Source organism: Abrus precatorius, unplaced genomic scaffold (assembly GCF_003935025.1).
Source record: "Abrus precatorius isolate BTA unplaced genomic scaffold, Abrus_2018 Scaffold4, whole genome shotgun sequence".
NCBI classification, from domain to species: domain Eukaryota; kingdom Viridiplantae; phylum Streptophyta; class Magnoliopsida; order Fabales; family Fabaceae; genus Abrus; species Abrus precatorius.
The window spans coordinates 11,725,291-11,869,469 of NW_020874384.1; the positions used below are offsets into that span (position 1 = coordinate 11,725,291).

Sequence of the window (144,179 nt, forward strand, 5' to 3'; positions counted from 1 at the left end):
CAACTTCCCTACTACTCGTCCATACCTTAGGATCTAGAAGAGGCTCTCCCTAATTTGGTAAGAGCTTGACATTGGGATCCATGGGGTATCAACTATCTTGGAATTTAGCATTCTTGTTCCTTTTAGAATATCCATTACATACTTCCTTTGGGATATAATGATCCTATTTTTGAATTGTGCTATTTCTATTCCCAAGACCAGAAGACTCTCCCTGAGCATCAAAGCAAGGAGATTGCTCCATGTAGACCTCATCGAGCATATCACCATGTAAAAAGACATTCTTGATATCCAACTAATAGAGAGACCAATGATGAATAACAGCAATGGATAGGAATAGTCGTACATAAGGCATTTTGGAAATGAGAAAAAGTTTCTCTGTAATTCAACCCAAAGATTTGAGTATAACTTTTAGCGACGAGACCAATCTTAAGCTGGTCAACCTTGCCATTTGGACCAACCTTTATCGTATACACCCATCAACGACCAACAGTTGACTTCCCTGGTAGTAAAGGAACGAGGTCGCAAGTTCTACTGTTCTATAATGTACACATCTCGGAGGATGAGGCGAAAGAGTTGATTCTAAAGGTGAGTTCATGGTGTTGTTAGCGCTAGGTGGCAGCAATATAGGACGTGTATGGCACTGATAGAATTGCATAGGTGGAGGAGATGGGTTTGGAGGGAATGGAGACTCCTATGGAGGACAAAAAAGGACTGAAATAGGTGCAGTCGTAGAAGGAGAAGACTCGAATGAAGATGCTCCAGGCTCAAAGAATGAAATGGAATCAAAGAAAGTAACATCAGCAGAGATTAAATACCTGCGAAGAGAAAGAGAATAACACTTGTACCCTTTTTGAGATCATGGGTACCCAAGGAAAACACTCTTATGAGACCGAGGAGAGTTTGTCAATGCTAGGATCAAAAGCATGAACAAAACATGTACAACCAAAGACTTGAGGTGGTAAAAGATAAAGAGAGTGGTAAGGATATAGAATTTGATGAGGGATTTTACCTTTTAGAATGTAGGAGGTATGTGGTCGATGAGATAACCACCCAGTAAATACCGTATCACCCCAAAACTGATGAGGAACATGAGAGTAGAGAAGAAGAGTTTGGATAGTCTCAAGAAGATGCCTAATTTTGCATTTTGCAACCCCGTTCTATTGGGAGGTATAAGGACAAGATGTTTGATGCAATACACCATAAAATGCCATAAAGGTCTGAAACGGAGTAGACTGATACTCACGTGTATTATCACTTTGTAAAGTGCCAATAGGAATACCAAATTGATTTTTGATTTCATGAAAAAAGGATTGAAAAATTGAAAGTAATTCTAAACATTTTTTCATTAAATATAACCAAGTAAGCAAGAAAAATGATCTATAGAAGTAACAAAATATATGAACCCTAATGTAGAGAAAATACGACTTGGACCTCAAATATCTTAAAACAAAAGGGGATGAAGCCCGCGTCATAGTGCAACTAGAAAAAGAATTACGAATATGCTTTCCTAATTGACATAACTCACAAGACAAAAATTTTAACTTAAATAGACTAGGGTATAATTGTTTCAACTTATCAAGACTTGGATGTCCTAACCAAGCATGAATCAATCGTCCTTCCCGTACTCTAGTCCTGCAAGGAAACAAAATTTTTGGTAAAAGAGATGACACAATCAAGAGACTGGGTAAGTTGACCGATGGACAATAAATTTAAGGAAGTCCCAGAAACATAAAGGACATTATGAATAGAAAGAGAAGAAAGAGGATAAACAATACCAACACCTTGGAATTGAGTTTGAGAACCATTTGTCATGGTAACAGAAGGTTAATAACCATAAATAGAAAGAAAAGAAAAAAAGGATTTATTGTCAGTGATATGATTAGTGGCTCCAGAGTAAAGGACCCAAGGGCCTGAAGAGTGAGAGTTGCCAACAAAAGAATTACCAGTGTGTACAATAGCAATAGTGGAACATGAGGCCTGACGTTCTTCATACCATTTCAGGAAGTCTTCATAGGAAGGTGATGGGTTTGGATCCAGATCCAATGACGGAGTGAAAGTTGAAGGAGGCACAAAACGCTAAGTGACTTGGGCAATGTGCGGAGATTGATCATGTAGAGTCCAACACTTATCAATTGTGTGGCCGGTTTGTGGCAATGATCGCACTAGAGACGTCCTTTGCCGCCCTTTATAGTGGAGATCTGTTGTTGTTGCTAGAAACCAAAGCAGAAGAGTCAATAGGAATAGAAGGCAAAGACTTAAAGGAGGCTTTGGTAGGAACACGAAAGAGATTCTCCAAGTACTGTCCATGGTAGTTTCTATGGGCAGACCGTATAGAGCCAAGGACATTAGAAACTTTTTGCGATTATCAAGTTCCATGGTAAGAATGACAACGAGAGGAAGCAATTCATTAAAGTCATAGAAAAGGCTAAAGACCGAGCCCAGATAAGTCGACATAGAATCCTTAATTTGATGGGTACTAAGGATGGTCATGAGATCTTCACAAACTTAGTAGGGTTGTTGAGAAGTGTTTGTAAAGAGTTGTTGGTCCTGTGTCCAAACAGCTTTGTAGGTTTTGTGAGTGCAAAAGACATCGCAAAGAGATGGGTGAATGGTGGTTTGGATGATACAATACAACTGAGCGTCCTCTGTTTGGGTGAGATGCGTCTCATAACCCTATCCAACAACCCAAAATTCAATGTGAGAAGCCAAAGAGTAGTCTTACTATCCAACTGCTCGGAAGAAAGCAGTGCAGTGACATGGTTGGTAAAAATCTGAGTGTCAGACTTCAGAGTGCCGAAGGTAATCATTGTCAGCGACAAGAGAGAAAAATGCCCAAACAACAACAAAAAAGGGGCAAAACAGGGGAGAATAGGTGTCCAAACACCGTACCAAGACCAGATACTGGTAGAGGGGAAAGGGGCGAGCAAACCTTGGTCGACGGTGTCAGGAAAGAACGCTTGACATGCTCTCACGTGCAAAGAAACAGGGTGATGCGTGAGAAATTATGACAGAGACGAACGAGGTACATGGGGCGTGTGCGGACTCCAATGAGGGTGCGGCCACTGAGGTTTGGTCGATCTGCAGGAGGCGACTACAACAGTGACATCGACATAGTGGTCAAAGGTTAGACAGTGGTGGTGGGGTTGGACTAGTGGCAGACGGTGGTGACAATGTTGGAAAAGGACACAACTAGATGAAATGCTGAAAAATGGAGATGAAACATGGTTTTTGGAAAAAGATTTAGCACTAGTGGACAATGGATCCACCGGGAAAAACACATATTAGAGTTGCCTCTTGTCAAACTTTAAGAGAGTATAAGGTTGAAAAGGTATTCTATACCCTCTTTAGATTAATGGTTGTAATTCCTCTAATACCTTAAAGACGAGAGGGTATTAGTGTCTTTTTAAACTAAACCACTAACTCCATTATCTTTTAATATAAAACTAATGGTTAGGATTGTTCTACATATAAGAGAAGGTACCAAACCCTTTCAATTATCAATTACTTGGGGTACTGTAGATTTTACCGGTATACTTTTTTATATGTTGCTAAATGTCCTTATACTTTATTTTTCATGTCAGTTAACCCTCTTGCAGTGCTACCTTTTTGTATCACTTTACCCCCCATATGGGATTTATTGACAGTAAAAAAGTATGAGGGCCTTAATTTAAACAGCATGAAACTACTGGGTGAAGTGTAGTTTACTTTAAAAAAAAAAATGAATGTTTGGCCCACTCGTTTTCTGGCTGTTATTTCACCTTCATTTTTCTTTCCTTTTGAATATTCTAGGGAACTCGTGTTCTCAAGGATTTTGATATACAAAAGGAAGCTGGGGGTTTCTCTTACAGAGCTGTGCAAAAGCAATTTAGGTTTGAAGTGTCAGAAAACTATCTTGAGATCCATCTCTTTTGGGCTGGAAAAGGGACTTGCTGTATACCAGCTCAGGGTACTTATGGGCCCTTGATTCAAGCCATCAGTGCTGTCGCAGGTAAAACCTTGAAAATATTTGGCAGTTCAGATTGTTAATTACTAACCTTTCCCAATGTATAATCTATTGTCAGATAAATTTTCAAATTTGTATTTAATAGTTTTTTTGTGTTGTATAGACTTCATACCTTCAGTTAGTAACAATCCTCCAAGCAGTAAAAAGAATAGAACCGGTCTAATCATTGGAGTTGTTGTTGGAGTTGGAGTAGTAAGCTTTCTATCAGTTTTTGCAATTTTCTGTATTATTCAGAAAAGAAAACGCGAGGCAGATGATGAAGGTAAACAATTGTTTGAATATTTGCATAGTATGGTTCTCCAACTTTTTAAATCATCTTTCTGCAAATCATTAATGATATTCTAGATTATAAGTAATACATATATTGCACGGGTTGATATTTGAAGATCTAGTGGGACATACATTATATATGATTTTAAGCAACAGTACTTTTTCACCTCAGCACAACATATTCTATATGTTTAGGTTTTGTATCACAACATTACCAAAAGATACAGCAAAGAAATTATTGTATTTTGCTTAAAAGTTCAACATTGTAGACAATGCATATGCATTTGTTCTATAATTTTTTCTTATCTTAATTCAAAACATTTGGAAAAGGCTCGAGAAAGGAAGTTTCTCAACTTGAATAACTAGAAAATCAGACATCATCCCTAGCTTCAACGAAGCAAGTTTCTGCTTACACAACCTTACCTTTACCATGTATGATTTTGCAGAACTTTTAGGAATTGATACAAAGCCATACACTTTCAGCTATTCTGAGCTAAAGAATGCTACAAATGACTTTAATCTTGAAAATAAGCTTGGAGAGGGAGGTTTTGGACCTGTTTATAAGGTAACATTTTACCACTTCATTAGAGATAATGGTTATATGCCGCTTTACAAAAGTTTATCATTGTCAACACTGGTTCAAATGATGCTAATGGCAACTTGAAGTCAGTGGTGGAGCCATGATCAATTGAGGGGAGTGCAGACCTAATTTTTTTTTTTTTCATTACATTAAAAGTGTTTAAGAAAACTAATAGGTTTATCTGCATCCTAAACTAATAAACTAATAGCCTCCTATTTATCCCACCTCCTTATTGTCCCATAAAAGAATTTGTATGCCTTTAGAGCTTCAAGTTCTTGATATTACAATTTTAATTTGTTTAATGTAATAATTTTTATTACTAATTAATTTTAAATTGCAGAAGACAACTGTAGAGTAGAACGCTTTTTTTTCAACTGATGATCACTAATAATTATTTACCTTTAATTTTATATGTCATTATGTTCTTAATTAATAAATTTATGTAGTAATTTGTCATTACTAGCTTGTACTTCCCTTCCCCTAACCTCCAGGACCTGACTCTGCCATTGCTTGTAGTTATATTTTACTGAAGAAAGTGGTAAAGTTTTATTCTAATATTCAATTTTTGGGGGGCTAATAATTAATTTCTTTCTTTAAGATTACTGTTTTCCCTTCCTGTTCTTGTAGGGGACACTGAATGATGGAAGAGTAATTGCTGTGAAACAACTATCAGTGGGATCCCATCAAGGAAAGAGCCAGTTTATAACTGAGATTGCTACTATATCAGCTGTGCAACATCGTAATCTTGTCAAATTATATGGATGTTGCATTGAGGGGAGTAAAAGACTTCTAGTCTATGAGTATCTAGAAAATAAGAGTGTAGATCAAGCATTATTTGGTACGAGAAAATGATAATTTTCATTTTAATGTATGCATATTTATGAATGTTTATTTGCTTTCTCATTTTTGATTAAATGAAAACTAAGGACAAACGTGGTTTGTTTGGCCAGGAAATTGCTTAACCCTCAATTGGTCCATGCGCTATGATATATGCTTGGGTGTTGCTAGAGGATTAACTTATTTACATGAAGAGTCACGGCTCCGTATTGTACACCGTGATGTAAAGGCTAGTAATATACTGCTTGATTCTGTGCTTATCCCAAAAATATCTGATTTTGGGTTGGCCAAATTATATGATGAAAACAAGACCCATATAAGCACCCGTGTGGCTGGGACAATGTGAGTCATCAGCACTTGATTATCTTATATCAGTTTCATGAATTTTTTTCCTTAGTTTATTTGTTTATGGTTCATTGTGATATTTTTGTTTTAATTAACTATAAACTGTCAAAATACTCAAACCCGTGATGAAGTGGATATCTTGCACCGGAGTATGCAATGCGTGGACACCTTACAGAGAAAGCAGATGTTTTTTCCTTTGGTGTTGTCGCTCTAGAGTTAGTTAGTGGGAGGCCAAATTCTGATTCAAGTTTAGAAGGAGAAAAGGTGTATCTTCTGGAATGGGTACGTCTGCTGCCTCTGCTTCTTATGAATGTTAATTTTACTTAACATTTGGTTAATGTTCATACCTCTAGCTTTTATGTTAATTACACATTATGTATGAAACATTATAATCTGAAGTCCAAACCCTTTCATCTGCATTTTGGTATTGCAACCAAGTTTGAATCTGATATCCTTAACTGTTAAACAAAGAAAATGTCATTTCATTTGTAGAGAAACTTCTAAACAATTTGATTGATATTGCATTTGGTAAGATGATAAATGAGTCTCTGTCCTCTTGATAACTTATACTAATTCCTAAAATGCTTTGGTGCGGAAATTTTGGTTGTTTTTTTTTTTTCATTTGACTTCTGATTTTCTTGTTACGTAATATGTTGACTTCTGATTTTCTTGTTACGTAATATGTGGGATGTGATAAACCATATCATATAGATGAGTCTCTCACCTATTGCTGTCTATTTTTCTGAATCCTACAAGAAGAAATGAAGCTTTTCTTTTCATGTTTGCCGATGCCGTGACCTATTGGCATAGGATAATCCTGAAGATGTGACAAAATATAATAATTGTAGCTAAGATTTTTGTACAACATTAGTTTATGTAAGATGCCTTTGATTATAATGATTGACTGGGATATAATCTCACTCGAGTCATCTGGTCTTCATCAAAGATGTAATGACTTTGGTGAGATCATGTTTCTCATGTTTGATCAGCTTTCCCATATTAAATGTTCTTTATGAAGATATTAAATACAAATTGGGAGTATATAAAATCATTTTTCCCATACCAGTATCTTGTTATTTAAAAATGTCTTCAATTTATATGGGATGATTTGTCACGGAATATTCAAAAAGAATTTATGGTTCCCTCATATTTGATACCTTCAATTAGTGCATTGAATGTTCAAAACATTTTGCTTATCTTTTTAATGTTAATTTTGTTTTCAATTTCTCAGGCTTGGCAACTTCATGAAAACAACCGCATAACTGATCTGGTAGATCCTAGACTTTCAGAATTCAACCAGGAAGAATTAAAACGCATAGTAGGAATAGCGCTTTTGTGCACACAAACATCACCAGCTTTAAGGCCATCAATGTCGCGTGTGGTGGCAATGCTTTCAGGAGATATTGAAGTGAGCAATGTAACTACGAAGCCCGGATATCTGACTGATTGGAAATTTGATGACGTGACAAGCTTGATGACTGATATTGCAATCAAAGGATCATCCAATACAAGTTACCCGAATTCATCAGCAAGTACCAGCACAGTGGGTGGTGCATACCATTCACCAATAGATGCTTCTAAACCCATCCTCGATGAGATTCTTAAGGAGGGTAGGTAAGAATTATTTTACTCTCGAGTGTTCAAGTCAATTGTACAAGGATTATGGAAATTTGCACCAAAACTGTTTTCCTTCGTTGTATTATTGTATATGCTACCTTAATTTGTAATGTAAATAATAATTAAAGTGATTGGGAATGTACAACAATGATAAGGTCTTGGTGCCATGAAATGTTATCATTCAAATTGGATTTAGATGACGTGATGTGTGTGATAGACTGGAAAGCACAGTTTCATTTATTCAAGAAAACAAAAATTCAGAAGAAAGGCCCCTTGCTTGATTCCATTCTCTTTCGCCTTCCAATCTGCATCCATCCGGATAGAGCACTCTTAAAGATGGTACAGATAAGGTTAGGAGAACAAGTCTTTAGGGAAGCAGCATGTCAAATCAACTAAAGGATTGTTCTCTTTTAGGTGTAGCAGTCCAAAAAGCAATACTACTTTTAACCTTCTTTGTAGTATCTTCAAGAAGATTTAAATCATCTTTAGCAATTAAATTTAGAACATGTGCATAACACTTCATGTGAAACAACTAACCATCAAGTACAATAGATGTTGGAGTCAAGTGTAAGTTTTATATAGAATTGGATATGGACAAGTTAGAGATCTTTGAGGAGATAGACTTATGCATCTATTGCTTTAAGGTTTTAGGATTGTATTGTAATATCCTACTCATTATAAGGCTCCCTACACAGCAGAAGTTTTCTCCATCACGAGTATCCATGGTCTATAATTAGAGCAACCATTGCTCTCTTCCGTATGGGGTGTCGTCTCCACACCCTTCGCACGTGGATATTACTAGCTTTTTGCTAGGGCTTATCTAGTGTTACCATTTTCTCTACGGTGCACTCTAACACTCACCATTGATGCCACACTTTCAACTCTCTTTGTCGCGGTTCATCTACTCGTCTAAGGTATCGTCACACTCTCGGCTTTCTTTGCCATGGTTTATCTACTCGTCTGAGGTGTTGTCCACTCAATGATACTTTTTGAGCTCCACACCCTTCGCACGTGGGTATCACTAGCTCTCTGCTATGACTTATCTAGTGTCACCATTTCTTCTATTGTACACTCTCACACTCACCATGGATGCCACAACGTCGGCTCTCTCTGTCACAATTCATCTACTTATTTGAGCTGGTCACCTAGATTGATGCAGCTCTAATATCGGGTAGAGTTTTTAGGTAGAGAGCCTTACAATGAGTAGGACATCACAATACAATCCCAAAACCTTAATGTTATGAGTGTATGGGTTCATCTTCTTAAAAACTCCTAACTTGTCCATATCCCATTTCATGTGGAGGCTAATTTACACTTGACTTTAAAAAGAGAAAAACAATCAAGTTTGTTTAGTAACACACCAACAAAAGAGTTATCAATACTACAGTTATCTAAAAGGATGGTAAATAACTTTCTATTAATATTCCAATCTAGAATGCATTCAACTAACACTTTAGATAGAGCTTTTGTTGTATGAAGACATTCCACGTATACAAACCTATTAATGTAGAAATAAATTATATACATATATTAAAAAATATTAAAATAATACAATATTATATGCAAATAATTAGTAAATGAATATATCATGCAATGATCACAAAATTATACCTCAATATAAGACTTTGCATATCCCAATCATCAGTAATGTAGTGAGTTGTGATAGTCATAAACCTTTTCTTTTGACTGCTAGTTGTCCATATGTCAATTGTTAAAGCAATTCTACTTCGAATCTTCTCTAAGAGCCCCATAGTCTTCAACCTTTCATTCTGATAGATTTTGATAATATCACCTTTTATTGTATTCAATATAGGAACCTTGAATAAAGGTTGGAGGCTTTCATAATATGCTTTAAACTCCAAATGGTCTACCATAGAAATCGGATACTCATGAATTATTATCATAGAAACAATATCTCTTCTTAATTTTTCTGGATCAAAGTGATAATTACTCAAATAAATGAATGATATATTTACTTTGTTTTGTTCCCTCAACAAAATTGATTATCTTATATCTTTATATGGCCTCCTCTTACAAATTCAAAAGTGTTTATGCAAATGATTTGTTCCATTTGATCATCTTCTACTCGTGAGTTGCTTATTGCAATAATTGCACATAACTTTTTATTCTTCATTAATAATTTTTTTCTTAATATAACTACATACCACTGACATCTTTTTTTTTTTTTTCCATCATTAGTTTCATCATAATCATCTCCATCCACAAAAATAGAAAGTGTATTAGACTGAGATTGAGATTGACCTCTAATATCGGAACTATCGCATTTTTAGATTGTGTGGGGGTAATGGAAATAATTGGAGAAGAGCTACTTTCATATTCCTTTGAAGAAGCTACTCCACATACATTTTCAATTTGTTATTACATGTATCAAAGCAAGAATTTAAATAAAAAACCTTATTCAACCAAAGTCAATATAATAACAAATAATTTTAATCACTAAATTTCTAAACATAAACAATTTTCAAAAACAAAACTCAACATAAACCATTTTTAGCTCAACCAATGATTTTCAGTTTAACATAAGCCTTTTTCAATTCAACCAATAGATACAATAAATTTTAAGATTACACGAAAATGGTACTCAAGTATCATGATATCCTAAAAGTTGAGTGCAAACATGAAGAGAAAATGTAGGAAAAGAGAGAAATAAACAACAATTCAGCATTTAAGCAAAAACTCATACAAATAAACAAATGTTAGACATACAAGTTATTTGTCAACAATAACTCTATCTCACAATAAGATCCGATCGAACGACGATGACACTTAATGACGAGATGGATCTACGTGGCCTCTTGCGTGGAATCTATACATTGGGTGACCTCTTGTGATGGCTTCGCAATCCACTTTATGATTAATTATTGATATAATTTTATTTAAAAAAATATTTATGTAAAAAATATTTTTTATGTCTGTCATATATAAATTAATTTTTAAAAAAGTTAATCTTATATCAATCATGTAATATTTAAATTGTATTAGCATAGTTAAACGATATAAAATAGTAAAAAAAAATATTATTAAAAATATGAAAAATAATTTTTATGATTTACTTTATTAGTAAATATATTTTTATGTTAACCTTATAAAACAAATATAATTAGATAGACTTTTATATTTTTAAATAACGTAAATATTTATATTAAATTTTTCAACCTCTTATTTTACATAGAAAAAATTTAAAAACAAAAAATTATAAATTAAAAGACAATATTACTCAAAATAGAAAAAAAATTTATTCAAAAATAAAATAAAATAATTATGGCGTATAAAAGAACTTTGAATTAAGTAGAAAACATAAGATTTGAAATTACATAAAATAAATAGTAAAATTTTATCTAGACTAAAATTTCATAAAAGCATCTACAAAAAAATTTTAAATACTAAAAGTGGGTTGAGTTCTTGTTTTCCTAAATTTCTAATTGCTCCATTGTAATTAAAAATTTATTCAAATGAGATTGTGTGAATTTAGAACACAAAGATAATTAGAAATGTCAATAATGATTATAATAGAGTCTTAAGCTTACTTGTTAATGCATAGTGTGTGTGTGCTCTACCCATTATAAGTAAATTTTGCGATACCCATTAGATACTTTACCTATTGTCATCTTTTTTAGTATAGGACGCCTTATACCTTATTCAAATGTTAAGTCTAGGAGTATGGGGCACGTGGAATCAAGTGTGAATTAGCAAGGACCACCTTGCAAGGCAAGGCTAAATACTCCTAGGTGACCGACAGTGAAGTAGTACAGTGAGGAAAGGGTGACTAGAATACGAAAATTCAACTAGTGAAGTAAGATACGGGAATTCCACTATTGAAGTTATCCGTCTTAGGCTTCAAGCAAGCTATCTTTTAAGGAAGTCAATCTAAAAATTGTTGAAGAAAACTTGGCAAGTTGTTTATAGTATAAATGGGGTAAACCCCACTTTAATCCATAAACTATGTAACTTAACAAAAGTTAGTCCTTAAAATTTGAAATTTAAAATTTTAGTCCTTAAAATTAATAATGTTGATCACATTAGTTTTTGTTGTTAAGTGATGTTAAAATTAAGTAACGAATTTGATGACTTGTCATGTTAAATGACACATGGCAAACTGGCAGTTCATTTTGCATATAAAACTACGTTGTTTTTTAATTTTTTAAAAATAGTTTATTTTCGTTCTTGACTGTTAACATTTTTGAATAACAAGGTCTTTTTTCATCTTCTATTTCACTTTCTTCGACTACATCTTCCTTTCTCCAGCCACCTTGTAATGAACTATTAAGTGTAGTAACTATGAAACCAACATGACCCACTACCCATCTTAACAAGAAAGAAATCAACTTAACCATAGTAAATAAATGATTTTTTCATTGCAATCCCAAAAGGAACCTAATTAGTAGTGTAACCAATAATTGTAAAACTTCAAAAAATCACACAGTCAATGCACTCATTGTTCTATAAGTGAGACTCCTTTGTTAAATTGATTATAATTGGTTGTTCATTCGTAGATTTGAGATTTGAATATGGTGATGCAACTAAAAATACTTAAGAAGAAAAACTTCTGCAGCATTAATATTATTATAGCCATAGTCGAAGGAAGGAAGAAGACACTATAGAAAAAGGCTAAGAAGAGGATGAGAAAGGATTTTATTGTCCGAAAATTGTCCATATCGTTTGGGGTAGATTACCACATGTCACTTAACGTGACAAATCACTCTATTACTAATTTTAATGTCTCTTAATGGTAAGGACTAATGCGATTGACGATTATTAATTGTATGGACTAAAATTTCAAAATTTAAAGACTAACTTTTGTCAAGTTACATATTTTAAAGATTAAAGTTAGAGTTTACCCCAACTATACTAAAATTTATTTAAGCAAATTTACTTAAATTATTTTGTTATTTTCTTAAGATTCACTCAAATAAAAATAGATTGGACAAACTAGTTCCTATTACAAAAGAGAATCTAAATATTTATGTCTTTTTTAAATAAACTATTAACCTCCACTATCTATTATACATATTTAATATGAAACTAATAGTGATAATTATTCTACATATAAAAAGACATAGAATGTCCTCTTAATATATAAAATATCATAGAAATTACCTTTATTTTTTACATTGATTTTTTTTTTTATCTTTGTAATTATGAAAGTTGAACAAAACAAAATTTATTTAGTTAAAAAATTAAAAGAATAAATTCACTAAAAAGCAAAAAAAAAAAAAACAAAGCAAATATTATAAAAAATATTCAAATATTATTTCCTAGTTAAAACAAACTTTTTCTATTTTTTTTACAATTTTCTAGATTAAAATGACATTATTCAACTTTTTAAACACTGTAACTGCTATAAATGAGTAATTTTTTATATTTCTAATTTTTAAAATTAAAAATCACTTATTTTTTAAAAAAATATACCGAATAATTTTTCAAAAGAATCATGTAATAATTTTAATTATATTAAAAATTTGTAAAATTATCGCTATATTTATTGTTAACTATTATAACAAAAGCGGAAATGTTACATATTCTCTTCCATTTTTATACGTCTCCAAAACAATTTAAATATAAACTATTAATTTATAATTATTATCAATTAATTTTATTCTTTCGTTCTTGAATGACCAACCAAAGTATCAAGTATTTTTGTAATTTTTTTCTTTAATTTATTTATAAATTCACATTTAATTCTGTCAATTTTTTTTTTTATTACATATTTGCATGTTATATTATTACGCACGCTACATTACATGCTAGAAAATTACAAAAAATAAAATGAGAAAATCCTAATATTATTACATAAAATAAGATTTTTGACAAATATGTCTAATAATATTACAAGCAATCTTTAATAATTTTTCGGCAAAAATTAAATTTTTTTTATAATTATAATTTATTTATTTTATTTCTTAAAGAAATTAAGATAGTTAATTTACTTAGTTATTAGTTATAATAGTTTTTTTTATGGATTCATAAACATCTTTGTCAAACAAATTCAAACTTCAACACTTCTATTGAATAACTTTTCATACAACTTGGTAAAATTTACCAATATAATTAGTAAACTATTTTATATTATTTTTATAATTATATATATCAAATTTTATATAATTTAAATATTTGTCAATACATTATCTAAAATTTAATATTTATTTATAGTTTAAAAGTATATTATATATTAAATAAAGTAATGTAACAAAATATTTATTTATTTTATTTTTATATAAAATTTTATAAAATTAATTTATTTAAAAATAACTTAAAAATTAATGGTATAATTGATTACTTTTGTAATTTATAAAAAAATATTAAGTGATATGGGTATCTAAGTTTACTATTCAATGTCAACAAATATTAACTATTTTATAATTGATATATATATATATATATATATATATATATTATAAACACCTTATCTATATTAAATAGTTTGAAATTAAAATTAAAATTATTTTAAACATAAAATTTTACATATATCTAAACACATAAAATTATTTAATATATTTTTATATCATATAGAAAATATGCAAATTTTTTAATATATTTTTTTCTAACAAATATATATAACTTACTTAAAAAAATTCAATTCTAATCATACCTTACTGTAGTTTATTTAAAAAATTAAGTTTTTATTTATAAAATATATTAGAATTTATTACTTGACACACTTATATCATTTAATTAACATGTACAATAAGTAAATTATATGAGAACTGCCAAAATTATCATTTCATTATTTACATGGTTATTAATACAATCAATATTATGGTAAAGTTAATCAATTTTTCTCTATACACATTATTTTTATAAGATACAAAAATTATCATTAAATAAATATCCTGAATCATAATAAATAATACCGAATAAAATCATTTTATAGAGTCAACTATAGTAAAATATAATAGTTTTTATATAAAAGTTGTTTAAAATCATTTTTTGATTAATCCAGATATGTAAATATTAGTGGTGTACGTCATTTTGTTATCTAAATAAATATCAGTATTATATTATGAAATAATTATTAAATATTAATGTTTATATTGATGAGAAGAAAATAAAAGAATGATATACAATTTAATCGTGATAACGTAGAATAAAACTAATCAAATATTTGTAATGTAAATCAATGATAACAAATAAATTGATATTTTTGTTTTAAAAAAATAAATATAAAATATGTAATTTAATTAGAGTAACTTCGCATAAACTAATCTTTAGAAAAAATAATAGTGATTCCTTTTATAAAATATTACGTTAAAAATTAAAGAAATAAATTGACTTAAAATTCAGAATAAGGAAACTATTATAAATATTACTTTTATGATTCAAATATTATTTTATAGATAAATAACTTTTTTATAATTTTAAAAAAAGTTTCTAAATTAAAAATGTTATTTTTCAGCTTTTAAAGCACTTTTAACTGTTATGAAGGAGTAATTTTTTGATATGATTTATTTTTTAAACTAAAAATTACCATAAAGAATTTAAAAATATACCTAATAAATTATGTACTACTTTTATCGTTAACTACCGTAACGAAAATGAAAATGTTACATGTTGTCTTGTATTTTTATGAGTTTCTAAAATAATTTAATCAGAACCTATTAATTTATAATTCTTATCAATTAATTTTGTTCTTTTATTTTCAGTAATACTTTATAGAATATCCAACTGTAGTAACAAAAGTTTTTTCTTTTGATTTCATTGTAAATCCACATTTAATTCTGTCAAAAAAATTTTCATTACATCGGTTCATTTTAAATTAATATGCACGCTACATTATATGCTAGAAAATTACGACAAATAATATATGCGAGAATCTTAAGAATATTACATAAAATATGGTATTTTTACAAGCATGTCTAATTATGTTACAAGCAATCTTTAATATTTTTTTCTGCAAAAAATCAAAATTTTTTAATTATAATTTATTTTTTTATTTCTTAAACAAATTGAGATAATTAAGACAATTAATTAATTTAATTATAATAATTTTTTAAGAGTCGGAATTTGATGACACCTAATATCAAACTTGAATATTTATGTCATTTAATAATTTTTCATAAAATATAAAATTTACCAATTTAATCCGTTAAATTATTTTACATTATTTTTATAGTTGTGTATATCAAATTTTATATAATTTAAAAATTGATAGGTATGTTATCTAAATTTTAATATTTGATTATATTTTAAAAGTTATTATACATTAAATAAAGTAATAAGACAAAATATTTATTTATTTTATTTTTTATAAAATTTTATAACATTAATTTACTTAAAAATAACCTTTAAACTAATGATCTAATAGATTGATCTTGTAAAAAATTATTAAATGATATATTTATCCAAATTTAAAATATAATGCTGACAAATCTTAACGTATTTTTAAATTGATATATATCATATAAACATGTTATCTAATCACCGCTTTAATTATTATTATAAAAAAAAAACAAATTTTATGATATTAACTCCGTTTGAAATATTAATTATAAATGATTTTGAACATGAAATTTTACCACATAAAATTATATTATTTAGTGTATTTATATATTGTCACGACCCCTTTTATAAGGAACCGAGAACATTGTTTCTACACCACATACTTATTTAAAGTAGGTAAATAATAGACAATATAAGTATAAAATTCACTTCTCATTCAAAGTAAAATAAAGTTCCTTACAACAAATATCCAACAGAACAACATAATATTACATTTAATTAATAATATTCAAAATACTCAAAATTATACTACGTAGCTCCCTCTACATGAGGTCTCAAAATATAAAGAAAAAGAGACTTTAATGCAAGATTACTCAACTTCAGCTTCTAACATTTCTCCACTGGCCCTCAGCCTGTGAAGTAAATGCAACAACTGCTACATCTGCTCACGTACTACCGTATGATCATCGCAGTACACACACACAACGACATAGAAAGAAATCTAAGGGTGAGCTTACCAAACATAAAATAAAATTATATATATATATATATAGAGAGAGAGAGAGCAAAATATTTCTCACAGCAATAACCCCATGCATTTTTAGCCCATCTAATGCACAGCATGAAAACAGTTTCCAACCGGTTTCATAGCCTAAGTAATCAAGAAGGAACCGAGCCGGTCCGGGAGCGACCCATTCCGGTATCTGGATCCAGACAACACAGCACAACAGCTCAGCATGAACTTACCGTTACACGTCTACCCACCTAAACATGTAACTCGGCTCTATAATGATGCAAAACATATATTTCAGCATGATGCACACTGCCAAAATTATTTTAACAGCTTAACTAAGGCAAGTTTACAATAGATCAGCCAAAATCTCAGCATTTTAAATCAATTAACAGCAGTTACAGCTTAGAAAATAGCTTTTATTCAATAGATCTAACAAAATCATATCAAAACATCTTGAGATAGCATATTAAACCGTTCAAAACGTAGTTCATAGGTTAAAGTAAGCTTCCCTTACCTCAGAAAGATTATTCACACTAGATCTACCGAATATTACTTGTTTTAATGTAAGATTCACCGAAGATTCGGTTTTAGAACGAAGTTTCTCCTAAGAACACCATGAACTTCTATGAGAAAGAGAAGGAGAAGAGAAACGAATGGTAAATCTAGCTTCAAACTTAAAGAAACTTTCTTCAAATCCTTTAGAATAGACGTAGAATCGCAGATCTGGCGAGAAATTTAAGTTTAGGAGGGTTTAGTATGAGAGAAAATAGTGGTATTTGGCCTTAGAACCTTTGAGAACCTTGGAGAGCAGTGAAGAAATGAAAATTTCGTGTGAAGCTCCCTTTTTATAGAAAAATTTTGAAATTTACTGTTCACCGCCGGAAACACTATTCACTGTCTTACTGTTCATGCCGAAAACACTGTTCAGGGCACTATTCATGCCAGAAACACTGTTCACGCGTATTGTACATGCACTGTACGCGTATGTGATGTCATGATGATGTCACCGATGACGTCAACAGTCACTGTTCATACGCGGTTTGCACTGTTCATAGGCGGTTTTACTGTTCATCTGACACTGTTCATACGGTACTGTTTACTTTTTTTTTTTTTTTAAATAATTTTAAACTCCGTCTAAATCTATTCAATACCAAATAATCCTTCAATTAACATTGAACAAGTATAAAATATTATAGATTACTCAATAATAAATCACTAGCCTGACAATTCTTCCGCCGAAAATAAATTTTCGTCCTCAAAAATTTCATCCCTTAGAGAAAAGATGAGGGTACAACTCTCTCATTCTTTCCTCTAACTCCCATGTGGCATCCCTAGTTACTGGGTCCCAAACAACCTTTACTAACCGAATAGACTTGCCTCTAAGTTCCTTAACTCTAGTTTCCTCAATACGAGCAGCTGGAACCTCTACAGACAAATCATCTCTTAACTCCACAACATCAGGCTCGATTACATGAGACGAATCTGGAACATACTTCCTTAGCTGCGACACATGGAAAACATTGTGTATTCCAGACAACTGAGGTGGTAGCGCTAATTCCTAGGCTACTGGTCCTCTACGATGTAATATCTGATATGGTCCTATGAATTTAGGTGTTAACTTCTTAGCTCTTAAGGCTCGCCCCACACCTGTAGTGCGTGATACTCTCAGGAATACGTGATCACCAACCTCAAATTCTAGGGATCTTCTGCGTCAGTCAGCATAAGATTTCTATCGACTCTGAGTAGCTCTCAGCTTTTCTTTAATAAGTTTAACTTTCTCCTTAGTTTCTTGCAGCATTTCAGGTCCAACCATCAAATGTACTCCATCTTGGAACCAACAGATAGGGGTTCTACACCTTCTGCCATACAGAGCCTCAAACGGTGCCATATCTATACTCGAATGATAGCTATTATTATAAGTGAATTCTACCAAAGGAAGCATATCCTCCCAATTACTCCTCTGCTCTATAATACAAGTCCACAATAAGTCCTCTAAGGTCTGAATAGTACGCTTAGATTGACCATCTGTCTGCGGATGATATGCAGAACTCAACCTCAACTGTGTGCCCATAGCTTCTTGGAAACTCTGCCAAAACTGGGAAGTGAATCGAGGATCTCTATCAGAGATAATACTAGAAGGTACTCCATGTAACCTTACAATCTCTCTAATGTACAATTCTGCTAATTTTTCCAAGCTAAAAGTCATGTTAATTGGCAAGAAATGCGCACTCTTGGTTAGCCTATAAACTATGACCCACATGGCATCATGATTTTTAACTGTTCTAAGTAGATGGGATACAAAATCCATAGTCACATGGTCCCACTTTCACTCTGGAATTTCCATCGTCTGCAACTCTCCTGGAGGGCTCTGGTGCTCCGCTTTTGCCTTCTGATAAGTCAAACAGGCTTTAACAAACTCAGCTATCTCTCGCTTCATGCCTGGCCACCAAAACATCTGCTTTAAATCTTGATACATCCTGGTAACGCCAGGATGAATGTTGAGACTACCCTTATGTCCTTCTTCTAGAATTGCTCTCTTTAATTCAATATCTCTAGGGACACAAACTCGACCTTGGCATCTGAGAATACCATCAGTACCTTTACTAAAACCCTTTGTCTTATCTGTCCCTAAGAGAAATACAATCCGACATAACATCGGATCCCACAATTGTTTGTCTTTAATTTCCTGTAAGAAATTATTAGTCACCACAATTCGGTTACAACTAATCTTTTCAGGTGATAAGTCCACATGTATGTTCAGGTCTCAGAATTGTTCTACCAAAAGGGTTTCACTAACTCTTAAAGAGAATGCTCGAACCACATTCCTGCTTAATGCATCGGCCACCACGTTAGCTTTTCCTGGATGGTATTGAAGCTGAAAATCATAATCCTTAAGGAATTCCACCCAACGTCTCTGCCTCATATTTAACTCTCGCTGATCAAATAAATATTTCAAACTCTTGTGATCACTATACACATCAAACTGAGCTCCATAAAGATAGTGCCGCCACACCTTCAGAGCAAAGACTACAGCAGCTAACTCAACGTCGTGAATCGGGTAATTTCGCTCATGAGTTCGCAATTGACGAGATGCATAAGTTACTACTCTCTTATCTTGCATTAACACACATCTCAATCCCTGATGGGAAGCATCACAATACACCTCAAACGGTCGACTAGTATTAGGGAGAATCAACACCGGCGAGGAAGTTAGTCTCTACTTTAACTCATTAAAGCTTTGTTCACATTCCTTAGTCCATACAAAAGGTTGATCACGGCGTGTTAACTGTGTTAATGGTGCAGCTATCTTCGCAAATCCCTTTATAAATCTCCGGTAGTTACCTGTTAGGCCCACAAAACTACGAATCTCTGTGGCTGTCTTTGACCTTTCCCACTGTAACACCGCTTCAACTTTGGAAGGATCAACTGCAATTCCTTTAGCTGAAATAACATGACCAAGGAACTTCACTTCCTCTAGCCAAAACTTACACTTAGACAATTTAGCATACAATTGTTTCTCCCTTAAAACACTAAGTACAGTCCTCAAATGCTCTGCATGTTTCTCTGACGAACTAGAATAAATCAAAATATCATCAATAAAGACTACCACAAATTGATCGAGGAAAGGTCTAAAGATCTAATTCATGTAGTCCATAAACACAGCTGGAGCATTTGTGACTCCAATGGGCATCACTATATACTCATAGTGGCCATATCTCATACGGAAAGCAGTCTTAGGAATATCTTCATCCTTCACTCGGATCTGATGGTACCCAGACTTCAAATCAATCTTAGAGAATACCTTAGCACCTCTCAGCTGGTCCATCAAATCATTGATCTGCGGCAACGGGTACTTATTCTTAATTGTCAACTTATTCAACTTGCGATAATCAATACATAATCTAGAACTTTCATCCTTCTTTTTTACCAAAAGAACTGGTGCTCCCCAAGGCGATACACTCGGCCTAATCATCTGTTTCCGCATTAGATCTTCAATCTGCTCCTTAAGCTCCATCAACTCCTTCGGCGCCATTCTATAAGGTGCTACAGACACTGGCTCAGCTCCAGGAATTAAATCTATAGCAAACTCCAAGAATATCCTCAGGGAATTCCCGTACTACGGGTATTGACTGAAGGCTTTGCTCCACTTCTGCATTCATAACTCTCAACAAAACAAAACAAGATACTCCCTCACCTAAGGATGTTTCTACTTGGCGGTTAGAAATTAATTCCGCACAACCTTGCTGCTCAGGAAAGATTAAACACCTTTGGCCACAATCAATTAGCACACGATTGACAGTTAGCCAATCCACACCCAGGATTACATCTAACCCTGACATCGGGATACAAATAAGATTTACTTTGTATCTTCGTCCCTCAATTACTATGGGACACCTAACACAAACCGTCGAAGTCTTAATCGAACTTAAAGTAGGTGTCGATACTACCAATTCACATCCTAGATCGCTCACCGGTAACCCTAAGGTTCTCACACAAATGTCCGTAATAAAAGAGTGCGTGGCTCCAGAATCAAACAATACAGAAAGAGAAGTACTTGCCACAGCCTCCATGGCGTGAGCCATTTGGTTCACATCAGTAGGAGGAGGAGGGTTTGCAGTAGATCTTCTTGGTCTAGCCATCCTAATATATAGACTAGCTTAGATTACTAACGTTTAACACATTCAGCAATACCACCACATAGCTATATGCACAGATTCAACTTACAGTGATATATTCATATTTAGTATATCATAACAATTTAATCAATTTAGCACTGAGCACAACATCATATCAGCATTTTACATAGCATAGCAAATACACTTATTTCAGCAATCATTTACAATTTAGCTTAACAACCTATTATTCATGCAGCATGAATCGCCTACAGCTCACTCCAGTATCATATACCAAAATTTCCTACATCTGTCGTGTCTGAGAACCGAGGTGATCAAGCTCGTTCCCTCACATCCTGATGATTAGAAATTATGATATATGATTTACAGCTAAAAATCACATGTCTAATATGCACAACTGACACCTAACAATCTCATCCCGTAGGTTTACCTAGACCATGCTCTGATACCACTAAAATGTCACGACCTCTTTTATAAAGAACCGAGAACATTGTTTCTACACCACATACTTATTTAAAATAGGTAAATAATAGAGAGTATAAGTATAAAATTCACTTCTCATTCAAAGTAAAATAAAGTTCCTTACAACAAATATCCAACAGAACAACATAATATTACATTTAGTTTATAATATTCAAAATATTTAAAATTATACTACGTAGCTCCCTCTACATGAGGTCTCAAAATATAAAGAAAAAGATACTTTAATGCAAGATTACTCAACTTCAGCTTCTAACATTTCTCCACTGGCCCCTCAGCCTGTGAAGTAAATGCAACACCTGCTACATCTGCTCACGTACCACCGTACGATCATCGCAGTACACACACAACGACGTAGAAAGAAATCCAAGGGTGAGCTTACCAAACATAAAATAAAATTATATATATATATATAGAAAGAGCAAAATATTTCTCACAGCAATAACCCCATGCATTTTCAGCCCATCTAATGCACAACATGAAAACGGTTTCCAACTGGTTTCACATCCTAAGTAATCCAGAAGGAACAGAGCCGGTCCGGTAGCGACCCATTCCGGTATCTGGATCCAGACAACACAGCACAGCAGCTCAGCATGAACTTACCGTTACACGTCTACCCACCTAAACATGTAACTCGGCTTTATAATGAAGCAAAACATATATCTCAGCATGATGCACACCGCCAAAATTATTTTAACAGCTTAACTAAGGCAAGTTTACAATAGATCAGCCAAAATCTCAGCATTTTAAATCAATTAACAACAGTTACAGCTTAGAAAATAGCTTTTATTCAATAGATCTAACAAAATCATATCAAAACATCTTGAGATAGCATATTAAACCGTTCAAAACGTAGTTCATAGGTTAAAGTAAGCTCCCCTTACCTCAGAAAGATTATTCACAATAGATCTACCGAATATTACTTGTTTTAATGCAAGATTCACCGAAGATTCAGCTTTAGAACGAAGTTTCTCCTAAGAACACCATGAACTTCTATGAGAAAGAGAAGGAGAAGAGAAACGAATGGTAAATCTAGCTTCAAACTTAAAGAAACTTACTTCAAATCCTTTAGAATAGACGTAGAATCTCCGATCTGGCGAGAAATTTAAGTTTAGGAGGGTTTAGTATGAGAGAAAATGGTGGTATTTGGCCTTAGAACCTTTGAGAACCTTGGAGAGGAGTAAAGAAATGAAAATTTCGTGTGAAACCCCATTTTTATAGAAAATTTTCAAAATTTGCTGTTCACCGCCGGAAACACTGTTCAGGGCACTATTCACGCTGGAAACACTGTTCACGCGTACTGTACATGCAGTGTACGTGTATGTGACGTCAGCCATGACGTCATGATGATGTCAGCAGTCACTGTTCATACGCGGTTTGCACTGTTTATAGGCAGTTTTACTGTTCATCTGACACTATTCATACGGTACTGTTCACTTTTTTTTTTATAAATAATTTCAAACTCCATCTAAATCTATTCAATATCAAATAATTCTTCAATTAACATTGAACAAGTATAAAATATTATAGATTACTCAATAATAAATCACTAGCCTGACATATATCGTATAAAAAATATATAATTTCTTTAATATCTTCTTATTTTACTTTTTTTAATATATATATATATATATATATATATATGTATATGACTTATTTTAAAAAAAAATCAGTCAATTCTTATCATACCTTACTGTATATTATTTAAAATATTAATTTTATTTATAACATAGATTAGAATTTGTTACTTGATTCACTTATATAATTTAACTATCATTAAGTAAATTATATAAGAACTACAAAAATTATCATTTTTTATTAATACAATCAATATTGTGGTAAAGTTAATCAATTTTTCCATACACCTTATTTTTATAAGATACAAAATTATTATTAAATAAATATCATGAATCATAATAAAAAAATACCTAATGAAACCATTTTATAGAGTCAATTATGGAAAAATATAATAATTTTAATATAAAAATTACGGATGACAAAGGGTAAAGTACCCGATAAGTACCCGCAAAATTTACCCTCAACGGGTAGGGTATTTACCCGCTAAACGGGTATGGGTATGAGGAAATACCCGCAAATTTCAATGAGGATGGAAGCAGGTATGGGTACCTAAGTATCAATCCTGCCCCATACTCGCATATATTATTATTATTATTATTATTATTATTATTATTAATATTATTATTATTATTATTATTATTATGTGAAGGAGGCCTTAACCCAAAAGCCCATAATGGGAGGAAATTAGGGTTAATACTTTATATATTTGGCTAGGTCTCTTTTATAATCATTGACAATTATATAATCATATGAGTTGCTCCACAATTTGCTATCGAGAGTTGTGCTTTAGGAGTGTGACTTACAGAAAGATCTAACCTATCACTTCTCATAGAATTCAAAGATCAAGTACAACAAATTTTATACAAATGCAAGTCTTCAACAAGTAAGTCTAAAACTTTATTATAATTATTATTGATATTTCTAATTATTTTTATTGTTCTAATTTCATATATTCTAGTTTAAATAATTTTTTACTTATAATGGAAGAACTAATAATTTAAGAAAACAAGAATCTAACCTACTTTTATTTTTTAGAAAGTTTTTGTGGATGTTTTTGTAAAATTTTGGTCAAAATAAAGATTTTACTATTTATTTTATATAATTTTATATCTTATATTTTTCACTCAGTTCACAGTTCTTTTATAGGTCATATTTATTTTATTTTATAATACTATATTTTAAAAAAAAATTCTATGCAAAATAAAAGGTTGAGAACTTTAATACAAATATTTATGTTACTCAATAAAAAAAATGCATATTTAAAGATATAAAAATCTATCTAATTAAATTTATTTTATAGGATTAACATAAAAATATATTTATCAATAAAGTAAACCATAAAAATAATTTTTTTCATATTTTTAATAGAAAAATTTATTTACTATTTTATATCGTTTAACTAGACTAATACAATTTAATTATTATATTGTTGATATGAGATTGACTTTTTTTAAAAAAATTGTTTATATATGACACATACAAAATATTTAGAAATTTAGTGACTAAAATTATGTGATATTATATTGACTTGGGTTAAATAAGATTTTTTATATAAGTTTTTGCTTTTATATAGGTAATAACAAATGGAAAATGTATGTGGAGTAACTCCTTTAAAGGAATCTGAAAGTAGCTCTTCTCCAATTATTTCAATTACTCCTACACAACCTGAAAATGTTCCTAAAAGTATACTTAATGATTCTGGACCGAGTGACAGTTCTGATATTATAGGTCAATCTCAATCTCAATATGATACACTTCCTATTTCGGTGGATGGAGATGATTGTGATGCAACTCATGATGAAAAAAAAAGAAAGATGTCGGTTGTATGGAATCACTTTAAGAAAAAAAATTATTAATGGGGAAGAAAAAGCTATATGCAATTATTGCAACAAGCAACTGACAGGTAGAAGATCAGATGGAACAAATCATTTGCATAAACACTTTCAAACTTGTAAGAGGAGGCCATATAAGGATATAAGACAATCAATCTTGTTGAGAGAACAAAAGAAAGTAGACAGATCATCCACTTATTTGAGTAATTATCACTTTGATCCAGAACAATCTAGAAGAGATCTTGCTTCTATGATAATAATTCACAAGTATCCGCTTTCTATAGTAGACCATTTGGGGTTTAAAGCATATTCTGAAGGCCTCCAACCTTTATTTAAGGTTCCTAGTCGGAACACAATAAAAGGTGACATTATCAAAATATATCAGAATGAAAAGTTGAAGACTATGAGACTCTTAGAGAAGATTGGAAGTAGAATTGCTTTAACAACAAACATGTGGATAGCTAGCAATCAAAAGAAAGGGTTTATGGCTATTACAGCTTACTACATTACTGATGATTGGGATATGCAAAGTCGCATATTGAGGTATAATTTTTGTGATCATTATATGATATATTCATTTAGTAATTATTTGCATTATTTCAATATTTTTTTTATATATGTATATAATTTATTTTTACATTAATAGGTTTGTATATGTGGAATGTCCACATACAGCAAAAGCTCTGTCTAAAGTGTTAGTTGAATGCATGCTAGATTGGAACATTGATAGAAAGTTATCTACCATCACTTTGGATAATTGTAGTACAACTCTCTTGTTGTTTTGTTACTAAACAAATTTGATTGTTCTTCTCTTATGCTTGATGGTCAGTTGTTTCACATGAGGTGTTGTGCACATATTCTCAATTTAATTGCTCAAGATGGTTTAAATATTCTTGGAGATGGCATAGAGAAGGTTAGAAGTAGTGTTGCTTTTTGGACAGCTACACCTAAAAGAGAACAAACCTTTAAGGAAGCAGCACGTCAAATCAAAGTTTTCATTACAAAGAAACTTGTACTTGATTGCAAAACAAGATGGAATTCTACTTATCACATGCTTGTTGTTGCATTGGCTTATAAAGATGTTTTTATTCGTTTGAAAACAAGAGAGCATATGTATACATGTATCCCTACAACAAATGACTGGGAAATTGCCAAAGAAATTTGTAGTAGGTTGGAAGTTTTTAATCGTGTGACTGAAATGTTTTCTGGGACACAATATCCTACAAAAAATATTTTCTTCCCATTGGTTTGTGAAATAAAGTTATCTCTGCAACAATGGCAAATTTGTTCAATTGAGGCTATTAGAAATATGGCTACAAAAATGGTAACCAAATTTGAGAAATATTGGTCTGTTATACATGGAATCATGGGAATTGCCATTTTTTTGGATCTAAGATATAAATTAAAGTTGTTAGAGTACTTCTTTCCCAAGCTCTATGGAAGTTCATCTTCTTTTCAAATTAACAATGTGAAAAAATTATGCTACTTGTTGTTTGAAGATTATCAAGCTAAAGTCATGGGAATAGTAGAAAGTTCAGCTGAAAAGTCTAATAAGATGGAAATAAATTTGGATATACTTAATGTTAACAATTTTTTAAGTGATTATGATTCATTTGTTAAAGATACAAATGATATGCAATCAAAGTCTGAGTTGGATATCTACTTGGAAGAGAAAGTATTGCCTAGAAGTGCTAGTTTTGATATCCTTGGGTGGTGGAAATCAAATGGGATCAAATATCCAATATTGCAAAAAATTGCCAAGGATATTTTGGCCATCCCAATTTCAACCGTTGCTTCAAAGTCTGCTTTTAGCACAGGAGGTAGATTGTTGAGTCCTCATCGTTCTCGACTTCATGAGGATACTTTGGAAGCACTCATGTGCGCACAAAGTTGGCTAAAACATGAAAATGAAGGTATTGAATACTCTTTTAATATATTTATTTAATTAAATGTTTTTGTTAATTTTAATTTGATAGCTTAATTATTGATTTTTTTATTATGTACTTGTATGTTTTAGTTTCTATTGGTATTACTGGACCAAAGCAATATGTAAACTTGAAAGATAAATATTTACAGTCATTTGGAGAGTCTGATTCTGATGAAGAGGTAAAATAGCCTAACTATACTATTTTAACTTTACAATAAATAATTAACTAATGTTATTTTTTTAGGTCTTGCAGAGTGACAGTACATTAATCTAAAGTCTATGAGTTAGTTGTTTTACAAGATCTTGAAGAGTATGTGTGCAATTTTAGTTTTGATTTTTAAGTACTTTAGTATAGAAAGTTGATGTATTAAGATACACTTAATACTTATGATCTTTGAATATTTATTTTTTATTTATACTTGAACTTTGTTCGGTAAAATTATATAAGCATATATTTTTTATAACTGCTTTTTTTCTTAGACATGCGTGAGTAATAGGGGTAGGTATGGGCATGTGGGTACCCAGAGGATACGGATACGAGAACTAAAAGTATTACCCACGCGGGTATGGGGCTGAGTACGGGTATTTTTTTAAAATGCGGGTATGGGCTGAGTACCCTACCCATACCCTACCCATTGCCATCCCTAATAGAAATTGTTTAAAATAATTCTTTTTTGTTGATCTAGATATGTAAGTTTTAGTGGTGTCAATTTTTTTTTGTCTAAATACATATCAGTATCATCAAATGAATGTTTCTATTGATGTTTGTATAGATGAGAACAAAATAAATGAATGATTTACAATTTAATTGTGATAACGTAGAATAAAATTAATCAAATATTTGTGAAATAAATAAATATAAAATATGTAATTTAATTATAGTAACTTGGCATAAAAACCAATTGTGATATTTTACAAAATTTAACACCGAAAAGCTCATTGGCTTGTGTTATAAATAGTATAATGCAGAAAATTGAAAAGGCATAAACAGAAAAGAGAATCATAAAAAGAAATACAAGTTGTGATACTTTTAAGGTAATATTAATACTTTCCTACTTTTTATTCTGTATTTGTAATATTTTTCTCTTTCGTGTTCATACTTGTATTCTTGAATTGTTCAAGAATACAATATTTAGATGGATGAACAATTTTAATAAAATTTCAAAATGCAGAATCGAAGGAATCAAGAAGAAAGAATGGCATCAATGTTCTCTTGCTTTGGGGGTGGAAGCAGAAGGGATGACGCAAAGAGAAATAATGACGAAGGCTCTTCGGATCCTCCACGTCGCTCTTCAGAGTCGCCTAAGCGTTCTTCAAAGTCATCTAAGCGTTCTTCAAAGTCATCTAAACGCTCTTCAAAAGCTTCAAAACGATCTTCAGAATCCTCTGAAGAGCACTTAAACCCTCAGACACACACTTCAAACCCTTATGGATATCCTTCGGAGGGCTCTTCAAACCAATATGAACAGCCTTTTAACCATAGTCAGACTCAATTTGGGTCAAGTTCTGATTCGATTCATACTGAGAATTATGCAACACCTGAACAATATTCAAACCCTCATGGGCATCATCAATATTATGTTGGAGGGTACCTTGACCAAGCAACTCATTCCCTTAGTGATGACAACCCAAATGCTTGCTACATTATGTGACTTTCGGAGACTCTGGTTCTTGTTAGAAGTAAAATAATGCAAAATATTGGGGTTGTTTTTCTTTTTTAAGATTAATTATGTTATTTAGGAAAATTTCACATTATTCTCACATTCTTTTTAATTTTTAGGAATTATGTTTTATTTTATTTTTTGAGCACTTAGTTGTAGGAAGTCAGTAAATTATTTTAGCAAAATAAGGAATATTAGGATTTTATTGGAATGTTGATAAATGTTTGATTATTAATATTTTGTTAAGTACTTTATTTTTTTTTGGTAATAATAAAGGTTATATCCTAAGTCTTGTTAAACTTTATCATAGCATTGATTTTGTTATTTTCCTTAGTATGGTTTTGATAATTCCAATTTTATGATATTTAACACATAAATTAGTGTTCATCAGAACCATAATATTTGTATATTTATGAGTTTGAAAATGTATATACTTTAATTTTACAAAACAAAATGTTTGTTTATATAATAGTCATTAGTTAATAGAAAAACATATTATAAATAAATCTTACTTTTTAATTAAGATTTTAATACTTTTGAATAGAAGAGAAAAAAAATATATCTTCAAATTCTTTTAATTGATATAAGATTATAGCTATAAAAAGATTTTAAGATTTGGTATTGTTTTAATTGATTACCAGTACGAATATTACTATTATTATTAATATATGAAAAATAATATACTCAAATATTTTTTAACTTTTTCGGTCCTTCAAATACATAAATTTAATTTCCTAATTTTTAGGCCTTTAAATATCATCAAATATAATTATAATTTGTGAGTTCATAGATTGAGCTTTTTTATGTTATTTGGGCTACTTACTATCATTATTTTTTGTAATACTTGAATTGATATCAAATGAATCTTTTATATATACAATTAATATTTTAGTATTCTGTTTTTAAGTAATCTACAATAACTTATTAAAATGTATCATAAATAAAAATTTATTATCAATGTATTTAAAAATTGTTATATTATATATTTCATAAATCTGTATATCATACAAGTAATTTTAAAATAAAAAAAGTCTTACAAAATTGATAGTCTCCAACTACAAAATATAAGTGCACAAATTTTATGTTAAGAAGGAAAATTTTAAAAAAAAATCAGTAGACAGTTCAAAATATATAATTTTTAAGTTCTTTTTAAAAAAGTGTTTATTATAATATCTATAAATTTAAAAGTGTATTGTATATTTTTTAATTTTAAATTGATAGTTATAATTTTTCTAATATTTTAAATAAATTACTAATTTTATTATCTATTATACATATTTAATATACAAATAAAAATAAAAATTATTTCAAATATAAAAATATCCGTTACATTAAAAATGACCTTTTAAAAATCAATTAAAGACCCTAAACTCTGAACTAAATTTACTACTATGCAATATGCGGTTTTGAGTGTTCTAAATATGTGATATCTTACTATAACCTAACGCAAAATTAATTCGATTCGTTCGAATTTTTTTGAATTATATTAAGTTATTTTAGTCTAATTAAACTTTTATATTTTTAATAATTAAATATTAATGCATATTTTTATTTAATTGATAATATTTTATATCATTTAATAATTATTCATTTGACTATTTTCAATAACTGACCCTAAAATTTATATAAGTGTTTAAGAAGTTACATTTTTTTAAAAATGATAAAATGGCTTCTTAAACCCATTATATATATATAATTATAATAATAAGAATTTTTAACTTTAATCTTTAGAGTTAGATTTAACATGTATAAATAATAATAATTTTGTTAATTAAGCTCATTCCAGACCATTTTATGAGAATAATTTTTTCAATTTAATTACTTTAAAACACTTGTTTAATATTAAGCAATAAAATGTGTGGTATATTTTATTTTTTATAGACTAGATATAATATATACTACTGATAAGCGTACACAACAAACTTTCGAAGATAAATTTATGTGATTCAAAAATAAATATTTAGTGTCACTTATTATTCAAAGATGACTATTATTACTAATACTTTAATTAACTAATAAAAAATAAAAAAATAAAAAATATTTCAGAGTGAAAATAAACTCTGGCAAAAAAAGTGACGTACATTCATTGATTACGAACTCTGAAGCAGTAGCTTTAGGTACAAGAAAGGCAGTTCATTTATTCAACGGCATGATCTTCACGGTTATGTCAGGTACCCCTCAGTATAATTACTGTCACGTCCAATTCATTCTCAGAAAATGTTAACCACTGTTTAAAATTATAAAATTATTTTTATTTTTATAATTTTCAATATATTCTAACATTTTAAATAAACTTATTATATATTAATTCCAGTATCCTGAAACACTGAGACCCATCATTTATAACCCCATTCATTAACTCTTCAAATTCATTGGGTACTAAGTGCCTTCGACCTTGAAAAGGTGACCTAAAATGTATTTTGACCCAGCTTAAATTTTATAGAAAAAGAATCGACTATAAACATAATAAAAACACTAGCTACATATAATGTATGTGCAATGATTAATAGCAGGTTTAATAATAGTTTTAATCTTTTTACTTTGTTCCACTTATAATTTTAATTTCCTAATTGTTTTGAACTAGTTTAATTTATTTTTTATTATATATATTTGGTCTCTCTGTTAAGTTTTTTCAATTTAAAACTCTAAATATTTTTATTTTTTATCCAAAACTTAATAAAATTTGAAAGATTGTATAAGATATGAGATTTGTATTCAGAAAAAAAAAAGAGATTTCTTTTAGACAAAATTTGATATTTTGGTTAGTTAGTTTTGAACAGACGAATTTTTAATCAATTCGATTTTGAAAATTCTTTAGTAAAAAATAAAAATTTTAGAATTTTAGGTTGAAGAAAATTAATGAGGACAAAATTTGTTAAATTTTCGAAGCGGAGGAATTTAATATATTAAAAAATTAAATATACCTAAAATAGATCTTTTCTAATACTTAAAGTTAGACATTTTCTAAACTAGGGAGACATTAATTGTAATTAGGTCTTAAAATTAATATATCAAAAGAATATACCTACAATAGATACGAACTAATACGAACGTATTTTGGTTTTATTCTGCCAATTATTTTCACAAAGAAAAGAAAACAATTTATTTGTCTGCAATATTTTTTGTTAATGTGTTTTCAATTTTAATATATTTTCTGTGTTTTCTAACAATTTATTCAAAAGCAAAATATTTTAAGGTGCTTATTACATTATCAGTAAATTTGAGAGGGTGTCCTCTTTAGATTCACTGATGATATAAAATTAGAAGTGGTGATTATTTCACATAAAAAAATAACAAACTTTGTTGATTAAATGGGGTAGATGAAATTTTTCCATATTTTATTTAGAATGTCGTAATCGACAAGTTAATTTCATGTAGTTGGTCCAATCCAGGCTTTTGTAAGAGAACATTCTCTTACTTCCACTTCTTGAACGAGGGACTTTTTAATTTTTGCCCCACTGTACTCACGGATCCGGATCCGATCCTCTGCAGTTTTGGAGGAATGGGAACCTGCAGTATTTCTTTAAGCAAAATAAAATTTGTTTAAGTAAATTTGTTAAAAAATAATTTTAACTTAAAAAAAATATACTTAAGTAAATTTAACCAAAAAAAATTATTTTTATTTTAAAAAAAATTACTTAAACAAAAATAAAAAATTTTACTTAAACTAAAAAAAAATAACAAAAAAAACTAAAAAAAGAAAAGAGAAAGAGAAGCTGAAAGAGATATGAGGACAAGAGCAAAGATAGATGGAGGGGAGAAATTAAGAGGGAAAAGGAAAAAAAGTTAAATGAACAAAGGAAAGGAAAAAAGAGAGAAAAAGAGACTATGTGGGGGTGCGGAGTGCGAAAAAGAAATAAAGAAATGAGGAAAGTTGAGTAAGGGTGAAGGGGAAGAGATGGAGGTGGAGTGAGAAAGATAGATGAAAAAAGAATGGGAAAAAAGAGAGGAAGTTAGGATAAGGAGGAAAAACAAATAAAAAAGAGAAAACTCTAACCTGCAGTTTTGTCTAAACTGTATGATATTTATTTTTTTATAATCACACACTCATTGACTTTTAATAGTTAATTCTACATTACTATATAATATTGGGATGTTCCTCTTTATTTTTTATTTTTTAATTTCTGTTTTGGAAGCGGGAAAGTATTTAATAAAAACAAAATGATACAAGTTATAGTCCAAAGGGGTTAGTGGAGTCGTGAATTTCTTTGCAAATAATGAATAATTTTTTTAAATTATAATTATTAAATAAAATAAGGATCAGATTAAATAAGAATAGTTTGATAAATTTTAAGTATTAAACAAAATTTTTATAATTTTAAGACTAGTGTTTTTAATTTTTAAGGATAAATTTAATGCTTTTTTTCCATATTTTTGTGTTATTCAGTAAAATGAGATGGATCCATTTTTATTTGATATTATGTCTAATAAGATTTACGACTTTTTTATGTTTAAAATTAAATTTGAGAAATAATTTATAAATTACTTTTAGAAAATAATATTCAAAAGAGAACTTAATATATTTTGAAAAGTAAATTACAAAAAATAATTAGTAAATCACTTAAAAAATTACTTTTTGAAATAATATTTTAAAATTAAATTTCTGAAAACAAAAAAAGGTGTAAAAAGAATCTCTCAATTTTAAAACATACTCTTATTGTAATAAATGGAACATTGGTGACCCAATCTGTTTGGCCCAAAACAAGAGTTATAATGCAAGTATGAACAAGTCTGAAATTTAATATTGACATTCTTATATGCATGTCCTTGTTCATTTATAGCTTCCATTAATAATAACATTTTAGTTTATTTTGGGTGACTCACGAAAACATGTGATGTCTTGAAAAGAAGGCCGTGGATCATGTGAAATACAGTAGATGTACCTCATTGCACATTTAAAAGTACCTTTGCACCTACATGTATATAATTCTACCTGGTCATCAACAAGTTCGTAGCCAAGTTACATCTCTATCTTCTTGCTCACTTGCATGGATTTCTTCAACTAATGAGGATCATTTAGTTTCCGAAACTATGAGTACTTTCTCACTGGAGACCTACAAGTTTTTCCTTCTTGTGTCTTTCTTCATGTTACTTTCTAATGGTTGGAGCCTTGGCGTGATCCCTAATCATGGTAAGTGATATCTATTTTAATGCTTTATAACTTTTTGCAATGTAAATGTTTGAATGAGTGAATAGTAATGTTTGTAAGAGATTACATGCACTAGAATATTTTGAATTCAGTTTTTTATGGTATCCACTGTTCACTGCTATGTGGCAGTGTAAATGAGTTGTAACTAAATTTGGATATATTTACATGATAATTGTAACTTATACTCCTCTCAATTCACTTCGAATGAGGTTTAAAATTGAAAATGTCAGCTTGGAATCCCTTGAAAATATATATTAGTTGATAGTTATAATGTTTCTACCCAAAGGGCTTTTATTTAGTATAAACCATTCATATGTGGTTTCATTTGTAACTTCCAGTTAAGTTGATGAACTTGCAAGAAGCAAGACCTGCAAATGAAGAGGTTTGTTGAACTATTCTCAATTGGTGGTATCTGAACTGAATTTAATGTTGTTGAAAAGAGATTTAATGTTTGAATGAGTGAATAGTAATGCAATGGTTTGTTTGTTTGTTTGCCTACTTTCACTTTGTAGAAAGGAGCAAAGAAAGACATGGGAATGGAACTTTACCCAACTGGCTCTACCTTACCGGATTGTTCTCATGCATGTGGATCATGCTTTCCCTGCAAGAGGGTTATAGTGAGCTACAAGTGCTTGATTGCAGAGTCTTGCCCTGTTGTTTACAGGTGCATGTGTAAAGGGAAATATTACCATGTACCATCCAATGGATAAGACCCTATATTTTTAAGTGGTGGATCATTGTTGAAATTCTGCTAAAGAAGAAAATGAGTGTTGTAATTTTATCTATTTGGAGTCGGTTTAGTTGGTTAGACTCTAATTTTGCCTCAGTTAAAGATATGACGACAGCTTTTGTCACCAAGTATTGAATATTTTGACCTAGAATTGAAGCATGATCCATGTTTTAAGGAAAATTATGCTGGAGACTGCAGTTTTGGTTGGTACGCAAGTACAAATTGGTAGCATTGAAACAAACTTTAATATTTATAAGCTTGCCCAGTACATTTTTACTACTCTAATGAAGTTATTGATGAATGAAGCTTATACGATTAGGATTAATTTTACCAAGTCATTTAAAATTTCTTACAGATTTTACTGTTATCAAGAACCGATAATTTGAATGCTACCACTTTAAATTTTGTTGACGGGAAAAAATTTAAAAATATAGATAAATATCTTGGGATCGGCATAAAGAGTGTGTTCTTAAGGAGAGCAGAAGAAGAAAGAATTTTAGTAAAGTGGACTTTTGAAACGGGTATGGTCAATCTCCCTGTGAATTATTAGTGTATTGGAGATTATTATTGACACATGCCTCTATACTTTGTGCGAGGCAAGTTGCCATGAGCATTAAGTTTACGCTCAAGGAACATTTCTTTAAACAAGTAAAATAAGATTTTATGGGTCATAAGTAAAATGAGGAACAAGATTTCATTTGGAGGAACAAGGAAGTTGGTACTATTTTTGGAGTGATTCACCTGCACACAAAATTTCTCTAAGCTGAACTAAATCTCAAATTATTTCCTAAGGCTTTTTGTACACATTTCAAAATCTAGAAGTAAACTTTATTCGACACTACGAGTCAGTTAACACTTTTAGATACTACCTAAATTAGAAGGTACTTCATATAACTTTAACAATTTTTTAATGTACAATTGAGTTAACTTTAAAGAACATTTAATTTATTAAGTGAGCAATTGACAAATTTGTTTAATGTATCTTGTAAGTATGGTATCATTTCTCAATAAGGCTTTGTCTCACTATAGAATCTAGCAATGACATTTTTTTTTTATTCACTTAGGGTCATTGCTTTGTATTAAAATATAGTGAGACATGTTTAGTTAAACAGGTCATATTTAGATATTTTTTGTGATACTTATATGCATGTTTATTTCTGTTGATAATAGATAACCATGGCGACAAACACTTGCAGTAACTTATCATTATGATTAGTTCTTGAGAATGACAAGTTGTATAGGAAAAATTGCCTAGACTGATACAAAAAATTGAGGATTATCTTCAAACATGAGAAAAAGTTGTATATCTTGAAATAGCCAATTCTAAAACATCCCACTGCAAATGCTCCTAAAGTTGACAAGGATGCTTATAAGAAAATGATGCTTTAGCCGTTGGCTACCTTATGCTGGCTATCATGAATTCTAAGTTTCATAATTGCATGAAAACATAGAAGTATACAATATGATCATACATTTGAAAAGACTCTATCAAGGTTAAGTTAGGTATGAAATTAAGGCGTAAGATATCCTTTATCAATATAAGATGGCAGAAGGGAGTCTAGTTAGTTCTCGTATGCTTAAGATGTTATCATCAGTTCGTCATGAACTACATAACATAAACAAAATTGATAAACCACTGCCAAAGCTGTTAAGCACGTTAAGAACTATTGAGCAAAACATTACTAAGACCATTTTGATGGTTCAATTGGGAAAAGAAAAAAGGAAAGGTCAGGAAACAACATGTGCCTAAGGACAAATTAAAGAGAAGGGCAAAAATAAGCCTAACATCTTTGGTTTTAAACTTGCAGGTGGTGTAGCCAAGAAAAGAACATATTACTATTGTGGTAAATAGGACATTGAAAGAGAGATTGTGCAAAGTACTTGGAGGAGTGCACAAAAAAAAAAAAAAACGGAAGAAAGTCACTTGAAGTGTTTATGTTATAAAAGTCAATTTATTTACCTCTACAACTTAGGTATTAGATATTAGATGTGAGTCTCTTATTTTGTACTAATGTGCATGATTAAAAAAGGAGTAGACTACTGGTGTAGGGCAAAGTAAATCTCCGCATGAGAAATGAAGCACAAGTAATTGTTATTATGTGTCAATTATTAGTAAGAATATTTTGTCTGTTTCTTATTTGGATAAGAAAAGTTTTTCATTAGTAATAAAAGATATAAGTTGTTTTATTTATTTAAATAATATGTTTTTATAGCTGTACACATTGAGTAATGAACTTTTAACAAATTATTTGAACATAACAAATTTTAACTTCATTTAAGTCATATATATGCATTTCTAAACTTCATCAAATGTAGACCCTTTTAATTTTAAATTAATAAAGAGACATTAATCTTATTTATTTGAGAAGATGATTAAGATCCCATTTACCATATAACCTTGCATATATATGATATAAACCTCAAACATATTGAGGTGTGTGAGAACTAAATGTCCAGTTTAAAATTATTTTCATAAAAAAGGTAATTTAATTTAACTCATAATAATTTGAAAATTGCATACATATGAATAATAACTAAAACACAGTAGTACTAAATTTAGGTATAAATCAAATTATCTGAAATAGTAAATTATCATAAAAACTGTACAGCTCAGGGCAAAAAATAGAGTATTTTTTATCAAGCTAAATCATGCAAAAACTAACTGCATTCGTTGCTTGTGCTAGGTACTTCGATTTAAATCGTGTAAATCCAGCTTCTATATAACAGGATAAAAGAATGATTAAAAAAAAAAAAAGCATAACTAGCATAACAACGGCGCCCAAATTGATCAAGCATCATGGATTTCTCCAGATTCAATAAATCTAGTTTCTAAATCTGAAGATGAAATAAAAAAGGAAAAAAAAAACAGATTAAGGTCTAAGCATAGAACATACTGTAATTCAAAAGAAATTATAAATTAAAGAACAATACATTCTGCACTCACCACCAAAATTAACCAAAACCAAAATTGGATTCTAGTTTCCCCAACTATGCAAATCCAGTTTCTAGATCAGGAAAAAAAAACAAGGTCAAATTCTAAGCATAACAAGTAAAATCGCACTAAAATACAAAAGGAACTATGAGTCTGTTTCATAAATTCAACTTCCTATCATCAATGAAAAGAAAAGAAAGAACAGTACATTCTGCCCTTACCACCCTTGATAATTACTGCACCAAAACCCTGAACAATAAATAAGAAATTAGAACTCAGAACACATCAAAATTGAAAGGAATTACACCTTTATTCCATAAATTCAACTTTGTATTCTCAAATTACACAAAAAAACTAAAAGCAGAACAGTACATTCTGCACCTCCCCTCCTTGCAATAATAATAATAATTAACAGAACCCAACTGATAATATGTTAAGAACAGATTTGTATCAAACCTTCACCACCCTCCAAGCCCAATCACTAACTGCACAAGATGACCCTTGTGAGAGCAAGAGACAAACAAGCCATAGAGAAGAAGAACAAGGACACAAAATCCCTCGAAGACCATTTCCTAACCTCTTTTGTTTCAACCCTCAAACTCTTAGCCCTCCTCAAAGCATCAACCTCCTTCAACAAATCAAACTCCAACCCTTTCTTCTTCAGTTCCTCCACGCATTTCCCCAACAACCCTTTATCCTCCTTCTCACGTGACAGCATCTTCTCCACGTGGGCCTCAACATCGGTTTTGTACCTCAATGCCCATATGATTCCAAGTGAGAAAAGCAAAGAGCACAGCGAAGGGACCCAAGATCTGTGGCAAGAGGAGGAAGAGGAGGGAGAGTTGAAGAGGAGCATAAGGGTGGTCGAATGGAAGAGGAAGAAGAAGATGTACAGCATTGTGATCTCTTTGCGTGTGGAATCTATTTGGGTCTCCTTAAGGGCTATGCGGCCATTGATGAGTTCCTCTTCCTTAAGCCACTGCTTCAGAAGAAGCTTGTGTGTGGATGTTTCGGCGATTTGATGAAGTGGGTGCATGTGCTTCCACTCCATGATCGATGTTCTCGTTGTGTTCTGTTGTTGTTCTTCGTTGCTGTTGCCCATTTGATGTGTTGCAGGTTGGAGAGAGAGAGAGAGAGATGATTCAGAATTTGAGAGGAATAGTGTGTGAAAGTTGTAATTAAAAGGGTGTTTCTGATGCGGGGTTTTGAATTTCTCTAACGGTCGAATTTTGTAAAATTACAGAAATAGCCCTAACTTCGTTGAGGAGCGGTGTCGTAACGTGGTCGAAGGCTTAACGGCTAAGTGAAAAGAAAATGAATCTGAATATCACAACAAAAGAGAGAGAATCTAAAATGACGGTGGTTTGTTCTACTTTTAACTCGGTCTAACACCTTGGGTTGCACAGTTTATTTTAAATTGTCAAAAAATAAGTTTAATATATATAATATGTTAAATAAAATTATTATATATTATAACATAAAATATAACAAAATTGATAAATTTAACATCAATAGCTAAAATAAAAGTATGACTTTGTGAAAATTTATTTTTAACAAAACTAACACAAAACAATTATGAAAAAATTTATTTTTTCGGAGTTTGACAATACATTGAATTTTTTAAAAAATAATATAAGTGTATATTTTAATGTAAATAAAAATATTTATAACGATATTTTTAGAGAGCTGTAATTAAAATAAAATATTTTAATTTTAAAAACATCAAGAAAATTTATTTAATATAATTATAAATTATATTTTTAATGTAATTTACACATTATCTAAAAATATTTTAAAAAATCATTTTTTTTCTAATCAAAGTTAAAAGCCCAAAAAATCACAAACAATCATAGAGTCAAACTTGAAGTCCAAATGTATGGGAAATCAAGACAAAGGAAAAAAATATATAATAATATTGAGCATATAATACTTATCAAACTTAATTTTTAATACAAAATTAAAATCAATTTTACATATGCACGAATATTTTTTTATAATATTTATTAAATTATTTTTTAAAAATAAATTAGAAAGAATTATATTTTAAATATAAAAAATATATATACTTTAAAATAAAACTGTCTTTATTTTTCTACATCAAACATTTTTTAAGAGTGTATAGACAAGAAAAAATTAATAAACTCAAAAAAAAATCAAAAGTTAATTAGTATATAAGAACACATAAAAGATAAAATAAATAAGATTTATTAAAATAATAAAATTTTAAAATATATTAATATTAATATATTTTTATTAATTAGTATCATATTAGTACTAATTATTAATGTTTTATATATATTTAAAATATCTCACAATCATTATATTTATACTTTGAAAATAAATATATATTTGAAATATAATAATTAATAAATATTTACATAAATTAATAAATAAAAGTAGAAATTAAAAATTAAATTATCAATTTATATTAATATATATAATTATGTATTTTAATTTATAATGTAGTCAATATATATTTATAGAATAAACTCACAAATTGATTCCTCGCACATTATCAATTTTGTAAATTGGTATCTTACTTATTTGAATTATTCTGTTAGTCTCCTCATATAGTAAGTTATTTAGCAGTTTAGTCCCTCACGTTAACTTATGACTAAAAATTGTTAATTTTTTCTTACTTGCCATGTTAAGTAATACACGGGATGTCAGTCTAGATTGTTTTCAATCTAAGTAGAAGACACAATTTAAAATTTTTCTTAATCAATTTTTTTTTCAAATTTTACCATTGATGTGAATTTTGTTATATTTGTACTTCTACCACAGCAAGCAATAATGATACAAATAAAAATTTGAGTTCAGGTCGTTTGATGTTTGCAATCGAAGCTCAAATGGCAATGTTTATTCATCTTGATACTTGAATATAGGATAAGGGAATGTATAAGAGTTTCGTGGTATCAAGCAAATCCTAAGACATTACTTATTATGACCCAACTACACGGTAAGTATTTTGTTAATGGAGTACGAATAAGATGTTTTGTTTGATTGGTAAAATTGATGGTCTGAAAAGTATATGTACAAGAAAGGGAATGGTTGTTATTTTTTTTTTTCTTGGTTTGATAATGGTGTGGATGGAGAAGAGAATGGAAGTAGGTTGGAGACAACAAATGACACTGCAAATTAATTATTTTTATCTATTTTTAAATAATTTTATTTATTTATAAGTTTATAGTAAAAATATGTTATATAAAATAAATATTTTAATATATTATAATAATTTTTTTAAAGATAATTACTTGTAAGTTAGTCCTAACTCACTTAATTTTATGGACTTTTTACATGATAAGTCTTTTGACTCTATGAACTTTTTAGTCGTAACTCAAATGAGTTAGAACTAAATTAGTTAAGGCTGGCTCATTTAACACTTCTACACGTAAGGAAGCAAAATGAAAGAAAACTATTTAGCGCTCCAAGTATATCACATAAGGAAGAAAAATGAAAGAGAACTATTACATTACAATGACATACATAAAAGTTGGGATAAGTTGAATTTGATCTTAAATTTGCAATGATGTCTTATTTTGCTTCTTGTATTAATTATGTTGTAATTTATTTGACAAATTAGGACAGCATGTTTACAGAATAGAATGGTTATTTAAGTAAGTTGATGACTTTGGTGTTCAAAGTAATTGTGCGACAATCTTATTATAATCTCTTTTACTTATTAACAATAGAACATATTTTAGCAATTTAAAATGAATGATTCTTTCTATTATCATTAAATATGTTCTTATAATAATTTGGGTAAGCTAATGACTCTTATTATTACACATGTAACAGATTACTAATGAAACATAATAATATGATATAAATTTAAAAATAAAATTGTTAAATATAGTTAGAGATTATAATTTTTTGATATATAGTTTTATAAGTATAAGTGAGATGTTAATTTTATAAATAAAATTATATGTGCATATAAATTTGATTTGTATTGGATTAGATTAGTTTTCAAAGATGGGATTCGAAATCAAATCCAATAAAAAAAATTTAGTTTTTAAACTCTTTTTTTGTTTGGTTTTTGATTAATTAAGCTTGGTTAATAAAATAGAGATAGGTCTAGTTTAAATAAATTTCTCAATAAGTATTTATAAAATTTAAACATTAAGTAATAAAATGAATTAGGTCCAATTTAGGTAAACTTCTATAAAAGTCTTTATAAAAGAAAAAAATTAATATAAAAATAAATAAAATTTTTCTCATGAATTAAAATTAACTTATATTTTTAATTTTTTGAAAATTTAAATGAAAAAAATTTTTAAAAAATAAAAAATAAAAGTTATTTTTAACTAATGGAAAAAATGTTATTCATTTTTTATATTAATTTTTTTTATAAAAACTTCTAAATAAATTTATCTAAATTGGACTTTAAACTTCTTTTATAAGTTAAAATTAACTTAGGTCTAATTTGAATAAACTTTTCAATAAGGGCTTATAGGAGTAAAAAAATTAAGTATTAAAACAAATCAAACTTCTTACATAAATTAAAATCAATTTATTACTTCTCTATTAAAGAAAATCTCATTTAATTTCTCTAAATGTTGAGGAAATAATTTGTTTCTAACTTATGTAAAAAATTATTTATTTTTTATATTAAGTTTCTTTTCTTTGAACACTTTTCTAAAAATTTATTGAAACTAAATTTTTTATATTAATTTGCTTCTATTATAACAAAATTTTCTAAAAATTTACTCAAATTTAGTCACACTCGTTAATAATTATAAAAACTCTATCTTATTGTCATTTTAGTTCATATTTAATTTTTATTAAGATATTAATAAAATATATCCTTCACAAGATGTTCAAAATATAAGAAAGCGAAAAAGATTGTGATACTTTTGTAATTATTAAAAAATCTAATTAAAATTAAATTAGAATAGATATATCATTATGAATAAAAATATATTTTTAAAAAAAATCAAACTCCCTCGTGGAATTCTTATGACAATTCATTTGGAGATCTAAGAGGTCTTATTTCATATAGTTAAAGGGTTGTTAAAATGACTAAAGTTTAATATTTGAGTCATAGCATTTCATTGTGCTGACTTCATGCTAATTATGTTAGGGTGCACATTATGATTTATGGGCAGTTTGGATCCGATATGAATCTACTTCGGCCAGCTTTGCATTTGCAAGAGAATAATTCTCCGATTTCAACGTGTTATCTCTCCTTTAGAAAAAACATCAAACGTCCACCTTTTATCAAGTTCAAATTCTAATTTTGAGTGAAAAATAGCACCAAAAGCATCTCAGGAACTATACCTAGGATTTTGTCCTTCTTAATAACAATCTAACCAAGCACAATTTGATCTAGGCAAAGTCTGTATGACATTTCACCACTGACAAGCATTCTAAGGCCAGCCTTAAGCTCTGCTATCCCTTCCTCCAAAACAGCGCACACAGGAAATATGGGAACACCCTGGACCCTTCTCTTTAACTCTTTATACACTTCATCTGCACCTTCCTCATCAATCTTATTTGCAACTATCAAGGATGGTCGATTGGATAAACCATCTTGATGGTACTCGAGCTCTAGAATTAAATCTTTCAGTTGTTCCCATGGTGGAATTCCTTTTCTTCCATCTATAGCAGCAGCCAAGTCTATCACATAGGCCAGAACCTTTGTGCGTTCTATGTGGCGCAGAAATGCATGTCCAAGTCCACGATTTTGGTGTGCACCCTTTATGAGTCCAGGAATATCAGCCACAGTTATTGAGAGATCATCATAGTTCAGATTCCCCAAATTTGGCCTAAGAGTAGTGAAAGCATAGTCACCAACGGTAGGCTTGGCCCTTGATATAGCCCCAAGTAAAGTGCTTTTACCAGCATTAGGCATTCCCACAAAGCTTACATCAGCAATGCTCTTGAGTTCTAATATAAGAACAGTCTCAGAACCAGGTAAACCTACATGCAGGGAGGAGTAAACAGTGTCAGAGTCCTGAAGGTTAGATATGTGCTGTTGAAATGCCCCTTCCTTCACAGTCGTAGGCTTCTTTGAATCCTTGGAAAGAGACACATTGCCCAGACCACCCTCACCTCCACAAGCAATGAGAATTTTTTGACCTTCTTTTGTGAATTCAGCAACATTGTATAGTATATCTCCTCTATTCTCTGTGCCATTTTCGGCAGTCCACTTAGAAGTGGAAGGTTGAGAAGATACAGCTTTTGATGCAACGTGTCCTGATTTTTCAGATTTCTCAACATTTGTTTCAGCAGCTCGTGATGAGGAGCGACTAGTAGGATGTATTGCTTTGACTTCTTCCCCACATTTAACATTGGAGATAGAACCATTGCAAGGGTCAGGAAGATCATCAACAAGTGCACCAGGAATCTCCCAAGGGTCTACATCTGTTGAGGATTGGGTTTTAACTATAGAAGGAATATCACCACTAACAAGGTGAAGAACAGTGCCAACCGGTACGCGGACAACCTATTAAAGCATTATATATGATATTGGAATAAACTTGCAATTTTGTATTGCAAACATGACCAACCGAAAGAAAAGAAAATTATGAAACACTTTTAAAGCTGAAAGAATATTTAAAAATCAATTACCTTATCAGCCCCTCTGGTTCCTATCATCATCTTTGATGATCCATGTCCCCCTTTCTCTGCTATCTACAAAATCACCATTAGTATCAATGATCTTTTAAACATAAAAAAACTCTTCATTTCAAAAAATTTTGGGGAAATAGACAAGTGCATACCAGGTGACGCTGCAAACCACTGAAGTCCCAAACTCTGGGAGAGCATTCCAGAATCACGTCACCGCCTCTCCCACCATTGCCACCTACATTAAACACAGGCACCATGTAGCATTGTCATTAGCTATATTGAACACCATCAAGATTTCCTAACATCAATCCGATAATAGTATTTGAGATAGCACATTTCTGATAGTATTTGAAATAGCACATTTCTGACTACTGAATAATCTAAAATGAAAATTGACAACATGAAAAGATCCGACAGTGAGAAACAGAATTAGAAATTAAAAATAAAATTTTGAATTCACTATAAGCTATAAACTGAGTTTCAAATTACTTTATCACAGTTTTGGAGGTCTCTAGTCTCTACAATCTCACTGTAGCTGCAATTGGAGCTGCATTGCTCCGTAATCATAGCGACAATACAAAACCTTGGCTAGATATAATAATAAAGAGAAGTAAGGAGAACTCACCATCAGGTCTGCCCTTGCGAAAGCTCGAGCAACCATTACCTCCATCACCTGCTTTTGCAAATATCTTACACTGGTCTATCATTCTTCTCTCCTAAAAACAAGTAAATCACAATATGCCCCTTTTTTGTGTGCATTAAGTAAGTGGTAGGAAAGTGTTTAGTACCAACCTGCAAAGGAGAAAGCTTAGATTTCTTGGAAGGAGCATCCGAGTAACGAGCATAGAGTGTAATGGACAATCTAGATATACATCTTTGAGTAAAAGCTTCTAGATGTTTAATGGACCGTGCTTGAAAGACCAACATTAGTGTATGGTTGGTTTTAATATTTGCATAAAATATTGACTTCTAAGGCCGGAACCAGGTAAGTCCTCTATGTGTTGATTCACACCTTCAAAAAGAATTGCACAAAGAAGATGAAAGATTATTATTAGACCAACACCAATCAGTGAAGCAAGTTATTTCCTCTAATATTTTCCAAAAACAATTTTATTCATAGATTATTATTTTATTTCAAGGGATTTCTCTTTGCGGAGTTTTCTCAAGCAAGTTTCGTGCATGATCAAACAAATTCAAAAGCTTAGCTTTTTAGATTTTATATTTTTGTTATCTCTGACAGGGTATTATGAAACGACGAATTATTTATGTGTGTACAAACTTAGAAATACTTACGGAATTTTTTAAGTTATTTTCCAGAACCTGCTCAAAAGCTGATAAAAAAAACTAGAAGTGATGAATGGGGATCACCAAACCTGAATTCAGCAATACGAAGTGAAGCAGAACTTCAATTTAGGTGAAATAGGTTTTGCGTTTGGGCTCTAATACTCCCAAGTTATTGGACCTCTTGCAATAGTACCCCAATTCTGAATTCTATTTTGGATTTCTCTATTGCCAACTTCAGTCAATACTTAGCATAAAAATACAGTTCCCACTTTGTAATAATGTCTTCGGGATACCTTCCCATGCATTCTATTCCCTTTCCTTTTATTTCTAAGTTTAAATATATTTTTATTTTAGTTCTCTCAAATAATATTTTATAGTTTTAGACTTCATATTTTAGTAAATTATTTTTTTAGTCTTTCTCTAATGTTGTTTAACCAAAAATTGGCATTTAACTAACACTCTTTTAATGGATTAAATCAGTAAAAAAAAAGACTAAAAATAAAAAATTGTAAAAATTTAAGGTCTAAAATAAAAAATAATTATTTTCAGAAATTAAAAATAAAAACATATTTTCTAATGTGGTGGATTTCCACCTACCCGATGAGGTTCTATCGGTCATTCCCACGGATCCTTACCAACAGCTCGATCTGCCTCGCAAGATTACTTCCATTGCCATCGCCTCAAGAGTCTCTTCTCTCGAATCCGACGCTTCTCGCCTTCGCCAGAAGCTTCTAGAAAAAGACCGACTCATCCACGACCTTGAAGATCGTCTCTCTTCTCTTTTCGCGCCTGTCACCAAGCCGACTCCACCTTGAACTCCGCCCTCAACGAAAATGTTCTCCTTTTATCACTCTTTCTTTTTTTCTTAATTCGTAATTAAATTAGAGGAAAGGAGTGTAACTATTCTTGAATTGAGTGCGGGTTCCACAAGTGTTTGGTATGGTTCAAGTTGGGAAAAATAATAGCTTTTTTGTTTTTTTTCAAAAATTACTCTTACAAAGAAATAAGTAGTTATTTGTTTATTTGAAAAACATAATTATTTAAAAAGAAAATCTTTTGCCAAACATGCGTTTGATGTTAACTGTCCGTTGTGTGCAGTTTGTTACTTTCATACCCTCACTGGATATAGTCGTTGTCTGTGTGTGTGTGGAAGAGTGGAGAGGGGATGAACATGGGGGAACCGTTATTGTAGATTGTTGTGTGTCTTGTTTTTCAATGGAACGAAAATATTTTAGTTCTTTTCGAGCATTCTAGTGTTGATCATTATTGATTATAGGCTAGACAGTTTTAAGGAACCAAGAAACGTGAGTGGAAGAGAGGGTGAATGGGAAGGTTCGTGTTTGTGTGGAAAATTTTGAAAATTTATAATTTTTGTACAAATTAGTAAGGTGGTGGTATTCAATGGGAGGGAAGTGTTGAGTTGATGGTAGGTGATTTTGTGTTCTACTGTTTGGTTTTAGATAAAGCTTACGAAGGAGAGAGACCAATTGGCAGCAACAGTGAAAATGCTAAGCCGAAATTTTGCAAAGGTGAATATTTTATATTTTTGTGTTTCTGGTCTGTCTTTAGACTTCAGAATTTGTCAGTTGCTACTCTAGTTTTTGCTAGAGCACTTCCCACTTTCCTGTCCTTTCCTATGCTTTTACAATTTTGCTAGATAGTGAAAAATTGTCTGGCATGTGTTTCAAGCTATCAATCAAGAAGATATATAATTATAAGCAATATCAAATATTTGATTGTTATTTTATCTGCCTCAACATTTTGATCCAATTGTATTACTGTATGCCTCAAAAAAAGATGTTGCTACATTTGAGTCATATTGGAGTTTGTTTTCATTTGCGTAAGTGTTCTATAAATTGGAAGAACTCATGATCTCACCTACTGCCTAGTGCTAAACAATGATTTCAGGCGATGAATTCATATCCTTGACTACCTGACTGCTTCACATTATATTGATAGAGCCTTAAAAGTATGTTGGTTGATGAAGTAACACCTACCAATGTCACACAACTATGCAGTTCTCTGTTTCTAGTAGTCAATTGTAATTGTATTGCACATCTTGTCCTGAACACTTCATGGTTTATAAAACTAGTTTTCCTGGAAACAACTTTGTTTTTCAGACTTCTAAGGAATGAGATATAATGCTATTCATTTTGTTAAAGAAAGTTTTTAATTTAATGTTAATATCAACGAATCAATGTTGTAATCAACAAAACCCTACTGGGGAATGTAGCTGATGCATTACATGTGCTGGAACCCTCATCATTTTCTTTTATCATACTGCATCTAGATAAGAATACATTTTTAGAATGATTTTCAGTATAGCAAAATATGTGTTGGATGATAAATTGATGGACTAAAGATGAATTAATGAATGATGGAAGACAAAATGAGGATGGCTTTTCATCTTTTAATTAAGTCATCACTAATCAGCAACTGAAAAGTTGAATTCAAAACATTCTAGTCCGGTTAGCTCAACAGTGAAGGTGAAATAATGCTACCCGTGGATTTTATTTTATTCTTAGGTTGAAAATGAATGCAGTTTTGAAAATGTGATAATTACTATTTGAAAGCCCTTCTTATTATCTGTTTTAGTCATTACTAAACAATGCACAGAAATAGCAATTTCTCTTAACCACTTTGGTGTGGAATAGTTGTGTGAGTGACATGGTGGACAAAAAGTTGAATATGAAATCTGTTGGTGACTGTTATGTTACAGTCACCTGTACTGTTAGGGACCCAAAGTAAATAAAATGGAAAATAGAGAAGATTTAAAGAAGTAAAACTTTATTGAAGAACAAAACAGAAAATGAAGAATAAAATTCTCCCCAGGGTTTCCCCTTCACAAAGGATTTCTCCTTTCACAAAGAGCTAAAGCTCAATTTACAAATGTTAACACATCTGTCTGCTTTTCCCTTGCATCATCCTATTTATTTACTTCACAATCCCCTCTAATTAACTGATTTCGTTCCACTAACTAACTATAATAACTACTAACTTTCCTTTCCCTCTCTCCTAGCTCCTAACATGTACTCTAGTTTGAGCTGCAGAATATCTGTCCCTATTTAAACTACAAGTGTCTTTTTATAACTCATTTGGGCATGTGGGATATCTTTCAAACTTATCTGTTCAATTTTGTCTATGCACAGCTCATATCTATATATCCTGGTGTTGTGCAGCATGGATATTTATTTTTAGGTTAAATCACACTGCTTCCTTAAGAGATACTCAAATTACACCACCTCTTCAATCTTCAAATTGCACTCTCCTCCCTAAGAGATGAAACTTTAATTCATTTTGATATAAATAAACCATTTGGCTATGGTAAGTAACAAGACATAAGTCTTTGAAGGCCATTTCTCTGCTCTCTTCTGCTTTCAGTATCACCAACTGCTAATTTTGAATACTTCATTATTGATTTTAAGACATAAGGAGATGAAATGAACTAATTCGAACTTTTGAAGCAACCTTAATTTTGGATTTGTTACTTCAGCTAAATTTCCATAATTACCTATGCACAGTAAGCTTCACCTAAAGAAGGAAAAAAAATTAATGAACAAAAGAAAGGTTCTCGTCTCATTGTTTCTTTGCATAGCGGACTAATTGCTGGACTCTTCACAGTAGTTCAAATTTTAAACCTTGCTCTGCGCCAGATAGGTTAAAACAAATGTTTTTCTTTTTCTCTCTCAATAGAGCTCAATCAACCGCCACACGCATGTTCTGTTATTAAATGCATCTGAAAATTGTCTCGAAATTTTTGCTGCTCAAGCTATTTAAACGCTTCACTTTTTTTTTTTTTTTTTAACTTTTGATCTATCAAAATGTTCAAGGTTCACCTTTTATGACTTTTCAGATGAGGGTCTTTTTCTTTTTCTTTTTTTCCCTATCTCCTCCTTTTCCTACTTGTATATATTTTTACATTAGCAGTGGGGTTTCTGGCAAACATGGATTAAAAATGTTTGATTAATTTTCATTTGTTGATTATAACTGTTAGTTTATCTCATTAGCTGCTATCATAATGTTGATCTTATATCTCTACATCTTAGAATGGTATTAAGATTTCTTTTTCTTTTTTTTTTTTTGTTATGAGGTCAAACTGTTTGAGCATTTTGGTTTCATATACAGTTAAACTTTAGCAGAAGATGTTTATGTTTTACTTTGGTGGCAAACTGGCATTTGCATATTTTTTGCTGATCAGATAGATGTGCCACCTTTGTGTTTTAAATGTTGTTTAATCAGATGATGGGTGGCTATGTATTTGCTTTCCTTTTGGTGCTTTCTTGGTCTGTGGAGGTAATTCATGCAAGTGCTGGTGATACTGATCTGCGCTACAGGTAATTAGCTCCAATCTTTCCCATGAAGTAGCTTTCCCAAATACTTTTTGTTTGTTTGGTTTAAAGTTGAGTAAAATTGATTTTGAAATGCTAAATATGATTGTGGTGCATGCATGAATTATAAAGATCACATGTTTTCATTTGAACATGTGTTTTTTATTGGAAAGTTGAAGAATTGATTTTTCAACTGTGTTAAGCAAGCAAGTGGTAAACTTGGGAGCCTAATTCGGAAATGTTAAATATTCTGTTACCAAATTTCAAATGTAACCACAATAACAATAACAATAACAACCAGGCCTTGTCACTGGAATGAAGTTATGGCATGTTTATTTTGGAAGGAAGAAATCATCACCAGTTGGCAACTTAGCAGACCGGTAGCAAGAGAGAAAGAGGAGTTAGTTACGGGAATGTAGGTATTTTAGGAAGAAATCAGGTATCTTTATGAGGAAACACAAGGAGAAACACCCAACTATACATAATAAAACACACACACTCAACAATTCTTCGATAAACTACACCTCGTAAGCCAAAAGCCTTAACTCTCACACTATAATTCGCAAGTTTTTATTTACAGAGGCAATGTGCCTCATTTCTTCTACAATCTCAACCTGCCTAACTACTAACTAATTCAAGCAAACTAACAAGTATATAGTAAATAACTGATTGACGCTAACTAACTACTAATATGTCCCCAACTAACATATCATAACTAACTATTAATGGGGGTTTCCTAGCAATACTTCCCTCGTAAAGTTTCACCTTGTCCTCAAGGTGAAGGATTAAGTAAATGCCTTGAGTAGTTGCTAAAATAAAGTCTAGTTGATATTCCAATTGATTGAAGCATGATAACCATTCCAATTCCACCTTGCAGCCAAAAATAGCTTCCTTTCCTTCTAGGTCAAACACAAACATGTGCATGCATATAATCTGTTCCAATACTTCATTTTCTTTTGTATTTTTAGTCATGAAACAGAACACCATTGCCTCTACAAGTGTAGTAAGAATCTAAAGTTCTATTGAGGATTGCACTATTTCAAATTCTAGAAGCTGATGATCATCAAAGTTCTTTACTGCCTTCTGTATTTCCTATTTGTATTTCCCATTTTGCCCCCCCTACTCTAGCCCTTTTTTGTTCTTTTGGCTATATGTCTTCCGCTCATGATTGAGTTGGAATGGTTGAAAATACTTGTAGCATGACCATTTCCTATTTGTATTTTCCATTCTGCCCCCTGTTGCAGCCCCTATTTATTCCTTCGGTTATAAGTCTTCAACACCCTAGGCCCATGACTGAGTTGAACTGGCTTTACCAACTCCAGGGGCCTTACATCTTTCCTTACTGTTTCATCACTTATTATCACTTGTTCCTTTTTTAGGTTTGCTTATTGTAGTGTGAAAAGGGGTAGAGAGAGGCAAGGAAGAACTTTGGAGGAAATCATTACCAGGGATCTCATGACTCATGGTGAATAATATTTCTTAGAACTTGGGTTTTGTTTGATTCCAATGGTGTTGCATGATCCATATAGTCTAACTCTGTAGAATATGACTTTTGTGTTCTTGTTGTTCTTGCTACCTGTTGTAGTATGCAGGAAATCCTCATTAATTTTCCAAGTACTATTTCTTTTATGGTTTAAGTGAAATATTCTATTAGATTTCTACACACTAGTTTTATTTCTTGTTTTGGTTTGGATATCAGGGGTTGTGTAAGACAATGTCAGGAAACTGGATGTGTTGGGCAAAGATGCTTTCCAAACTGTAATTTTTCTTCAGATGGAGAACTAATTGATCGCCTGTGGTTCATGCAAGAACCACTCTATCTACGATGGAAAAAATGGGATTGTCAAAGTGACTGCAGATACTACTGCATGCTTGATAGAGAGAAAGAAAAGGAGTTACTTAACCTTAGTCCTGTCAAATATCATGGTAAATGGCCATTCAGGCGTATCTATGGTATTCAGGTATGTCCGGAACGAACCTATGCCCATGTATTTTCATTTGGTGTTAATATCCAATGACCACTTATTGTTTAAAGAACTGTCATGTTTCCTTTTATCAGGAACCTGCTTCTGTGGGTTTCTCAGCTCTCAATCTTGCAATGCATTTTCATGGTTGGGTCTCCTTTTTCATTCTTATATACTATAAATTGCCTCTAAAAGATGGAAAGAGGCCATACTATGAGTATTCTGGTTTGTGGCATATATATGGGCTCTTATCACTAAACTCCTGGTTCTGGAGTGCTGTTTTCCACAGTCGGTAAGTTGCTCATGCACAACTATTTTCAATATTTGGTACTGATTCTAAATTTCTGTGTTTAATGTTTTTCTGATTTAGTTATTCTGAAATGAATTCCTTGCTATTTGACCGTAGAGTTGATTTGAGGATGTGTCAATCCTGCTCTTTATTGTAGTTTGTCGGCAAAGTGGTACTTCTTAGTTCTTATGATGGAGTCTGAGTCACCTACTAAAAGATGTTGCCCAAATTGAGTCACAATATATGCAAGGAAATGTCAATGCAGAAACTGTTTCTTAGGTTAATTTTTAGTATATGAATATTTCTAAAATTGGCCCTTTCTAAAAGCACATTAACATTTATTTAGGCTGTTTTTCTTTGAAAATTAAAATCCTCTCATAATAAAACTCATTTTGAGGCTCTTATTTATTGTTTTCAAGTGGTTATCCCGTTCTTGTTTCAAAAAAGCTACTAAAAATGTCTCATTAATTGTTGAATATAGCAATTTAGGCATTTTAAAATTTGTCTTTAATCGTTATTTCTTTTTCTTCTTTTCTTTGTTAGCTTAAATTTTCATTGTTTGTGTTTCCTACTTTACTGCAGAGATGTTGATCTGACTGAGAAACTAGACTACTCATCTGCAGTGATTTTACTAGGATACTCTCTCATTTTAGCTATCTTAAGAACCTTTAGTATCAGGGACGAGGCTACCAGAGTAATGGTTGCTGCTCCATTGATTGCTTTTGTGACCACCCATGTAATGTACATAAATTTCTATGTACTAGATTATGGTATGTCCTGTCTTCTAAAATATTGTTATTGCTGTGGCTGAGTAGAATGTAGAATTCATATTTTCTTTATTTTTCACTTTGAGAAAAACTTACCTTGAGTTGGCTGTTAATTGTGCATGTCATTCTTCTCTGTGGCTTCTGCTTCCATCACAAGATCGTTGACAAGATTCTTAACTTCTCATTTTTCTTCCAACCCACTCTTTGTACTTATCTGGTGGTAGTGACACTAAATTTTGAGTAGGTAGATTGGATTTGGTTTGACTAGTGACCATTAACATAATTGAAGTTATGCTTATACCAAGAGTACCCTTATGTGAGAGTTTTTATAAGCATTTGATAGAGAGATAAATTTTTAAATTTTTCTTTGCCATTTTTTTTATCATTTATCTTATTTATTCTTCTAATGTTATCTTTTTGTGCTAATTTGATGACATTCTCGTTCTAACTCTGCAGGGTGGAATATGATAGTTTGTGTAGTGATGGCTGTGGCACAACTTGCCATTTGGGCACTTTGGGCTGGTCTTAGTCACCATTCTTCACGTTGGAAGCTCTGGGTGGTGGTTATTGCTGGCGGCCTCGCAATGCTCCTCGAATTATATGATTTCCCTCCATATCAAGGACTTTGGGATGCACATGCTCTTTGGCATGCCACTACTGTTCCTCTAACCTACATTTGGTGGAGTTTCATCAGAGATGATGCCAAGTTTCAAACATTTAATTTTGTTAAGAAGGCCAAGTAGCTTCTTTTTCTACTCATCTGACAGTAATATTATGCTTTTACCCGCAACTAAGCCTGAGTGGATTATATTTGACAGTGTATTTGTGAGTACTCATTTCCCTTTCTGTCAACGGTGTAGATTTAGATGCTGAGAATTTTGTTTATATGTGGATGAAAGATGAATTTGAGATTGTTGACTGTTCTCTTCAAAAGGCCAAAAGATCAATTCAGGTTTCCTCCTTTGTATTTTTCCGTTTCTCTTCAACTTACTTAAATGTGCAGTCAGTCTTTCTTTCATGAATCTAATGATTTAGTTTTGATTAAAGGATTCTTGGGCAGTATTTGCATGTAGAGTGTGGAAGTGTTTAATTTTTTTTTACACATCATTTTTTTAATCTTATATTAGGTCCAGTTTGAATAACTTCTTGGGATATTCTTATAGAAGAAAAAAATTAGTATTTTAAATATAACTTAAAAATAATTTTTGTTTTTCTATTTTTTGATAAGTTCTTACATTTAATTTCTCTAAAATTTGAAAAGATAAGTTGTTTCTAACTCATGAGAAAATTTTATTTATTTTTATATTATTATTTTTTCTATAAAAATTTCTTTAGAAGTTTATTTAAACTTGTGCTATGTTCTATCTTTTAAATTAACAATATCTTAACATATATCCTTCATATATATTTAATTTGATGCCTTAAATCAATAAGGCTTTTATAGCAATCAAGTTGAATGTGTATAAATATTTTCAATGTTATTATTGATTGGAATTTCAGGTTGATTTTACAACTCAGAACTTTTTATTAGTTCAGCATAAGATTTCATTAAGTAGAAGTGTATAAAATAAAGAATATTAGCGTGTTGTTAACATTTTTCTATAATTAATGTCGAAAGAAGGAAAATAAATAAATTATTTAGAACAATATAATTAGACTCTTTTGAAACTATCGTTGTACAATCTTATATAAAATATTCACAATATTAGCTTCCATAAAATATTTTATACCTAAGATATGCAAAGATCTCCATGATTTTCATATATGAAATAAAACTAAAATTTGGTATAAAGAGTATGTACTTATAAGAATTGCACCACCTTGTATGCTGCAACAATTTGAATTGCAGGTAATTTGGATTCCTTTGACATATATGAAAGCACAGTTTTGAAAATTGGATCAGTCAATTCACTCGGTTGTATAAAAAAAGTGACTAGTCCGAATAAATCATAAATTTGAAACTTTGAAAAATAGTTAAAATCGGATGAAATAGTCAAAAAATAATAAAATGTGTAAATTAGCTAGTTTATAGTTTGCGATGGTTTATAAAATCATGCACTCATTTTTTATTCACGTGTTAGGAATAGCTTGGTAAGAATCCGTTTAAATTTTTTTTTTGATAAGCACTATAAAATGAAATGTATATATAGGAAAAAATTATCTTTTAAATTAAAGTATGCACTATAAAATGAGCACTTAAAAAATTAATATGAATAAATTAATTTGAATAAAAAAATTCATTTATTTTATCATTGATGTCAACATGTTGGTCACATGGTGACATAGGCTATGGGACGAGGGAAATAACATCATCAAACAAGTACAAAAGAAAGATCTTGCTTGTTCGTGTATGCCATCTTGGTTGTTACTTTCCATTGAAGTTTAAAATTTGTTTTCAGAACGTAGATTGATAATCACTAAACTAATTTTTTTACTTTGTAGACAATTGATTTTAAAATTATAATAGCATGTTTTGTTTAATAATTTTACTTATGCATTAGAGTTTGCATGATCTATTGGGCACACTGGTATAATATTTTGCACATATTATTGTTTAAATTAAAAAAAATTACTAAGAAAAGGGGCTAACAGCCTAGAAAACACAACAAACTAAGAGAAGAGCTTAGGAAGCTAAGAGCTGCATTGGTTCAAAACTAAAGATAGGAGCAAGTCATAAATAGCTTGATCCAATCTAACTAAGGAGGAAAACAACTCTAGACCAATTTTGACTAGTCTATCTACGCATTGGTTAGCTTCCCTGAAAATATGGCTTAACCTAACAGATTTAACAAGCTTAGTGTTGTCCTTAATTTTACAAATAACATAATACAAAGGATGGGAATGGTGGTGAATGGACTGAATACAAGCAATAGCCTCACAAAAATCAAACTCAATCCACCAAACAGACTGGCTAGACATTTGGAGAAGGATTTGAATGTCATTATAAATGCCCCATAGCTCAGCTTCTAGGGGAGAGCAGGGGCCAGAGAATAGTAGAACCCAGCCACAAATTGCCTTTCCAATCTCGGAGAATTCTACTGCAGGTAGCATTATCTAGATTGCCACTCACAGTCCCATTAGAATTTAGCTTTAGTTGACCCCTTGGAAGCGGAACCCATATGATCCTAGGACAACCCATAGCAATTTTGGGGATAGAAAATTGATCATCCTGCAATACAAATCAGAAAACTTAGCATCACAAATAATTTTCTGGATTAAAACAAAGGGCTGGACAGAGCTATTATTAAAAACAAAAGCATTTCTATCTCTCCAGAGATGATAAGTAATAAAGCCAAACAGTCTTTGCCAATTATTAAAATGACTAAAACAGGGATTTGACAAATTGTTATGAATCTAATCAGACAAACCTGCAGAGAAGAACCAAGCCCAATGATCAGAAAAAATAAAATGATCTAAAACCTTTCTAACTCAAAAACAACAACGCAGAACATGCATAATAGATTCAATATCAGCACCACATCTAGAACAAAAAGCAACAACAATCAACCCCCTTTTGGCCCTTTCTTCGTTAGTGAACAATCTACCATGAAAGATTTTTCAAAGGAAAAAATTCACTTTAGGAGGGCCAACCCAATCCCAAACAGGTTTAAAAATTTCAAAATAGGGGGAAAGAGGATAATAGGCCTGAGAAATCAACTGATAAGTTGTTTTAACATAAAAAATACCATTATGAGACATAGTCCAAAAAACTGAATCTGGTTGACCAAAAAGGATGGGAGGACTAATTTTCACAAGTTCTCCACATATATGATTAGGAAGCAGAGAGCTTAACTTGGTTGCATCCCAGCAACCATTGTCAGTATACAAATAAACAGGGTATACAGATAAACAGGGTTACCAGTTCCTTTTTAGGAATAGGATGTAGAGAAAGAGATTCCAGATTAGGACAGTTAAGAATCCATTGGTCTGTCTAGAATCTTGCTAAAAGGCCATACCTTAATTTCCAATGAAGGCCTTTAGAGAACAGAGGCCAAACTAAAGATATACCCCTCCAAAGAAGAGAAGCTTTATTATTGGACCTAGAACCCAAAATTTGACCAATAAAAAATTTATATTTCTACACAACACTTGAACCTAGATGTCATTACGAGAGGTGCAGATCCTCTAACATAGTTTCATTAAACATGCCTTATTCAGCATATGAAGATCTTTGAAACCTAATCCACCCTCATTTTTAAGCTTACTGATTTTATTCCCACCAACTAGGTGGCATTTTCTAGTGCTCAGTGACTCCCAAATGAATTTCTTACAAAGGCTATTAAACTCATTACACAGTGCAATAGGAATGGACGCAGATTGCATAACATTGGATGGGATACTCATAAGGCAAGACTGGGCTAGAATAACCCTACCAACCATGGAGAAGGAAGACATTCTCTAGAGAGAGTTTTTTCTTAACTTTGTCAACTAGAAAAGAGAATTGTTTTTTATAGAATACTTAAGGTGATTTATGTGGATATCCATATATTTACCCAACTGACTAGATGTGTGTATACCTAGAACCTCACTGATTTGATGTCTAAGATGGTGATCAACCTTAGCCACCAAAATAATATCATCTGCAAACAGTAGATTGGAGATATGCAGCTCTTGAGAGCCAAAGGTAAAAGGAACCGAATCCTTAAAGATACTATCATAAATAAGGTGGGTCAACCTTTCTATACATAGCACAAACAGATAAGGGGATATAGGATTCCCTTGATGAATGCCTCTAGTAGGCTAAAAGGCTCTAGTGAGGTTTTGTTATTCCAATTGATAACCATAGAAAGGGAAGAAATACAGACTTGAATTAGTTCTACCATATCAGAATTTAGGCCAACTCTAATCAGAGTATCTATGACAAAGTTCCGTCTCAGATTATCATAAGCTTGCTCTAAATTAAGTTTGATGATCATAAACTCATTTCGGCCTCTAACGTTGTGGAAGGAGTGCACAATTGCTTGGAGTATTAGAGATTTATCAATCCCTTGCCTTCTAGGGATAAAACTGCACTGATTAACAGAAATTAAGTAGGCCAGAGAATCCCTTAATCTATTAGTTAGAATCTTGGTTATAATCATATAACTATCCAATGGATATTGGATGATCAGTTTTAGGAATTAAGGTTATGCAGGTTTCATTCACCTCAATAATTTTCCTAGGGTTTTGAAAAACACTCAAGACAAAACTATAGATGAACTGGCCCAAAAAATGCCACTGATTTTTAAAGAATAGGGCATAAAACCCATCAAGCCCAAAGGCCTTAAAATTATCCATATTGAAAAAGGTAGCCTTGACCTCTTCAATTGAAATAGTAAGGGAGAACAGCCTGACATCAATATCTCTAAGAGGGGGAAACGAAGACTAAGTGTTGAGCATAAGGATTAGGATCAAAGTATAAGGCCTTAAAATAGCCTAGGGCCATGGACTGCAAAGCAAAGGGATTCATAGCCCAATTCTGATGTTTCCTCTTGATCAAGAATACATTGGTACTCCTTCCGTAAGGTTCTCATGATGTTAGTAAGAAAAGGATTATTCTCAAAACCTAATTTTCTAGAAATTCCTTCTACTCTATAGAGGAGACACTTTTTTTTTATGAAAAATGTTACCAAACACATTCCTATTCCAATAAGCAATATTAATCTTAAAATTAGATACATTATCTATCCAAGAATTAGAAGGTATCCAAGAGTGCTTGACCTGATTATGAAAGCCAGGATGAGATAGCCAAGGGGCAAGGAATTTAAAATTATTACTAATTTGCCCAATCTCATTTTCATTTCTAATTTTAACCCAAAGCCCGGAATGATCAGATTTTAGAAGGGAGATATGGATAACAGTACAATTAAGAAATGAGAGGCGCCAACTATCATTAGCCACAACCCTGTTCAACCTCTCTTTAAGGCTTCCCCTATGCCAAGTGAAGGGGTTTCCCTTGAAACTCAGATTAGAAAGACCACACTAGCAGAGGCAATCAGCAAACTTATATTATTAGGGTTGGGGGGAATGCCTCCTATTTTTTCACAATTAAAAAGAATAGAGTTGAAGTCGTCTGCTGGTGAATGAGTTTTTCTCGTTGTTTTTAAAAGATTTATCGCAAATCCTCATCAAAATTTAAATAAATTAATGTAGTACTAGGGTTACCCTAGATTGTCTCCTGTGAACATTGGCTATTAATCTTCGTTAAACATGTTGAAGACATTAATTGAACAAGCAATTAAAATGGGGGGGTTTGTGGTTTCAAATCAATATAAAGAGCAGCAAGCAAACAAGTTTAATTAATTCAAATAATAGAAAGTAGCAATCCTTAGTTCATCCACATAGATTCTATCCTCATTCCACTCAAGAGTTAACACTTATCCTCTCTCCCATGAACTAGGTTAATTTAACAAACAAAAATCAACCTTATAGTCCTAACGAAATTACGCAATTTGTTAAGTTCTAATCCCTCATCCCAAGATTACGCAACCTTAGAATCAAACCTAAGATTAAGCAATCCCTAGTTTAGAATCTCCTTAAAAGGAATTAGAGTTAATTAAGCAATGTCCCCTCATTCACCATTAATTCAATTCAAGAGGCAAGGAAGATGTAATTCATGAAAAGAAAGGAATTATATTATTATTAAAATCAAGGAACTCAAGAATCCATGTGAACTCACTAAAGATTATACAAAATTAGCCCTCCATGGAAATGAGGGTCAAAAACACAGTTTAGAAATGCAGAAAACTCATTGACATTAATGTAAAAGGAAGAGAAATGAGAAACCAAACCCTAGGTTGGATCCTTGGCTGTCACCCAAGGTCACCCTAAGCTTTGGAAAAATGTCCTACTTTAGTAAAGAAGAGAAAAGGTACGAAAAATGTAAGAGCTCTCTACCCTAATTTGGCAAAAATCTATTTATACTAAGGTTAACGCCCTCCTAAGTGATTACTTTCATTCTTTTATAGTAGACACGCGCAGCATCAGTTGGTTTTTGCCTTTCTGTAGTGTCCACCCTCAACTTTGATAGTAGACACGCACAACACTGGAACATTTTGGGCTCTCTAGAATGACTAATATGAACTTTCATAGTAGCTACGCGCAGCACCTTTAATTCTGCACTCTTTGGAGTGACTACTATGAACTCTGATAGTAGTTACGCGCAGCACCTTCAATTCTGCACTCTCTGGAGTGACTACTATGAACTTTCATAGTAGCTACGCGCAAGCTTAGTGGATTCTGGGCTGTTATAGTTGTCACTTTTAGCTATGAAAGTGATCACTTTGGTCCCTTTGCTGAAAGTAGCTTGCTGTAGTGGTCACTATCAATCTTGAAAGTAGTTACTTTCACCTCAAATTCCTCAAAATCCAATAATTCTTCAAAATGAGCTTAGGGAATTCCTGCCACATTATTCAAATGATCAAAACATGTAAAATAAACTATTTAAATCAATGTAAATTAACCAAAAACTAAGAAACCTATATTATTTAGCCTAATTAGAATATTCATCTTATTTACAATATCTAAGTCTATTCTTTTCTATAAAAAGCAACAAATGATGTATAAAAATTTATTAAAATGTGGATTCATCAAATATTAAGGATCATATGGCATGAATTAGACTTAGTTCCATGATTTGACAATCATTATAGATACCTTTATTATTTTGATAAGACTTTTATTTAATTTTGATGTTTTCTCATTTATATTGTGCACATATTTATTTATTTATTTATTTTGAGAAATCTCATTTAGTTTTGACTTAGAATAAACATATGGTATATTTATTTAGTTTTGACTTGATACGTTGTAATATGTCACTATGATTTATATATTTAGTTTCTTATTATTATTGATAATAGGATAAATAGACCAAGTGGGAGAATGTTGGCAGTGTTGAATAGTCATGTTCCTTATCTTTAGCTTGTTTGTTATTGAATATGGTCAATTCTATGCAAATGTTTTGATTCCAGTGGATTTTTCAATTCATATTAGCGTATTCATGTTTCTACAAATTTCATATATGCATTTCCATTTTGGGTCACTAAACTTACTTATCTCTTTAGAAAACAACACCATCACGTTTGAATGAGTGAGTTCAGAAAAATCAATACTGTACAAGGTAGAGAGCGGTATAAGTTGATTTGCAATAGCTAGAGGTTAGCATTTTTTTTGTTTTCGATTCAATACTTGCTTCCACATATTCCTTTTACAATTTTAAATCCTTGTTTACTTAACTAAACAAATTTTCTAATTTTTAAATACTATTGTACAATTATCTTCTTTCTTCTCTTCCTTTTGCCAAAATCTGCCATAGTTGCTCTTCTTCTTCTCTTCCATTGGACTTTGCTCTCACTGTTATTATTGTTGCTTCGTTGCTACTTGGCCCCTGTGGAGGTGTTCCTCCTCTTCCCTTTAACCGAACTTTGCTCTTGTTATTGTTGTTGTCGTTGTTGCTGCTGCTATTGTTGTTGCTTCATTGCTATGTAGCCCTTATGCATTTTGGTATTTCTAACTAGAAACATTCACAACTTCTGCAACCATTGATTTGCCTCTGATCAGACCCTGCCAACACCAAACTCACAAAGAGTAAAAGAGAAGACAAAAAGATGTAAACTTTGGCTTTGAATCGAGAACCTACATTGAAAAAATGACATACTTTATTTCTCTTTATGACAATATGGTAATAGTTTTATCAATAATGCTATTTTAACACTCAGTTTTGGTGTCTATACCCGACACCGTATAATAACACTTTCCAAATACAATGTTGCATAATACTTATTCTACACACGTGAGTATGCTGCCTAAACTCATTAACCAAACTTTAAAAAAATCATAAGAATGTCGTGTAAGTCTTCCGCCTTTGATCCCTCTTCTTCTTCTTCTTCTTTTTGGTCCTTCTCCTCTCTTGCGGCCTGGGTATTTGGGTGTTGTCTCTCATTTAAGCAATTTACTAAGTCACTTCGTCTCTCCCACTTCCCCTCTCACTTGTTCTCTGCGGGTTCTTCTTCTTGAATAAATTGAAAAAACAAACATTTGAGGAGCGAAGCTACGTTGTTGCTGTCATTCTACAACAAAAAAAAATCATTTCTCATTCTCGGGCACTATTCATTGTTACGTCTCTCACTTGTTCTGTGCGGCTTCTTCTTCCTCTTGAACAAATAAAAAAAAAAACAAATTCGAGAGCAGTTCATTGGAACCGCTCTTAGAAGTCTATATAAAAGGGTGGTTTCAAATGAACCGTTCACAAATGTCCTTATTAGAGAGCGGTTCCGCTTTACTAATATATACTTCTTAGAACATTTCTGTTATGATTTCTTCAAGATATAATCTGTTATGATTTCTTGAAGAGTGATGACTTTAGATTATTTCTTCAAAATTTTGACTTCACATAACATTTATCCCAACTAGATATCAAGTAAAAAGATTATATCAAGTAAACATGCGTTAGATCAGGCTAACAGAACAAGAAATGTTATAATATTTCCTGGATAGTGGATACTACGTAGTCAATTAATCATATTGGCTAATAATTACAAAGGCTATTATCTAATCATTCCTTTCCCCACTATCAACATGCCTGCAAATTCATAGATCAACAACAGCTAACTAATAAAAAAATGCTTCATAATTCAGCTTCTTCCAAATTCAAGTGCAAAAGATTAATTAAAAATGCAAAAAGAACCGAAAGGAGGGCCGCGAATCAGTATTGTTTCTGTGGCAATGATGTTCTTTGTGACTTCCAATTTGTTAAAGAATTGGTGGACCATGTATGAGGTTGTTGCCATTCTAGAGCGCAACAGTAAATGAAAAACTCTTTTTTCAAGATTTGTGTCGAATAAGAATTTTACATTGTTCATGTTGGAGCACATATGTTAACAAAATGTCCCGTAGAAAAGACGATAGAAAAAGTATCTCAATAGCACAACTAATGTTTTTATGTAGAATAATATAATTTTGTTTTAGAACTCGCACTACAAAGTTTTTGCTCTCCGTATGAGCCAGATTGCCCAGACAAGTTTCATTTCATTTAAGGGACTCAGATGAAATTTTAAAATAGTAAAATTTAAACAAGACCCATCAGGTAACCCTTCTTCAATATCACCCCTTCATTAAAACAAAGATTATAGCAACGGTTTGCATCTCCTTGACGACCGGTGGTCAAAAGATTCTATTCTCCACCGTCATTAAATCTGATCTGATATGCCTCCTAGAGTAATAAAAAAAAGTTATGATAATATAGGTAACAAACAAGACGCTTTTCAGGGCCACGGGTTCATATGTTCTATATTTGGCAATTAGCTCCAATAAGACAACGCTATTTGTAAACGCTAAATCTCATGGTTAATTTTTCACTAGTAGCACCACAGTAACCATGTTCCTATGATCCTGGTGGCACCATATGACGATTGGTCTCCAGTTGGATCAAATTTTGCCAGTCCAAAATCAGAAAATTTTGTATGGAAACCTTCATTCAGTAATGTTAGGGACCAAAAAATAAACTGCAGAATATATTGAAAAATCTGGGAATGATTGTATTATGTAGAAGAAAGCAATATAGAAGGAAAAACAACCCCACTGCTCCTTCAGAGAGGCTACAGCCCTCTGCCCATAACAGAATTTTCCCGTAAAAAACTAGCCTCCTCTCTCTCTCTACTCATTCCCTATATACACCAAATCTTCATTCCCCACTGTTTGACAATTTTGTTACAACTCCTACCACCTCATCTTCTCTACCATTCTCCCGGTCTCTCCTAACCTACACTCTCTATACCTTGAGCCTTTCCTTACGATCCAAACTCACGTCCAAGTAATATATTGAATGTTATAGATCCTGTATAACACAGGCTTTAGCACAACGGTGCAGATAATTTAGTCCTTTTGCTGCACCAACAGCTATTATCATTCTGGTATTCCAATCAAGTGGTTCTTTATCAGATGAAATATCTGCAAATAATCAATGATCAAATTGTCACTTCTACAATATAATAAATCAACAGATATGGAACAACATTTGCATTCTGCCATGTAATCAATGTTGTCCTCAGTATTGTAAAAAATAAAGGTGTAGAAAATATCAATTATATTGGAGCAAAGGAGATGGCGCTATGATAGAGATAAGGTCTAGATGTATTTTTGGTGAATACAGAAGCATATACAGAATAGAGAAGTCACAGTAGGAGTTACATTAAAGTTTTAAAGCATTAAAATCTGTCACCAAACAGGAAATGATTGAACTAAATAGTAGCACCTATCTTCAGCTCAATTAATTATGGAATCCCCTATAAAAGACATGCAACTGTGCTAAATCAAAATTTAGTAGTGAATTTTGGTCGGAGAACTATCACTGTCTGCAGCTCCTTTAGAATTAACTTCTCTTAACTTCTGCTTCGTTTGGTTTGGTGGAAAACTAAGAAAAACAGAATGATTATGATGAGAACTTGAACTTTCATCACATGGAAGATGATAGAAAACTAAGTGTTGGAATAAAATGTACACAAACCCCATGAAAACTTTATTGGCTCAAGTGCAAAGAAAATTAAAGAAACAACGAAAGTGAATGTATAAAATAAAGATAAAAAGTTAATCTTATATCATTCTCATTTTCTTTCTTTTCACCTTTCTATCAATCTAAATTAGCAAGAAAATTTTACTTCTCTTTCTTTTTTTCCCTCTTAATCTAAACTCAAAAACCACTTATTTTCACTTCTTTCTATTTCTGTCCACTTATTTCCATTCGAATAAATTAAGGTTGTGTTCGGATGGAGAATTTTTAAAATTCTAGAAAATATGAAAGCAACAATTAAGGATGCTTAGAGTGAGAGTCAAGTATGAGAAGAATTATGAATGATAAATACAAAGTTAAGCATAATAGAGAGATTTTGAAATTCTCTCTAACAACAAGTCATTTGAAATTCTTTCTATTTGACATAAAAATTATTTAGTTAAAATTCTGTTGTATTTTAAAACTTTTTTCTTACTATCCAAATATATAAATTGTAGTAACATTGAAATGCCCTGTCCAAACACAACCTAAGCCTTTACATAAATTTCATCTGATTTTCTAGAGGGTGAGACCTTTACCACCAGTAAGTAAGTGATGGGAGTTCAATGTTATGGTAAATTATTCCATGTATTCATACCAAAGAAGATGTTGATCCCTTTCAGCCCAGTCGTTGATCACATTAACAAGGTTGGAATTGGTTAGACCATGGGAACCACAACTGAAAATTTTTTCTCCCCTTTGACACCATTAGTATAAGGTCTTGTAACAGCTACAACCTGATAAAATATTTCAAACCTCTATAGATAAAAGAATCATATTGCACAACAATTTAACTAACTTGCTGGCATTGTAAAAGAAGAAGAGCAACAAAAAAGAAAAAAAAAATTCAACCATTGAATTATACCTAAGTCATTTTCTTTATCTTTTTCCTTAGGAAACAGTTCCAAATCAACCTTGTCCAATAAAGGTTTCATCCCTAAAAATTTGGTGATCGTTGCAAGCTCTTTAAGGATAAATATCTTACTCTTTTTAGAACTGGCACTCTCCTCATTTGGAGTTTTGACCTCAGTCTTATATCAAACAGTATGATGTGAACTTGAGTACACAAGTTCATAGTTCTTTAAATTTATGATCATCTCCATGACAAGAATATTCAGTATTAAAGACAACATCAGTTCGTAAGAGTTTCCTACTCCTCTGCATCTATGGTTTGGGAAACTAAGCTGCGGATACAACCTTCAGTTTCCAATGCTGAGAATTTGGCGAGCAGGCATTGGTGATTATGTGATTGTGTAGGCTTCACTTAAGATTAATTTTAAATTATGTTTCTGTCCCTTTCATTGGATTGTCATTTACATTGTCTATGACATAAGTATTACTATGTCGAATAACGTTGAAAACTGTCGATGTAGACAAATAATGTGATATATTTTTACAAATAGAAAAGTCAAAACATATGATTACTTTAAAAGATAGGACAGTTTTTGAAAGGTCCAGTTAAGCATTGAAAAATTATTCTTTGTAATCATTTTTCACTTCATTTTTAGTGTCATTTTATATGAAAAATGAGTAAACTGAACATAATTTTGTAAAAGCAGGGATCAAAGTGAGGCTTTTTGTAAAAGTTAGGGAATAAAATGACCGACACTTACAGTTAGAGGGGCTAAAATAAGAGTTTACTCAAAGCAAAATAGTAGCATTATTTAAGAGCAAAAATGTCTAATTAATTAGTACTATGTAGACAAATAAAAAATAGATAACACTTAGTCTTTACATTGGAAATTTCTTTTGGTAAGAATATAGATGTAGTCCCTGTGGTGAAAATATACAGAGCAAATTAATGGAACTTTTATCAGCTATAACAAGCACTACATCTGATTATCTTTGGATAATCGTCATGTCCAAGAATGACCCCAAAAAGTGCAATGTAGAGTAAAGCAATGATAACTTCAATAGAAGAAATTTGATAGTTGAAACAACCAGTGAGTTTCCACAGGTGCAGGCAAGGAACCTTTAAGCACTTTATATGACAAATAGTTTTCAATTATGCAGAGCAGGGCAATCTGAAAAGTCAGTTTGTCAAGACTCACCTCCCCAAACGCTGAAAGGCTAATGGTTATCACACAATGGAAAATTTCAAAGGCTAGTCACATTCAGTTCATTGGGAGGGTCATAAAATGTAGAATGCCTGTGTAGAAGTTGCGAGAAATGTTGAATGGCTGAATTAGCTTCTCTGAAGAATCCAAATCTCACTAAGCTCACTAGCATCACCCCAAATTCAACTTCAAATTCAAATTCGACTCAACAAACAATCTCTTTGCATCAGAAATGAATTCAAACTAGCTCCTTCATTTCAGGATACCTTTCGATACATAATTGGTTTAACTTTCATCACTTGCGTGTACCTATTCCATATACCATTCTTTATTCTCTCATGCACCTCATCATCCAATAAGCCGCCCTCACCAGCCACGCGAAGCGCGTCACAAACCAACCTATACGTATACTCTCGAGGCACAGAACCACCATCAACCAACTCAACAAGAAAGTAAACCTTAATGTCTTAGGGAATAAAGTGTGCAAAACCTCAATATCTTTGTGAATATTTTTTTAAAATATAAAAAATAATTCTTATTTAATAAACAATATTAATTTTTTAAAAATAGTTATTTTTTAGGAAAAATATTTAATTTTATGATTTGACTCTTTTAAAATAAAGAGTTAGACTCATTAATTAAAAGTAAATAATTTTAAATTATAATTAAATTTATTCACGAGTAAAATTGTATTATATAAATATTGATCAATTGTTCACAATGTTTTTTTTTAAACTAAAACTTTAAAAAACGTATAATATTCAATATTTTTAACTTTTTAAAAAAAATATCAATAATGTTTATCTTCATTCTGTAAGATTATAATATAAAACTATTTCGTTATAACTATTTTTTTATTTGGTTTATGTGTAGGTGTTCATTTATTTTTTTTAGTTATTGGTTTTGGTACTTTTTTAATTGCTTATGTGTGAAATTATTTTTTTACAGTGACACAAAAATGTGAAAGTTTGTGTAGAAAAACTTTTGTAATTTTTTTCAGTTTTTTTGATATATTATAATTTTTTTTTTGTAATTCATAATCCAATTTGGTATGTGGAATTATCTTAGAACCTAGAAATTAATATCATATTATATAGTTAAATAATGAGCATTAATAAAAATAAATAAATACACTTGGTGAACTAAAAATATTTAATATTAGCCTCAGATTAGGGTTAAAGCAGTTTGCCCAAATTGGAAAGTATTTGTGCATCTCCTTTACACATCTTACCCTTACTAAGCAGGAATATGCTTTTTTAGTTGATAAAATTAGAAAAAGTTATCTCTTTGGAAAATGAACACTTTATTTATGGCCGGTAAAATAACTTTTGCTCAGACTTCTATTATGAGTATCTCAGCCTATTGTATGCAATCCATGTTAATTCCCAAAGTTGTGTGTAAGACTATAGACTTTATCTATAAAAAGTTTATCTGGGGTCTTGGGGGTAGGAAATGTCATTTAATTGGCTGGAAAATTTGCCAGCTAAAATAAGGGGGGCCTAGATTTCAGGGAGACTCACCTAGTCAACCAAGCCTATATCATGAAGCTTTGTTGGAAACTTATAATTTCACCTAATGATCTGTGGGCCCAAATCATTCGGGACAAATACAACTTCTTCATAAGAAACAACCTTTGCATTGGCAATGGTCAGGATTGCTCTCATTTATGGATAAGCATGCTTTCTTTCTGGCAAAATTTTTACAAGGGGCTTGGTTGGGTCATTGATAATGGCCTAACCATAAGATTTTGGGACGATAAGTGGATACACTCCTTGTATAATCTTAGACACTCTTCTAGTCGGTCTGTTTCTAAATCTGAGTTAGATGAGCATGTGGCTTTGTTTGTTCAGAATGGTCAGTGAAACTAGACCAAGTTTAAGCCTCTGCTTCATAATCACATAGTATAGTCAATTAATCAAATTAACCCTCTTGGAATATTACTAGTAATGGAATTTTCTCTGTGAAGTTTGCTTATAACCTTGCCTCCTTATCCAATTAGGACTAGAATATGAATAAGAATTGTAATATGTTTAATCTGGTATGGAGTTGGCCAAGTCCTCCCAAAATTAATGTCTTTTTGTGAAAAATTTCTCATGGAAGACTCCTTACTAATCTTGAGAGACATAATCATGGTATGACTGACTCTTTTGTTTATTCTAGGTGTCAAGAGGGTGTTGAGACTATTATGCATGCCTTTAGGAACTTTTGGGTTGCAAGCAAATTTGGCACCAGCTAGTCTTCCTTCACTGTTGGGTTTCTTTCTTCAACAAGGGTTTGAGTAGTTGGCTCGAATTTAATCTATCCAAAGATAATTGTCGGTTGCATCCCTACTGGAATTTACTTTTGGAATTACTGTGTAGAATCTGTGAACTAATAGAAATAAGGAAATCTTTTAGAACTCCTTCTTGAATGTTGAGTCCCTCCTCCATAAAATTAAATCTGATATTGACTATCTCTTTTTTTGTGGCAGCTCAAAGCAGAAGACTGGAACTGGGTGGAAGGGAATTGATTGCGTCACCAAATGGCAGCCTCCCTTGAGATTGCAATTGAAACTAAATGTAGATGAAGCTGTTTGCCATATTGCTGGAATTGCTAGCTATGGAGGTCTTTTTTGAGACAATCATGGTAGATTCATTGTTGGTTTTTGTAGATTCTCAGAGCTGTGTTCTTCCTTAGCTGCTAAACTTTGGAGTCTCCATTACAATCTGTAGTTGGTTGTCTCCAAGAAAATCTATCTTGTTTGGATTGAGTGCAATTCCAAGAAAGCAATATCCTTAGTTGTTAATCTTTAGCCTTGTACTCATCCTTTGTTTTCTATTTATCAGTGACATTAGGAAGCTTCTGCAAGGGATTTCTTTCATTAGGCTTAATCATGTCTTGAAACAAGCCAACCATAGTGCTGATTGGTTGACCAAAATTGGTCCTGAGTATGGGGTCTTTTCTCTTTATTTTAAAGAGCTCCTCCCTCTTTAGTGTTCTTGAGGCTGGACTCCGTAAGTATTTAGACTCTTAGATTCCTAGTCTAGGTTTGTGTTTTGTTGGGTTTTTAAGCTTAATTTATTAGAACAAGTATTAAAATTATTAATAAATAACCATAATATTTATTTATTTAAATGTAAATTAATAATTTTAAAAAAAATAAATAATTTTTTTAGAAAAGATTAAATATATATTTAGGAAAAACATTAAACAAATTAGCTAAGTTTTCATTCAAATTCTTATTATATGAAATAAATTTGATAATAAATTTAATTAAAATATTAAAATGATTTATCTTAATAAATTATAGTAAGAAAATTATTAAAAACAAGATAAAAAAATGTTTAAAAGAATCATAAACAATTTTTATAAAATCTTCAAAAACTATTTCAAAAGTCCCTAAATGGATTGATTTTAGTCATAATTAAAAAATGTTCAATTAATTTGATTAGCTTATTTTAATAATTAACTCTACAGCTTAAAGTTTTTAAAAAATAAGTAACCTGAGTACCAAAATGGGTTGCTCCCAAACTGAAAGATTATAGGTTTTTTCTGGATTACTAAGTCTGTGACATCAGTTAGGGCTAAGTTGTTAATGTTGCACTAAAAGAGTTGATAATGGGCTATGTTGCTATGTTATGAGTTAAAAATTATTGAAATAATAAACTGTATGACCTCTATGTTTGTATTCGACTATTTAAGATTGTGATTTTTATTTCATAAGCTCACTCTTGCATTTTGTCGATGTTAGTATGTGTATGTGTTGTAATGATCGCACAGTGAGCAAAGGTGACAAGTGTTGTAGCTACTTCTCAAAGAGGGAGGTCTAACTGAGAAATGTCAAAGTTGGCATACTCTTGAAAGGAAACTGTAGCTTTAAATTATTTTGCCAGTTTAGGTTTTAGCGATAAGTCTAAATTGTTTAGCTATAATTTTTAAAAAATGTAATTATTATGCAAAAATTTTATATTTTGAGCTCCATGTAGAACGATCGTTGTAAAGATATACACTTATATAATTTAGAATTATATGAAAATGCCTTAAGGACATTGTTACTTTGTTGTTGAAATGTGTAAATTTAATGTTTAAAAATTCCATTTCCTATACTATATATGTATTATCTCATGAATGGACTTTAAATTAGAAATAATAACTCAAGATGTCATTGATCCTTTACAAAAAAATAAAATAAAATCGTGACATGGTCATTTGATAATAGTATTATTTAATTGTTGGCTTTCAACTATTTTTTTAAATGCTACATTTAATTTGGATGAAATATTATTTTTTAAAATATATTTTATAAATGCATGAGACCTTTTAAGTTTTAATGTGTTAAAACAAAAATAGTCATGTAATTTTTTCTTACCAAAAATATAATAAAATATTTTTTTGTCATTAATTTTGGTGCATATTTCGGAAAGCTTTTTTTTTTTTTTTTTTGTCATGAAACTTAAGAAGATACCAAATTTACTTTAACTTATAAAGAGTATTTATTATCACTTTTATATGTTTATTATCAATCTTTATTTAATTAACTAATAATTTTTTTTTATAAAATTTATTTAAAAATAAATAATACTATACACTTTAAAGTAATAATAAATTCACTCGTTTTTAAAAATGCCATAAAAGCATAAAAAACTTTGAACAAATTTATAATTGGACAGTCCTAAATGTATTAATAGCACCTAATCCAATTTCACGTGATGGTAATAATAAAAATTAAATTTTGTGGTTCAACAGAAAAAAATATCATGTTATAATAATAAAATATAGACTGAAATAAAAAAAATGTTTAATTTATTTTAATCATGACAACGTAAGTTGATTGTTAGAAAGAATAGCAAAAGGCAATTGTTATAAGAAAAAATTGGCGGTTAAGTTTTGAACTTTGAATAAATTCATAAAAGAGGGAAAAATAACTTAATAAAAAACAAAGAAAAAGGCTAAAAACTTAAATATCGTTCATAAAGCCGTTTTGGAGGGAAACAACATAAAATTAAAACCAGACAACGACGAGCAGAAAAAGAAAGAAAAACCTAATCGTGAGTCAAGAACCGAAGGACGCACAAGTCATAACCTACCAAAAGAAAACGACACCCCGTTTTTTTCCATTTTTTTAGTGAATATTCAATTTAGCCTCTAAAAAATAAAGTCAAGGACACTTTTTTCTTTCTTGAGTCAAGGAAACTTTTATTCTTAAAAAAGAAATTCAATTTTTCAAAATTATAAAAATGAGACACTTTAATTTTTATATTCAATGACTGAAAGAATTAAAGTATCTCATATTCATAATTTTGAAAGATTATTTGATAATAAAAAAAAACTAAATTGGGTCAAGTGAAAAATTTTAGTCTTAATTAAGAAAAAATTGAATTAGCCAAAAAATATACTATTACGTGATAGTTGAGCAATTATTTTAATAAATTGCCTTTCCTTTTTATTAATTACTTAGTTTTGTTTTCTAAGCAAGTTTGTTTGACGGAAGGATTTTAATCTTTGATTTAAACTATTTAGTGTAATTTACTTAAAAAAAAAATAACATAAGAACATCTTTCATGATATTTTTATAGAGTTGTTTTATCTCGTTTTTGTTATAGTGTAGGGCTATATGTTATAAACTGATTTGCTATTATAAGCAACTTAAAAGGTTTTTCTTTAAATTATTTTATTATATTGTATAGGCAAGTGCATTAAATGGTAAGTTTTTTCTTTTTAATTCTTTTCGATGTAAGTGATGGTTGTAATTGTCAATTAAAATGCTTTCACTACACTCAAACACATGTATGTTAGCCAAGCCAATGCGTTGTTTATTTTAACTAATATATTTTTATTAAAAAGTGGTTTTGCTATTTTTTAAATTTACATATTATTATTTTGAAATGGTAATCACATAACTGTAATTTGTCTTATTTTTATTAAATGATAGATTATATCATAAAAATATTAATATTATAATAATTAATATAAAAATAATCTCAATAATATATTTTAATTAATTGATTATATAAAATACTATTATCCAATCATTAAATTGCTATATTAACAAAAGATCGTTAATTTTTTTACAATAATTAATACAAAAAATATATCTATCATGATTCAACTTAAGAATATAAATATTTTTATACAAATATCACACTAAAATCAAACTATTAAATTAAAATAAAAAATTTTAAAATTATACATTTTTTATATTTCTCCTTAAACAATAAAATGACATTTTCCGACCAAAAAAATGTATTGCAATAACAAGTAAGGAAATAAAATAAAATAAAATGGGCTAATTTATTGCTGAACAACACCGTGTAGGGACATTAGTTTTAATTTTTTTCAATTCCCTCGGGCATTTCCCAGCTCTAAACAAGAAGCCAACAACACAACAACTCTCTCTCTCTCCCTCCAATTGTCTGAAGGGTATGTCGCAGGGCACAGGAACACTCAGCAATGTGGTGGATTTCGACCTACCCGATGAGATTCTCTCGGTCATTCCAACGGACCCTTACCAACAGCTCGATCTCGCTCGCAAGATTACTTCCATGGCCATCGCCTCAAGAGTCTCTTCTCTCGAATCCGACGCTTCTCGCCTTCGCCAGAAGCTTCTAGAGAAAGACCGACTCATCCACGACCTCGAAGACCGTCTCTCTTCCCTCACTCGCGCCTGTCACCAAGCCGACTCCACCTTGAACTCCGCCCTCAACGAAAATGTTCTCCTTTTTTCAATCTTTCTTTTTTTCTTAATTCGTAATTAAATTAGAGGAAAGGAGTGTAACTATTCTTGAATTGAGTGCGGGTTTCGCAACTGTTTGATATGGTTCAAGTTGGGAAAAATTAACGGCCTTTTTGTTTTTTTGAAAAATTTCTCTTACCAAGAAATAAGTAGTTATTTGTTTATTAGAAAAAGATAATTATTTAAAAAGAAAATCTTTTGCCAAACATGTGTTTGATGTTAACTGTCCGTTGTGTGCAGTTTGTTACTTTCATACTCTCACTGGATAAGGTCGTTCTGTGTGTGTGTAGAAGAGTGGAGAGGGGATGGACATGGGGGAACCGTTATTGTATATTGTTGTGTGTCTTGTTTTTCAATGGAAAGAAAATTTTTTAGTTCTTTTCGAGCATTCTAGTGTTGATCATTATTAATTGATAGGCTAGACAGTTTTAAGGAACCAAGAAACGTGAGTGGAAGAGAGGGTGAATGAGAAGGTTCATGTTTGTGTGGAAAATTTTGAAAGTTTATAATCTTTGTACAAATTAGTAAGGTGGTGTTATTTACTGGGAGGGAAGTGTTGAGTTGATTGTAGGTGATTTTGTGTTCTACTGTTTGGTTTTAGATAAAGCTTACGAAGGAGAGGGACCAATTGGCAGCAACTGTGAAAAAGCTAAGCCGAGATTTTGCGAAGGTGAATATTTCGTATTTCTGTGTTTCTGGTCTGTCTTTAGACTTCAGAAATTGTCGGTAGTTACCCTAGTTTTTGCTAGAGCCCTTCCCACTTTCCTGTCCTTTCCTATGCTTTTACAATTTTGCTAGATAGTGAAAAATTGTCTGGCATGTGGTTCAAGCTATCAATCAAGAAGATAAAAAGATGTTGCTACATTTGAGTCATATTGGAGTCTGTTTTCATTTGCGTTTAAGTGTTCTATAAATTGGAAGAACTCATTATCTCACCTACTGCTTAGTGCTAAACCATGATTTCAGGTGATGAATTCATATCCTTGACTACCTGACTGCTTCACATTATATTAATAGAGCCTTAAACGTATGTTGGTTGATGAAGTAAAATCTACCAATGTCACACAACTCTGCAGTTGTCTGTTTCTAGTAGTCAATTGTAATTGTATTGTACATCTTGTCCTGAACACATCATGGCTTATAAAACTAGTTTTCCTGGAAACGACTTTGTTTTTCAGACTTCTAAGGAATGAGATATAATGCTATTCATTTTTTTAAAGAAAGTGTTTAATTTAATGTTAATGTCAACGAATCCATGTTGTAATCAACAAAACCCTACTGGGGAATGTAGCTGATGCATTACATGTGCTGGAACCTTCATTTTCTTTCATCATATTTCATCTAGATAAGAATACATTATTAGAATGATTTTCAGTATAGCAAAATATGATGTTGGATGATAAATTGATGGACTAAAGATGAATGAATGATGGAAGACAAAATGAGGATGACTTTTCATCTTTTAATTAAGTCATCACTAATCAGCAACAGAAAGTTGAATTCAAAATATTCTAGTCTGGTTAGCTCAACAGTGACGGTTAAATAATGCTACCCCTGGATTTTAATTTATTCTTAGGTTTAAAATTAATGCCGTTTTGAAAATGTGATAATTACTATTTGAAAGCCCTGCTTATCATCTGCTTTTAGTCATTACTGAACAATGCACAGAAACAGCAATTTTTCTTAACCACTTAGGTGTGGAATAGTTTTGAGTGACATGGTGGACAAAAAAGTTGAATATGAAATCTGTTGGTGACTGTTATGTCACAGTCAGCTGTCTGTTAGGGACCCAAAGAAAACAAAATGGAAACTAGAGAAGATTTAAAGGAGTAAAACTTCATTGAAGAACAAAACGGAAAATGAAGAATAAAATTCTCCCGAAGGGTTTCCCCTTCACAAAGGATTTCTCCTTTCACAAAGAGCTAAAGCTCAACTTACAAATGTAAACACATCTGTCTGCCTTTCTCTTGCATCATCCTATTTATTTACTTCACAAATCCCCTCTAATTAACTGATTTCATTCCATTAACTAACTATAATAACTACTAACTTTCCTTTTCCTCTCTCCTAGCTCCTAACATGTCCTCTATTTCAAGCTGCAAAATATCTCTCCCTATTTAAACTACAAGTGTCTTTTTATAACTCATTTGGGCATGTGGGATATCTTTCAAACTTATCTGTTCAATTTTGTCTATGCACAGCCTCATATCAATATATCCTGGTGTTGTCCAGCATGCATATTTATTTTTAGGTTAAATCATACTGCTTCTTTAAGAGATACTCAAATTACACCACCCTCCTCTTCAATCTTCAAATTGCACTCTCCTCCCTAAGAGATGAAACTTTAATTCATTTTGATATAAATAAACTGTTTGGAAATGGTAAGTAACTAGACATAAGTCTTCGAAGGCCATTTCTCTGCTCTCTTCTGCTTTCAGTATCACCAACAGCTAATTTTGAATACTATTGATTTTAAGACATAAGGAGATGAAATGAACTAATTCGAACTTTCGAAACACCCTTAATTTTGGATTTGTTACTTCACCTTAATCTTTATATCTTATTCTGAAATTCCAAGGTTGATAATAGGTGTTCAAAACTTAGCTGTTGTCCTGTTGATGACATGGAGATTTGTGTTTAAACGAGACATGTTCTCATTAAAATGGATTAACATGCATCATACATATCATAGATTAATTTCATAGGAGAGGAGAGTGATTTCATCACAAAGGAAAGAAAAGAAGCATCATTTAGAAGAGGACATTGCACTTTATCTCTTTTATTCACTAGTAACTTTAATATATTCTTTTCTTTACTTCTATGATTTCAAACTCCAGCAGCTATTGGCACAGTGTATATGTACAAATTTGGCCTTTTTATGTTACAATATGCATATTTTTCCTTGTGTGTACATATAATACTGACTTGATTGTGAAATATTATTTATTTTATCTTTTACCGCTCATTTTTGTGTAGAATTGACAGCTTTTCTTTATTCTATTTGATAGTTGGAGACATTTAAAAAACAGCTGATGCAGTCGCTAACTGATGACAGCGCATCTGTAAGACATCAATATATTAACTTTCCTATCCTTATAATAATTACATTAGATTTTGTTACTGAAAATGATCAGTATTATCATTCTCCTGAACAAGATTCGTCTTACCCTTTAATCATTTTCATTGCTCTTGGGACAGCAAGCTGAAGCCATAGATATTGGAACCTGTGACCAATCAGTTCCAAAGGCATATCCTGGTAAGGATACTCCTCACTTGGTTGATCATGAATTTTGCATGTAGCCCTCTAGTGAAGTGAAATTCATAGGAGTGCTTGTTGAAGTTGTTTATATGCATTTCATTTATGAATTGTTCGCAGATGATAATGGAAGTGGATATGAGTCACATCGTTCACACAGTGGAATTACAGATGCGGGTAAAACAATTGATGAAGGTAGATGAATTTTCCAGATATCTTATTGATTGCAAATCATGCTATTACTATTGTTCAATTATCAGAATCAAACTATATTTCTTGATATCATATAAGTAGTATCCTGCATGAGAAATTATGCAAGTAAACATTAATGCTTAATATTTAGGATTTCAGAAATGAATTCTGTTCCACCTACTTTTAAGCATTATCTACCATCCTTTGGTATTGCTTATTCAAAGTTCTTATATAGTAAAAACTGAAAATTATTATATTTAATAAAACCCAAAGTGGGGAAACTAGCTATTGTACTGGAAAATAAAGAGTTTGGACTTTTCTATCTAAAAAAATGAATTTGACTGGAAAAATGTTTCAAAATGGATTCAATAAAATTATAGCTGAAACTATCTATGATTAGGAAAAATGGGCTTACAGGTATCTTATATGACAAGCATAATAATTTCCTTGTTATTTTATGTTCTGTCCTTTAGCTTCCAAGTATTCAGGGCAAAGGTTTTCTTTGACCCCATACATCACACCACGTCTTACACCAACTGGAACTCCAAAGGTGATTTCAACAGCTGGGTCTCCTAGAGGATATTCTGCTGCTTCATCACCCAAGAAAACTTCCGGTGCCACCTCTCCCACAAAACTTCCATATGAAGGACGATCATCTCTCTCTTCATGGTATTCATCAAGTCAGCAGTCATCAGCAGCAAACTCTCCACCTCGGGGACGATCACTTCCAGGTTTAGCTTTAGATGATTCATTGTTAATCTATTTTTTTTCTAATTTTTTTAATCTTTTTTCATCTTACTAGGTATTTTTGCTTTAGTAAGAAATGTTATCCATACAGTGCTGAGAATTACGACCTTGTTCCATATGAAGCATAAGAAAAAGGGGCTGGGTGTCTCTTCCATGTGTTTCTATTAGGTAATCTGCAACAGTAGTTACAATATGTCCCATTAGTAGTTACTTAGCTTGGCTTAATTAATTTGGAATGCTGCCTATTAATAAGTAGAAGGGATTGAGGAGGAGATATCTTGTCAAATGCAAGAGAGTTAGGGCCTTTGCTTGAGATGAGCAGTCACTCAAAGAACTATAGTGTTCTATCCTTGTAATTGGGATTTATTCCTATTTTTCCAATACGGTTACCCATTTTTTCTATCCATTGGTATCAAAGCTCTGATTTGGACCTGTGGGTGCATCTTGAAGCTAATCCAAGAATTGTTCAAGTTAGCAAGAGTAGAAAAGCAAGTTCTTGAAGAATTCAAGAAAGAATTCATGAAGATACCAGAATTTGAAGGAAACGAAGTCTATTGGTAGTTGATTAATGTGGAGCAGCACTTTGAAGCCTTTGCAATACTTGAAAAAGAAAAGATACAAAAGGTTGGGGAGCCTATGCGAGGACATTATTTTGTTTGGTGGTTTGTGTGGAAAGGGGAAAATCCAAGTGCATCATGGTGGGACTTCATGTTGGGTTCAAGATCAAGGTTCTTTGGTGCTAGAAAATAGAACAGAAGATGAAGGTCTAGAGATAATAGAACCAGCAACTCAAGGACAAGAAGCAAATACAAGAAAGCTAAAAGAATTTGGAGAAACCTGACAAATGCAATCCAACATCATTCTGAACAATGTGGGAGAGATGACAACGGATGGTTCTTTTTATGGGTTGCAAAAAGGTGGTAAAAATTGAGGGAGACCCTATGTTTGGCACAAAAGGAGAGCCAAGGACTAAACCAACTCTAACAGTGAAGGTTTTGGGTTTGGATAGTATGATCAACCCACCACAGAAGCAAAATAAAATGGAGGATCTTGATAATCATTAGCTGCAACCATGTGTAGTAGTGCAATTCACAAGGGAGCTATGGGATCTTTGTATAATTACAGAACCTTTGATGCTCTGGTCCATGGCCAAAAAAACTACAGAAAACAAAACACTAAGGGAGTAGTATAGGGATATTCACATGGTGTTTGACCTAGAAGGCGCAGAAGCTATTTCTGGGCTGGAAGGTGGAGCTGGATTATCTTTGTTACAGAGCTGCTATAGCTATTCACCTTGAGGACAAGGTGAATGTTTAAGGGGGAGGGGAGAGTATTGTTAGGTAATCCACATTAGTAGTTACAATATGTTAGTTGCCTATTAGCAGTTAGTTATGATATACTATTTAGTTAGCTTGACTTTACATGCTGTCTATAAATAAGTAGAAGGAATTTGTGATGGAGATGTGTTGTCAATTGTGACTTGTGAGAGTTAGGGTCTTCGGCTCGGGTGGAGTATTCCTTGAAGAATTTTAGTGTTCTATCCTTGTAATTGGGGTTTATTCTTATTTCTTCTTAACAAGTTACCCAATTTCTGTTAGTTTCATTATCACATTATTTTTAGTTTTTTATCTCTCATAACTTGTAAAATATTTGCTTAGGTCGTACTCCAAAGATTGACGGAAAGGAGTTTTTTCGTCAAGCCAGGTGGCTTTCTTTCTCCCAGCTGTAGTAAAGTGACTTTTTATTTCCACTTATTTAAGAAGATAACTGAATAAATTAAATGTATCACTTTTTCAGGAGTCGCCTATCTTATGAACAGTTCAGTGCATTTCTTGCTAACATAAAGGAATTAAATGCTCAGAAGCAAACACGAGAGGTAAATAGAAGTTAAATAGTTGATGTATTAAATTTGGAACTGAAATTATTTCCAAGTAGCTAATCTTCGTTCCATGTTCTTTTAGGAAACATTACGAAAGGCAGATGAGATATTTGGGTCAGATAACAAAGATCTTTACTTATCTTTTCAAGGATTGCTTAACCGGAATGTACGCTAATACATAAAGTAGCATTGCCGTGAATTATGAGTTGGTAAGCAAATCCTTGGCCATCTTTTCTCTCTCTGATTGTGCACTTCTTCCTGAGTTGTGTTGTGGATGAAGTTGCAGCTTTCATCATGAGGATTTGATGAAAATGTCTGTGTAATGCTTATACTTCACAATCACTTCAGCCACACTGCACCATATTCTCAATCCTTTTAAATCATGAATTTTTTTAACTTATACAGCATTTCATATGGTAAGAAATCAGTATATAGTAAGTTTTTATTAAATATTATAGTATTTAACAGTATCAATGCATTGAATTGCATTAAATTCTATATTTTTCAATAAAAGTATATATAGATTGTTATCATGTGCAATGTTGCACAGACCACATATTAGAAAAATTGTTTAAATAAGTAACACTTGGTGCAATACACTTATCTAGTGCAAGGGAAAGTGGGTTTCATCGAGCCTTGGGCTTTGTGATAGAAGCATTATTTCTGTCAGCAAATCGTTGCTGAGGATTTGGTTTTTTTGTTAACCTCAACCCGTAAGATTGAGTTTAAGTATTCACAAATAGAAAATTTTATAGAAAAAATATACATTTATTATATTAAAGTTATAAAAATACAATAAATGCTTCTCTTTCTAATAAAATATTAATATTATTAGATGCTTATTCTCAGTCCTTAAAACTGAGATTAACAAAATCTTTATTTTAATATTGATTTTGAGAAACCGTTGTTGGTTTGCTATTAAAAAATAAATAAATAAAGCTTCTAAGCTTGTTAATAGAGATGCTTTGAGCTAAATGAACTTTTTTTAATCTGGTGCTTGGGAATTAAATAACACAATGGAAATTCAAACGTTTTCACTGTCGCAATTTTGCACGATGCATTTTATTGACAGTATTTTTATTGGTCTCCGTTACTGGCTAGTGGTCAAAATTTAGCTTTTAACATAACAACAATGCGTTCTAGTTAATCCTTAATCTATTAAGATTGTTTGACTGCAGTGATTAATTGTTTAATTGACTATTTTTCAGGTTACTCACCCTCAACTTTCTTGGACCGATGTTGACTCATTCCGCTTCAATCCATTGAATCAAAATCCAACGAAGCATTAATCTGAGCCATTGAATTCGAGAATATATACTCCATCTAGGTTTTTCGTTCCCTATTTCTTGTTTTAATCCTGTTGCATGTGTGTACATAGAAACACATGACTTTCTGAATTGCGTGCACAGCTAGTTTAAATGCTGATTGAATTTTAGTTTATGGAACACCTGTGTGGATGGGAAATTTCTTTTAGATGAATGTGGCAATTCTTTCTCAGTCAATGATGTGCAGATGCAAGTAATGGTCCGAATTTAAGGTCAGTGCGAAATTTTGACCTGTGCATGAAGTCTACCCCGGTTCAGGTTAAATAAAAGGTCTTTGCTTAGGTATTTATAGTACATAAAGTCTACACAGGTTCAGGCTTTAAATGTTGATAAACTTGGGCTTTGTAGTCGATGGCCTTCGTAAGTTGTTTTTTAATTATAAAAGAAGTTTTATTTATTTTTATGCTTGTTTTTTTCATAAAGAATTCACTAGAAATTTATTTAAAATGGATCCATATTTACTTGTTTGAAAAGTTCTTAATTTTGTCTTGTGAGTGTTTTAAGAATAATTAGTTAAGAAATTATCAAATAAAAAAATTTATTAAAAATTCTAATCACGGCATATACGTAATATTTTATTTATAAAAATGTTACTTTAGATTTCGTAATCAAGTGTTTTAAATACAGTCATTAGTATTTTCTTGTTTTTCCTTTAGCTGTTGCCCTTGTAAACGTGACATGCTGCCGTGCGTTACAAGGACATATTCACGGTCATAGAAAGTAATATGAAAGAGGATGACAATTGACCAGACAGTAATGAAAGTGGTTTTCACTTTTTAAATGGATTCAAGTCATTATTGTGATCGATTAGTCGTTTGTTTAAGATTATTTTACAAAAGAGTATTTTTTTTTTCAAAATAATCATTTTTGTTTGACTTTTTTAGTTACTCGATTAAGATTATGAAAAATTTGGAAGTTGATTTTTTTTTAGTTGTGTAGCTGTGTTGAATGAGTTTTTAAAAAAAGATGAAATTATTATACCTTTAAAAATAAAATATCATTTTTTTTGTAATGACTAAAGTGAATTAGTGTATTATATGAATCAAATAAATTGGAAAGATAACTTGTTAAAATAAATTTTAAAATTTATAATATTTAATTGTAGCTTAAAGATATTAGAATATTAGATATTTAAACTGTGTCATTTAAGGTATTTTTTAATAAGACAAATAACTTTTGAAAATATAATTATAATTTGAAGGTAAGGCCTTTTTTTTTTTATTCACATAAAATTTAATTTAATTCTATTAAATTCACTTTTCATTTTATTTTTGAAGTTAATTATATATATATATATATATATATATATATATATATTTGTATTTCTAACGGCTAGCTCACTAGATTTAGTAAATATGATTGAAATTTAAGATTAAAAGTTTTACAAAGATATCTATAGAAATGGATATTTTTTGTTTGGAATAGTATTTTAGGAGCTTTGTTTAATTTATCTTTATTTTATTTTAATTCATCCTTTATTGCATGCAAATTTATTTTTCAAACTTAATAATCTAAATAATTATATATTTTTTGAATTGTGACCTTTAAAGGTGGAAGTGATTAAATTTGAAAACATTGTATGGTTATTTCAATTCTCTTAGCAATGAACAACCTAAATTAGAATAGGGGTAATAAGTAAAGACATGTGGTTGAATGTTAAAAAAATACAAAAAAATAATTTTTTGTAAATTTTGCTTAAGTCATATAATATTTTTTTTAAGCTAATTTTATACAATGGTGACTATACAAAATTGTATCAAAGCTATTATTTATCGCTTAAGCTAAAATTGTATAATTTTTGTATTTGTACAATTCTTTTAAGTTAGGTAAATTTTGCTTAAGCTAATAATATTTTTGCTTAAACAAATTTATTTAATGTTTAAACAATATTCATCCAATGAGTCATTCTATTTCTTGTAACTTTTACGTTAGAGAGGTTAAAATGGTTTAAACTAGTTTTGTAAACATTATGCTAAGTAGATGCAACTAGTATGTAAAGAGCATGAAGATGATCTAAGATGATATTGAACACTTTATCAATATAAAACCTGATTTTCATGACGACAGTGAATATGAAAATTTTAATTATAAATAACATATTTATGGTTTTGTGAATAACTTAAAGATCTAAAATAATATTTAACTTTCTATTAATTTAAAAGTTATTTTTGATTATAAATTGAAATTATATTTGTACATAGGAAAATTTTAATTCTTAAAATCACCATCTTTATACGAAATATATATAAGATTTACGTGGAAAAGATAACAAATGATTAATATAATTTTACAAAGATATAAAATAATAAATTTTAAAAATCAAAAGAGCAATTTTACAAATTTTTACTAAGAATTAAATTTAGTATTATTAAATAAAGATAAAAAATATATTCAACAGTTTAAACACGCTAACTCACTTATACACCACTTAATTGTTTACTCTTTTTAACTTGAGTCCATTTTGTACTAAAAATATTTTTAAATTTTTGTAAAATATTGAAAATTAATTAATTTATTTTATACATTTTTGTTTATTTTTTCAAAAGTTTAAACAAACAAGAAGTGTTGCTAATGTTAAGAAGCATATATGAAAATGCATGTAATCATTTGAGTTTAACAACAAAGAGGAGTGTGATATATTAAAATTACATATTTCATTTAAATAAATAAATTACTAAATATATAACAAATACAATTGAATGAATATTAATTTATAAATAATTCAGTAAATATAGTAGCATAAAGTTTTACACCTTAAATTAATAAATCTAATACAATTAAATAAGTTTAAACCTAAAATTAGCAAATACAGTTAATAAAATTATGAAATACACAAATAACAATATTATTTCAAAGTAAAGTATAAAGATATTAATGAAAAAAATGCATCAAGCCAAAAATGGAAAGTAACAAATTTGTCATCAAATTTTCAAGGTGATTTCTTCATGTTGTTCATCAATCTTCAAAATAAAGAAAAAATATCATTAGAATAAAAATGCTTTAAAAATAGTGATTACAAATATTCTTTAAAAATATTTTCATAAGTTATTATCTTTTATTTTCTTGTTGAATTATTCTTATGATGAAGCTGATCTTTATCACATATTAAATTATACATATACACACATAAATGAGATAAACTAATAATAAACATAATCGAAATAGTGTACAAGACAAATTGAATAACAATAATACAAAAGAAACTAACAAACAATAATGTCTTTTTTAAAGAATACACAGTGGAAGTACTCTCTAACTTTAAGAAAAAGAATTAGAGTTTTTCATTTAAAATTTTATTTATTTTAAATTTTAATTTATTCAATATAATATTATAAAATATTATAATTTATAAATAAAAATAATTTAATATATTATTATAAATTTTGTGAGTCTTAAATAAATCATTTTATTAGTTACAATAAGTTTTTTAATATAGACTATAAATCCAAAAAACTGACTAATAATGATAGCAAATTCAAGGCTCATTGCATTAGGAAAAAAGACTCGAGTTTCTTAGTTATCCTAAATACTCTATCCTTTGGTGTCTGGTTATATGAACTTATAAGTGTTGACTTTTACGTATGACAATTAATGTGACAAAAAATATTCAGATAAGAAAAATATTTAGTAATACCTTATTTTAGTTTTTTTTTATTTTTATCATATTTTATTTTGACAAAAAATCCACACAAGTGAAAGATTATATACATAATTACAATAAAGATTTGGTCTTAAAAAAAATACTTCAAAAAGTATGCAAATTAATTTATACAAACATTGGGTGTTCAAAATTCTAATGTGAATAGAATAGAAATTGTTTACAATAAACTCATCTATAATAGAAGAAACTTGGTAGACAAAAACACGATGGAAGCCAGCAACGTTGCTCTTGATAGGGTAAACAAAAAAGCTACACCGTTTTGTTGTTATAGTACCTGTTATTTATGTGTTTGCATGTGTGTTGGAAAATAGCCCATCTGATATTGGTCAATTGTTTTATATTTGTTTGAATATGAAAGCATTTTCCCATTTTATAAATTTTGACATCTACATGGCAAAAAAATTCAAGGGAATTGGTAGAATAATACCAGTAGATGCAATTGAAACTGCATTTCCTCTATGGTATAAAGGTATTAAAAGTAATTATTTAAATTAGAGGGTATATATTTTCATAGGTTTTTATTAAAATAATTTATAGCAAAAAAATTTTTGTTTTTTGTTTTTTAACTAATTTTCTTAGAATAGTATGGTATAATCATGGTGTTTAGAACCTAATAGTCAAGAATAGGACTAACTCAATTGGGCTTAAGGATGCTACTTTTTCATTCAGCTAAGCGTAAGCTTGCATCATAGCTTATGAGGTGAGAGCTAACAGCCTATATGCAAGATAATCAAAGTTAGAATTATGGGTCTTGAAAATACCCACATCCCCTTTCCCCAATGATAATAAATAAATAAATTAATGCTATTATGGGTATTTCTATTAAACCAAAATATTTTTGAATTGATTGAACTGATGCTGAACAAGATAGCACAAGTTTATTATGCATATTTTTAAGTTCGCAATTGAAAAATGTCACTGACTATCCTTAAAAAAAGGGTTGTCACTTATAAACAAATTAACAGCAGAGTTAGACATGCATGATTTTGTTGCATTTATTGTATATACTAAATTTAACATGCTAGTTGAAGCTGGAAAATAGTGCCAAATAAACCTTGTTTGATTTGTATAAGGAAGAAAAAAGAAAAAGAAAAAGAAAATAATTACACTAATTAAATTAAGGATAATTTCATAAACTTCAATCATCTCTAAAGTGGGTAGGCAAAAATGAAAGGAATATTTTCCCTCTCTTCGATTCAAATAAATAGTAACCTCGTAACCAAAATAAATAAACAAATAATAATCAGTTATTGCATATCCATATCCATGGGTTGAAGAATGTATGAAGGATTTCAATAAGCATTATTTATTTCAGCAGAATTCAACCATTGAAGTAAAATTAGGCAAAGAGAAACCACAAAGCAGCCATCAAAGCTTCTTAAAGATGAAATTCGGCAAATGAGGCATAGCCATTACTTGCAGCATCGTCTAGAATTGCGGCGTGTGACGGAGCTCCTCTCAGGGCCAGTCGGGGTGCCCCTTAGAGAACATGTCGTCTCTTTCCTTGGGCTTTGGATAATTTCGGCTATTTTAAAAAAATAAAATAAAATTCTGGCGGTTTTTTCTATTATAATGAACCGGTTGTAACCGGTTTACCGGTTCGGTTTTTAAACGATGTGAAAACCTAGGCAGAGCATGCTCGTAATACTTGGTTTGGTGGTCCCTCCCTTCTCCTTTCATCTTCAACCTAAGGTCTTCTTTCTCTCTTTGAGGTCGACACTGTTCAACCTCTTTGGTGAGTATTCATAGCTTTAATTTGCGTAACTTTCTATTCATTTGCTGGCTTTGATGCTGATAAACAACTAGGCGCAGTTAATTTGTCAATTTTGTTTTCTCTGTTTTGTTTTGAGTACTGGTTGTGTATGGCTTCTTCAATTTCTCAGATTCGTTCTCTTTCCATATTATACTTTAAGAAATTGAGAACTAATACAATTTTGTTGGGTTTGGATCTGCTGCAAGATTGATAAAAAGGCCTCATCAATTTGCACAAAATTGTTTGCTTATGCTGTTTTACTGATCAGTTCCCGTTATGTATGTGCATGGAGCCAGTTGACAGATTGTTTTGTGTTTTGTGTTTGCAATTTGGTGGATGCTGGATTATCATTATTATACTATTTGTTATTTTTACATTTTATCTTCTGTTGATTTTGGAGACCGATATTGGAAGTACTATTGGTTTTTTCATAGTTAATAACAAACAGGGAATCTTGGGCTTTACCTCAAAACTCCTGTTTACTGAATTCTGTTTCTATCGTTAGGATTTATTGCCAGGCCTATAGGTAAGCATTTTACCTAGATGGGAAAGCAACCTCGTCAAACAGTTCAGGAGGAAGAGGAGGAGGAGATGCCAGGTCGTGGAACTATGGTCTCGGGTCAATCAATGTCAACAAGCAGAAGTGTTGGGTCGCCATCCAGCCGGAGCGAGCAGACAATGGCAACACCAGCTAGTGATAACAAATTTCTGAGGTTAAATCATCTTGACATACATGGTGATGATGCTGGATCGCAGGGTGCAGTTGCGTGAGTTCTCTATTATCCTTTGAGCTCATGATAGATGTATAATTACATGATGTGATGTCATGCAGATGCTATTCGAGGTGTGAATTTCCTTTTTAAGTTTGTGGAGTTTGATATTTTCTGTTAGTTGGGGTCTGGGATAATTAGAGAAATAAGGCATGTTTCCTATAAATGAGAAAAGGGGTTGAGAGGGAGATTTTATCTTGTGATTTGAGAGGTAATTCAAATATTTGTTGGACAATCTAGGCCTCTTGAAAGTCCTGGGAATTGTGTGTACTCTTTTTGTTTATAGAAACTTTTCTTTCTATCATTCTGATTTTGTATCTATAATTTTTCCATAAATATACTATTTGAAATGAACATTGATTTGGACCTTTTTCTAACAAGTGATTCATTAAATGTTTACTAAGACAAACTTTATGAATATCAAATTAGAAAAGGAAAAATTGTTAAGATGCACACTCATTTGTTAGGTCGTCGAGGAATATCTATTGAATCCAAGTGAAGAATACTGCCATTCATTTTTGAACTGTGACAAATGTTTAAGAGCTCTCTTTGTTAGCAATCTTAATGATAAAGAATCGGCTGGTCTTCTCTTATACCATAATCATGTTTAGTGCTTGTTTCATTTTTCAAGAGAACCCTCTCAATGGACGAATTAGACCTTTTACATGTTTTAAGAGAACGGAAATATTCTCATGTTATTTTTAATTTTTCACTTGTATCTTTGAACCTGCTTAAAGACCTGTCTTCCTCTCCAATTACATTTTGATGGGCAAGCTCTCTCTGAGAATAAGACTTTTGTAGTAGTCTTTTAAACGTAAAAATGTGAGCAAATGTTCTGAAGTATAAAGTTCATAACTCGATGCACGTGGTATGGTTCTGTAGGTTTGTGACACAGTCAAATGGTCATTTTTTTTTATGTCAATTGTTTGCCAAATGTGACTTGATGTGGAGTCACCCAAAATTTGTTGAGGATTTCTGTTATCCACACAATTTAGAATGCGGAAAAAATTGCAAGATAAGGTTCTTGAATTTCTGCATGCGTGCAGTAGTCTAATGTATATTGTTGGATGGTAAACCTGGGTTTTCAGAGATTTTTAAATTTGTCTTTGCATAAGTCTCTTGTCAGGGCAGTATATTTGGGTCTTGTACTTTGAGTATGCCAGTGAAATCTTCTCAGAGTCTTGTTAATAGTTAAATAGAAGGATTGGAAAATACATTTATGCTTAGCTTAGTTTCTTCACGGGGAAATATTAATGCTTTATACTTTTATTTTTTAAAAATTATCTACTAAAAAAACTTCCTGTTATGTTTTCTTAAAAATACTCTTTGGATAATTTATTGGGCTTGAAATTCTTTCTTTTACTTCCAGTTGTCAATTATCTGATCATGGTTTCAAAACTCCTTTAAATGCTGTCTATGATTTTTTTAAATTGATTCTTACCCATTATGAGTTTTTAAACAGTAGCAAAAAGAAAAAGAGGGGGCAACGTGCAGTTGGAGGTGACAAGAGTGGAAGAGGGCTCCGCCAATTTAGTATGAAAGGTCTATAAACTATGCCAATTTGACCAGTTTGTTCTTTAAAGAAAAGGTTCATCAATCTTTTCTGGTTATTAGCTTTTAGCCTTTCAATGTTGCATATAGCATGCTATGCAGATTATGAGAAGCTAACCCCAAACTTTGCATCTGTGGTGGTTAGTTGCTTGTGCTTCTTAGATTGACATCATTTTTGTAGAAATCATGCTGATACTTTTCTGGTTTTGTTTCTCATTTATTGGTTGTCTCAAGTGTGTGAGAAGGTTGAAAGCAAGGGACGAACAACTTACAATGAGGTTAGCAGTTACTCTAAGTCAGTTCATCTAAACTGAAATTAAATTTGGATTCAGTTTTATATAGTATATGCACATAAAGTTAATTATACCATATAACTTCTTTGTTTTCCAATATATTTCTTGATATATTTTTGTCAATGTGTTTGCATGTGATTGTGCATGTTTCAAGTTCTAATGTGTGGTATACTAAAATCTAGAATTCTGTGCATTATAGAAAATTACTTTTGGGATTATTAAAAAAGGAATTTCCTCATAATTTCCTGAATTTATATTCACTTCACTTTATCCTTCATATTTTCTTGATTATCAAGCATAACCATGACCCATATGAGTTGCAGCCTTTGACGTGTTAGATGCCTATTAGATGTTCTCATTGAGAATTCTTCAAGAACTACAATCTTGATTCACCAGTGCTTCTTTATGTTTCTTTTCTTCTGTATATCTTGTGCTAAAGAGAATACTTTATGTTGAGACTGCTTTTATATTGATAAGAATTTCCAAAAATTGCAAATACTAAACTCTTAGTACTTTCAGTAATTCTGAGACTCAGACATTCCAGTGGCATATTGATGCTACAATACAAAAAATGACCTGCCTAATACTGTAGCTTTAGAATTATTAGATTGGAGAAAAGATTTGGCATTGGATCTATAATCTATTTAGAACTATGTAGGTTGTTGATGTTATATCCGTCCTACATGGTTTCATTATCTCATATTTTCTTGAAGGATCTAATTAATAAACACTATCTGTTATAACAAAATGATTATCAGTTGTATTGTAAGGAAATGTGTCTGAAGACATACACTCTAATCCTGAAAAAAATTGGTGAGTCAGAATGTATGCATTTTCAGATATCTTTTGTAATTCAATTTGCCATGCAAATTCTGGTTTGAATTCCTCAAATATAGTACCTGTTCCTAATTTTTTTCAAAGTAATGTGGCTTGTGGTTATAATATAGGTAGCTGATGAACTTGTGGCTGAATTTGCTGATCCAAGCAATAGCGTTTCATCTCCTGATCAGGTTTTCTTTGTATAAATAATTTTAGACAAAGGCTGTACGGATAAATATTGTTGACTTATTTTTATGGGGTTAACATTTGACAGCAACAATATGATGAGAAAAACATCCGCCGAAGGGTCTATGATGCTTTGAATGTTCTCATGGCAATGGATATTATTTCTAAAGATAAAAAGGAAATACAATGGAAGGGTCTTCCTCGTACTAGTCTAAGTGATATTGAAGAGCTAAAGGTTTGCAAACAGGATTAAGTTGTAGTTTTTTAAGGCTCTAAGTAGCTTATTCTTTCCTTAGAGTGACACTATCAGTTAATTAAAAAATACAATGAAGGATCATTTTATCTAATATAATTGATTCAACAGACGGAGCGTCTTGCGCTAAGGAATAGAATTGAAAAGAAAGCAGCATATTTGCAAGAGCTGGAGGAACAAGTAAGGACCACTTTCTCGTGTGGATTTAATTGGAATCTGTGAAGCATGAACACCTCTCTTGTTGGAAGTTTTGGACACTTTTTTGACACACCTCTCAGACACTTGTTCAACGTGTGTCTCTTCATCAGCTGTCTAGTTGAATTTTTTTATTGGCTCAGACACCTGAGCCAACACCTCTATATGGCTTGGACTCTTGAGCCAACACTTCAATATAGAAAAACACGGAAGTATTATTAAAAAATTATTTTTTATCCTTTTAAAAAATTTAAATTAAAATTGAAATATAATGTAAAATATTAAAATTAATGTTTTTTATTTTTATTTTTTTGTAAGACTCATTATCATAGAAAAAATATAAAACTTACTAATATTTGTTTCACAAGGTGAACATGGTATAATTTTATCTTGTTTTGAGATTTTTTTGTAAAGAGACCAAGTGCTTATATTGTAAAATAATCTCTCCCTCTTTCTCTCTCTCTCTCTATATGTGTGTGTCCAAGAATATTATATTTTAAACGTTAGCCATGTCAGAGTGTTCTTGTCTGTGTCATGTATGGTGTCTGCATCAGAATCTGTGCTTCATAGATTGGGATTGAACTCCTGTCCTAATTTGCAAGCTTGAGGAATTTTGTGTCTGAAATTTGCAATTGGTTATAAGAAGGTCCTAACAAAACCTTTTTGTTCCATAATGATTACTTTCTGTTTGCTAACTTCTTGTATTATTGTATCAAGTACGTAGGCCTTCAGAACCTTATACAACGAAATGAGCAATTATATAGCTCAGGAAATGCTCCCAGTGGAGGGGTATCTTTGCCTTTCATTTTGGTGCAGGTACACTATGATGTTTTTGGTTAGTTTTACCACTAGAAAATTTTGCAATTTTTTTACCTTTTGTATCTTCAAATGTCAGATAGTTCTTATGTTTTTGGTCTTAATGTCGAAAGTCCCTAGTCAGTATTTACTATTATGGTTGGCTTGAAGTTTAGATTACATACTCTCTATTATTATCAAACAAGATGTCGCTCCTGCTTTGTAGGTAAATTCACTACATTTTTTTCACCATTGTGGTGGACATCCGTTAGAATTTGTTAACTGAAAATTAATGTAGTTGCTATTATTATTATTAATAATACTAAAAGTATATTATTTGCTTACATCGTTGAGTTTAGCAAAGGTTATGTTACATCTACGTGCAATCTATTTACAAAGTTAGGCACTATGTCTATCTATATACTCAAGGCTATGTTACAGGTCTCTGTGGAGTATTTATGATGATAGGTCTAAGAAGGCTGCAAATTCGTTAATTTTAGAAAGAATCTGCCAACCCTAAAGGAAAAAACTACACACACATATATATTGTATTACTTTTTTTTTTTTTGGGGGGGGGGGGGGGTATGACCTTTCTATAAGCTCTTTTAAATTTATTTTAGGAAAAGCTTATTGAAATAAGTTTTTTTAAAATTTATTTTATTGAGTTTCTTAGTCAAACTTAAATAAACTTCTGTTTGATTAGAGCCTGAGTAAGTATTTAATTTAATTGTTTACCCAAAGGTGCCCTTGATATCATTTCTGGCTTTTGGAAATTGTAGACACGCCCCCATGCAACTGTTGAAGTGGAAATATCAGAAGATATGCAGCTTGTGCATTTTGATTTCAACAGGTAAGGAAGCTTCAATTACTTGGCTTTCTTTCTGTAAGAGTGATGGTATTATTTTGCCCGATTGCTGTCTAAATGTGAAGATATCATAATTCACTCATGTCATACTTCAACCCGTATCATATTATGATCAAACAGAATGGAGGGCATGTTGAGAAATATATGTCATTTCTATAGGATCTTTATTAAAATTTCATTTTTCAAAATCTTTTTCTATTTATGTTCACTACCTTTTCTCTTTCTCTCTAGCACTCCCTTTGAGCTGCATGATGACACCTATGTTCTCAAGGCAATGAAATTTTGTGAGCGACCTCAGAATGATAATGTAACGCAAAATCCTACAGATGGCGGTGAAGGTTCAAGCATGTCAGGCTTGTATCATGCACAGGTTCCTACTTCAGTTTCAAACCCTCCAGTTAGGCCTCCCTCATCTCCACCACTCCCTGGAATATTAAAGGCAAGAGTTAAGAATGAGCATTGATCTACAATTTTGTATTGTGTTGCCCTATTCAAGCATGTTTGTATATTTTGTAAAGTAATTTGTCGGCAATTAAATGTCCTTCATAATAGTTAATCAGTACAGCCAAGTCACTCCGTAGGTTAGAAGCAAACCGGTCTGCTTGAATCTCTCTATATTCTTCTGGGTTGATTTTGGCGGTCTTTGCTAACCATATCCATTATTCACTACCTTAATTGATTTTTTCCACCCACATTTTCTATGTATTTTGCCCTTATGTAGTTATAATAGAGCAATTGATTTGTACTAGTCCTTAGAGATCATGGAATGCTATACATCAGCATAGGATTAATTTTGGAATTCACAGATTTTAGTGTAAATTATTCCATCTTATGTCAATCTTGATATTTTGGGCAAATGCATCTTATCAGGTCTTTTTAGTGTTTGCGAAGTGCTTTCTTCATGCTCTGCCTGTTTTATTCAATATAACTTTATGCGCTGCTCTCTTCAGTCTCTTGGAGGCTATTAGCGGAATAATTTACGTATCTTTAGTTTAAATGGGTATTTTTGGTGCGGAAAGGGGAGGGGGGAAATTGGAAAGTAAAACACGTTTTTTAGTTGACGATGATGTCATAATTCCTTGATTAAGAAAAATCTCTTATACTACTCAAGTAATCAATAATAGTAAAATGAAAGGGTTGAAAAATATGCATTTTTGTGGAGTATACTTCCTCTTTTTTTGTCGACGAGGATACCTCCTATTGATTAAGAGCGAAGTTAAAATGGGTGTTTTTTCCTTCTTGGGGTGCGGGACGGGGTGTAAAAGATATTCTTATTTTTAAATTGCAAATGATTTGGCCTGCATTGCATTTGAACAATGTTCTTGGGGGATTAAACTTCAAAGGTAATTTAGTTCAAATTCCCAAGGTCGAGAATAGCTCTCATATACATGACTTGATCACAGGCTTTAAAACTTTACAATTATAGATGAGAATAATTACTAAACAAATTTAGTAAGATTTATAATAAAGGGATGAGTTTGAGTTTCTACCAAAGATAAGTGGCTTTTTTTACCTAAAAAATATTAATTGAAAATCAAATTCTTAAAAATTATATATTTCTAAAACCATTTCCTTTCTGTTTGCACTCTTTTTTGTCACGTTAGCTCGTATATTGCAAGTGTGATACTTCATTTTTTTAAAACAAAAAACTGTTTTAATTGCTATAGAAGAAACGGACGTCTATGTTGATTCATGTCAGCACATGTAAGATGAGCAAATTTATATAAATCCTTAAATTAGTCTAAACTCTTGAATTAGTGTTTAAATTTCTTAAAAACTTATTTTCTAATGAGGTATTTATTTTGGTTTGTAAATTTTTTTTTATTTCAAAAGTAACTAAATCAAATAAAATTTTATAAAATAAAAAATTATATTGTATTTTTTATATGTGATTTTAAAGACAAATTTATTCAATTTTGTGCGAAATTTAAAATTTGAAATTTTTTTTTATTAATAATTAGGCATTTAGGATTTGTTGATAAAATTTGAGTCTTAAAAACGATTAAATATTTTAATTATTTAAAAAGTAATTAATGATATTAAGAATAATTTCATGCCTGATATTTCTAAGGTTTTGTTAGCATGCATCTCGTCAGATATAATTCAGTTTTTCACTTCAAAAGCTTTTAATTCTTACAATCTTTTAACAAAGAATAGTAAAAATAGGTATAATTATATTGATTTGATTCAAAACATTTGTTTTGCAATCTAATAATTTATGCAATCAACTAATTTTTAATTTTAATCAATAATTTACGTAAATCTTTTTTAAATAAACTATTAACTTTCATATTTATTAATAGAAAATTAACAGTGTCTTATAAATTAAAAAAACATTTTAATTTTACATAAATAAATAGTATGATTAATAGTTTATTTATAAGACGTAAATATAATTTAATCACTAAGATATTAGAGAAATTACAACTTTCAATTTAAAAAGTCTAGTTTATAGGTATAATAAGAAGCACAGATAATTTTTTTGTATCTTTTTAAATTTTAGATTTTATCATTTATTGTAATTAATATAATAATAAAAAATTTACAAGGATAAAATCAAGTATTCATATATAATATTTTAACTATATCTTTTAAATTATATTTTCTTTTAAAATTAATTATATTCATTTTTTATTTTTTAATATATTAATACAATCTAACACACCGTCCGACCCAAGCGAATCTACACTAACACTAGTACTATAACAACTGCAAGTAATAGACAAAACACAACAAATTTAAATTGTAAGGAGTTCTTCAAAAAATAGGTATATACGCCATTAACAAATTTCGAACAGAAAATGTGAGACTGATACACGAATACGATAAATTTACATCCAAAAAGACGCAATTTTTTGAATCCTCTCCTCTTTCATAAATTTCTATCTCCTATACATACCGGAATGTTGAAGTGTTCTGCAATACTCCAATATCGTTGGGGAGTTTTTAACCTGTTCCCATATCTTGGCTGAATTCTTTAACCATTCACGCTCTGACACTGGTCTTGTGAATGATGGAGACTTCATGGATAAAATCTGACAATCAGGAAAGGATATCATGTGTCTTAAATGTGTTGATTGTTAAAACTAACTGGTCTATGACCCTACAACGAAAGAAGTAATATATCTGAAGCAAAGTAAAACACTTGACTAATCCTGCACTGTAGTGATCGTCAGGTATCGTATGTGTGCAGAGAGACAGAGAGAGAACCTGATCCCGTAATTTCCATAGCCCAGAAATGTAACTTTCATGCTGATCTCGTGGATTTTCATCTTTTTTCTTTAGTGGGATTGCATACAGATTAATCATTTGAGAATCTACATGACAAGTATGAACCAAAGAAGACGAAACATGCTCCTCAGGCCTGTTTCCAATGTGTTCTCTCACAAAAGAGGATGGTTTGAAATACTGCATAAGTGCCTTCTTCAGCTGCACAAAATTATTAGGAGTAAAATCTTGATCTTGCAACCTATACAAGTTGAAAGAAATACTGATGAGTGCTTCTCATTGCAATGACCTTATAACAACAAAGGGAAAAAGTGGATACAAAACGGAATTGTGACATTGACATTACAACTAAACCTTATCCTGCCAGCTAGGTGAGGTTAGTTACATAGATCACATTATTAATCACTAGATCTCTTTTAATAATTTCCTCTAAAGTTTTTCTTGGTCTTCCTTCACCCTTTTTTACCAAAGTTGACTAATTGATACATACATACCTTTTAGAGATTTTCAATCGAAGCATATATATGATGCACAACTCTAGTCCTGTGTCAGATTTTCTTTTTATCAGTAGTCACTGGCTCATTGCTAGTTATAATCTTCTACATTTCATCTTTGGTTCATGCTTTTCTCATATATTTTCAAATAGTCGGTAACACATGCAGTTTGTAACATAGGGCTTAATTTAAAGGTTATTTGAAGGAAAAAATTACAGAAAAATCAAGTCCAGCCAAGATGGAATTTGGCTAGTAGCAAGCAACTATTCAAGTCAAACAAGTTATTCATCAGTTCTCATTCACTAGTTCCCTCCAAGTCTTGGCTAGGTTTAACTTTCAAGATTTCTCCTTTACGGCTTTATTTATTTAATTAGATTCAAAAGCCAAAAAATTTGGAGCAATCATGATGCATTTTAGAATTTTTTATCTTAGCTGCATTACAATAATCATAGCATTTGGTTACTCATTTATGCAAATTATTTCCTGCCAATATATTAAAGCAGAAAGATGTTTCTTACTTGGAATGTACAAACACAGGAGTAGCCACGTATTCTTCACTTTCAGGAACTTTTTTATCTTTCTCAATCCCTGAACTAGAACTATGTGAAAGAGATGAAGTCAGCAAGGATGGGTCTGAAATGCCATGCTTCAACAAATCAACCTACAGGATACAAGTACAACATGATCAGTCCTTTTAAATATATCAGTAGTCTTTACAACATAAGTTTGTAAAAGAATAAAGAGTCTGCTTATATCCAAGGATTTTAAATTAAACAAGGAAGCCCAAAAACAGCTTTTCGGCCAATTTGTAGAAATATTTACAAGGAAATGATATTTCTCTTTTCTCAATCAACAACATTGTGTACTTGTCCTCATAAGCAAGCCATCTAAAATCTACAAAACTCAAAGCTGGCAACAGATTAATCAGGTAACTATCATCATCTGAAGTCTGAACTTATGAGCGAAGGGGAAATCACATGTTTCAAAATCATAACAAAATTTTAGGGGCTTCTAGCTAATTTGTTAGTGACTGACTGCAAATAAGAAACGAATCTAAACCAAGAAGAGGCTATGATATAAAAATTGAAATTAGTTTACCAGGTGTGTTACTTTCTTTAAAATTCAGAAGACAGAAAACCAGAATGCATCAAAGAATTGTTAGCAATGGATAGGGGCTAATACCATGTTAAGATTAACAAAGGCCAATTGATTCCAAGACACAATTCTGCCAATATGCTATCAAGTTTGCAGCTATTCATGAAAATAATCATTCTAAAAGTAATGGATTGGTCTTAAACCACTTGATTTTATATAGTGTAGGACAGACAGTGCATCCAAGCACTTGATCTATTAATTCAATTGTTAAAGCAAAAAACTGATCTAAGAAACGTACAAAAGGATACACACTAAATCTGAATGCATTCAAATAAGTAACAATAGATGGAAGCAACAGGTACAACTGTTTTTCAAATGACTACATAATTTCCATAGCATGAGATAATCATTGAGGTATTGAAAATATGACAAACAAACTATAGACTAAAGCACATACCGTCAACATCAAATGCCACATGCTATCATCATGGACTCCCTCGGACACCACCAGCAGAATATGACATATGGATGCTAGAAGAACAGCAAGCTAGAAAGATTCCTTTCAGCATCCCAACATAGTCAAGCTCATAAAATATAATGGTACCAGAAAAAAATATCCATAGTGATCAAGCTAGAAAGTTTATACATATAAATATTGTTTCTATTAAAAAGATATTCTCTACTTGGGAGTTAGTTTTTACCTGAATACCCATAAGTTCATGAGCCAATTCAGCCGACAAGGTTTCTCCACTTAGCACTGAGATTGTTGAAGATCCATCCGGTCTCATCATCTCCGCTAAAATGGAAGCACTGAATACAGGCTGCAGGTAAAAACAAATAAATAAATAAAACTGGAAACCTCTAATCATTAGATAAGAAAGAGGAACAAATGAAAAATGAAGTAAATTAAAGAAAGAATATAAAAGATTTAAAAAAGATACTATGGGCAGTACTTGGGTATCAAGAAGAACAATACGTTCAGCAGATATCCTTGGTTCAATGCCCGTAGAACAATGCCTTGCCATAGCTCTAGTTTCTTCAGACTGTATGGCAAAAGGTGGTAACATTCCTACAGGGTTAGACATCAAAGTTATAAATGTGCAAGTAATTAAAACTTTGAAACACTACATTAAAGTGAATAAACTGACCAGGCGAGCTTGAATCAAAACCATAAAGTTCGTTCATAATAGTGGACTTGCCAACTCCAGGTGGTCCAATCACTCCAATCACCGTAAAGTCCGTATTCTCAGTCAAAAACTGTAACATTTTGAAAAACAAAATTTCATTTGCCAATAAAAATTTTCAAATATAATCTAACTGTAAGCATTTGTAGAGGTGAAAACAGATTGGATTACGAACAGGGAGAAATCGGTCAATGTGGAAATCCCAGGAGTCGGAGAGAAGGTTGAGGGATGCAATGGAAGGGAGACGAGAACGAAGCTGAGCAGAATCATCATCACCGGCACCGCTGCGACCGAATTTCCCAGCAACGGGACCGCCGGTGACGAGTCCAGGCTTTGCTAGAAGGATTTTGGGAGAACGAGAAGGTTCCGACCCCGCCATTGTTTCGCTTCTTATGAGAGTTAGCTTCTTCCTATTCGTAATGGGTTTGGCAAGGCTTAATTGGGCTGGCCCAACTTGCTAGAATGGGCCGTGAGGTTGCAATCTTATATCCTGTTGAAAATGTGGAGGAACTTTTTCATCCATGGAAACGGGTGAGTACCCTTTGAATTCAAATGGCCTAGCTTGTTGCAATTGTAGCATCTCACCTTCTTTCTATCAACTTTAAGTCACCCCATCTTGATGAGGATTCAGGATGATCTTGATCAGTATTGAACTGGTTCTAGACTGGTTAATTTGTATTCTTTTTAGATAATTATATCAACCAATTCAAAATAAAATATTTTTTATTTTATTTTAAAATGATTTCAATGTTTATAAATATATTTTTAAAGTGAATAAATGGGTTATTCTATGAACAAAGCCTACTTAATTTGACAGATTTTACAAATCAACCTTATTAATGTGCCTTTGCAGACTTGGTTTTTTAGGACCAAACTTGCAAGTAAACTTGTTCAGACCCAAATAAATTGCACCATCATGTAAGAAGGAACAATTTGAATTGCTAATGATTTAGATGACATTTGGGAACCATATTTCATTAAAATTATTTTATGTAAAAATCCTTTTATAATTTATTTATTTTTTAATATCTAAATGACATTTCTAATTAAAAATGTTACTTTAATTAAAATAATCTCTTTTATGAAATATTGTTTTTCATTCTCCTTTCACATAATTTTTAAATGGTGCATGTTATGTCCTTCCACATGACATAATATTATAGGTTATGATAAATGATATTAAATGTGGGCCGTTGCAAAGACACCACAACACACCACACGGGAGCTTTTGATTATTTTAAAATTTTGAGTCCTTAAATATAATGCAGCCTTTGTTAGTGTCCCTTTGAATCGTCACTCTTTATGTGATTGGATTTTACTAGGGTTCAATATTGAAGGGCTCAAAATTTTAAAATAATCAAAAGCTTCTTAAGAGAATATTTTTGCAACATCTCTTTATTAATACTATCATTTTTTTTTAAGCATCAACGTTTTATTAAAGATAAATTTAGAATATAAAAAATACTCTAACTCATTACAACTCTAAAGAAAATTAACAATACATATTAAAAGATTATTAATTCAATTCACATATATAATCGATATTCTCAAAAGTCCTGTTGCAAGCCACTTTCAAGATACATATCCCAAACATTTGACCTAAACTTTATCTCTTTGTAGAATTATTTTTCATGAATGTAGATTAAGCCCATAACTTAAAGTGGTGTTTCTTTCTCCTCGTCTTATAAAGTGCACTCCTAATATTAATTCTTTCATGCACGCCTCAATAACAATATTAGATTGAAGAATCTAGTCATTGACTCAATACATGAGGCCTAATAATCAGGCCATTAGATTTGCCAATAAACTCTTTTTGTACTACATTTTTGTTTCATGTTAGTTCCTTATTAATAACATCCAGTTGCCATAATTCTTCATTAGCTCACAACTCTTCTCACCATCATCTGACCTTTTATCATTCAAAGCATCCAAATCTAGTGAAGCATCATCATAACTCTTCGATGATGAAGTATTTGAATCATGATACTGCCACCCTCCTTGAAAGAATTCTCCCCCATGTTCATTTGGATTGAGAACATGAGATCATTAACATGAATGCTTAGATCTTCATTAATTAATACTTGTGGTGAACTCTTGCAAAATTCATACGTCTTAGGAAAGTTGTATCGTCCATGCACACAAAATCTCCTAGCGGTGATACCATCTTCCGAAAGAATGCCTCTGACCAAGCATGGTATGGCACACCGTACAAACAAACTCACGTTCCTCTATTAACAACTACCATATGAGGATGCCACCAATCAATGGTATAAAACAACTTAGACAAGCCATCTTTATATTTAGCTATAACCTCACTCAAATCCTCTGGACCATCCGATTCCAACAGAACCATATTGTCACCCATGGTGATGGCCTTGAAATTTAGTATGGCTTCCCAGAAGTCAGCCACACTATTGAGCTCTTCTGGCTGGTGTAACATTTCCACCACTGCCTTGTAGCATTTTTTAACTGTATCTATATTTTGATCAACATGGAACTTGTTGTGACACTACTATTTTTTCTTAAGTACCCACACCACATTCTTTTTTTCGTCCTTCAACATATTTGCGTAGCTTCGTCTCCCATTACTACCTCTCCCTTCCACATTGGTTACAATGTTGGTCAATGGTTTTGACACTTTCGCATGGACAATATCTTGAGTTTCTCTCGTGATTTCTTGTTTATTAATACTATCGTTGAAACTATAATATTGTGGTATATAAAAGTGGCATGTTAAACATTTGGGACATAAGAGAATTTACTTTTTTAAACTAGGTATTTCATCAAACAGATAAAAGAAAGGATTATAATTTATTAGTTTAATTGTTCTTAAACTCTATTTGAATTAATTATATATTATTATTACATTGATGACTATTATGTTGGAATATATAATGTCTTGAAATATTAATTTTACATAATTTAAATATATAAATTATAATATATTTCTTTTGATTTATTAAGAAATAAGTTAGATGTATACACATGTCACTGAATTATCAGAGTCTTTCATTATTTTTTTTATGGTATAAATATGAAACAGAGAAAATAAATCATTTTTCTTTGTTTAATGAATCAAAATAGAAAAAACATATATGTTTAATGGAGAAACAATTATTTAACTCATTCGATGAGACTAAGAACTTCCCTGTCAAATATTATATAAGGTTGAATATTTTAACTCATCATAAAATTATTTTTACTAATGACCAATAATAATAATAGCTACTAATTGATCTTATATAAAAATAATATCATAATAAATATTAATAATTTAAAATATATTCTAAATAATTAATTAATTATAATCCACAATTAAATAAGATATTAACAATAAAAAAATATTAATATAACACCCTTCTATACAGAAAGGAAGATTCAAAACAAACATTTATAGATTTATATAGAAGAGCACGTACTAAGAAGATTAGTTAGGTGAGAAACCACAACGAGAGCACCAAGGGTGAAAGAAATGAAGGGTGAGGAAGACATTGATTTGGTGGTTAAGATGAAGAAGAAAGAAGTGTCAGGAAAATTGAAAGATAGGAATAGAGAAAGAAGGATCTCTCCTATCACAGAAAACATGTGCTTGCAACCCCAAAGACTAGAAAAGTTCACAACTTTAAACCCAAAAATGCATAAGATATGAAATGGGTATGTGGCATACTCACCCTAAACAAAGTTTCTGATGAGGATAAAAAAAAACAACAACTTTGGGAGATGATGGACTTGTGGTCAAAGAGAAAGGTGAAAGAATGGAAGAAAAGAGCGGTGTGGTGAAGGGAGGAAGCTAATTGAAGAAGGTTAACTTTGCTGATCTACCTCATTGTTTCAACATAGGTTCTCGATTCAAAGCCAAAGTTTGCATCTTTTCATCTTCTCTTTCACTATCTGCAAGTTTGGTGTTGGCAGGTTCTGATCGAAGGCAAATTAACAGCTGCGAAAGTTTCTAGTTGCAAGTACCAAAATGTGCAAGGGCTAGATAGCAACTAAGCAACCGCAGCAGCAACATCAATAAGAGCAAAGTCCGGTTAAGGGGAGAGGAGGAGTACTTTTGCAGGGGCTGAGTAGCAACGAAGCAACAATAACAACAACTAGACAGAGTCCAGGTGGAAGAGGAAAAGAAGAGCGATGATGGCAAATTTTGGCAAAGAGGAGAGAAAGAAGAAAATAATTATACAATAGCACTTAAAAATTATAAAAATTTGTTTAATTAAGTAAATAAGGACCTAAAATTGTTAGAGGAATATGCAGAAGTAAATATTGAATGGAAAACAAAAAAATGCTAACTTCTAACTATTGCAAATCAAGATTTGTTTTTCACTTAATTTAAATCTATTATCTTTCGTACTCAGTTAACAATATTTTATTTTAAATTTTTTAAAACTTTATTGGTATAAGCTTCTTCAGACGAATCCAAAATGTCTTCAGATTTTTTTTTTTCATGAATCTTAATACACATAACATAAAATGTCCCACTCATATATTTTATATTAAAGTTTTTTGAGAGAAACTGTTTCACATCATTAGTTACAAGCAAAATAACATCCATATATAAAATAAGAAAACAAATATTACTTGATAATTTGAATTCTCTCTTATTCGCGCATATGTTATTTTACATCTAACTCATCATGATTCCATACTTTCAAACTCGTCTTGATATTATACAATATCTAACACGGAATCACGTAAATTTTGTCTTCGATAATTCACTCTTTGTTCTGCCTTCTCCTATTCCTCCTCTTCCGTATTCTCCACACCATCTTTGGTCACTGTTTTTTTTTTGTGCTTATGTGGTTAAATCACAACCCTTCTCACCATCATCTGAACTTTCACCCTTCAAAGCATCTAAATTCAATGAAGTATCATCATAACTCTTAAACAACGAAGTATTTGAATCATGATACTATCACTCTCTTTAAATAGATTTAAATGATAATATTTAAGAATAATTAATCAAAATATAAAAATAAAAGACATTTCGTGTAAGAGAAATAATATAATTTATTTCAAAATAGCATAAATCCTAAAAATTCTCGTTCTCAAGTGATGATTACTCAAATTTAATATATTTGAGTTGATTAATAATATATATTGATCGACATAATTTCTTTAACTTGTTGTGTTGTCACAATTAAGATTACCACCAACAAAATTTAATTAAATTAAAAAGATATATTATTATTTTTTAAGTGTTTTTAAAAAATGATATCATATTCGAGAATCTAACTACGCTTAGATTTTAATTGTATTACATTCCTAATTCGATCAACTTCCAGGATTATCTTATGTCATTTATGTAAATTTATAATTTTAAAAAAATATTTTATTCATGTTTAAAATGTCAGAAAACAAGATAATTTATGAAATAAATTAAAGTTATATTGAAATAATAATAATTTTAAAAATTTAACTTTTTCTTAACAAAATAACACAATTTACATAAAAGAATTTGAAGTTACATATTTTTTATTTTATGATTTAGTTATATAAAATGCTAAAATTTATATATATTATATTTATAAATTGAGTTTATTGAGTCACATCTTATATATTATTAAGTTTTAGTTCAGTAAAATTCAAAATCAAATAAATAGTTTTATTGAAATTTTCGCTAAGTTAAATCCATTTTAAAATGTCCTAAAATACTCTTATAAAAATGAAAAAGAAAGTGGCCAAGAAGCTCAATAAAGATTTGAGAATTAGGTTATACTGGTATAAGTCTAAAAATTCTTACACATTACTACATATATAGGTTAAGATTCGTAAAGTAATAAAGTATAAGAACGTAAAAAGAGTTAATTTTTTAACCGTTAGATTATTGATTTGTACGGTTGAGATTTGGTAGCGCCAATAGATCTTATCCTTTTATATATATACAGTAGAACAAAATAATATTTTAAATAATTTTATTATTTGTATTATAAAATATTAATAGAATAAAGTCATATTTAATGAAACAATTTATTTTTTCATTTAAAACTCTCACTTTTGTTTTCCTTGGTTTAGGAAGTACGTGATAAAATTTTAATTAATATTTTTATAATTATTAAATTATGAATATATTTTTAGTTTATGTTTATAAAGTTTTAATCTCACTTTATTTATACTTATTTATATTATAGGACAATATAAAAATAAAATATTATTGGCATATGTAAAGTGTGTTCCTGTCGTCTATTATCTAAATAATTGATTTTGACCTTAAAAATGAACAGGGCAAGCATTATTGGCATATGTAAATCCTCAATATTTACACTAACAGCTTATTTTCGTTAGACAAGTTATGTACTAACGTGTAAGTGATAATTATTTTATAACGAATATCATTAACTAAACGCCTTAAGCATATATTTATTCAGTTCAACTACGCGCTAATTTAAACACATTTTTTTATAAACAGTTTAAACATATCTTTAATATTTTGATTTATTTTACTTATATAACTTAATATGATGTTGTGGTTATCATTAGTTATTTAGTACAATTCATTCTTATGAAATCTTTTTAAAACAAGCATAACTTAATTGATAATAATATCATTTATATTTTTCGTAATTCAATGCATTATATTTTACATCTAACTGTTACCTTTCCTAAATGATTTCTATTATTCACGTTTTAAATAAAAGCATGGAATTGTATAATTTCTGTTTTTAAAAATATGATATAATACAAATTTATCCAAAATTACCATAATTATATTAATTATTTACACAAAGTTTAAATACAAGGTTTTTATTTTATTTTATTTGTATGAGAATTATAGGTACAAGAAAATTGCCATAGCTTTATCAATTATTTACCCAAAGTTTACACCATGATTCTCGTTTTCCAATAACCACGAAATTATCATCCTTTTTGTGAGTAGCGATATACAATAAAAAGATAATGACAATTAATCAATTAATCAATCCTACAGTAGCAATTATTGTTAGATTTTCTTAATCTATTATGTAATTTCTATTATGCAATAACTATTATAAAATTACTTTTTCTCATTAAATCTTGAATTACGTTATTCTCACAACACAATACATGGTTCTCATACAATTAAGGGTTTAGAGAGCAATAACTTGAATCTATTGTTCCTTGATGTTACCTCTCTTATTGATGTCGTTGATCCCTTTGTATCTTTCCTAACTCTTCCTTTCTCTTTTAGCTCCTCTCGGATGGTTGAGAGAAAGTTCTTTTCTTGCGATTACTGTGAACACACTTAGAGGGCATGAAAGTGATAGAAAATAGAGAATACCGTAACCACTATTTGGTAACCGCTCTTTTATTTTTATGATGGGAGATGAGAGGTTTCCTTATAATTTATTTACAATTATACCATCTATGACTCTATATTTTATATTTAACCACCATCACATTAAATCATTAATTAGAGTCATGCTATAAGTTATATAGGCCACAATAATAAGATTATTAAAATAATCTAACAATTATGACTAACCTTAATCCACAAAATTCCTTTCTTAGGATTCATGCAATTTGAGAAAAACCTTAATGGAAAACTAATTCTCTACGGAGAATCATGAAATTCACAATTAATAACTCATACAAATTGTTAGATTTATTTCATTATGTAATTTTTATTTTTGATCTTACTATTATGAAATTATCTTTACCCACTAATCTTGAATTCCATGGTTCTCACATAAAATATAAGTTCTTACTTAATCGAGAGTTTAGGAAGTACTAACCTGAATCTATTAGCTTTGATGTGATCTCCCTTTGATATTTTTTACGTTTTGGTAATTTCTAGAAAAAAGAGATAGACCGTAACCCCTATCTTAATAACTGTTCTTTTATTTTATTTAAAGGGAGAGAGGAGGATATTCTTCAATACAATTATAGTTCACTGATTTTATATTTTATATTTAACAACTATTACATTAAATCTTTAATTAAAATCATTCTATAAGTTACATAAACCACTATATAGATAATTAAAATAATCCAACAAAAAAATTTAAATTTATATTTGACTTTCTTCTTTGTACTATTATTTAAGAATGTTGTGAAACCTAAATTAGGTAGTTGTTTTCTAATGTGAGTGTTCTAGGGTAGTGAGGTGGTTATGAAAAGAAAAATCTTTTTATTATGGAAATTTTTATGAATTATTTTTTTTATTTTGGAGTTTATAAATTAATTCTTGTGTTATAATTGTGTCAACTTAATTTCTCTATTTTAATGAAGTTCTCAAGTAGAATAGATAGTTTTTTTCAACAGACATTTCTTGAACAATCCAAAATAAAATTGGAGTTCATAATTTTAAGAGAAATAAGTCAAAAAAATTATATTTACTTAAATTTTATATTAAAATAAGATTCGATAAATACATTTGGAATTTTCTTAAGGAGAATAAATATCATAAACCACGACTTACTTCTCGTTGTGTCCATCTCACTAGGAGTGTGCAAATATCTTTCTTTCCCTCGTCTCATTAATGAGAACGTAGAGATTGGCTAGCTTTCCACTTCAATATTCCAAAGTTAGACTATCAAGGGATAGTGGAGGCTGATATGGATAAGGATAGCAGCCCCACAACCTAGGAAGACCAATCGGAGGTTACATATTACAATCGAAAATTTGAAAGGGTCTATAAGAGACTTCAAGCAAAGAGTCCATAGATGTCAGATAAGTGGGTTCAAAATTTAAAGTTGGAAAATACTAGTTAACCACTTTCACACAAATCCAATCCTTTCTCTCGATATATAGATATAAATAAATATGTCTATGTATTATATCATTCCTATTAATTTCTTGCTAATTATGATAATCTGTAGAAATAATTATATATTTACATCAGAGGGGAATCAAGAGCATACTTCACAACCGATCCTAGCTCATCCCAATTCTCAAACGTGAAGAAATCGTTTGCTACAGGCTCAATCCAAAAGTTCGAAGAAGGTGCAGCCAATTGAGGTGGTTGTGCCACGGGACAGCTTAACTCAGCCACATGAAACTGATGATGCCTTTGATCGTTGCTTAATGTGTTGCTGTTAATCACGGGCTTATGATCATTGTGATAATGGCCAAGGCTTGTGCCGAAATTGATAAACGCTTCACCATTGGTGTCGAACTCCACACTTCTCATTCTAGCGATCTTGTCAGTGGAAAGGCGCTTTGCTCCTAATTGTCTCAAATCTGGTGTGTACTTTCGCTGGGACACGTTTCTTTTGAAAATTCGACACAATGTCCAAATTTCCTGCACGTAGTAACAACCAAAAGTTGTTAATAATCAGTATCAACTATTGGTTTAATAATTAATTTAATGCATCTGAATGAATAAATCCCCATCCTTGATAAATTTGACTATTGACACGTCATATGAGTCTCTTTAAACATCATTCTTAAGAAATTAATTGATGATAGACACATCCAATCCCATTCTAGTGCCTAAAAGCATCAAATCACATTCTTATTGATCCTTTATGATGACTAACATTTCATATATAAAGTTCAAGTATTTTGTTTATCTCTATATTTTACAAGATTTTTTTTATAGTTTTAATATCTGATCTTTCTAAATTCACTACTCCTTTTGCCTCTTTTATTGACATTATGCATGGAAAAGTAAACACGTCACAGAAATCTCTTAAATTAGCTACTACATTAGTGATAAAACTAAAAGAAAAGTTAGATAACTAGAATCAAAATTTCACAAAGATATAAAAAGAAAAAAAGAACATATTTTAACCGACAATTATCATAACTAATGTTCTATGACTAAATTTGTTAAGGTAGAAGAATATGGGGTTGATTTAGTTGAAATTTCTTACAGCTTCTTGGGCAAGGTTGGTGTTGGCGTCACTATTAGAAGAGGGAAGGCGAAACTCGTGCATCATCCAATCAGTTTTGGTGCCTTTACCGGCACAGCCACGGTAGTAAACTAATGTTTTCTTGAGTCCTATGCAGTCACTGCCTTCTCCTCCAAGTGAGTAAACTGGCTTGTCTATCCCAGTTGCTTTCCAAAACCCTGAGCCAGTCACTCTGTTCGGCCTTATGCTATTCCTATACTTCCTCCCTCTTTTGCAAAAGAAGTACCACTCCTTCTCTCCACCAGTACTACTCGCTTCTGCGCACAGAGTTTCAAAAATATCAGAATTGCATTTATCACATGTATTTTGATACCAATTATTATTTGAATTTTGATATATTTTCTTATATGGATCTTGTTTTCTATGCATGCATGTTACTGCAAATCTTGCACTCTTGTATGAAACTAAGTGCTCGATCATAGCTGACCTAGTGATAATGATATTCATCGCAATGAGCAACTAGGAGCATTAAATGCTCAAAGTGCTTAGTATTCGAGCGGAAATGTTATTATTATTATTATTATTATTATTTCTTCAGTTTTTAAATATTTGTCTCGTTAGTTAATTTTTTTTAAATAATGGTCATTTTATAATTTTAAGATAAAATTATTTTTTTTTTATTTTTACTCTTAAAGATAATATATCTCAAAACTCAATTTTTATCTTCTTTCTATTTATTTATTGCATAAATAAATTCCAAAATGTGTATAATAAAATATTTCATAACTGTATTTTCTATTTTTTGTACCACACCATGGAAGGATTACTTTATATCATACCTTCTAATGTATCATTTCAATTACAGTATAGTAAGTGCCAGACAGTAATAAAAATGTAGTTAAGATAAAAGACAGTAATTACACATAACTAAAATAGCACATGTTGATTAAAGAATTTCTTTTGGGGTAAAATTACAAACGTCGATGAAAGAATTAGTCAGTTAATCCTCTACAGGGAAAATCAAAAGCACGTAAGGGTATGCTAATCAAACTGTGCTTGTTATAAAATTAGTGTTTGATAGTACAACTTTCTCTATCGGGTTAGATACAATTCCAAAGATTATTCTTCATATTTTAATAATGTGAAAAATTATCTAAACGATTTGATAGCTTCAGAAAAGTGTTTTAGTAAAAGAATAAAATAAAAATATTCAGAACACTACATAAATAATAAGAAAAATATTAAGAATCACATTTAAGAATATTAAAAAATTACGGGAGAAATGTATTTATAGCGTTTTTAATATTTTTTATTTAATGTTAAAAATATATTGGTTGACACTTCCCTTTTTAAAAAGAAAAAAAGCAGAAGAAAACATATAAATAACATGCAAACAATTAAATAGTAAAAAGTAAAGACATACTTGGAAGATCCCAAGGATCATATTTGTAGATATCAATCTGTTTGATGAGTTCGAGACTAGTGGGTTTCTTGTCAAGCTTCCGGCGAAGATAGAAAGCTACTAGTTCTTCATCTGTGGGGTGGAAACGAAACCCTGGAAGAGGACCTTCATCCTCCATGTATTCATCATCCTTATAGTTGAAATCATCAAAACCCATTTTGAATTTGTTCTTTCTTCTCTCTCACCTTTCTGTGTTTGCTTTTCTCAAAGGAAGATGAAAGTGCTGTGGAACAATTTCAACAAAGCAGAGAACCTTCTTTTTATATTAAATTGTGAAGAGTCATTGGATGTGGATGGCTTTCTGAGCAAGGTCAAGTCATGAGGTTTGACTTATACCCTCATAAATTTTGCTGATGGACTCGTTCCAACGCTTGAAGTATTTTAATTGATGCATATGAGGTTGGAACTATTCCATACAGCTACTTTTCTTCTTATGTTTGGAAGCCACCAATAATTGCTTCAATATGGGTTTGTGTAATAAATGATTTACAACTGCAATTTTTGTAATATGACCTGTACATGCGTTGAACGTATAAATCAAAATCAAATCAGCACACCAAAGTTATAGATTTACATACATTAGTCAGATGAAACTTCAAGTTTAATTTACAAGTAAAACTGCACCTAAATTTTATCCATCAATAAAATCATTAAAAAGTAGCCATAAAATATGAAACTTTTCTTTTTCTATTCTGAATTTTATTATATCTTATTACATATCCTTCTAATAATTTTTAGGTTGTGATAATTAGTTCTGTCAGACCATTGGTTAAAAAATTAAAAGTGAATTATGTTAAATTGCATTTAAAATAATAAAAAGAAATATGTTTATTATTTTTTTATTAAAAAATCGTGTTTACCTAATTTTTTTATTATTTTAAAAAATATTAAATAAAAAACATGCATATTTATAGTCTTAAAAACATAAATTTACTATTTAATATTTTTATATTTAATAGTTAAGAGGATTTATAGATGTAATTATATGTAACACAGAGGAATTTAAGGTTATTTAAAATAAAAAAATTGTATAAATCAAAATAATTTAATTTAATTTAATTTCAAGGTAGATAAACCGTATTTTCTTATTTAATACATATTTACTCATTCTAGAGAAGTCTTGCACTGTGTATTTCTTTTGGGTATGGATTGGAATTCTCCTTGCATAATAATACTATTTCTTTATGAGGGAAATCTGGCTGCTAAGAGAGTTATTTGGGTCTCATTTCTAAAAGAAATCTTTTTATGACTAAAATTCAAAACAATTGATTAATTAACCAGTAAATTTTTATTTTAATTCTTAAAATTACAAGTATCAGATATTTTAGTAATTAACTTTATGAAATCTTCACTCTAATATTTGAATTCATAAAAATATAATTTTATTATTATTTGTTGATATTGGAAATATTAAAATAAAGATTAAAATAAAAATGTACTCATTAATTAATACAGTAATAATACCTAGTCTTAACTTAACACATGCTTAACTATTATAATTATTTTTTTATAGATCTTGCACATCTGATTTTTAAGATTGAAATAAAAGAGAATTTATATAAAGTGTATTTTCATTTTCTTTTAACGTGCTTTTTAAGATTTTTATTATAATATCGGTAAATTTGAGAGAACATTTTATATTTTTTAAAATTTACAGTTGTAAGTATTTTAATATTTAAAAAATTAAAAGATATTTATATATATTTTAAAAAGAATATTAACATTTATTATTTATTACATATATTTAATATAAAATAAATGTGAAAAAATTATCTTAATTTACAAGATTTTGGTATGAGATTTTGAATCCATCTACACGCGCAATTTGAATATCTCTCGTAGGCTTTCAGCAGGCGAGGATCGATTACTAGAATCAATTTGATGGAAGATGCATATATCTCCATCAAGATTTTATCTATATTTATTCTACCTTAGAAGGAAAAAGTCTTGATGATATATAATCTAAGAAAGCAAAAGCCATATAATTAAGGCCATTGCGATATGGGAAATTAAAAATTAATTTCAAATTTAAAATAAATGAATAACATAAGTAACTATTCCAGTATAATAAATTAATTTTTTTTGTAACTCTCAACACCCGTATTTATTTACAAATAGAATTTTCATATTATCCTCTCTAAGACCAGATTTAATTGGGGAGGAGGATATACTCTCATAACATATCATTCTTCTTGGAGTCCAATTAGCTAAAAATTGGCACAGCTTCTTTATATACATAATATAAACTAACTTTTCTATAAGATTGAATCAAATTTCTAATCTCTTTAACTATAGAATATAAATTGTGTCCAAAGGAAAGATGAAAATTAACTAAATTTACATAAAGCCTACAAGAAGGGTCTAAAGTTTAGTAAGTCTTTCAATAAAGCCATCTTGAATAATCTCTAATCAATCTCTCACAAGGAGTCTCTCGATTAGGATTACGAATATATCCATCCACATTAAGCTTGAATTTACATAAAGGAAGTGAAGTCTAGCCTATCGGGAATTATTTTTTACAAGTTCTGTGGATTATGAAATGATTCAAAATAAAATCAAAATTTATATGTTGCACGTAATAATGCATTTTTTTAAATAAAAACCTTCAGAATTATTATTTTCCTATTAAAAATCTAAACATTTTTATTTAACCATAGAAGCCGAATTTTAACACCAAATAGGATATTCCAATTATTAAATCTATTTAAACTTTTTTCACTCATATTAAAAAAAAACATTTAAAGAGATCAAAGCAAAAGAAAGAACACTAATTACTATAAAAAAAATTAACATATTCCATGTGTGAGAGCCAGAATAGCAACCTCTAAGAACATCCATCACACAGTTTCAAGATCATCACTACAAATACTACATATATCAAAATATGAAATTCTCCTTTTTTTTTTCTCTTTATTTGTTAGTAATTTGTTATGAGCCATCTTTCAAAGAAAAATTTTATGAAAAGACTAACTTAGAAAAAAAATACTAAATTAAATTAAAAAAATTTAAAAATTAAAATAAATTTTATCCTAAAATTAAGAGATAAAAAGACTAAATTTACCTGCCTTTTACAAATACTTTGATTCATGTTTTTTTCTTGAACATCTAAGAATCTATGTTATTTTGTTACGACTATTTTGTACATGATTCTTAACATATTATAAAGAAGATCATATATCAAATTTTATACAATTTTAACATTTATAAATATATAATATAATAGTAACTAACTATTTACTTACATTTTAAATAACAGCTCACACTTTAAAATAAAATTGAGCAATGAAATATTAAATAATTTTTTAAAATTTTATAGAAATGATATATTTTATGAAAAAATTAAATTCAGCAGTTAAATTAGTACAAATCACATTTGATAAAAAAAAAATTCCTTATTAATGTATCATTTTATTAAGAATTTGCCTTTAAATATGGTATGTATTGGTGTGGAAAATTTTCTAATCAATTTTTTTAATGAAACTCTAATGTTATTTAAAAACAAAATTGTAATACTAAATATAGTAAGTCTTTTTTCCTAACTGAATATAATTTTTTTAAAGTAAAGTCGCATGTGTAAAATAAAAGATAAAAACATGTTTAATATTGATTTGAAATTAAATATTTTACAAACATAACTAATTTTAAACTAAAGATAAACATAATTTATTTATTTTTATTTTACACCTCTTCTTATTTTAAATAAAGAAAATCCTTAATGACAACAAATGAAAATGCATCCCCAAACACAAACTTTTAAATTTATGTATCCTATAGAGCTCGATAGATTTAGTATTTTTAAGATAAGGAATAACTTTGTTAATATCTTTAATTCATATTTTGGAAAAATAAAATCTTAAAATTGGAATTTTATTTATTTCTAAAAATTATTTTGAGTAATTTATGCATAAAAATTGTAGTTATAAGTATAGCTAACTTTTTTAAAGCTTAAAGATAATCCATCGCATTGCAGGACTTTTTATGCCACACTTTATAAAGGACAAATTTTTTAAAATTAAATTAAAATTTTAACTCAATAATATTAAATATAATTTTTTTTATCAAAATTATATTCTTATTTAATTAATGAAATAATGATAAGAATATTAACAAATTAACAAATTACAACCAAAGTTATCTCTTTATGTCGACGCTTATAACAGCATTATGTTGACAGTCATGAATTGCGAAGATAACGTTATCGTTACTTCGTTCTAAGGGTAACTTGTTTTGCTGCTGCTACTACGAATTTTTATAATTTATATTTGATTCAATATTTTAGCCTTAGAAGAAAAGGAAGAGAAGATCAAAAATTTTTCTTATTCAAAATAGTTTCCTTAACACAAGATTAAATTGTTTCTAATGCTGATTTTCATGACGATTGGGGGATATAAAAAGAAACCTCCAAATAATACTTTTGTTTCTTAAATCTGTGCAGAAGGAATTTAGTAAGAGATCAAATTTGCTTCGGTCAACACGATAAGAATTAAATGTACCACCCATTTGTCAAAATTGTTCAGTCCTATACCAGTCAATTACAATATCTTCTAGAATTCACAAATTACATTCAGATACCATAAATATGTATTAAATTTAAAGTCTATATAATTGAATTAAAAAATTATTTCAACTACACTAAAATTCCATATAATTGATCTGGTGTGAATATTGGGGTGTGGGACCAAATATTTCTTTACTGTAATTTGTGGATGACACATTGATTACGAGAGATGTTTCGGTTCAGAACTTGTGGACTTTGAAAGTAGTATTGCGTAGCTTTGAGTTAATGTGAGGTATGAAAATTAACTTTCATAAAAGTTGTGTATTGAAGATTAACACTGACAATGACTTTGAAAATTTGGCTATAGAATTCTTACATTGTAAGATTGGTAGCTTCTCATTAAAGTATCTTAGGTTATAATTAGATGTTAATCCAAGAAAGCCTAGTGCATGAAAGGGTGTATTAGAGGCTCTTAACAAGAGGTTGGTGTCATGGAAGTATAGGTATTTATCGATTGGAGGCAGGGTGACTTTGATTAATGTTATTCTTAATTCTATGTCATTACACTGTTATCCTTTATTAAGGCGCCGAAGTCGGTGATAAAGGAGATTGTCACTATCTAGCAAAATTTTTTATGGAAGAGTGTTAAGGATGGATCCAAAATTCCCTGGGTGAAATGAGAAACGGTTTGTAGACCACAAAAGAATAGTGGCTTGGGCATTAGGAATGTGCAATAGTTTAACTGGACGCTTCTTGGTAAATAGTTGTGCTGAGGTGTTAATTGTTCTAATTCATTGTGGGTGCGGGTATTGTAAGCTAGGTATGGCAGACTAGCTTCTGCTATTCAGCGTCCATCAGTCCACAACAGATGTTCTTTGCGGTGGCGTGATTTGCTAGTTCATAACAGATGTTCTTTGTGGTGACGTGATTTGCTGGAGGTTATTCATCAAAAGAATTCATGGTTAGATGAGAAGTTGGATAAAAGTGTGGGTGCAAGTTTGCACACTCTTTTTTGAAGAGATATATAGGTAAGTGGGTGCGATTGTGTGAAGCATTTCTACGATTGTTTGTGATGGTAAGGAATGTTAAATCTTGTGTATTGGAAAATAGTTTTCATGATGCACTAGTTGAGTTTGGGATGTTAGTTGCCGAAAATGACTATTTCGACAGGAGATCTCAAGCTTTGATATTTTGTTGGAGCTTGTAGCTGGAGTTGCTATTAAGGTGCTACAAGCAGATAAATAAGTATAGAAGACGAATTCTTCAGGTTGTTATTCAGTGCAATCTGTGTATTCATGGCTATTTGAATTTTTTGGTAGTTCTAATAGTGTAGATCAGTGTATGGCGTACGCTTTGCAAAGGTTATGGAGAGGGAAGGTCCCTCTTAAGTGTCTAGTATTTTCTTGGCAATTGTTGTTGAATGCACTTCCTTGTAAAAGTTTGCTGATTGATCGTGGTGTTTAAATTGATGATATAACTTGTTGCTTCTGTCATGGTTTGGAAGAACTTCTAACTCATTTGTTTTTAATATGCTCAATTTCATCTCAAATCTGGTTTGGATTTTCACTGGTTTTGCTTTCAGATTTATTGACTCACTAGCTTTCTTGAGTTGGTGTTGATTGTAGTAAAAGAGAAAGGATATGTTTATTAATTGTTTGGGTAAGTACAATGTGGTCTTTGTGATTACATAGAAATAGAATAGTATTTTCCAATGGTGTTTTAAATGAGAAGGAAGTCATAGATTCTATTATTCTGAGGTCCTTGAAATGACTATCACTTGTTAGTAAAGGATAAGCTATTTTGTTAACAAATTAATATCTGAACCTACGAAATTGCATCAGTCCTAGCTTTACATAAGTATATTTATGGTTTTTATTTTCCTGAGTAAGTATTAATTTTTTCTCTGTGTATATGGATTTTGAATTTTTCTTGAACTCTCTCTAATAATATGTGGTTTGCTTAACGAAACAAAAAATTAAACTTTAGAAGTGTGACTCTAATTCTTTGTTCCCATAGAACTATTGATCCATCACATTATAATATGTTTTGCAATAAGGTATGGTTGTGATTTGTAATCGAAGTAATTCGAATAATGCTTGCTTTTGTTTAAATAGCTACTGCTGTATGTTTTCAAAGTTGGAACTCCAGAGTGTCGCGACCAAAAAAGGATTTAAAATGGTTAGGGTTCGAGGAGAGTTATTTCTCCCTCTCCCTTCAAAATTTCTTTGATCCTCTCATTCCTAAAGCCTTATTCCACCGATTAATTGTCTCCAAAGCCATTTGAGAGCTTAATTGAAGGTTGAATCCGTGTGGGGCTTGTAGTACCGTTGTAATGTGCTATGAATGGTTCAGCAATACACTGAGAGTGTGGAGGATGAGGACGGTAGAAATATCTTGGGGAGGAGAGAGTGGTGGTGACACCGCCTGTGGAACGGGTCCATCACAGGTCACACACTCTCTTCCTGACTAGACCTTTGACCATTGTCTTTGCTGAACGACCCATTACTGCCCACGTGGTATCCGTGAGGCTGGGGTAACCGACGACCATTCATGGTGTAAATCTGTGATCATAGTGCCACAATGAGTGTGGCTAGCATGCATATGCATGGGTTTATGAATTGTACTTATAGATGTGAAATGCTGCTTGTGATTGTGTTTGATTAATGTGTTGGAAATGTTCTGGAGGTGGGACTCTACGTTGATTGTGTGTTTTTTGGTAGTGTAGAGTACTCACCCTTACATTCATTTTTCAGGTAATCAAGACGGTCAACACCGGATTTAGTGAAAGGACGAATGGACTGCTATAGGGCTTAGATTTTATTTTGAAATTGTTGTAATTGAACTAGTCCTGTAACAGTTATTTGATATTAATTTGTAAATCTTCACTTATTTCAAAATCTTTTATGAAAATTTGGCTATCCGATTTACAAAATTATTATTTAATTGAAATTAAAATTAAGGTGTTACATCTTCCATAATGGAAACAAGCAATGTTGCATTTTTTTTAAATTACTTTTTTATTTTTCATCAAAATGTTTTTTCAATGATTGATTGTATTTTTAATCTCTATTTTTTATTTTATGTTAATTTTGGTCCTATTAATTTTAATTGGTCATATTTTTTTTAATGATTAAAATTAAGTTTCTCATTCTAAAATATTATGTAATAAATAAAAAATATAATAAAGACATGATATATTATTATTCATATAATTTTTTTAAAAATATATAAATGAATAAAAATAGTTTTTATATTTTATACATTTTATTTATTATCTTTATTAAAAATTATATCTTTTAATTTATATAAAATAATATTATTTAACAGTTTCATTGTATTTCTATTTACTAGATGAAATTTTAAGACAAGTTTAATTTGAATTAGTTTATTAGCTCGTGCATTGTACATTTATTTTATTTTATAACAAATATATATAATTTAATAATTAAAAAATTATATTTTTTGTAAATAAAGAATATATAATAAAATTATTTTAAACAATAAAATCTTAAAAATAGTATTTGAACTTAATTCTACAATTAAAAATAGTATTGTAAATAGTATGTATCAAAATAATAAAGATTTAATATAATGAAATAATTTTAAAATATTTTTTAAAATTATATTTTTATTGTATAGTGTCAAAAAATTATTGAATTGAATGTCAACAAAGTAGATTTCAAATTCAAAAGAATAGAAAAAATATAATAAATTTTATAAATTTAAAAGTAGGTATTCACAAAAAAAAAATATAAAAATTTATATAAAGTAACGAAGAAAAGTTAACAATTTTAATCTCTCAAATTTATAATAGAATTAACAAAGATATGAGTAAAAAATTGTTGCAACAAAAAATACTGTAATTGACACATTATTTTTGGTTAATTTGAAGCCTAAAATGTACTCATGTCAAATTATAAAAGATAGTAACTCCACTAAAACTTAGTTTCGTAAACTCTCATTTATAATATAGAGAATAATAATTAAAAAAAATGTAAATAATTAAAGAGTTGTGATTCATAGTTAAACTTAAACAATTATATTATTTAATAACTTTTCATAAGATGCAAAATTAATGAATCAAACTTTTAAATCATCTTGTATTATTTTATGATAATATATATCAAATTTCTCATAATTTAAATTATTGTACATATATTATCTAAAATTTGATATTTCTTTATATTTTAAAAAAATATTATATATTGAAATAAAATAATAATACGAAGTACTTACTTATTTTGTGTTTTATAAAATTTTATAAAATTGATATATTTAATAAGAACTTAAGCCTCCAAATCAATAGTTAAATTGATTAATTTTATATTCTATAAAAAATTATTAATAAATATAAATGTATAAATTTAATATCTACTATCAATGAATCTTGACTAATAATTAAACATAGAAAATTTAAAAATACATATAAATTAGAATATAACTATTGAAAGAGAAAAGAAAATTTAGAAATAATTCTAAAAACCATTATTTTTGTCTATAGAAGGAAGGGAAGAGGATGTAGGAATTGGGGAAGAGGAATATGTGAAAACTAATTTTAAAAAGACTAAACTCACATATAATAAGTGATGGGTAATTTAGTTCTTAATGTAACATCATGTTCTTATTATTGTAAATTATTACTTTTTGTTTTTAAAATAAAAAAATTTAATTTTTTAAAATTGTAAGAGATCTCGCTCAAGCAAAGTTGATTTTTTTGGACTACTCGCTGCAGAGAAATCTCGTTCAGGTAAGATGAGTCTCGTCCAAGTAAGAAAAAATAATGTCATTCCAACTGTCCTCTTGCTTAAGCGAGAAGACACACGAGATATTGCAAGCTCTTTAGACTAAATCTCGCTCAGACAAAAAGGCATCTCACTTAGGCAAAATTATCAGAAAAATGTGTAAATTTTCTATCTAGTGTTCTTGCTTAGGTAAGAAGAGCATTGCCAATACAAAAATATGTCTTGATCAAGCGATAATTCGCTCACTCAGACAAGAAGCTGCGAACCAAAAATGATATTTAAGGAAGTTAATATTATAAAACTTGCATTACAAGTCAAGCAACTTCTTCTCTCTATTATCTCTCTTCTCTTTCCTAGAGAAAACTCCCTTAAAACTCTGAGCTACTTTCGAATTCAAACTCAGACATCTGTTCTACTTGATCACAAGTTTCTTGGAACTCAATCTTTCAATCTCACTTCTATTTCTCTATTTCTCTCTTCTCAAAAGTGCTTCACTTTGAAATATAATCTTCTACAAATTTACTTATATTTATCTTTTATCGTTCTAATATCATTGAATTTTTCATGAATTTAATAATGAGTGAAAGTTTTAAATTTTTGTTGAAATTTTTCATGAATTTAATAAATGAATAATATATTAAGAGCGTCACACCTAAAATTTTAAAATATCATGTTAGTCTTTCCAGTCACACACTATTAACACACAATCATAGAATATTAACATGTCATGCGATTGATTATGTGTAAAAAATAATGTTATATACAATATGATATATATATATATATATATATATATATATTTAAGCATTTTAGTTACTGGATTGTTATTAATCAAACATTTTAGTCTGTAGTTCTTAAAACCTTTCATCTATCTATCATTTTTCTTTAACATTACCATCGTCAAAAACTACTATCACTGACTATTATTTGTATTATTTGCTAACAACTTCATTGCACCATTTGACACTCAAAACTTCCATTAACATGCTTGTATTATAATTCTTCAAGATGTATAATTCTTAACTCATGTGAGGTCAAAATGAGTAATTAGTTGCATTTCAAAAAAAAAAAAAAAAGGGTAGTGTAGGTATAAAAGAGAGTTCTTTGTCTTGTTTGTTTATAGGGGAGTGTTATTGTTAATATTAGAAAAGGTTAAATCTTGTAGAAAAAGGCCAAGTGTTGAATGAAAATGTTGAGGGTGAGTGGTAATAGAGAAAAAAAGGAAAGAAGAAAAACATAGTTTAAGGTGAAAAAATATAGTTAGACAAGAAGAAAATAATAACTTTAATGAAATGTTAAATGGTGATGACAAAATTATTGGTGGAGAATGCAAATGGTGGCTAACAATGGTAATTTAACCATTTCTGACAACAATAATATTAAAGAAAAATAAAAAAAATAATTGGTGATAAAATGTTTTATAAAACAAAGACTACAATATAATAGGTGACAATCACACAACTAAAATGCCTAAAAATATATACCACATCATATCTAATGTCATTTTTATCACACAATTAATCATGCATGTCTTTTAACATAAAATGTCAATATTATATTAATGTACATTGAAAATGTGTGATTCAAAAAGCTAAAATAATAAAAAAAAAAAACAAATATTAGAGACAAAAGTAACATTTTTCAAATTTTAGAAATTTAAATATTCAATATTTACTATCTAAAAGAAATATTTAGTCGTTTTAAAGAATTAAAACAAAATTCATTGACATACTTTCCTACATATCAGAATCAGTTTGTTGGATTTAAAACACGCACACCATAATGGACTCGTGTACGAAAATAACGATAATCCAAATGTTTGATCTCTTCGTCCCCTGAGAAAAAAATTATCGTGTCACTGTTGGGGCTTGGTCTCACTGTAGAGGGAAACTTTCTAAACTCAATTTGACTAATTAAAAAAATTTAAGATAAAATATTATAAATTTATAAAGCATGTTTTTAGAGCAAAATTATCATATGAGTTTTTTTTTTAAATTTTAAAATTTAAAATTGCTTTTAAAAAAATACATTTTTTATTTCTGATTTTTTAAAAAGTTACTTATATATATATATATAAAAAACACAATCAAACAGACACCATTGTATTGTATGTGACATTACTTTAATCTTTTATTCATAAATAAATCACATTTGTTCGTATCTTTTATTTTATTCAATATATGCACTATCAAAACTTCACAAATTTTTAAATGAAATTAAATTGATTCTTGAAGAACGTATGATATCGACGCCCATAATTATTATGAAAAAGACCGATTTATTGTTACTGAAAAATATTGGTGGGAGGCCACGCAAGGCAACCAATCACCACTTACGGCGATATTTATTTTCAGCTTACTATAACCTAATTAATTAATTATTTTATTTTATTTTTAAAATTAATAAAAAATAAGAAATATATTTTATAATTATTTATTGATCAATCGATTTAATTGCTATTTTTATGCATGATATAATTATGTTATTATGTTACACCTATTTAAAATTTGAATTGTTTTAATCTATTTGTAAACTTTCATATGATGTTAGCTTTGAATTAATGTTATGAATATTGTTAATTAAACTTCATTACTTTTATAAAACAATGTCAGGTTATACTCTCAAATGAAAAATATTTATAATAGATAACAAAATAAAATTCAAATAAATATATAAATATATTTTTATGAAATATATCAATCTTTCTTAAAGTTAGCAATAGTTAGATCTAAATTTTGTTTATTTTAGATATTACACTTACCTCTTTTATAGTTTTTCTTATTAATTTATTTGTACAGATATCATGCATATAATTATAGCATAAAAATAACAGAAATGTATGATTTTTTTTTATTATGAATTCATAAAAATGATAGGTACAAATTAAATTTTGCATCAAGCAAATTCTAAATATACTTACGAATAGCATCACGAAATTAATATAATCATACTATTAATTTTAAGACAACATTTTAAAATATGTTAAAATCTATTTTTGATGTGCTATTTGACAAACAAAACCTTTTTTCATACACATACACAGTTTATTTGTTTACCTAATAAGAGATCATAATATTATCTTCTTTTTTATGAACGTAAATTTTTATTATTTTTTGAGAATTTGTGTTTGAAATGCAAGAATATAATAACTTAATGTATCTAGTTTGTTATTTGATATCCCTTAAACTTAGAATCAAATAAGAATTTATTTTACTATTATATTATTTTTATCCAATTCCAATATCATATAATTTTCTAATACTATTTAGCAAAAAAGTTGAAATGGGTAGTTATTAACACTTTTTTTAATGCCACTTATTAGGCTTTTTTAGCTATTAGCAAAAGGTAATTTTGTCATTTTTGTCTCTACTATTGTTATGCGATTCCTTCTTTAGTCAATTAATTTGTAAAACTTACTTTCTTTACTTTTATTACGTACACTCATCCCTTCAACTAATTATTATTATTATTATTAAGATTTTTTATTTTAATTGTTGAATTATTATATAAATTCTCAATATACTTTTTTTTCTTTATATCAACAAAAAAATTTAAATTATAAAGCACAAATACTTTTATATAAATTTTATTTATACAAACTTTAAAAAATAAAAATTATGATAAATGATAAATAAATAAATAACTCATATTTATTATTTAAAAAATAAAAAATTATTAATGTCTTAAGAAGGATTCAAAACATCATTAAATCCCATTTTATAATAAAATAGTTATAAATGAAAATGATAAGAAATTTAAAATAAATTAAAATATATATATTTTAAGTTATAATACCTTTTTTATCATCTAATAATTAGTTTTTTCAAACACTTTTAATTTAATCTGCTAACTTTTTTTTATCACACACTTAGATGTGATGGATGAGTCATTACTGAAGATTTTTTTTCATATATAAGGACTCGAATTCGAGAATTTACTTAAGGGATATTGAGTCGTTTAATACTCAAACCAACCTCCATTAGTAATCTATTAATATTTTTTACTTTTACAATGTTTAACTAAATACATTCTATATCTATTTAATGAGCTCTAATTTGCCGAGACTCTTGATAAAGAAAAACAAAAAATTATTCATTTTTCATACCCTTTAATTTCTTTAGTTTTTTCATCCACAAAAAAGCCCCATTTTCAACAACAACCAAAAAGTTTATAAAGCATGTTGAAATCTATTTAAAACAAGTTATGTGATGTGATATATATTTGAAATCAACAATTTAACATGAATAAATTTATTTATTTTAACAGAAAGTTTGGAGTATTTATTTTGCTTAATATATTTCATTAGACAATAAATTACATTATTCTAACCATTCAATAATATTTTATTAATATAATTATTTATATCAAATTTTAAATAAATTAAATATTTATAAATATGTAATTTTATCTAATATTTTATATTTTAAAAATGTATTATTTATTAAAAGTAAAGTTGTTGATAAAATATAAAATAATTTTAAATTGTATTAATTTTGTGATTTTAATCTACTTAATATAAGTTATGAATTAAAAGATAAAATTAATGAAATTTAATATCTATAAAAGGTATTAAGCATAGTTATTAAAGATTTAATCGTAAAGTAAATAAATGCATTTCCTAATTTAGCATAAAAAAGTCATCAGGATTCACGAATCATTTCAATAAGTATTTTAAAAATTTTAATAAAAAATAATTATAATATTTTATTAAATATTTTTAACTATATTAAATATTTTATACTTATAATATAGTAATTATATTATATTAATTAATTTTTATTTTCATAGGAAAATAGTAATTAGTTTTGCAAAGACACTTATTAATAGATAAAAATTATAAAAATAATTATAAATACGTACTTTATAATTTTTAATATAGTTTAACTAATGAGTTAAAATTATTGGTTAATAAAATTTAAGAAAGCATTAAATCTCGTCTGATCAAACAACTAAAATGTAAAAAATTGAAAATATATTATATTAAACATATAACTATTATTCTTTTTATAAAAAAAATCGTTATCAATTATTTAAATTCAATCTTAAAAGACGAGGATAATAAAGTTATAAAGTTTAGGTTTATATATTATTTTAGTTCTCATATTTTAGTATGATTTTTGTGTATGCTTACAATTTTCATAAAATTCTCTTAATTTTTATTACTAATTTGATTCATTAAATATAATTTTAATTGAATCATATCAACAAAATAAATTAAAAATAAGAAATTATAAAAATATAAGAATTAAATATATTTAAACTTAAAATTCTATTTAGGCATAATATAGTATCACTCGGCAACTATCCGTAAAATATGCATTGACTATGGCCACGACGAGGGGAAGGAAGGTCAATCGCCTATTTTCTATACCCTAATAAATAGATTGAGTGAGAGAGGCAAAGACTCTGTCATAACAAAGAGACAAGTAACTCATTAACTATTGTTTGTTTGCGTTATCTCCGCTAAATATTTGTTGCAACCCTTTTTCATGCATTTAAAATTAATTTGGTTTTTTTAATGTGAATCTAAAAGTATAAAGATTTAAATGTTTTTTAAATATACTATTTTTAATTTTAATATTTATAAAATGATTTATTTTATTTTAATTTATATATTTTTTCAAAATTATTTGTGACATAAACATAAAGTCACATAACATAACTGAGACATGACACATCATTCTTTAACAAAAATTAAGGGTAAAATATAATTTAAAAAATATAGAAAATAAAACCTAAAAAAATATTTTGTAAGAACTAAAATAAAAATTTGATATATTTTGAGAGAAAGATACATTTAATATATATTAAAAATTTATGCATACTAAATTTTAATTGAAAATCATATAATATTATATGATTTAATGGATTGATAATATTAAATGTTACAATTTTAATAAAAATTTAGTTGTTATTAATATTTTATTGTCTCTCTTTGTGTATATATTAAAATAATAAAATTTAACTTTGAATTATTTTATATCATTAATAACTATTATAAAAAGGTAGTAAAAAATAGTTTAGCATTGTATTGGAGAATAGATTAAACCACTGAGAGAAACAATAAAAGAAAAAGACTCATGTCAATAGTTCTGCACAACCTCAAGCTACAATATATGTCTTAGTGGGTGAAATTGATAATTATTAATTGCAGACAAAAATTAAAATTAGAGACTTATTATATAAATGCCTCTCGAAGTTGTTCCAAATATAGGTTTTACTAAATTTTCAGAGAAAAAGAATGTCTTCTGTCTATAGTTGCGATAGAAAAATGCTCTTCTCAAATGTTTAAAATATCTATCTAAATGATAATAAAAAGGTGAAAACTAAATTTAAAATTTGACATGGAATTTATTCATCATAGGTAAATTTAACAATATCAAATAATTATAATTAGAATTAATTTTGTGCATTCATTTCAAATATAATAAGAACTTTCACTGTATATTATTCAGAGGTTTGAAAGAATTTTAGCTCGATAAAAGATGTTAGAAACCTCCCGCAATAGTCTCAAAATCTCCAACTATATTGCTATCATGATGCATCTGCGACTCTTGTTTAAATTTAGGTTTACACATTTTTATTGATACGACAACATCAGGCCCTAAAGTATTTTTTTTTCATGCTCTTATATTATTATATTAAAATTATGAAAAAAAAAATAAATTTTTACTTTTTTATAAACAACATTATTGAAACTTGTAAAATCATGTCTACACCCTGAAGAAAATTTTCATGAAATATAAAGTGACACTAGTTGTACACAGTAGACTTAATTGCATTTTGAGCTTATGTGTAATTTTGGTTCCCATAATTTTCAATTGCTTACATTTAATTTTTAAATATTTAAATTATATTTTTCAGTTTAAAATTTTATTTTATAATTAATAAACTTATAATATATCATTGATTTATATAAATTTGTAAAAATAAAATAAAATAAAAACATTTATTATATTTTAACCTTTATTAGCATTTTTATTTAAATATTTTATTTGTTATCACTTCATTAATTTATATAAATAAATAATATTTCACATATTTATTATATTTTTATTAATTATTAGCGAAAATTTTGTATGGATGACTTAATTTGAAAAATTTAAAAACTAAAAAAATTAAATATGAATAATTAAAACTAAATGAAGCAGAATTTCACGTGAGTTACAATATAAGGATAAAAAGTGTAAATATGTAAGTAAATTTTAAAATGCTTTACCCATTTTTGTAAGAAATAGATCATTAAAATTTGAAGAATAAATATTAATTTTTTAGTATTATTTTCTTTGTTTTTCTCTTATGGTTACTTATTTTGTTTTTATAAAATGAAAATATTAAATTTAATCATTTAAAAATTTATAACATCAATAACACAAATATCTAAATTTGAGACATTACAATGACTAAAAATATATTTAATTTTATTTCTATTTAAAATTATTAATCAATCTTTCCTATAAAATAATTAATGATAAAACAAATCATCCATCTTACAAGTCATTTTATAACAACCATGCATGTTATAAGACATAGATAAGTAAAAAAATTGACAAAATATTAAGAGGTCCATCTATGCTTGTATGACCAAGCATTCTTTTCTACATCAATCGAGCCATTTACAACAAATTAACCACTCCAACACATTTTACATTATTTCAAAATCTAGAATGTACTTAAATCCAAAAATAAAGTTACCTAGCATAATTCAATTTATTAAAATAGGTAAAATCTTAAAAAGGCCAGAGAAACCCTTTCCAACATCCATTATTTTCCCATTGTAAATATGAACCTTCTTTTCCTTTACCTAGTACTTTTCGTGCACAACTCTTCGGAGAGAAAAATTAGCTCCAACGTTCTTCTTAAGGTCACCATAGGCAAAATCAACCATGAAAGAACAGTTAAAGGGAACCAAAAAATTACACTATTAACATAGTTCACTCAGCCATAGAGAGGAATGAAAATGGAGAGTGAGAGTGAGAGGGAAGGGAAAGAAGAAGAATATCTTGATTTTTATGAGAGAAAAATAATATAAAGTAATAAAAAGGGAACATATTACCACTTTTGGAAAAATTTCTAAAAAATTTATCTTGTTTTATTGATAATAGAGATGAGTCCATTACAATTTTTATTATGTTAAAACTAACCAACGAGGAAGAGATTAGAATAATATTGTTAGAATTGTTATTGATTTACTGTAATAACTATATTTAATAAACTAACTAAAATACTTAAAAATTATAAAATATTCATTTTTATCATTATAGTATTATTTTTAGTTAAAGACATATTTTTCTAATTAATAAAGCTTTAATAATTAAAAATTATACAAACAATATTTTTTAATTAGACTAAAGTTTTCTCTCCTCAAAATAAATATGACCATAAAACAAATCATATTAAAAACTCTTATGATATTTTCTAAAACTCTAACTTGTTTATTAAACGAGTGTTACAACTACAATATTTATCACTGTCTCGTCTAGGATCACAACAAATAAAAATATGATAAAAATGGTAAAACAAAAATAAAAAGAAAGAAATAAAGATTAAAAAAGTTGTTAGTAAAAATTTTAAAAAATCATAAAAAAACTTAAAAAATAATCTTTTTTTTTATAGGCAAAACAAATCTTATTAAAAAGATTTCAAGGGGAACTCAAAACCCATATACACAAAAAATTACTTATTCAGAGAAATAAAAAGTAAAAATATACTTATGCAAAATTAAGACAGATGCAATTTCGTGGGTTCAAATACCAATCAGCTAACATAATAGCTTCTCCCTTACTAACAAGTGATAACTATTTCCAGGATCTCAGAATAATAGAATCTAAGACTTCTCTCTCATCCAAAACACCATTGGAATAGGGATGGCAATGTGTAGGGTATGGATAGGGTACTACAGTACCCATCCCCATACCCGCGTTTTAAAAAAATACCCGTACCCAGCCCCATACTCGCATGGGTATGAACATTAATCCCCGTACCCGTACCCTCTGGGTACCCGCATACCCGTCTTGTACCCATTACCCGCGCTTGTTTGAGAAAAAAATATTTATAAAGAAAAATATGTTTATATAATTTCACATAAGTAGCATAATAATACAAAAATTCAATATGTAGTTGTCGAACAAGGTACAAATATAGATAAAAAAATAAATATTCAAATATCATAAATGTTAAATGTATCTTAATATAATAATTTTTTAAATTAAAATTCTTAGAAATAATAAGCAAAACTAAACACACAAGTTATTTGTTAGTGATAATCCTATCTTGTGTGAGATTTGATTGATTAGTAATGTCAGAACGATAACGAAATAGATCTGTACAATCGTTGTCCCTTCGTGTGGGATCACTTAGTAACCTCTTGTGACGGCATTAACAACTAACTCTAATGAATAACATTTCATAGTTATTAAGTTTTAGTGAGACAGACATTGAGAATGAGAATAAAGTTAGAGTAGAGAAGTTCAATACTAACAATAGAAAATTGATACATAAAATATTTTTTTTAACTTTTGAATTTCAAATTGTAAGAAAAATAATAGATTTAATTAAAATAATATAATATAATTAATATATATATATATATATATATATATATATATTAATACTAGTATTTTTTAACTCATATACTATACGAAAGTATTTTATCAAAAATATAAATTTTTGAAAAATTATTTTAGTGAATTAAATATTTCTAATGTATATAAATTTAAAAAAAAAGAATTTGAATAAAAGATAAATAGTTACAATAAAATTTTATAATAAAGAAATATACGTGTATATTAAAAAAATTATACTTTTTTATCTTAAAAAAATTAACAAATAAAAATTAACAATAATTTTTTATATTTATATCTTTTCAAAAGCTTCTTTGAATGTGAATAAATAGTAAGAATAATATTATTTAGATTCAATAAATTATAGTTGTAGTTGTAATACATATGTTGCATAGAAAAATATTATTTTAAATTAAAATATAAAAATAAATTTTAAATATTATTAATAAATAATAAGTTTACGGTAATAGTAGGTGATTGTAAAATTTATAAAATATTTATAATATATTTATTATTTATCATTCACTTTATGATTAAAACATCAATATGATTTTATTAACAAAAATATTTGTGTAAAAAATATTTTATGTGTGTCATATATAAATAATATTTTAAAAAAAGTCAATCTCATATTAACTATGTAATAATATTTTCTATTAAAAATATAAACCAAAATAAATTTTTTGGTTTACTTTATTATTAAATATATTTTTATATTAATCTTATATAACTTCACATAAGTAATATAATAATACAAAAATTCAATTCATAATTGTATAATAAAGTTCAAGCATATATATATATATATATATGCGGGTATGGGGCGGGGTGGGTACTTAGATACCCATACCCGCACCCATCCCCATTAAAATTTGCGGATTTTTACCCATACCCATACCCGTACCCATATAGCGGGTAAATACCCTACCCATTGTGGGTAAATTTTGCGGGTGCCCATCGGGTACTTTACCCATTGCCATCCCTACATTGGAAAATATAATTCTATTTCTATGCAACCACAAAGACCACACTGTACTTACCCAAATAATTAATAAGTATATTCCTTCTCTTTTACTATAGCCAATACCAACCCAAGAAAGCAAGTGAGTCGATAAATCTGAAGGCAAAACCAGTGAGAATCCAAGCCAACCGCAGTAAAGTACCAGATTTGAGATGAAACTGAGCACGTTAAAAATAAATGAGTTGGAAGTTCCTTCAAACCATGACAGAAACAACAAGTTATATCATCAATTTGATCTGTGTATTTTTAAAGAGATATAATAATAAAGAAATTCTCAATTTAAATTTTTAGACTATTATCTCACAGAGATTATTTCTAATCACTAAAGTATTATGATTTAATTGTTTAAATTTAAATAATGCATGTAAGAAAGTAAAATATCAAATATTTAAGTAAATTAAAAATACTAAAATTAAATATCAAAGATGTATATATATATATATATATATATATAATTTATAATACTAAATAAAAAATAAATAAAACCGAACATATATATTTTCTAATTTTCAAAACTTGTTTTAAAAAATAAATTTAAAAAATAAGTTTTGAAAATTAAACTACTAAACAAGTTTTATTTTTATTTTTTTCTTATAAATAATTTTATAAAATTATTTAAAAATATAATTAAAAAAAAATATAATTAAAATTAAATCAAACAATTCCTTAATATCTTAACAAGAGAACATGGATTGAAAAAAAAAAGACCCAGATCTCTCTTCAAGTATTTTTGAAATTATGTACATATCTGTTCGATCACTGAAATTAATTACTAGATATTTTATCGGTTCAACATTTGAACGAACCGGTCGAAGGTAGTTTTAATAATAATGGTCACTGGTTAAACTCATTTATAGCCGTTATCAGATTCTGCAATCAAAATCACTTATTGACGTTTTGACTTTTGACTTTTGACTTTTATTTTTTAAGCTGTCTGCTAATTTCATCTGACTAAAATTTTCATCAACTAGCAGCCTCCAGCTAATTCAATCTCAGATGTCAACAAACATAATTAAATGGAGTCATTTTCATTTTACTTAAAATAAATAAGAGAATCGTTGAAAGAATATATCACATTCTATCTTCAATAAACAATGTATTAAATTCCATTTTATCTTAAAAACATGTGGTATGTATTTTTTCCTTTTTTATAATTTAGGCTTTGTTTGGTAACGAGTTTATAGCTTATTCATTAATAAAAAAATAAATTAATAGAATTATTTGATAAATATAAAACAAAAATAACTTATCTCTTAGTTTAATATAAAATATCTTTCCAAATATATTTAAGTGCTTGTTTAGTTTAATTTATTTTGAAAAATAATTAATTAATTTTACCAACTCATTTAACAAATTTTGGAAAAATTGTTTATTCTTTTTTCATGAAATTAGTTGTTTCAAACATGCTAATCTATTAATGTTTTTATTATAAATGATGGCCGTGTCTTTTTTACACACATTTATGTCTTCAAATATTTTGAAAAATTACACTTTAATAAGTTTTAATTAATTATGCATGATGTATTCATAATTGATTTTTTTAAATTTAAATTTAATATTTATGATAAATTAAAAACGATTGCATAATATATAATATAGTTATTATTAATAGCAAATTTTCAGAATGAGCAACCTTTACTCAAACATAAATTTCCTATCATTGACAAAAGTTTGGTACTCTGATTGATCAGTTGACTCAATACGCCACGCCCTTTGCATAATCTTCGGAATCAATCAAACTCCTCAATACCTACAAGCTAGCTAGTTATTTATCATAATTAGGAATATAAATTATTCCAATGATTTGATTTTTTGAAGTTGAAGTTTGCATATAAAAAATTGACAAATTAGGCCTATTTATTTAAATAAATAGATTTTAAAAGATTGAACTTAATTGAATTGAAAAATTCAAAACTTGAACTTATTTCATTAGCTCATATTCATAGAATTACTTTATTATTTTTGCTTAATTGATTACATCTTTTAATATATAAGATTATGAACTGAAATGACAATAAAATATGTTTTTGACTTAATAAGAATGTCTTAAGATCGAAAAAATGGAATCTTAAATTATGAAAAATGCATTTTATTAAGAAAAGTTATTATTATTCATTTAAAATATGACTCTTTTAACATTAAGTACATATATCTAACAAGATAATAAATAAAATTATAATCATTGAAATGATAATATATATATATATATTATTCATATTAAACTTAATTGAGCTTGATTTATATAAATAATTAAATTTAATTTTACATCAAAATTTATTTATTTAAATAAAAAAATAAGCTTAATCGAATATATAACAAACTGAGCCTAATAATTCATGAATAAAATGGTTCACTCTGAATTATTACAATATTACACATATTAAGATAACTACCAAACAAATAATTCATAAACAACTTAGTGCACTATTAATCATTACAACATTAGATATATTAAGAAAACTAACAAACAAACGTCATGAAAAAATTTCCATTTTGAGATTATGCAATTTTGGATATTCATAGTCTGCGATGGATTAAGTCAAAGACCCGTATGAAGGACCATATGAGAATCTGCAGAAGAAGGGGTCAAAGTCCTTAGTCAAATTGGATAATTGAAGTTAGTGTTGGAACCAAATTTTTTTTCCTGAAGATTGTATTATTCTTCACTGCTTAGTTTTATAACTCACAGAAGAATATGTCTAGGTTGGCAAGCAAAGAGTGTGACTTTGTGGCTTTCTGCATCTTTACATGAACCAGAAAATGGGACATTTTGGAGACTTGTGAGAATTATAAAATTAATAAATTAATTATAAAACAATTAAAATTAAGACTATATTTAAAAAAATTAAAAGTTTATAAGAGCAATGATATGATGTAATAAAAGTGATAGTTAAATCAACTTCTTTAAAAATTTAAAATGATTCTTAAAAATGTTATTATTTAAAAAAGGAGACTCACATTTTGATATTTAGAGATAAACTTTTTTAATATTCCAACTTTTATATTTGCTTTATGATTAAGGCTAATCATTATTCTAAATACATTGATTAAGAAATTATAAAAATTAATTTGCTTTCTTTACAAATTTTTTTCTAATTTCTTAACGAATAACTTAAAACACTGATTAAAAATTTCTTAGTGTGGTTCTTTTTATTATATTGTATGGAACGTTCATCACATACTCTTTCTTAAGGTGATGGTTAGGCATATATAACTTTTTTAATGATTTAAGCATTAAAAAATTATATTTTATTTTAACAAAAATGATCACTTTTACATAATTATCTTATATTTTAAAGATTTGATTTAATAGTTTTTTAAAAGCTAAATGATCATTGTTTTTGATAAATTATTGGTCAAACAATAAAGAAGAATAAAGAATTGAATGATTTTAGTTTCTTGATGAGATCAGTTGAACTTTTATCCTTAGTCTAGTGCTGTTAACAAAGGCCTACTTAATTTAGGCTACTTGAATTTGCTTGATAAAATATAGGATTTGTATTTTAAATTTTGAACTAAAATTAAATTAATAATTTTTTAACGATATAATCAAGTCCAATGCGGGTTAAGTCAGCAAGAATTCAAGTTTTACTTATCATTTTTATGAGTCTAAATTAGATCTAGATTTTTTTGACCTGACCCACTAAAATTCTTCACCTATAATGAGTTAATTTGAATGAGTAGTTCATTTTTCTAACTCCACCTAAGTCTTTGGTCCATAACATAACGCTAAAAGTCAATAAGTTAGGGAAGCAGTGACTTAGCCATCATTCTGCGAAAATGTTCTGTGATATTAAACCTATGAATAAATTTATCATAAAATTAATTGTTTATCGTATAATTATATTAATATTGTTTTAATTATATACTTTTACATTATCTACAATAATTAATACGTGATTTTAATTTTTAAATATCATTAAATGAATTCAGCCATTTTATTTTTACTTATTATAATCAAATTCTTTAATTATTCTTTTAAATTAAAATTATAAAAAAACTATTCACATGAAATATCTACCTTTCACCCAACCATAAAAATATTATATTTTATTTAAAATTAAAAAAATAAACGAATTCTTCTATCTTGTATAAATAGAAAATATATATATATATATATATATATATATATATATATATATATCATGGTTTGAAGTGCAGAGTGTAGTTATTTCAAGATTGTATTTCTCCTTTCTTTTCTTTTAACTGTGCACCATTTTGCAAGTGAGATTTCACTTGACTTAGATTAATTAGATTTAGAATTTGCTTTTTAATAGACTCAATTTAAGGTTGAACAATTCAAAGTTTATCCAACTTTACAAGGATAGTTTCTGTAAATTTGTGATTCTACTTTAATATTGAATTGAACATAATTTAACATTGATTAATTAGAAATTGAGATCCTGATTCTTGATTATCTTTTGTTAATTGAATCATAAGTGATTGCTTAATTTTGATTTATTAATTAACAACATATAATTTTGAACATAAACCTTTTTAAATCATGATGAATTCTACCATATTTATTTGGATTTCTTTAGTGATATCTTTATTAATTAAATTATCTTACATTAGTTGTTCTTTGTTATTATTTTTTGTAATATATTTTAATATTCTATAAATTAATTTTTCATTATAATTTTATAATTTGCTTGAAAAACTTAAATTGGTCTTTGGGAGATAACCCAAGTTGTACATTACATTTTAGTTTAGGAGGGATTTAGAAAAAAAATTTGACATCCAGAACAACGCATTCTTCTAACATTGTAAAAAATTTTACATCATTATTTTTTGGTTTCCTAAGCATAGTATGAGCTACTAACATTTCTCTTTTCTTTCTAACAATGCTAAACTTCAAGGTATTGTAACTTGATCCACACAACTCCAATTGAAGTTTGGTGTAGATTTCTTCTATTCATTGCTATTTGGACCACTTTTTCATGTATAGTGTTTTAGCTATATTAGTAGTTTTGTGACTTTTATTTGTGAATTTATGGTGTTGTATAGGTCTAGTCCAAGTGATTTGTATACTTATGATCCTCAAATTGAAATAACTTTTCATACTCTTAATTGGACGAACATAATTGCAATTACAGATAACTTTATTAGAAATAATAATTAAAAAGTAAAATAGTACATGAGTTACAAATATAAAAAGTTGAATAAACATATATTAGTATGAGTTAAGGACCATAGCTTCTAGTTAAGGGTGATGACTTTTTGGTTTTGTAACCACTTTGATATTTAGTAACATAATATAGCAATTATTTGATATAAGTTAAGTGTCGTTGTACTACTATTATAAATAGTTTATTATATTTATGTATTTTGTGTGAAAAATAATAAAATCTTCTTATTTATTTTAATTCTCCCTGTTCTACCTTTGATAAAGTGGCAAAAGCTTGAGTTTAACCTTGAAATCAAAATTCTTACTTATTTTCACTTGAATAATTAAGATTTATTTCAATTTAAATCTTAAAATAAAAGTAGTAGAAATTAAATTCTTTAATAATATTTTTTTGAGATCTCAAATTTAGTAATTCCTCCCATCACATTGCTTCAATTCTAATTTCTAATTTAATTTTTCAATTGTAACCAATGATTTAGCATTATTTATGAAATTCATAAAATAATAAAAACAAAAGCAATTAATCAATAAAAATTAAATAAACATAAACTAAAATAAAATCAGAAGTTTACTCAAGAAAATTAAAGTCTCATTTTATATATATATATACAAGACAATTGAGAGTAAGGATGAAATAAAACTAAATTATAGGTATTTTTACTAAAATTCAAGCTAAAGAACATAGAGTTAGATAAAACTTTATGCTAATTAATTAATTTTAATAATTGAATTAATATATAAATAAAAAATAATTTGACTTAACGAACAATTGCATGTACAAAAAATTATATGTTTATTTTTTTTGTGTAAATATAGAAGAAAAAAATGTCTAATCTAACTCGAGTACCCGTATAAGATTTTGAACCCCTAATTTATAATGGATTTTACTTATTTGGAACACATGGGTTAATTTTGAGTGACAATTTTTATAAATACATATAGGATATGTTTAGTAAAATGAGTTGGAAGTTGAGAACTTTTAATTTCAACGTGTGAAGCTAGTTAAAAGTTATAAACTTGTAGTTGAAGACTGTAAAAGTAATTTATAAAATTAAATTATTTAGCAAACTATGCATTTGACCGATTTATGTTAAATAACTTAAAATAATATATAATATTAAAATTAGATATAACTTATTTTAATATATTTTATTAATAAATATTATTAATTTAAACAATAATGTAAATTTATTTTTAAATTATTAATTTTAACATATTATATCAATAAAAAATATAATTTATTTCTTAACATTTAAATTATTATTTATCTAATTAATTTATTTTTTATAAAAAATATATTATTAATCATTAATAAAAGAAAAAAAGATTACAGTAAATGAAGAGAACAAAATAATAATAAAATTAACATTCTACGTTTTAATTATATTAATGATAAGTTGTTTTTAAAAAAAATGAAAGATAAGAATAATAAAAATATTAGTAACTAGCTTAAGCTAGTTTTCAAGACTTACAAACTTTTTTTATTTTATATTTATTAAATAACTCTACTAGCTTATTACAAGTTCGTAAATAAATAACAAACTACTTTTACCAAACATAATTATAAGAATAAAAATTTCACAACATCTTATTATGCAAAATAGAACTTGTGAGTCTCAAAGAGTAGTTATAAGATGTCATTGTTAGTCTACAAGCCATTGTTGGCCAGCATAACCCTCAAATGCTTAAGGTAAAAGAGACCTATGACAACTATAACGTTAGCCTTCTCATTAATAGCACACATAACTTCATCAAGCGATCCATAGTTCACCGCTTAAAGATTTCAATGTCACCCATTATATTGTTCAACGTAACAAGGCACTTCTCACATATAGTCACAAATGTGAGGCTACACCAATCTTAGTACAAGGCCATTCTTTCACTATTGATTTCTTTGTTGTAGACATGGATGGCATTGATATGATCTTGGGAGTTCAGTGGTTACAAAATCTTAGTCTCATTCTCACTGATTATAAAACTCAGACCATGGCGTTTAACTGACAGAATAGACAAATCAAGTTGCCGGGCTATCTCTCCACTTCATGGAGCAAATTTCTCCTCTTCAACTTCACTGTATAATTGCCCAAGATAGTATCGCCACCTTGTTCCACATTGACATGTCTACCCCAGTGCAGACAACTACTCCAGAACCTATCACTCACATTCTAGATCATTTTGGACAAGTCTTCCACAAACTTATTATCTTCCACCACCTTGCCACGTTAATCATCGCATCCATCTATTACCAAACATTGCACCTACTAATGTTCGTTCATCTCATTACCTACACTTCTAAAAACAAGAGATTGAAAGGTTGGTCCAAGAAATGCCCAATGCAGGGATTATACTCAACAGTCAAAGCCCATTCTCGTCGTTGGTGCTCCTCATTAAAAAGATGGAACTTAGCATTTTTGCATAAACAATTATGCCTTGAATTCAGCCACAGTAAAAGATAATTTTTTGATTTGCATCATTGATGAGCTTCTGAATGAGTTACATGGTACATGTATTTTTTCCAAGTTTGATCTTCGCGCAAGCTATCACCAAGTTCTCATGCATCCTGACATTGTTAGCAAAACTGCTTTTCATACACCGCATGACCACTATGAGTTTCTGGTTATGCCATTTGGCCTATCCAATGCTCCAGCAACATTTCAAGCTTTGATGAACTCAGTGTTCAAAGATTTTCTTAGCAAATTTGTCACTATATTTTTTTACGACATTCTCATTTATAGCCCATCTGTGGAATCTCACTTGGAGCACTTATCACGATTCCTCCAAAGAATGCATGACCATCAACTATTTTCCAAGAAAAGCAAGTGTATTTTCGATCAATCTTCAGTTGAGTACCTTGGTCACGTTGTTACTACTACAGAAGTATGCACAGATGCCGCTAAACTACGAGCTATTATTGATTGGCCAAAACCAACAAACTTCAAACAGTTACGTGGGTTTCTCAGCCTCACAGGATATTACAAGTACTTTGTTCGTTGATACACTGATATAGCACAACTCTTAATTTTTTTGTTGACACAAACAACATTTCAATGGCTTCTAGAATCTCAGTGTGCTTTTGATTGCTCAAAACCACCGTGACCTCGGCAACAGTTTTGGCCCTTCTAAATTTCTCCATACCATTTCAAGTTGAAACTGATGCCTTTGGAATTGCCATCAGTGCTCTTTTAATATGGGCACTCGATTGCCTTCTTTAGTAAGGCCTTTTTAACAAAGCTTCTTCGAGCTTCGACACAAGTTCGTGAGCTTTATACTGTTACTTAAGTTGTTTTAAAGTTGCGTCACTATCTCTTGGAAACTCGTTTTACTATTCTCATTGGTCATCATAGCTTGAAAGAACTAATGAGTCAAGTTGTCAAAACCACGGAGCAACATCACTACCTCAGCAAGCTTTTAGGATTCACATATGATATCATTTATCATAGTGACAATTCTAACGTGATAGCTGACGCATTATCACGTAAACATGAGAATGAATCACAGTCTCCTGTGAGTATAGCGGCAACATCTTCCCTTGATTGCCACTTAACCAAGGCTGTACAATCTAAAGCTCAAAATGACCTAGAGTTGTGATATATTCTTGACAATCTCCATAAAGGGAACCACTTCCTGGCTACTTTATAAAGAATGACACGCTTCTCTTTAAAGATTGCATAGTATTGGTAGCCTACTCTAAGTACAAGCAAAGACTCATGGAAAAAAATACATTGCACTCTGATGGATGGGCATACAGGTTTCCTTCCAACTTACAAACATTTGGCTACTACATAACCTGTCAGCAAACCAAGTATTCCATCGAAAAACAAGCAGGCCTACTACAACCTATCCCAATTCCAACATTTATATGGACAGTGGTTACAATGGATTTCATTACCGAGCTACCAAGTTCAAAAAGATCTACAGTAATATTAAGTACTGTTGATAAGCTATCTAAATCTGCATATTCCAGTGCCTTACCCACCTGTTTTATTGCACATTCTGTTGCTAAGCTATTCACTAGCATGATGTGTTTGAACAAGTATGAATTTTCTGTAATATTTTCACACTAGTATGATATTGTCCACTTTGCACCTAAGCTTTCATAGTTTTATTTTTGGACATCATCCAAAAGGTCTCATACTAATAGAGATCTACCATACTTATACCCTTGATCCTCCCCAATTCTAGTCAATGGGAGACTTTGTCCGCACATCCTAATAATCTCCCCCTCGAACAAAGTCCTTTAACACCAAAACCCACCCTGGAGGGGACCTTGCCCTCTCCTAGCTCTCGAGGCACCCTCGCTTTCTCCTGAAGGTCCACCTATATTGGACACTCCCTATGATTCGTAGCCATCACTGCACACCTGGGGTTTACTATGCGCACCTATATCTATGTCCACGTGGCACTACCTGAGGATTCGGGCTCTGATACCACTTGTTAGAAATTTTCCTTTGGAGCCATATGAAATTTCAAATAAAACTCAAGAACTATTATGTCAGATTATCAAATACAGATAGGAGGTTTTATGACTACCTGGATCCATTGACGTTGACTGGAGGTTACAGCGGAATAGCTTTTTAGTGCAATGATCTTCGAGGTTGCAACGGAACAACTTTTTGGTGCAATGATTTTCCTTAGCCAAAATCATCAGATTCATTAATAGAACTTAATATTTCTCTTGTAATAGAGAGATAGAGAGATAGAGAGATGTTTCTTATTTTGGCATATTGGGAACCATGACCAACTTTGTGATTTTAAACCTATTAGAGTTCCCATTAATCCCTAACAGGCCAAATCTAGTCTTCACTTGTTGAGCCCATATTCCTTTATGCATATTAATTATTTTTAATTAGTAGTTTAAATGATCACCAAAATTAGACCACTTTTATTGAGCCTAACAAAATGTAAATAGCTAATATAAATGTTATAAATAGTATGTATTGCCCATATTAACTATTAGAAATAAAATTTCTAACAATCTCCCACTTGGGCTTCATATTCATTTAAGCATTTATATCACAAAATTCTTTAGGCACGCAACTGTACGCTATTCGCTTTTAGACTTTTCTTAAATAATCTGGTTCATCTCATATAACAATAGGAAAACATTGCAGCTTTTATCATAACCTAATGTGACTAAACCATAATGATCACCACAATTGTATGCACTCAATGATATAGATCAAAATGGATAAGTGGTATGGAAGTTACATCCAATGTGATCTTAGTCATGTCTATTTCCAACTGGTCCAAACTTTATTTTTTATAGAGATCAATCCAAAATGCAATATAATTATTGCAAAAAATAAGTAGAGTAGAATGACAAACACCAACTTTATTCTTTAGAAGATGCGAATGAAAAATAAAACATCCAGTGTATATGGGACGCCTCAAAACAAGCGATGAACTCTGCAGCCATGGTTAAAGAAGCTATAATAGTCTATTTAATAGACTTCCAAGAGATAGCTCCTTCAACCAACATAAAGATGTTTCCAGATATGGAATGTTTGCTATCTTGGCATTTAGCAAAATTAGAATCAGAGTATCCAATGATCTCTAAACTGTCAAACTTTTGATAAGTAAGCATATACCATTTTGTTCTTTTCAAATAGCGCATTACACACTTTACTGCTTTCCAATACTACATCCCAGAATTGCTTAAGTATCTGCCCAAAATTCTCACTATAAATGATATATCAAGTCGAGTACAAACTTGAACGTACATTAGACTTTCCACAACTGAAGCACAGGGAATATTTTGCATCTCATTTCTTTCAAGGTCATTATTAGGACACTGTTTGAGACTAAATTTGTCTCCCTTGGCTATAAAGGTATCTCCTGATTTACTATCTTTCATGTTGAATCTATCTAAAACTTTTTCGATATAGTTCTCTTATGATAACGTTAGGATAAGTATGACTATCAATTCGTAATTGTCTTATGCAAACAATTTATAAATAAGAGTATTAAGTCAGCATAGAGAATATATAGGAATATTGAATGAAGACCAAGAAAAGAAACTGCTCTTTATCTGTATTTTCTTATTTTATTCATAAGGTTTATATTGGCAATAAACAAAAATGTTATCATAATTTTATTAATCATTTAAAAGTTTCTTTATTTTCATCTGTCTTCTATAATTATCACTATAATAATATTTTAAATCTTTATAAAATTACCAACAAATTGAACTTTTGAATGATTAGTTTATTAATAAAATATTTTAAAATATTAATATGGTGATAATATAATTTTTTTTTAAAAATATTTTGTTAATTAATATTTTTGAATAACTAATACCAATCTTCTCTTTTAAAATTACAGTAACCCTTTGTTTTATATTTAAAATTAAAGAAGAGTAAAAAAAAAAAAACTTTCCAACTTGCAACTTCTAAAAATTGTAGGTTAGATAGTTGATCATATAGATCAAACCCGTTTTCTCACATGTAATGAGCAGAAGAAAAATACAGTACAAAAAAATTTAAACCTCAGATATTAATTGAAAAAAAATTAAGTTTTAGTTATTTTAAATAAATAATTTTTATTTTAATTCTTTCTTTTTTTAATATATTTTTATTTTTTACCTCTAATAATGGTGTAGTATGTTGAGATATTGTCGCGTGTGAAATTTTATTTTTAACTATATTAATGTTAAGGAAAAAATTAAAATAAAAATAAAAAAATATTTGAAAAGACATATATATATATATATATATATATATTTAAGAAAAGAAAGAAAAAACTTGTAAATTTTTGGGCGCAGGAAAAACCTGGTTCCCTTTAACAACAATAAAAACTAAAACCTAGAACCCTGCATTTAAAAGGAGGGATTGTGCTTTTCTCTTTACAGATAGCCGCCGCAGAACCCTAGCGAGTGCCGTCGAACGCTCCGTGACAATGGTTGGTTTCAGATCCATTCTTATTCTCCTTCGCTCCTATTCACAGGTTTTCTTCTTCTCAGTTTTCGATCTTCTTCGCAGACATTCAAGCGTAGGAATGGAGGCCGCAACAAACACGGCCGTGGCCACGTCAAATTCATTCGATGCTCCAATTGCGGCAAATGCTGCCCTAAGGTTTTTCACTTTCTTCCGCCTTCAAATTTTTGCGTTGCATGTCAATTAAGTCTTTGTATCTGTGAAAATAAAATGAACAGGACAAGGCAATCAAGCGATTTTTGGTGAGGAACATTGTTGAACAGGCTGCAGTTAGAGATGTTCAGGAGGCCTGTGTCTATGATCGTAATGTTCTTCTTTATCTTCTATTTTCGTCAAAATATCGGATATCTTTTTGTTATTTGATTGATTTTTTAATTATTATTTTGTAGAATACACTCTTCCAAAGCTGTATGTGAAGATGCAGTACTGTGTTTCCTGTGCTATCCATTCTCATGTTGTTAGGGTTCGATCTCGCACTGATAGGAGGAAGCGTGAGCCTCCACAGCGTTTCATCAGGCGCAGGGTAACTTATATTTAATTGTTTTTGTTTTTTATTTCCTTTTTGTTTTTCGTCCAAATTATTTTAATTAGTGACGTGGATATATAATTTGAACACTAGCAAGAGCTTGATGTTTTGTTATAATAAGTGTAGTTGCTTCATGTCCCTTCAAATTTCGTATGGATAGCTATAATGTGTTGCAGAAATATGAGATTGGACCAGTCTAATAAAAATTGTGTTTGTTGCATTCTTGTTTTTGAGCTATATTATTGAGGACATGGTTTACACATTTGAAACTTGGTTATCTATTCATAATGTTATGCGATTTCAATTTTATGGTGTTTTATAGACCGTTTAAAAGATCAGTTCCTTTTCAGGGTTATTTTAGATTAAAGTCATTTGAGAATGGAAATGTGAAGGCTGCTATGGAGTAGGATGGCTGTCTTCCTTTTCCTATAGGCTAATGCCATGATTTGTGCCAAAACATGTGGAAATTTCATATTCCCAAGAGATTTCTTTTTTTGTTAAAGAAAATATATTGTTGCTTTTTTGAGTGTATAGAAGTAAATACATGTTTGGACATGGTTATTTTAAAGGAAATAATTACTTTTGTTCAAATACTCTGAGGAAGCTGGCAAAAACATCTATTATTTTTCAAGTCATTAAACTTGCAGTTTGCTTTAGGAGAATGATCTATATATTTTCATGAATTATTTGGTGGCTATGAAGTTGTTAGGAATGATTGATCAGTAGATTTTTATTTTAATTCTAAATTATGGCTTTATGCTCTGCTTGTGTTAGTATTTGACGTGTTTATTTGTTTCTCTTTTGAAGGATGATGCACCAAGGCCCGGTCAGCCTGGTCAAGCCCCTCGTCCTGCTGGAGTAGGAGCACCGGCCCGTGCTTAAATGAAAATTCTAAGTTTTTAGGTTTTGTTGGTTCGGTTTTATATTACAAACTGAGATTCCCTTTGCTGCTTATTTTCTAAATTTCAGTTTTTTGTAGGGAAATTATGTTCTCTTCTAATTGTCTGCTCAAGTCCTTGAACAACTATATTTTCGATTGTTATAATTTGTTGGTTTTGATGAGAATGCAACTTTGATACATTATAAATTTTAGCGTTTTGAAGTACTAAGTCGTATCAAACTCAGTTTATCCTCTCTGCACACCCCACCCTTCTGTAAAAAAATAAAAATTGTACGTCTTCCCAATTAAGTTCGTCTGTATGCGCTCGTTGTAATTGGTCGTTTAACATTATTCGATATTTATATCTTTTATATACTCCAGATGATAAAAAATACTAATTTGAGAATTATTAGTTAGGAAATGTATGCTTACTAGGGGTTAATGATTAAATGCATTTGCAATGTTTTATTGTATTAAATCTTTCATTATACACTTCGTGAATGTCAATGCGATTTAAACTAGTTTTACTGGACTTGTAATACTTAAGCGTAACAAGCCCAGGGTTGAATGTCCACTCTTAAAATTTGTTTTCCCCCAGTACACTTTTACAGGGATTAGAACACAGGAAAATTGATGTAGTCTATATTTCTCCTCTTATAATGACATCTGTCTTTGAGGTTAACTTTTGCTGAATTATATTTGAAATGAAAAATAAGAGCGTTATTAAATTTCAAAACCTTAACTGCAACAAAGCAAGTTTAAGGGAACAGAAACGCCATTTAATTTGAATATCAAAGTTATGAAATTGACAAATTTGTAATTGACGAATAAATTCACTTGCATAAACGTACACGTCGAAAAAAAAAAAGAATAAGGTTTTCTTAATTTATGTTTGCAACTGATTTAATACAAAATTATTGTCATAATTTCATGTTAAAAATCTTTTCTCGTACAGGAATGATAAAAATGTGTTTGCCTTTTACTATTCCTCAAATCCTTAAAGTTGGAGATGTGCTTCCTACCCTGATTGAATCTGCAGTCACAGCAGGGGACTTGGCATGTTCTACAGATAAAATTATGGTGGTCGAGCTTGTTATAAAATTATGTGTGTAATATATGTCAAAATTTGATAGTACTATCAATACATTTTCTCATCACCCTAGAGAAATTCTTCCTTGGTCACCACCATTGCCACCTTTGGAACTACTAGCACTGTATCTTAAGATAATGAAACACCAGAATCTTCTTTCTCATCTTTTGTTGACAAAGTTAGTTCTATCAGTAATTGCGAATTCTTGTAATTTCCAAAATCAATATTCAGTTGAGACGATGAGGAACTCTTGGCCTGCTCAGTTAACTGAACAGACTTCTGGGATTCTGACAGGATGGTCTTGCGAGTGCTTGAAAGAAGGCGGAAATCTTCATTTGACAGCTCAAATGACCTTGAGTTAACATGCACGTCTGATCTTGAATTACCATCCATGTCTGCGCTTGAAATACCATCCCTGTCTGTCACAGAATGAATCTCAGGTAACTGAGCAGAGTCAGCAGACTCTTGGGCTTCTGACAACATGGCTTTGCGAATGCTTGGAAGAAGAGGAAAATCTTCTTTTGAGAGCTCACAAGGCTTTGAATTCCCATACCTTGAAATTGGGTCCTAACATAATGTCATGAAACATTGCACTCTAATTATTTCAGCATCATATAAAACTTTAAATTCCTTACTGGTGTTCATCTATGAATATCTGTAACAATATTTGATCAAAGCCTCTGATGCATTATTCACTGGTAAGCCACATTGTAGTGAACTTTCAGATATTTTAAAATAATTATAAAGTATGAAAGCTCTCAAGCAATTAAAATACAAATAAAAAGTTCACTATAATCCATTGATGCATTAGTGGGCAGCATTACCTCAGCTGACACTACGGCCAAGGTTGTTCAAGAACTTAGTGTCATCTCAATACAATAACAAGGTATGTGCCTTCATGTTTTAGTTTTCAAAATATAAAAGCAGAGAATCAAATACCTTCTGCAGAGTTGCAACCATTAAGAATCCCAGAACGAAA

General features: G+C 29.7%; 10 protein-coding genes and 1 pseudogene across 19 annotated transcripts in view; 7 read left to right on the top strand and 4 right to left on the bottom strand.

The window, feature by feature from the left end:
* LOC113864395 (probable LRR receptor-like serine/threonine-protein kinase At1g56140) overlaps nucleotides 1-8,150 on the top strand; it is a 23,306-nt gene extending 15,156 nt beyond the window's left edge. The window contains exons 18-24 of one of the 3 annotated variants that reach the window (XM_027498039.1): nucleotides 3,790-3,988; nucleotides 4,107-4,265; nucleotides 4,720-4,838; nucleotides 5,481-5,691; nucleotides 5,804-6,032; nucleotides 6,167-6,317; nucleotides 7,267-8,150. In XM_027498039.1, coding sequence (XP_027353840.1) covers nucleotides 3,790-3,988; nucleotides 4,107-4,265; nucleotides 4,720-4,838; nucleotides 5,481-5,691; nucleotides 5,804-6,032; nucleotides 6,167-6,317; nucleotides 7,267-7,653 — 1,455 coding nt within the window. In that variant the 3' untranslated portion in view covers nucleotides 7,654-8,150. The remainder of the gene's footprint in view (nucleotides 1-3,789; nucleotides 3,989-4,106; nucleotides 4,266-4,719; nucleotides 4,839-5,480; nucleotides 5,692-5,803; nucleotides 6,033-6,166; nucleotides 6,318-7,266) is intronic. The other 2 variants (XM_027498042.1, XM_027498040.1) reach the window with 2 other exon arrangements.
* Nucleotides 8,151-24,898: 16,748 nt separating this feature from the next.
* LOC113866125 lies at nucleotides 24,899-28,726 on the top strand (annotated as a pseudogene).
* A 4,998-nt stretch (nucleotides 28,727-33,724) lies between these two features.
* On the top strand, nucleotides 33,725-34,751 carry LOC113865962 (protein EPIDERMAL PATTERNING FACTOR 2-like). Its single transcript, XM_027500797.1, has 3 exons — nucleotides 33,725-33,866; nucleotides 34,223-34,266; nucleotides 34,397-34,751. The coding sequence occupies exons 1-3, from the start codon at nucleotides 33,767-33,769 to the stop codon at nucleotides 34,592-34,594; spliced, it is 342 nt and encodes a 113-aa protein (XP_027356598.1). The 5' UTR covers nucleotides 33,725-33,766; the 3' UTR covers nucleotides 34,595-34,751.
* A 3,276-nt stretch (nucleotides 34,752-38,027) lies between these two features.
* LOC113866023 lies at nucleotides 38,028-38,648 on the bottom strand. Its single transcript, XM_027500909.1, has one exon. The coding sequence runs from the start codon at nucleotides 38,646-38,648 to the stop codon at nucleotides 38,028-38,030; it is 621 nt and encodes a 206-aa protein (XP_027356710.1).
* Nucleotides 38,649-42,848: 4,200 nt separating this feature from the next.
* Nucleotides 42,849-45,522, bottom strand: LOC113865565 (probable GTP-binding protein OBGM, mitochondrial). Of its 4 annotated transcripts, XM_027500222.1 has the most exons (6): nucleotides 45,493-45,522; nucleotides 44,912-45,131; nucleotides 44,745-44,835; nucleotides 44,272-44,354; nucleotides 44,120-44,182; nucleotides 42,849-43,994 (listed from the first exon to the last, which is right to left on the bottom strand). In XM_027500222.1, the coding sequence occupies exons 2-6, from the start codon at nucleotides 45,044-45,046 to the stop codon at nucleotides 42,855-42,857; spliced, it is 1,512 nt and encodes a 503-aa protein (XP_027356023.1). In that variant the 5' UTR covers nucleotides 45,047-45,131; nucleotides 45,493-45,522; the 3' UTR covers nucleotides 42,849-42,854. The 4 variants fall into 4 exon arrangements, with proteins under 4 accessions (XP_027356023.1, XP_027356025.1, XP_027356024.1 ...); XM_027500224.1 differs by lacking the exon at nucleotides 45,493-45,522 and having other exon boundaries at nucleotides 44,120-44,178; nucleotides 44,745-44,827; nucleotides 44,912-45,023; XM_027500223.1 differs by lacking the exon at nucleotides 45,493-45,522 and having other exon boundaries at nucleotides 44,745-44,827; nucleotides 44,912-45,023.
* A 476-nt stretch (nucleotides 45,523-45,998) lies between these two features.
* Nucleotides 45,999-53,717, top strand: LOC113864428 (post-GPI attachment to proteins factor 3-like). Of its 3 annotated transcripts, none has more exons than XM_027498112.1 (6): nucleotides 45,999-46,932; nucleotides 49,643-49,737; nucleotides 51,431-51,692; nucleotides 51,791-51,987; nucleotides 52,567-52,754; nucleotides 53,208-53,717. In XM_027498112.1, exons 1-6 carry the CDS (start codon nucleotides 46,909-46,911, stop codon nucleotides 53,492-53,494), a joined length of 1,053 nt encoding a protein of 350 aa, XP_027353913.1. In that variant the 5' UTR covers nucleotides 45,999-46,908; the 3' UTR covers nucleotides 53,495-53,717. The 3 variants fall into 3 exon arrangements, with proteins under 3 accessions (XP_027353913.1, XP_027353912.1, XP_027353914.1); XM_027498111.1 differs by having other exon boundaries at nucleotides 46,021-46,932; nucleotides 51,401-51,692; XM_027498113.1 differs by lacking the exon at nucleotides 45,999-46,932 and adding an exon at nucleotides 49,003-49,060.
* An 18,982-nt stretch (nucleotides 53,718-72,699) lies between these two features.
* LOC113865228 (uncharacterized protein At4g15545-like) lies at nucleotides 72,700-80,616 on the top strand. Of its 2 annotated transcripts, none has more exons than XM_027499640.1 (10): nucleotides 72,700-73,024; nucleotides 73,649-73,717; nucleotides 76,056-76,109; nucleotides 76,246-76,303; nucleotides 76,424-76,498; nucleotides 76,969-77,226; nucleotides 78,901-78,946; nucleotides 79,040-79,118; nucleotides 79,204-79,330; nucleotides 80,330-80,616. In XM_027499640.1, exons 1-9 carry the CDS (start codon nucleotides 72,737-72,739, stop codon nucleotides 79,294-79,296), a joined length of 1,020 nt encoding a protein of 339 aa, XP_027355441.1. In that variant the 5' UTR covers nucleotides 72,700-72,736; the 3' UTR covers nucleotides 79,297-79,330; nucleotides 80,330-80,616. The 2 variants fall into 2 exon arrangements, with proteins under 2 accessions (XP_027355441.1, XP_027355440.1); XM_027499639.1 differs by having other exon boundaries at nucleotides 72,710-73,024; nucleotides 76,246-76,307; nucleotides 76,422-76,498; nucleotides 80,330-80,576.
* A 5,126-nt stretch (nucleotides 80,617-85,742) lies between these two features.
* Nucleotides 85,743-92,439, top strand: LOC113864628 (transcription factor-like protein DPB). Of its 2 annotated transcripts, none has more exons than XM_027498566.1 (10): nucleotides 85,743-85,842; nucleotides 86,366-86,627; nucleotides 88,093-88,172; nucleotides 88,416-88,459; nucleotides 89,422-89,484; nucleotides 89,568-89,714; nucleotides 89,844-89,912; nucleotides 90,645-90,743; nucleotides 91,502-91,572; nucleotides 91,819-92,439. In XM_027498566.1, exons 2-10 carry the CDS (start codon nucleotides 86,404-86,406, stop codon nucleotides 92,048-92,050), a joined length of 1,029 nt encoding a protein of 342 aa, XP_027354367.1. In that variant the 5' UTR covers nucleotides 85,743-85,842; nucleotides 86,366-86,403; the 3' UTR covers nucleotides 92,051-92,439. The 2 variants fall into 2 exon arrangements, with proteins under 2 accessions (XP_027354367.1, XP_027354368.1); XM_027498567.1 differs by having other exon boundaries at nucleotides 88,096-88,172; nucleotides 91,819-92,438.
* Nucleotides 92,440-94,309: 1,870 nt separating this feature from the next.
* On the bottom strand, nucleotides 94,310-98,027 carry LOC113865658 (protein SMG9-like). Its single transcript, XM_027500364.1, has 8 exons — nucleotides 97,764-98,027; nucleotides 97,553-97,661; nucleotides 97,358-97,473; nucleotides 97,106-97,225; nucleotides 96,862-96,951; nucleotides 95,828-95,970; nucleotides 94,798-95,056; nucleotides 94,310-94,622 (listed from the first exon to the last, which is right to left on the bottom strand). The coding sequence occupies exons 1-8, from the start codon at nucleotides 97,965-97,967 to the stop codon at nucleotides 94,470-94,472; spliced, it is 1,194 nt and encodes a 397-aa protein (XP_027356165.1). The 5' UTR covers nucleotides 97,968-98,027; the 3' UTR covers nucleotides 94,310-94,469.
* Nucleotides 98,028-105,951: 7,924 nt separating this feature from the next.
* Nucleotides 105,952-109,052, bottom strand: LOC113865846 (transcription factor JUNGBRUNNEN 1-like). The gene is made up of 3 exons (XM_027500619.1): nucleotides 108,782-109,052; nucleotides 107,380-107,675; nucleotides 105,952-106,805 (listed from the first exon to the last, which is right to left on the bottom strand). Exons 1-3 carry the CDS (start codon nucleotides 108,975-108,977, stop codon nucleotides 106,398-106,400), a joined length of 900 nt encoding a protein of 299 aa, XP_027356420.1. The 5' UTR covers nucleotides 108,978-109,052; the 3' UTR covers nucleotides 105,952-106,397.
* Nucleotides 109,053-140,531: 31,479 nt separating this feature from the next.
* Nucleotides 140,532-142,580, top strand: LOC113865568 (40S ribosomal protein S26-2-like). Its single transcript, XM_027500229.1, has 5 exons — nucleotides 140,532-140,669; nucleotides 140,750-140,842; nucleotides 140,923-141,007; nucleotides 141,094-141,227; nucleotides 142,038-142,580. The coding sequence occupies exons 1-5, from the start codon at nucleotides 140,667-140,669 to the stop codon at nucleotides 142,110-142,112; spliced, it is 390 nt and encodes a 129-aa protein (XP_027356030.1). The 5' UTR covers nucleotides 140,532-140,666; the 3' UTR covers nucleotides 142,113-142,580.
* The last annotated feature ends 1,599 nt before the right edge of the window (nucleotides 142,581-144,179 follow it).

What these genes read in the sequence shown, in the direction of transcription:
- LOC113865658 (XM_027500364.1), bottom strand. Translation starts at nt 97,967, where the DNA reads ATGGCGGGGTCGGAACCTTCTCGTTCTCCCAAAATCCTTCTAGCAAAG. An exon ending in TTTTGATTCAAGCTCGCCTG is followed by an intron (nt 97,474 to 97,552) that starts GTCAGTTTATTC and finishes CTAACCCTGTAG; the next exon opens with GAATGTTACCACCTTTTGCC. An exon ending in TGTGGCATTTGATGTTGACG is followed by an intron (nt 95,971 to 96,861) that starts GTATGTGCTTTA and finishes TGTATCCTGTAG; the next exon opens with GTTGATTTGTTGAAGCATGG.
- LOC113865565 (XM_027500222.1), bottom strand. Translation starts at nt 45,046, where the DNA reads ATGTTGGTCTTTCAAGCACGGTCCATTAAACATCTAGAAGCTTTTACT. An exon ending in GTGGTTTGCAGCGTCACCTG is followed by an intron (nt 44,183 to 44,271) that starts GTATGCACTTGT and finishes GTGATTTTGTAG; the next exon opens with ATAGCAGAGAAAGGGGGACA. An exon ending in GAACCAGAGGGGCTGATAAG is followed by an intron (nt 43,995 to 44,119) that starts GTAATTGATTTT and finishes ATGCTTTAATAG; the next exon opens with GTTGTCCGCGTACCGGTTGG.
- LOC113864628 (XM_027498566.1), top strand. Translation starts at nt 86,404, where the DNA reads ATGGGAAAGCAACCTCGTCAAACAGTTCAGGAGGAAGAGGAGGAGGAG. An exon ending in CCGCCAATTTAGTATGAAAG is followed by an intron (nt 88,173 to 88,415) that starts GTCTATAAACTA and finishes GGTTGTCTCAAG; the next exon opens with TGTGTGAGAAGGTTGAAAGC. An exon ending in GTGCATTTTGATTTCAACAG is followed by an intron (nt 91,573 to 91,818) that starts GTAAGGAAGCTT and finishes CTTTCTCTCTAG; the next exon opens with CACTCCCTTTGAGCTGCATG.
- LOC113865846 (XM_027500619.1), bottom strand. Translation starts at nt 108,977, where the DNA reads ATGGGTTTTGATGATTTCAACTATAAGGATGATGAATACATGGAGGAT. An exon ending in TGATCCTTGGGATCTTCCAA is followed by an intron (nt 107,676 to 108,781) that starts GTATGTCTTTAC and finishes CTCTGTGCGCAG; the next exon opens with AAGCGAGTAGTACTGGTGGA. An exon ending in CCAACCTTGCCCAAGAAGCT is followed by an intron (nt 106,806 to 107,379) that starts GTAAGAAATTTC and finishes TACTACGTGCAG; the next exon opens with GAAATTTGGACATTGTGTCG.
- LOC113864428 (XM_027498111.1), top strand. Translation starts at nt 46,909, where the DNA reads ATGCTAAGCCGAAATTTTGCAAAG. An exon ending in AGTGCTGTTTTCCACAGTCG is followed by an intron (nt 51,988 to 52,566) that starts GTAAGTTGCTCA and finishes ACTTTACTGCAG; the next exon opens with AGATGTTGATCTGACTGAGA. An exon ending in TTTCTATGTACTAGATTATG is followed by an intron (nt 52,755 to 53,207) that starts GTATGTCCTGTC and finishes CTAACTCTGCAG; the next exon opens with GGTGGAATATGATAGTTTGT.
- LOC113865962 (XM_027500797.1), top strand. Translation starts at nt 33,767, where the DNA reads ATGAGTACTTTCTCACTGGAGACCTACAAGTTTTTCCTTCTTGTGTCT. An exon ending in TGGCGTGATCCCTAATCATG is followed by an intron (nt 33,867 to 34,222) that starts GTAAGTGATATC and finishes TGTAACTTCCAG; the next exon opens with TTAAGTTGATGAACTTGCAA. An exon ending in CAAGACCTGCAAATGAAGAG is followed by an intron (nt 34,267 to 34,396) that starts GTTTGTTGAACT and finishes TTCACTTTGTAG; the next exon opens with AAAGGAGCAAAGAAAGACAT.
- LOC113865568 (XM_027500229.1), top strand. An exon ending in GCGGCAAATGCTGCCCTAAG is followed by an intron (nt 140,843 to 140,922) that starts GTTTTTCACTTT and finishes TAAAATGAACAG; the next exon opens with GACAAGGCAATCAAGCGATT. An exon ending in AGCGTTTCATCAGGCGCAGG is followed by an intron (nt 141,228 to 142,037) that starts GTAACTTATATT and finishes TCTCTTTTGAAG; the next exon opens with GATGATGCACCAAGGCCCGG.
- LOC113866023 (XM_027500909.1), bottom strand. Translation starts at nt 38,648, where the DNA reads ATGGGCAACAGCAACGAAGAACAACAACAGAACACAACGAGAACATCG.
- LOC113865228 (XM_027499639.1), top strand. Translation starts at nt 72,737, where the DNA reads ATGTCGCAGGGCACAGGAACACTCAGCAATGTGGTGGATTTCGACCTA. An exon ending in GGGTAAAACAATTGATGAAG is followed by an intron (nt 76,499 to 76,968) that starts GTAGATGAATTT and finishes TCTGTCCTTTAG; the next exon opens with CTTCCAAGTATTCAGGGCAA. An exon ending in GAGTTTTTTCGTCAAGCCAG is followed by an intron (nt 78,947 to 79,039) that starts GTGGCTTTCTTT and finishes TCACTTTTTCAG; the next exon opens with GAGTCGCCTATCTTATGAAC.